The 144,179-nt window shown below is 42.5% G+C and overlaps 2 protein-coding genes across 5 annotated transcripts; one reads left to right on the top strand and one right to left on the bottom strand.

Annotated features, from left to right (window-relative positions):
- The first annotated feature begins 44,144 nt into the window (after positions 1-44,144).
- On the top strand, positions 44,145-119,252 carry LOC147885435 (protein REVEILLE 6-like). Of its 3 annotated transcripts, none has more exons than XM_087396747.1 (7): positions 44,145-44,434; positions 56,828-56,952; positions 79,649-79,792; positions 80,051-80,137; positions 98,994-99,103; positions 118,591-118,650; positions 118,765-119,252. In XM_087396747.1, exons 1-7 carry the CDS (start codon positions 44,262-44,264, stop codon positions 118,828-118,830), a joined length of 765 nt encoding a protein of 254 aa, XP_087252873.1. In that variant the 5' UTR covers positions 44,145-44,261; the 3' UTR covers positions 118,831-119,252. The 3 variants fall into 3 exon arrangements, with proteins under 3 accessions (XP_087252873.1, XP_087252870.1, XP_087252872.1); XM_087396744.1 differs by having other exon boundaries at positions 44,148-44,434; positions 79,961-80,137; XM_087396746.1 differs by having other exon boundaries at positions 44,149-44,434; positions 56,828-56,885; positions 79,669-79,792; positions 79,961-80,137.
- A 17,786-nt stretch (positions 119,253-137,038) lies between these two features.
- Positions 137,039-139,769, bottom strand: LOC147885434 (glucan endo-1,3-beta-glucosidase 2-like). 2 transcript variants are annotated; one of them, XM_087396464.1, is made up of 5 exons: positions 139,594-139,769; positions 139,352-139,470; positions 137,754-139,010; positions 137,572-137,599; positions 137,039-137,491 (listed from the first exon to the last, which is right to left on the bottom strand). In XM_087396464.1, the coding sequence occupies exons 2-5, from the start codon at positions 139,422-139,424 to the stop codon at positions 137,314-137,316; spliced, it is 1,536 nt and encodes a 511-aa protein (XP_087252590.1). In that variant the 5' UTR covers positions 139,425-139,470; positions 139,594-139,769; the 3' UTR covers positions 137,039-137,313. The 2 variants fall into 2 exon arrangements, with proteins under 2 accessions (XP_087252590.1, XP_087252589.1); XM_087396463.1 differs by having other exon boundaries at positions 139,352-139,769.
- Positions 139,770-144,179: the final 4,410 nt, after the last annotated feature.

Genomic DNA, 144,179 nt, shown 5'->3' with positions numbered 1-144,179 from the left:
TCATTGCGAGCTTTGAGGGAACCAATGCAGCCATGGATGATTAGTGTGGCATAATCCAAGATTCCATTTAGCTTGACTTTTGGCACTTCTTTGTGTATGTTTTGGATGTCAAGTGGTTTAAGGACATGGTGGAAAGAGTCCCTAATGCAACAATCAAACACCATGCAGGTGGCTTTGTAACTATTGAGTCCACAAAGTTTTGGCAAAGCAAGGACACACTAGTACTACTACAACAATGTGAACAGGTACTGTACACATATATAAAAATACTCACTTTTTAATATTTGATACCTTTGACTCAAGGAAAATAACATGTTTGTATTTTTTTTTGAATAGGTTGTCTATCAACCAATGGTGGATAATAATAGGTGGTGGCACGTCATACCTATTACACCACATTCCAAAGTGATGTATAGTACATTTACAAATATGGAGCGTATGGAAGATGATCATGGCCATGGAGGTGATGATGATTGTGATACGAGAGAGAGAATAGTATGATCATGAGATAGGAGATACAAATATTCAAGCCATTACCTATGAGGACGACCCTACCATTGGTGATGCTGATTTCGATGAGCACAGTAGCACAAGTAGTAGTGGGTTGAATGTATTTGTAGATCTCCACATTTGTTTGGATATTGAAGTAGAGAGTTTGGCACGGGTTGATCTCATTAAGGATGAGATCAAACCGTAGCCCATCATTGTCTCATCCAAATTTCTTACATATTGGCAAAATTAATTTATATATTGACTCATTCTCCTCACCTCACTTAATTTTTGTATATGTGTGTTTGGAAAAATGCATATTATCGTGTGTGACACATGCATAGCAATGATATTTTTTTTTAATTAAGTGCTTTGGTAATCATGGGCAATGTTTGGAAAGCAGTGATGCACATTTATCAGCCTGCAGCACAATTTCAAACTCTACTGCTCGTTAATAAAAGCGTCTAAATGCGCGTCTACTATACAATGTAAATGCGCTATTAAACGCATGTATAACCACACCAATAGATGCACTCATTTTTTTGTTAATTTTATCTACACCTATAAACGCGCCCGTTATTTTAAGCATCTATCTAACGCGTCTATAGTTTCTTTGTGTTGTTGTGGTAAAGAGACTCTAATATGATATGTCGACCATAACCCTCATCTACAATTGTATATATATCTCTTACCTTCATTAAATTCGTAAGATAGTATTAAAACATTATATATATAGCATAATGTAAGGGATACAACAACTTTGAGTTTAATAATTAAACCTCTTGTGTGACCCTCCATGTAGTGGACATCACTCTCATTTAATCGTAAAACTTAATTGTTTCATAGTCTAAGGTTATACATACTATGTGGACATAGAAGCCTATGTGAGGTTCATGTCAACCCAAGATTAGTACGAAAACATTTGCATATTGACCTAGCTACCAAAAAATGAGAGTACTTGTTAACTTAGTTTGAATGACAAAGTGGGCTTGAGGTTCTTCAAATATTTCTTCCACATTAAAGACTAAGGAAAGTAGATGTTGTCAAGACAAATAAACAAATGTGAGCAATCATATGGCAAGTCTATGATCTATGGATTTGATTAAACCTATTTTAAAATTATAAACATCTTAGCTAGTTACCATTTTCAAAAGAAGTAACAAAAGTTTTGTATGGATACTCGAGATGAGGTACAAGCATTGCAAGGCTTAAGCATCTCAATTGCCATTAGTGACTCATTCCACATTAAAAAATGTTGATAATGTGTCACTTTTTAAGAATAGATAATCATTCTTAGATTTCTACCATCACAAAAGAAGTTGTGAGCTATGTGGCAATTGTAAAGGATTTGACTTCACTAAGGATGGCTAGTTGCATCAATTCCGAACTTCCATTTTGATCAATGGAGAGGAAACAAGTAATAATTTTCCTTTGAGCTCATATATCTAGAAAGGAAAAAGCACACCATATTAGCAATATGAAAACCTTGCATGGAGCATTGATACGCTTCACATTTTGTATCCTGTAAAGTACCTCACAAGCTTGCCTATCTTGTAAATACAATCCTTCACGTCCTTCGATGCACTACGAGAAATGCTAGTAGGTAGTATGAATTGAACACACGAGGAATGATTGACTAGTTTCTTCTAATTCACTCACAAATTTGGAAGGAAAAAGATATTATGCACATCAGATACTTACTTGGAGCATCTTGTGCCAATCATGAGATTTCAAGCCATACAATTGCTCTACACCTCTTTTCTTGCTCTTTGTGAAGGCCCCCTTCAAACACCTCATGCATCCAGTGGGAGTACAAATTGTAGTGATAGCTCGCTTCACTGCCACCAACTCTAGCTTTGATAACTTCCACGGTGCACAAGGTAAAAAGACACGCCCATTTGGCCTCTCTTGTGCCCAAGCTTCACACATCCTCCCTGTGGTGTGTAGATCCTCCCTTATGCCTACGAAATCTCGTGTCCCATTCAAATGTTCCCAAATGGTAGACGCCACATTCTTGAAGATATGCATGGGATCCAGCAGGTGATTGATCTTGACATGGGACCAATATGGTAGTCGATAAGAGCCCTAGGACTAATCAGGAGGAAGAAGATGAGGAAGAAGGGAGCGAGGACACAGAGAGCTTAGATTAGTCATAGAAGTAGTGCTACCTACTTTTTTTTATATTTGAAGCCATTAGCTTGGCTTCGTGCCTCTCTTGTATATACACTTCTCTTATTTTTGGTACTTGAAGCCACTGGCTTGGCTTCGTGCTATATGTACATACAAGCACTTTTTGGGCTATGAATTAATATACACTCCTTTTATTTTTTTGGCTTTTAATTTCCTTGTGCAACGTTCTACCAATGAATGCCTTGCGAACTAAACGTTTTGGAGTTGTAATGTTTTATTCGGAATTGTAATTGTCGGTTATACACGTGCTTGGAATCATGCTAATTAAAATGCAGTTGGCTGTAAGAATTGAATTGCACAATGTGAAAATGAGATTCTTGTAACCACATAGCATACACAGCATTCTATTCAACCACACAATATTCTGCTTTCATTTATTTTTTTTAAGATTTTACAGAGCATTTATAAGCATGTCTATAGATGCGTCTGTCAGTGATATAGATGCAGCCATAAACGTGCAAATAGACACATCCATAGACGCGCATGTAAGTTTTTTTTTAGTTAAAGAAATGCATTTGTGTGCGCGTCTATGGGTGCTTTGTGTTGTGTATAATAGTAAGGTGGAAAAATACTTTCATATGAAGATGCACCTATGAAAGCAAGCCATCAAAGAGTATAGGGGAAGAAGACAATACTATATCCAACAAGGGATTGAGAGGAGGATATGGGAGTAAAAACTTGAAACTAAGATGAGCAAGAGCACAGCTACAATGTCAACCTCGCATAGATTGACTCGATAGAAATCGTGAAACAAGGCCCTTGTTTCGATGAGCAAGATTTGAACCTAGCATTTTCCAACTATAAAAACCAATCACTAAAAAGTATTATGGCGAAAAATATGAGGAATAAGAAAGACCTCTCCTAGTCGATTGAGATTAACTAGGCACATCACTACTTTAAAACCATGGACCAAATCATGTCACTCAAAAAGGAAACACCCATGTTCGAAGCACAATCCTTAAGCATGCACACCCACAAACATGTGTACACACACATATGTGTGTGTATGTGTCTGCACATGCGTGTGTGTGAGTGCATGTGTGAGTGAGAGGAAGAGAGAGGAATGAAGGTGCCTTAGCAATCCCAAAAGCCCCCAACCCCAAATGTACATATATATTTGATCCAACTTCTATGGATGCTTTTTCTCTCTGCAAAACATATTATCAATTTATCAAAGAAAATTGAAGATTTAGATTTTCACATGCCATTAACAATTTTGTGAACTAAGAGAGAGAGAGAGAGAGAGAGAGAGAGAGAGAGGTCAAAACATGAGTGTGTTGGCACTTAAGAGTTAGTGCACACGAACAAAGAATACGCAGTTACGGCATTCCCTTGGTTCTGTTCATGCAGTTTGATTGGAGAGCTGGTTTCAAGCATTTAAGAGAGTCTAACTACTTACTGGAGGCGTATGAGAATGAAGACTCAAGAGGAAGCTCCGAGTCAATTTCATGTGAAAGATTAATTGGCTCATCCATCAAAGTTTGTACCAATGTAGAAGCACTGAATGCAATTCAAGGCAATGCCAAATCCAGATGGAGCATTTTTATTGGATGGAGAATTCAAAACCTCCAAAATGGTAGTGCCAATTTGCACTCGAGAGTCGAAAACGCCTCCAACTAGGCACATCAAACTTGTCGAAAACGCCACCAAGTGTGCACTTTATGGAGCGTGTGCACTAGCCTTAATACTTATCCTAGAAACTCTAGGATAAAGACAACAACAACAAATTAAAAGGACTTCCGAGATATCCGCTGATCATGACGCGCTTGGGAAGTTACGGCTAAATTCCGCTCAAATGAAGAATTTGCTGACCCGTATTAATTATAGAAGATTCTAATCACGTCACCTGCGCATGCCACGTGAAAGTGCGCATGCCACGTAATTGCGACGGAGAACCTTGGTTGCTGACCTCCTTTCCTCCTGGATTGCGACTAGCAGTACCATAGAAGCAATCTCGTTCAAAACAGCTACAACAAAAGGTCATCCGAGAAGAGCAGAGCTCCATGGAAAACCAGAACACTGATGGTTTCCATGGAATAAGGATTGAAGCCATTCGTCGGAGTGATTGTGTATGCAACGAAAGAAAAGAATACTTGCGATTATGTTTTAAAATCTCCAACATAAAATCCCAACCATGACGAGGTAAGAATTACACCTGTTCCAAAATCCACTGGTCGATTCGCTTGACGAAAGACCTTCGTTGGAATGCTACAAGAAAAACCTATTAGACGACCACGTTAGATGCCAAAAAAACTGAGCAAGCCGATACAGAAAAACGGTCGAGGACCAAGTCTTCTCCTGGGAAGCGGGAGCTCTCTTCTTTCCAAGACAGGAAAGCAGGACGATAGCTACAGCGCCCGCGTCATGCAAGCAACTAACTAGCCACCACACTGTTTTAAGGGGACTAGGTAGATGAATCCATGAGACGGCCGCTGGTTCTATCATCCGCCGGCATGGCATTGGAAAGAAGAAAGCTCCAGCTATCGACAGGAGGCTTTCACCTGAACATACAAACTTGTGTAACGACGCCGGGCAACTCTCTGGTGAAGCAATAGAAAGTTCAGGTTCCCGATGCAAAACTAGATGAACAAAGCAGCAGTGCCAATATGTGTAGCGGGGGGAGAGCGAGAGACAGAGAGAGGACTGGTCGATGAGGCAAGCTGAGGATGGCGAACTAGCTCAAGTCGACGAACTGAACGAAGCCCTAACTGGATGGCAACGAATGTGTACAAGCAGTTAAATACGTGAGTGAAGACCGAACAGCCTGTCTTGGATGTAAATTCTACATGATCTATCTCTCCCGCTCTCTCTCTATCTCTTTCTCTTTCTCTGTGCGTCCTTGTAGACTGTTGTAGTGCGCTGTTCAGGCTGTAGGCTGTTCTTGGTTGCGAGGACTGTGGTACCTCTACTTTTTCAGGGCCCTGTCGCTGATGCCCGTAACTCAAAGTTCGACTGTCGCCTGTGTCTCTTCTTAGGACCCTGCCACTCCTCTTTAGTTTCCTCCCTAAAAGACGCAATAGTAAGAGAGCAAACGGTTCGATTAGTAACCAAGTATCCCGGAACGCGCCAACTCTATTGAGCATGGAAGCTCTTTTCCCACATTTGATTTCTTAGCACAAAGTATCATGCAAAGCAACAAGGGACATAAATTGAAGAGAACGCATCAACAACTCTTGGATATTTGCCTTTCCTGACCTCTCCAACTCTCTTGATGCTTCTTGGTTCTCCTCTTAGACCGTATTGATAATGCAAAGTCTACGATTTTATGCTTAATCAAGGAAGCTTAGGAAAAACGGTAAGAGTACATAGCAATGCGATACCACACATTGTAGCATGCCATGAATGCACTACGAAGAGGGATTTAATGTAAAGTTTGCCCCCTTGAGGTCCATGTTGTGCCATGTGTTAGCTTTTAGGGCTGCAACATTGTCCATTTTAGCAACACAATAGCTACTGCTATTGGTGCACGTATGAGGGATTTAATGTAAAGTTTGCCCCCTTGAGGTCCATGTTGTGCCATGTGTTAGCTTTTAGGGCTGCAACATTGTCCATTTTAGCAACACAATAGCTACTGCTATTGGTGCACGTATGAGGGAAGTGACTTCAAAGCTGCATGATGTGCATTGTTGGCAATGACTTGGAATTCCATGATGCATTCATGTGTCGTTAACACTTGTGACTTCAAAGGCCATTGATGTGTTGTCAATGCCTAAATGTTTGGAGAATTCTTGACGTCCGTTATTCAGTTCTGCACACTTCTTCATGGGAATGATTGTGAAGGTCCATATATTTACGACAACGTAATTAGATCAACAGTTTCCTTCTTTTCACTGCCTTTGTAATATCTGGTTTACAATGCCCCATTATGTTACTAATTATGCATAGTATCTGTTAAAACACTTAACTCCATTAAAATCGTTCACTTGTGTTGCGTGCTTGTCGAAAATCGACAATATTAGTAGAAATTGATGTAAGACGTGTTAGATGAGCAAGTATGTCCCAAAATGTGAATATTCCATTAATAAATATGAGGGTGGAGAGAAAAGGGCTGAAAAGAGAGCAAATTTAACTACTTCTATATGGCCCTACTTCTTTCTACATTGCGACGCTACCTTTTTTCCTTTTTTGGCAGTTGCCCCCATTGATCTCTTTCTCTCTCCCTCAATGCAGTACCTCCCGTAACTTTCTCTCTTCCTCCCTACTTTCTTTGTCTCACAGGTGCTCTACCTCCCTTATCACATTATGCATACTTTCCTCCCTCACTTCTCCCTCCTCATTTTTGTTGCTTCTCCATATTCTCTGAGCTCCCTACTCTGTTATTCACTCCCTCTCTTGTCTGTACTATTTCCCTCTACCATACTCTCTAGCCTTTAGATCTTCCCTTCACCCTCTGAACTTTCAACTCTCTTCTTTCATCTTGTACTGTGGAGCACGTGCAAGAGAGAGAGAGAGAAAGAGAGAGAAGGGGGGGGGGGGAATCAATGTGTATGTGCTAGGATGAGGGTGGGTTTCATTTGTGTCCTAAATATTGGTGTTTCTTGTACATGGTCAGAGTACTTGTTTACATTAGCCTTTAGTTATGTTCCAAAGTCTAATGCGTTTTATAAGATATATTTTTAGAATATTTTCACAATTCGTCCAAATTAATTCAATTGTTTGGATGCAAGTTTGGATTGTTTTAATATAATTAATATCAACTAGACGGTTAAAGTTGTGTACATGAAATTTCAAGAACATTGAGGAAGGAACAAGACTAGCAAAGAAACAGGCAAAGTAAACATAATGGATGCATTCCATTTCAAATCCTTCATTTCAATCCAAAATGAAAAGAATCATACCAAGATAAGGATCGCTTAGATATGCTACATAAAAGGGGACTCTCTACTTGGACTGAAAAATGAGAAAAAGTAGCTGATGACCCAAGAACAAAGGTAGGAAAGTTGGGATGACACCAAGTCAACAAAGCCCGCTGAGTAACAAGGTAATAATTGCATTGTCCATCTAGGATGCAGTTAAAGTGACTTCAAAAGAAGAAGTCCTTGCCCACCACCACACAACTTTTGGTGCTTTTTCTCATGTATCCATGATTTCTTTGGTTCGATTTTATCATCTAGTGGTCTCATAGCAACAAGTTTTATTGAAAGTATTACCTTTCAGGTACTTGTCTAGGTAGCTTTAGGCAAGCGTGTGTTTTCTCTTTTCCCAAGAAATATATGGCATGCTTTTCACCACTTTTGGAGATTCCAACTTCAAATGTACTAAAGTACAAATGCCCTAATTTTTGTTATTTGTAAATCAGATGGTTCACACACTGCATATACACAACACTGCGCAAATACACACACGCGTGCGCCCACGCATGTGTGTTCCTTATGAGTTACTTTTGTTATCACAGTATCACAGTGATAAGGATGCAACAAAAATGTTGAGCTCGAGAAATCCCATCATTGATTTGTCTCAAAAAGGGTTGGAATACTAGAATAAACGTACCCTTTTGATTACCAAAACTGTGATTTCAAAAGGTAGGAATCTTCAATTATGCATGCTCTCATTGAGAAATGACTTTCGCAGATGTCCAAAAGAGGAAAATAATGAGGATGTTGCATATTATTAATAACATCAAGTTGAAATTCATCTACAATCTCATCACAAGTCACACACAAATCTTAGCAATGAAAATCCAAAAACATGCAAGATCATCTGAAGTTGTATCAAAAGACTAATTTCCCTTGTTGGGGTTCACCTATGTATAAAAAGGTGCTAGTAGATCAACTTAAAGATAAGGCTAGAAATATAATCATGTCAAGTCATGGTAGCATGTCCACCTTCATTGATGCAAGTTATTGTGAAAATAATAGCATGGAAGAAGCACTAGAAAATTTCCATGCTTGATGTCTTTTCCAATGTTGCTGACTTAAAAAAAACTAGAGCCGATTGGGACCATTCCCCAACCTATCATATTCTTCCTACAAATATCTTCCATCCTCTAGAACCAATAGTGATCTCCCACAACTAGTCATTGAAATAAAACATTCTTCTTTCTTTGTTTCTAATCCTCCAGTAAATCGAGTGGAAGGAGCATTGAAAATGATTTCTTGCATTTCATCTCTTAACACATTCAACATTTCATCCCTAGCATCTACAGCATCAAATATATGTCTATTTCAAGGCATAGTTTCAACCATATGCCACCACCCGTCACCCAATTGAATAGGTTGAAAATCAACCACTCAAGTATATGCAATCATTAAATATTATTTACATGCTACAATGGAAAGAATAACATAATTAACGATTCAAAATTTTTGGACTTGTCAGCCATTGCATGATTGGGTCATTTTTTGTGAAGTTCAGGGAATATATTGCATATGGGTAACTTTTTTGACCCATAAGTTATGCATTGCCCAACGAAATTTGAAAAACTTGGTAACCAATCACTAGTACACATTCCAAACTGAATTTGAAAAACTTGGTTATAACAAAGCAATAGTACACATTCCACACTGACCAAAAAAATATGGAATTGACATTTTGAATGAGACTGATAAATCATTTAGTGCTATTTTGATTGTGAAGCATGCATGCATCCTAAACAATATAGGATACAACAATGAATTCAAAAAAATTGAAATTTTGTTCAACACACACATGCAAGGTCATGTAATCATTCAAAAGTGCACTACTTGATCTTTCCTCAACCAAAGGATAGACCTAATTGAGAACATTTGGCATGGTTTAAGGGACACGCTCCATAACGTTTTCTTGATTGGTTGAAAACTATGAAGGATTGAAGAAATGGAATACAAACTTATGAAGGATTGAAGAAATGGAATACAAACTTATGGGAATAGTGCATGGTTGTCTTAAAACATTCAACTTTTTACATATTAGTGTCTTTATGTACCCTAGAATGGACGAATTAGAAAATATTCAATTCAAGCATGTGCGAGATTTTTGAATAAATCCAACACTATTTATCATTTTTTAGTGCTTTTTCCATGCAATTCCTTGCTATAAGGACCATAAGCATGTCAAAGGTCATTGCAGTTCATAATCTACACCACCAAACACACCTTTGGCCTATTTGTCTTTTTTTTTTTGAAAGGCCACATTGCACTTGCTTTAGGGGAAACTTGTGTATCGAATTTGCTAACATGTATCGCCAAAGGGAGGAAACACGGGGGTGAAATTTTGCATCTCCCTGCATCATGCTACATTGCAGTGTACCTCCTTCCAACTTACATTATTGTTTGGTATTATCTTCCTTATGTATTTAGGTAAGTTGGACTCATTGTCTTCATTTTTTTTCTTACTTCACAAGATCCTTGGTCTATGTTCTATTGGTTCCCTGATTATTCATCTTGTCATGGCTTACAAGAGAACCAGACAAAGCTTGTAAGATAGGACAACTAAAAATCTTGGTCAATGCACATGGAGCAGATTGAGGGGTGATGAAAGGAATAGCACAGTATCAAAACGGAAACAAAATGCATGTTTGCAACATTTTCTAAGGGAGAAATAATGTGAATCAAAAAGGCTCCTTGTAGAGTAGCAACAATAGTGATGGCAGATGCACACATTCAAAAATTGCCATCCTCAAGCAAAGAACATGAGTTGTGGTCTCACAACCGGCGGGAGCATTTGGGGGAGCAACGTCAGGCCATTGTGACCTCTCAACATGTCATGGGGACTTTAAGGTGTCACTGAAGAAGAGCTTACCTCCTTCTAACCTTCGTTTGAGAGCTTACACTTCTCAATGCCATCCACAGATGTCACCTTCGTGGCTCTTGAATTGCATCTCAAGAGTTGCTTCACAAGAAAAGAACATGAGAAAGAGAGATAGAAGAGGGGAGAGCATGAGTGTGGTGAATGGGGAAGGGAACCTAGGTATCGAAAAGGGAACATTAAAAAGTATAATTTTAAGCCTACCATTGCATAGATCATTAAATTTTGAACATTTTTCCTTTTTACAGCTCCTCAATCTAAGCTAAGCAGCAAAAGTTATGACCCCTTCTGCGTAGGCTCTCCAAGGGTATTTCGCCGGCGGAATAGGGTTGGGGCAAGCTCTTCAAACCATATTCCTCTGGCAAAATACACTTAGAGGGTCTATTAGAAAGGTACTATTTATTTTTCTTAGGTCATCCCGAGGAACTGTAAAGAGGATATTTGCTCAAAATTTCATGATCCAAGCAATGGTGAAAGGAAAACAAAGGATTTTTGAAAGTCATAAAATAAGTCACCACTTGGACATTATATATGCATATATTATATAAAGGTATATTTATATCTATATCTATTTATCAATGTTTCATATTTACTTACATATTCCTTGAAATAATTTGGAATTTTTTGCTCCCCGAAAATGACTTGAGCCTATATATTTTGACCCCTCCCACCTTTTGTCCGCTCGTTGCTCGAAGGTTTTTGCTCGGAAAATGGAAACCCCCACATTGAGGATTGTGAGCCCTTCACATCAAATATTTCATCGAGGAGCAACTTGCAGTTGTAGCACGCTCTCCACCCACAGTTGTGTGCATCATTTTGCTCTACAACCTTGCATCTTTGTAAGTCCATTACTTCTTGCAAGTCACCATCATACTTTGTGACTTGTTCGATTGCACTTATTAACCTTGATATAGACCTATCCATCATAACATACGAGGGAATGAATAAGTGCATCGCAAAAAATACATACCACAAAAGTTATAATGAATTAAGAGTACACTTACATTAACACATTGCCATGATACTTTCCATTGAATTTGCAAATTAGCATTTCTTGGCTTGTAGGTCCAAAGCCACCAAACTCCAATGTAAACTGCATGGCCAATTAAGAATCTTTATTATTTGACTAAATCTTACTTCTAACAAAAGTAAATAGGAGGTTAGGGTGTCACTTACTCCTCATAATATGGAAAAATGGTAACTCGTACTTGTCCATATTGAGAGATTGCAGCCAGGTCCAGATATCTTCTATTGACTTTTTATTATTATTGAGCCATGTAGAAAGCAGGGAATTTGTGGCATATACACACTTTCCAAAATTTGTAGGAAACCAAGATACAATTATACTGCATCAAAAAATACACAAACATTAGCTCATTAGATTTTAATCAATATAAAAATACTAAGCCAAGATAAAGTTTGTATCAAACCTAAGGGTGGCCATTATAACTTTATCATTAACCTCTTTTCCTCAATATCTTAGGATTTGAATCTCTTCTTCACAAAATGATAGATATTGAGGTTGCTATCCAATGAGAACCTGAACATCAAAGATGCTTCCCATTTCTTATGGCTTAGACAAATCTTAAGAATTCTTCAACGTCAGCCATGCCATCATCATATGCTCTGAGTTCCCATATAAGCCAAGTAGTTGACTCTCCGTGTTAGGAAGTCTTTTGGTGATCCTTTTATTGTCTAAAATATTTCACTTTCAGTTTTTCCAACCATCACCATATCGATTAAACTTGAAGGAGATATTGTGACCTTGACTTCAGATCCACGTGAAATCATTTCTTCTTCCTTCCCTCTGCCGTCTATAAAAAATACAAAAGCTTGTGAGATTGATAGGTTATAGTTAAATCTAATGCTTGTAAAAGAAAAGCAAAGGGTCATACCAAGATATAGGTCCATGATTTCTTTGGATAATCTTGTGAGCCATGAAGATCATCCATGTCATCGTCTACAATCATCTATGCATCACCTTCATCTTTATCCTAGGAGCCATCAAGATCATCGATGTCATCATCTTCAATCCTCTTAATTCCAGCTCTAGTAATGGTGGTATATAGTATTCTATCGATGAATTAGTGAATATCATTGGATGAAACCTCATCAATAAAGAATACTTGGCACCTATCCCAACTTGTTCCATCAAGTAAAAAATCCTCATTTGAAACGCCCCTGTACGCTACAACCTTTCCAGATTCTGAAGTGATGCTCACATTGAATTGAAAGCCATGGTTGACATTAGGGGAGAATTGGGGTTTTAAAAGGGCCTCATAAGGAATTGATTAAGAAATGGATTAAGTTAATTACAAGTGAACCACTATGGTAACCCATGGGCTAAGGGCCCCTTAGCATTTACTCAACTGACATGGTTTGAAATTGATCAAACTTGGCCTTTGGATGGAGATGGGTAGGATGGCTTTATTGGGCTCCAAGTGGGAAGATTTGACAAGGGGAGGGCAAGGTTTGACTTTGTGGAGGCCTCATTAACAAGGAAAAGGTGCCTTTTTATGTGCACCCTTGATCTAGATTCAAGATCAATGGCCAAGATGGAGGCACCTATTTGGAGGGCTAGGATGAAGGCGCATTTTGGATGGTGGAGATGAAGATCCAAGATCAAGGGCCCAGATTGAAGCGCCTGTTTGGATGGCCCGAATTGAAGCGCCATCTTCTCTCACCTCCTCCCTTGGATCTATGGACTAGATTGAAGTGCCTTTTGCACTCATCCCCTCCCTTGGATCCACACCTTGATCTATGGCCTAGATGGGAGCGCATTTTACTCTCATCTCCTCCCTTGGATCCACCCCTTGATCCATGGACCAAATTGAAGCACACTTTCCCCTCATCCCCTCCCTTAGATCTACCCATTGATCTAATGGCTGGGAGTGCTCTACAATAAATTTGAATGTGACCCTTGGATTGAAGATCAGATCGGCGGCTATATGCTTCACAATATTAGGGTCAACATTGCATTGACCAATAGGGATATCTTTTTCTATGAGCAAATATCTAATTGCACTATCCACTGCATCACGTTTCACATGTATGTTAATGCACTCCTCCATACAATGATCTTTGTCCTTCTTGCCAAAAAACCACTCTTTCTTGAGGAGTTTCTCTGTTGCCATTGTTACATAGCTATCTGGAAAATATTTTACGAGCCTCCACATTCTTGCTATCACCTCTTTCTGAACACACATGACATTCTCTTTCCCAAGATCTCTCTTTCTGACAATAGTACCCTGGATCTCTCTTTCCGACACTCTTTCTTGTATTTTGTAGCAATATGTAGTCCCTTTACACTTCCATTCCCCTTCTACCTCGCTCCTCTCCTCCTACCTCATTCACCAATCCCACCTCCTTCCCACTGTCTTCTCTCCCTCCTCCACCCATCGACGACATCTGCCCATCATCGAGTACTTCTGTCTGCCCACTATCGAGTACTTCCATCGTGCTTTCGTCCACCGTGCTACGCTTCCACCTTCGCCCGTCATGTCGCATGCCCGCAGTCCGCCGTAGTACATCCCCCATAGCCCGCCACTCGTCCCCCGTCACAGTCCAACTGCCTACAACCCATAGCCTGCCATAGTCTGCCTACCCGCCGGCATAGTCTGCCTGCCCTCCTGACACATTTCGTCTGCCTGCTTGTAGACGCATTCCGCCCGATGCAGCCCGCAGTTGACAGTTCATCGGACGCATTCCGCCCGCTCGCCCGATGCAATCTTCCTACCTGCCCGTCGTTAAGGGAAGGGGTAATTGCGGCTGCTAGGGAATAAGGGGAGGGGGAGGTAATTCCAATTCCCTCTCCCCTTCCCCCTTCCATCGTACATCTCCCCCTTCCCCCTCCCATCGCCCTCTCCCCTTTCCCCTTCCGTCGTCCTTCTCCCCTTCATTGGCCTCTCCCCTTCCCCCTTCCTCTTCTCTTCCTTGCCCTCCTCTCTTCCATCGCCTCTTTTCTCCTTTCCTCCCATCCCTGCTTCTCCCGTTGGCCATGGCCTCCCTCTCCTTCCCAAAAAGTTTCTTTTCCCCTCTCTCTTCTCTCTCAATTTCTCTTTCTTAAATATTTAAGAAAGGAAACATGAATATAAATTCTTCATACTTGGCTAAGCTGGCTGAAGTTTTTGTAGATAGGATATAGAATCTCCTTAATTCTTCCTCTTGCTCCTTGCCTTTTGCTCCAATTGATTGACATAAGAATTAGTGAAGGGAAGAAGACATTTTTATACTTTTGTAGGGCAAATTAAGATTTTCCTTTTGTACCCTTCTTTTTCCTTTTTCTTTTCTTTCTTTTCATTAGTCTTTGTCCTTTTCCTTTCCTTCACCCTTCTCTTTCTTTTTGATAAATAAATATCCTACTAAGCGCAATTGTTTTCATAATAATTATACTCAATTGTTTCATAATAAACATGGTTTTTTTGAAACCAGTAACCTCCCAAATAGTTTTCTAATGTCACCCTTCTCTTTCTTTTGATTGATAAATATCCAACTAAGTGCAATTGTTTTCATAATAATTATACTCAATTGTTTTCATAATAAACACACGTTTTTTGAAACTACTAACCTCACAAATAATTTTATAATGTCAATTGCTACTCAAAATCGGCTATCCATTAAATCACGTCTTTTTTTAAACTACTAACTTCACAAACTCCTAGGTGTGTTATCCGAACAAGTACTTATCGGATGGCGGCACCACTTTGCATCATGCAAGTCGATACCACCTAGGTTGAGCCTACAAAGTATTGTGCCCATCGTATATGCTTTGCATGGTCTATTACGCATTATACATCGTTTTTGCCTCAGTGTGATGCACATCCATCAAAAACATGCTCCTAGGTGTGTTATGTGAACAAGTACTTATCGGATTAGCGTGCAAGATTGCATGCAAATCAATACCAACTAGTTGATCTATGTGCAAACTATTGTGCCCATCGAATAGGCTTTTCATTGTCGATCAAGCATTAAACACCGTTTTTGCCTCAGTGTGATGCACATCCATCAAAAAACACGCTCCTAGGTGTGTTATCTGAACAAGTACTTATCATGGATGGGCTCGCCACATTGCATGAAACTCAATACCACCTACGTTGAGGTGCATGCAAATCATTTTTCCCATCAGATATGCTTTGTATGGTTGATCAAGCTTTAAACACCGTTTTTACCTTAGTGTCATGCACAACCATCAAAAAACATGGTCCTAGGTATGTTATTCAAACAAGTACTTATCGAATGGGGGCACCACTTTGCACACAAGTCAAAACCACCTAGTTTGAGGTGCATGCAAAGTATTGTGCCCATCGTATATGATTTGAATGGTTGATCATGCATTATACACTATCTTCCCCTAATGTTATGCACCACCATCAAAAAACGCACTCCCAGGTGTGTTATCCAAAGAAGTACTTATGGGATGGGTGCACCAATTTGCACACAAGTGAATACCACCTAGGCTGAGTCATGTGCAAATTATTATGCCCATCAGATATCCTTTTCATTGTCAATCAAGCATTAAATACCATTTTTGTTTCAGTGTGATGCACATCCATCAAAAAACACGCTCCTAGGTGTGTTATCCAAACAAGTACTTATCGGGTGGGTGTGCCACATTGCATGCAAATCAATACCACCTAGGTTGAGGTGCATGCAAATTATTGTGACCATCGAAAATGCTTTGTATGGTAAATCAAGAATTAAATACCATTTTTACCTTAGCGTCATGCACAACCATCAAAAAACACGGTCCTAGGTGTGTTATTCAAACAAATACTTATGGATGGGGGCACGAGTTTGCACACAATTTAATACCACCTAGATTGATGCATGTCAAATTATTGTGCCCATCGGATATGATATGCATGGTCGATCATGCATTATACATCATTTTTCCCCTAGTAATATGCACCACCATCAAAAAACGTGATGCTAGGTGTGTTATGCGAAGGAAGTACTAATGGTACGGACATGCCACTCTGTATGTAGGTCAATACCACTTGGGTTGAGGCCCATGCAAAGTATTATGCCCATCGTATATGATTTTCATTGTCGACCAAGCATTAAATACCATTTTTGCCTTAGTGTCATGCACATTAAGAATAAAAAAACACAGTCCTAGGTGTGTTATTCGAACAAGTACTTATCAGATTGGCATTCCACATTGCATGCAACTTAATACCACATAGGTTGAGGTGCATGCAAATTATTTTGCCTATTTAATATGCCTTGCATGGTCAATCATGCATTATACACCGTCTTTCCCCTAGTGTTATGCACAACAATTAAAAAACATGCTCCCAGGTGTGTTATCCAAACAAGTACTTATGGGATGGGTGTGCCACTTTGCATGCAAGTAAATACCACCTATTTTGATGTGAGTGCAAAGTATTGTGCCCATCTAATAGGCTTTGCATTGTCGATCAAGCATTAAACACCGTTTTTGCCTCAGTATGATGCACATCCGTCAAAAAACACACTTTTAGGTGTGTTATCCGAACAAGTATTTATCAGATGGGCCTGCCACATTGCATGCAACTCAATACCATCTAGTTTAAGGTGTGTGAAAATTATTGTGTCCATCGTATATGCTTTGTATGGTCGATCAAGAATTAAATACCATTTTTGCCCTAGTGTCATGCATCACCATCAAAAAACACGGTCCTAGGTGTGTTATTCAAACAAGTACTTATCATTGGGGGCACCACTTTGTACATAAGTCAATACCACCTATTTTTAGGTTCTTGCAAAGTATTGTTTCCATTGGATATGATTTTCATGGTCGATCATTCATTATACACCATTTTCCCCCTAGTGTTATGCACCACCATCAAAAAACGCGCTACCAGGTGTGTTATCCGAACAAGTACTTATGAGATGGGCGCACCACTTTGCATGAAGGTTAATACAACTTGGTTTGAGTCCTATGTAAAGTATTGTGCCCATCGGATATGCTTTGCATTGTCGTCAAAGCATTAAACACCGTTTTTGCCTTAGTGTCATGCACAAGCATCAAAAAACACCATCCTAGGTGTGTTATTCGAGCAAGTACTTATCGATTGGTGCACCACATTGCATGCAACTCAATAACACCTAGGTTGAGATGTGTTCAAGCTATTTATCCCATCGGATATGCTTTGCATTATTGATCACACATTATACACCATTTTCCCCCTAGTGTTATGCACAACCATCAAAAAACGCGCTTCCAGGTGTGTTATCTGAACAAGTACTTATGGGACGGATGCGCCACTTTGCATGCAACTCAATACCACCTAGGTTGAGATGCATGCAAAGTATTACGCCCATTAGATAGGCTTTGCATTGCTAATCAAGCATTAAACATCGCTTTTTCCTTAGTGTGTTGCACGTGATGCCCTGATTGGTCATAGTGCTCCACACTACTTTCACTTTTTCTTAAAGCATGAAAAACCAGTGATGTAGTGGCAACACTATTCTCATGATATAACATGGGAACCTGAAGAACCTTACTGTCTCTTAACTTCAATTCCAAGCAAAGAAATGCATCTAGTTGAGAGTGCTCTCAACGGAAGCAAGAACAGAAGAAGGAGAGAGAGAGACAGAGAGCCCCACAAGTTTTGGTGGGTGCAGAACCACCCTAATCTTCTTTTTTATTCATTTATATATGTGTTTGAGTATTGTACATAACCGGGGTAAAGGCACAGTGAACCTTAACCCCCACAACCTCCCACTTAAAGGACAATGTGCCTTTAAGGGAGAACAACCAGTGAGCATACTATCCAATGCCCATCAATACATGACAATACTCAAACCACTGACTAGGTAGACTCTTCGTCAGCATATCTGCAAGGTTATCATCTGTATGAACCTTAACAAGCTCTATGCGCTTGTCCTCAAGTACCTCCCTGATGAAATGGTACGTGACCTCAATGTGTTTGGTCTTTGCATGAAAGTCCTGATTCCGTGCTAGCTGAATAGCACTCATGGAATCACTATGCAATGTCGGTACACCTGTATGAATCCCCAAATCTCCCACTAGCCGATCAAGCCATATAGCCTCCTTACAACCCTCTGTGGCTGCAACATACTCAGCCTTTGTGGTAGACAAAGCAACGCACTTCTGTGCACGAGACATCCACGACACTGCACCACCTGCAAAGGTGAACACATAACCAGAAGTGGATCTCCTACTATCCACATGCCCTGCATAGTCTGAATCTGTGTACCCAAGTACACGCATGTCTCCTTTACCAAAGCAATTGTACATCTCCTTGGTACCCTTCATGTACCTCATGATGCACTTAACTGCCTCCCAATGCCTCTTTCCTAGATTAGCCATATACCGGCTAACAACTCCCACTGCAAATGCAATGTCTGGTCTAGTAGCTATCATAGCATACATAAGACTCCCAACTGCTGATGCATAAGGAACCTTGGCCATCATGGCCCTCTCCTCATCTGATTTGGGACTATCTGTATGACTCAGTTTCACATATTGAGGCAATGGAGTACTCACTGCCTTCCCCCCCTCCATATTGAAACGTTGCAATACTTTTGTAACATACTCTTTTTGTGAAAGCCAAAGGAGTTTCCTACTCTGATCACGCATGATGCGCATACCAAGAATATGCCCTGCAAGTCCCAAATCCTTCATATCAAAGGCCTCATGCAACTTGGCCTTTAATGCATCTAGCTCATAAGTATTCTTGCTAGCCAAGAGCATATCATCCACATATAGTGCCAAGATTATCAGGCTATTATCCTTAGCCCTTTTAGTGTAGAGGCAGTGATCAATTTCACTCCTTCTAAAACCATGGGACTGAATTAAAGCATCAAACTTCTGATACCATTCTCTAGGTGCTTGCTTAAGACCATAGAGACTCTTTTTCAGCTTGCAAACTAAATGCTCTTTGCCCTTTTCTTCAAAGCCTTCCGACTGCACCATGTAGATTTCCTCATGCAAATCCCCATGCAAGAAAGCTGTCTTGACATCCATTTGCATAAGCTCCATATCCTCTACTGCCACTAGTCCAAGCATGCATCTAAGTGTGGTCATCTTCACAACCGGAGAGAATATCTCATCAAAGTCCACACCCTTCTCTTGCTTGAACCCTTTAGCAACCAAACGGGCCTTGTACCTAGGCACATCATCACCTGTGACCTTCATTTTGTAGACCCATTTACATGGCAATGCTTTCTTTCCATGTGGCAAAGAAACCAAGTCCCAAGTCTTATTCTTCATAAGTGAACTCATCTCTAATTGCATAGCATACTCCCACTTGCGTTTATCCTCATGCATCATAGCCTCTCTGTAGCAAGAAGGCTCCCCGCAATCAGTAAGCATCACATAGTCTACCCCTGGAACAAACCTATCAGGCGGCCTAGACACTCTAGATGATCTTCTCAAGGGCATTTCAGCTTGCTGTCCCACTTGCATATCAGCCACATTTGGCTCATCATTTCCACCAATAGATGATCCATCATCTACCCTTGATTGTATACCTGTGGGAGTACTTGGTGGTACCATTTCTTGCACATTTGGTGCATGGAAAGCTTGCTGTCTATCAACATATGCAGGTGGATTCACATCCTGGAAAGTGATTCTCCTCATTTCCACATCCCTCATGGGTGCCTTATGCATCTTCTTCTCATTGAGGACCACATCATGGCTGCATATGATCTTCTTTGCTTCTGGATCCCAGAGACGATAGCCCATCTCTCCACTTTCACCATAACCCAGAAAGATGCATTTCCTAGACTTAGGATCTAGCTTCTTTCGAAGCTCTTTTGGCACATGTGCATATGCCTCACACCCAAATATACGCAAGTGAGAGTAAGAGGGCTTCTTGCCACTCCATGCCTCTTCAGGAGTACCACCATCCAAACTCTTACTAGGTGATCTATTGATCACATGCACTGCAGTCTTCATTGCCTCAGCCCAAAAACCACCAGAAAGACTTGCATTGGAAAGCATGCATTGTAACCTTTCTTGAATGGTACGGTTCATCTTTTCTGCAACTGGATTTTGCTCTAGAGTACGAGGGGATGTGAGCTCCCTCTTAATCCCACGTGTATCATAGAAATGCTGAAAGTCATGAGAGAGATACTCTCCACCATTGTCAGTCCGTAGGCATTTAAGTGTTCTACCTAACTGATTCTCAACCAAGGCCAGCCATTTCTGAAATACCTCGAACACATCACTCTTTCGAGCTATAGCATAAGCCCACACTTTCCTAGTTGCATCATCAATGAATGTCACATAGTATTCAGCCCCGCCTAATGACCGTGTAGGCATGGGACCACATACATCTGAATGCACCAAATCAAGCTTTTCAAACTCTTTCTTTCCCCTTCTTTTATGGGCTAATTTAGTCTGCTTCCCATAGAGACAATGCTCACAAAATTCAAAATCAGAGAAACTCAAATGCGGTACATAACCCAAATGGCATAAGAGTTTCATTCCATTCTGGCTCATGTGCCCCAACCTGCAATGCCACAAAGAAGTGCTTGGCTGCTCGGTTATTGCAACAACATGATCAAATACCCCTGATACATGTAAGGGATACAAAGTCCCACACTTGGCACCCCTGGCCAAAAGCATAGAGCCCTTCTGAATTTTCCAACTCTGAAAGCCAAAAGTGGTGTGAAAACCAGCATCATCTAGCTGACCCACTGAAATAAGACTCTTGGTCAGCTTAGGCACATGTCTCACATGTTTCAAAACAAATGCAGACCCATTTGCAAAAGAAAACTTTATGTCACCTGCTCCCACTATGTCACATGCATAGTCATTTCCAAGATGCACACAACCTGTCTTTCCACTATCATAAGTGGAGAACCATTCCCTATGGGGAGTAACATGGAATGAAGCACCAGAATCCAAAATCCAATTCTGGGAATATGCATCATCGGAAGTGGTAAGCAACTCTGCAGATAAACTAGACATGAAGACAACATCATTGTCACTATCATGTGTGACTGCATTGATCTCCTCGATCTTCACTTTTCCTTTGTCCTCCCTTGGACTCTCTTCCTTTTGATTTGCACCCCAATTTGCATTCTTTTTCTTATCCTTTTGCTCTCTTTTCAGCTTGTAGCAATCCTTTTTCATATGGCCCTTCTTGCCACAGTGGTAACACTCAATGTTCCGTGCCCTGGATTTGCTACGAGACTTCCCTCTTTCTTGGGACTTCCCCCTGAATTGTGATCTGCCCCTTTGCACATTTAAGGTTGCATGCTGCTTTTTGCCATCCATAGACTTCCGTCTAATCTCCTCGGCCAACAAGCTACCCACAACATCATCAAATTTCAGTACTCCACCAGGTGCAGAGTTACTGACAATTGTACGGAAGGTATCCCATGAGGATGGCAATGAACATAAGAGAAATATTGCCTTAGTCTCCGCATCAAAATTCATTTCCTGAGCCTGAAGCTGGCTGAAAATAATATTGAATTCATTCAAGTGAGAAGCAATGGAGACCCCTTCCTTCATTTGCAGCTCAAACAACCTCTTCATGAGGTAAACTTTATTAGAGGCAGTTTCCTTCTCATAAGTGGCACACAGTTTCTTCCACAAATCTTCCGTAGTCTACTCATTTACTACTGTGAAATAAACTGACTCTGCAAGATGAAGTCTAATAGTAAACTTTGCTAATGCATCCAACTCATTCCAATCATCCTCAAACATATCCACAGGCTTAGCTTCAATCCCTGCCAAGGGTTTAATCTGCTTCTTTTGAATAAGCACATCCCTTATTTGTTCTTTCCACAAAGAAAAGTTTGTCCCATCAAACTTTTTAATGTTGAAAAACTCCTTTTCAGACATGGAAGAGGATGCCATGATGCAAATAAAGCAAAATCCCAAATGCTAGTGCCTCAAGAGAGAATCACACCAAATACCAGGTGCACCCAAATATGTATGCCACAATAGAGTGAAATATCACCAAAATTCAAAGCTCAAAGCATCAAAAGATGCATCTGACTCATGTGCATATACTATGCATCCATATGAGCAAATCTGGCCCAAAAGAAAAATGCCAATAAGTGCCAAATAACTCAAGCATAAACACCATCCACTGGCATATGCATCAATAATATCTCATCCAAGAGAGCATAGCACTATCAGTGCATCACCAGCAATGTGTCAAAGCTGTCCCTCAGCATAAAATAGCATCCCACAAGGCAATTTGGGCCTATCAGCGCATCCAATAAGGACCGCAATGCATCCAAATGGCCTATAAATCATCCACTACAACCCAATGCACACCACAAATGAGCGCACACTGCTCAAACTGCAACCAGAGTGATCTGCATAAGGTATGCTCAAGAAATCATAGTCCCACGTTAATGAGCGCTACTGAAAATAGAACCTGAGATTCCTCAAAACATGGGCGCCATCGCATAATTGGATTCGGCAAGAAAATCTGCAAATATCTCTCTTCTGCCAGAACTCCAAAATCCCAACCGATGAGTGAGAAATGGGAGTCAATACTTATCCACTGCCATGTGGCATAAATCTAAGGTTTCAAAACCTTAGATTGAAAAATGCATAACAGAGAGACGAAATCGAATACACAGAGATCTATAACTCTGAAAATCCTCCACCGAATCGTGCAAGAACTGACAGGTAGGGGTTTTTAGGCGTCCGGAATGCAATGGGACAGACAGTTTTGGAAACCGTGGTCTCAATCACTGGGTCCAACACACGGACTGAAAAACGTTTTTGGAAACAGAGCTATTTGTAAACTCAACCGGAGTGCGAATGATGAGCAACATAGAAGTTTTAGGACCTCTTGAATCCACCGGAACTGACAGATCTGCAAATGGTTGCTCCAAACTTGAGTTCCAACACCCGGGCAAAAAACGCAGGAACTGACACAGTGAGTCAGAAATCCAATGAAATGATCCCAGATTCAAGAATGAAGGTGTTTCCAAGCTCCTGAAGTAATGTGGACACCAAAAGCAAGCAATAGTTGCCTCTACAAGTCAATATGGAGTCTCTGTCATCGAACGGAACGGGGAAAAGCTCAAAAAACGACTTTTTCTTTGAAAGCTCTTAACAGGCTCTCAAAACCACTTCGCAAAGCTAAAGTGACTTTCTCAGATGCAAGTAAAGTCACCCACAAAGCTTCTCCTTCCTCCCACAGAGCTACTGAGCTTCAAGCATTCACGCACGCTTAGCTAGATCCTCGCTAGATCACCCGGGCTCTGATACCAGTTGAGAGTGCTCTCAACGGAAGCAAGAACAGAAGAAGGAGAGAGAGAGACAGAGAGCCACACAAGTTTTGGTGGGTGCAGAACCACCCTAATCTTCTTTTTCATTCATTTATATATGTGTTTGAGTATTGTACATAACCGGGGTAAAGGCACAGTGACCTTTAACCCCCACACCAGTATGGGCTCCTATAAAAGAAGAAGGATGAGAAACTGAGAGAACCAACCTCTAAGACAAGGTACATGCATTAGGGACTAAACTCTCTCTCTCTCTCTCTCTCTCTCTCTCTCTCTCTCTCTGGTATCCATAACACTTACAAAGCCTAGAAATTTTTTGACCATATGGCCAAATCTTTATAATGACTAGAAGGTGTTAATATAATCATAAAGCATAGAGAAGTTTTGACCATGTGGCCAAATCTTTATGAAAGAATAATGGTGTCCAAAACACACTTTGATAGAACAAGGGGAATTTTCAATCTTGTGGCTAAATTTATACAAGGGCATAATGGTGTCCAAACAAAGCCTCAAGGGGGGACTCAGCACAAGTAGGCAGCCTGGAAAAGATCTAACCTTTTGGTCAAATCTATATGAATGCAAGGCAGTATCCACGCAAACACGAAACCCAAAGAATTTTTTGCCATGTGGCCAAATCAAGAGGGTGTACAAACAAAACATTGAGGAGATTTTCTACACCTGTAGGTAGCCTAGGTAAGTTTTAAACATGTGGAGTAATCATTTTCCTAGGAAGGATTTGACCATATGGCAAAATCATTGCATGTGTGCACACATTCACAAAGCCTCAATAAGTTTTGACCTTCATGAAGACAAGAGCCTGTCCACACAATCAAAAAGCATATAGAATGTCTACATATCTATTTATATGTGTGTGTGAGTGTGTGGAAAATTTTTGACCTTATGGCCAAATCTTTATGTAGAAGATTTGATAGTCTATCAAAATTGTCCTCGATAGGTGATCTTATGAACAAGATGAGGAAAATCTCTGATCTTGTGGCAAAATCTTCATGAGTAAAAAGTTTTGCTTGTGAGCTAATCTTCATAAGTTTTTTCCCCTTGAAAGTTTTGGCTAGAAGGCCTAAACTTGTACACATCTTATTCATGAGTTCATCCCCCAAGGATGGTTTGGAAACCTTCACAAAGTCTTGTCCTTGTGGCCAAATCTTTATGAGTTGTCCAAACCTATTCTTGAGTGGTATACTCAACAAGATTTGGAAATGTTTTGACTTTGTGGCCAAATCTCTATGGAGAATGAGGAAAACTTTTAAGTGCTACCTCATAAACAAGGGATGGAAAATTTTGACCTTGTGGCCAAAATATTTTGAGCTAGGTCATGTGTGTGTGTGTGTGTGTGTGTGTGTGTGTGTGTGTGTGTGTGTGTGTGTGTGTGTGTGTGTGTGTGTGTGTGTGTGTGTGTGTGTGTGTGTGTGTGTGTGTGTAGAGACTCGACAAAACCCCATTTCATAGTGAAATGAAAACAATTTTGGTAAGAGAAACAAAAGAGAAAACTGCTATGAGACATTGAGAGGAGCGCACTTTGCAAAAGACTTATACAATGCATGATTTTACAGACAAGTTTTGCTTTGATAAGTCATCACAAGCATCACTTTTATTGAAGAGGGGAGTTTAGATACCTGCTACCATTCAACAAGAAAAATGATAAGAACCATAGTTTGACTTAGTTGGGAAAACAGGTGTCATAAACACCCATCCCTTATTATCGGGATCACAATAAAAATAGTTGCTCATGCTATAGACTTATAAGGCTAATTTTTTATGTTATGCTTTAAGTGTAAAAATAATTAAGGTGAGTTTAAGTAAAAGTAAATAAATGGTTATGTAAGGCAAAAAAACTTAGTGTATTTAGGTGTGTGAACATAAAGGAGGAGGAGGGGAGAAATTAAGGATTAGAGCAATAGATATAATTTTAAGATTTAGAGCATAAGGGAAGGAGAATTTATAAGAAATAGGAGCTTAAAGGAATTTCAAAAGTATTTAAAAAAGAAGAAAATTTAAGAAATAATTTTAAAGATAGAATTTTAAAGAAGGAATTTCAAAGAAGGGAAATTTTAAAAAATTGGAAAGAATTAGGGAAACTAGAAAGGATTTGAAGGAGTTAGGAAAAATACGAAGCAATATGGAGAAATTAGAGAAAATTAGGAAGAAATAAGGAGAAAAAGGGAATAATTATGGAAAAATAGGAAATTAAGATAAAATAAAAGAAATTAGGAAAAAAAGGGTCAAAAAGAGGAAAAGCAAAACTTAGGAAAAATAGGAGTTTGAGAGAGTTGAACTTAGGGAATTGAGGAAAAAGAGAGAGCAGTGATTAGTGAGAGGAGAAAATTGGAAAATTAGAAGAGCTAAGGGGAAGTTTAGAGAGTGAGAGAGAGAGAGAGAGAGAGAGAGAGAGAGAGGGTAAACATAGAGAAATATTTAAAAAAAGAAAATTAGATAAAATACGGAGAAAAAATAATAGGAAAAAAATTTTAATGAAAATTTTGGGATGATTTTAGAAAAAATTAGAAAAATAGGAAAATATTAGGAGAAAAAATCTGTTTATTTAAAAACCAGTTTTGGATTAGTAGAAAAAAGGGTGGGGGGAAGTTGAGAAAGGGTGTGAGGGAAATTAAAAGAAAGAGAGGGGAAGGGCAGAGAGTGCTAAGAGGAAGTTTTATTTAAAGAGAGAGAGAGAGAAGGCAGAGGTAGTTTAAAAAGTTTTATCAAAGGGGTAACAAGTGAAAGAATGTAAGTTGCATGGAAAAAATGAAGAAAAGGATTTTGTGTGTGTGTGTGCATGTGTGTGTGTGTGTGTGTGTGTGTGTGTGTGTGTGTGTGTGTGTGTGTGTGTGTGTGTGTGTGTGTGTGTGTGTGTGTGTGTGTGTGTGTGTGTGTGTGTGTGTGTGTGTGTGTGTTAAGATTAGATTAGAACCCCTCAAGAAGGTCCAAGAATATATGAACAACACTTTAACATCAAATGATATACAAGAAAAAGTATTTATATAGACAAGATGTGGCTGAAAAGGAAACAAAAAAGGATTGAAAAAGAATTTTTCCATGGAAGAAGCTTTTGCACCACACTTCAACGCCCAATGCTGATACCTGTCACCATCCAACAAGCTTAAGTTAGGATAGCTTAAACCACAAGGCAAGAGAGGTGTCATAGCATTACAAGACTTGTTATCAATGTCAAAACTAAAGTACAAGATTAATCCACACAAAAAACATGGATTGGAAAATCCCTTAATCCTTGCACACATAAAATATCCCCACACATGCATAAAAATTTAATTATCCGTGTATAAAGGATAATAGCTTTCTAAAGATACTATGTGTGTGCAGTCAATGTTGTGACCAAAAGGCCACATAGTTCTCTTTTTCCACCTCGATACTTAATGCCTTGAATACTTCAAGGCTATAGGCTCCACAAGACTTGCTTCCCTGTTCCCACCTTAATTTCATGCTATTAGAAAATCTTGATCAATTTGCCACCCTTTGTGGTTGAGTGAATTTTTGATAAATGTATATAGGTCATGCACTATTCGACTCATTGCAAAAGAATCTTCTTGACATGAGTTTATTGCAGTTAATTTAATGCTCTTGCCCCTTTTTTTTAGTTTACAATATAGGCCATGACTCTTTTGACTCATTAAATGCCATGCAAAAAATCATTTTATTGGAACTGGCTATAAAGTATATCCTTCTTGACCATAATTATCATGAAGGTGGGTGTGAGCAAATTGAGTTACCACAATCAAAGAACAATTGAACAAAGGTCATGGGAAAGTGGGACCAGATCTTACCCCTTGTCGACATTGCGTACCACATGTCAAGCACTTGTAGATGACACTACATGACAAGGTGAGGCAATTCTATATGCAGTGAAGGACCAAGGTTGTCAAAACCAATTGAGCCTAATTTGGTAGAACAGAGTGGCATATTTTTCAAGGTAGTTCTTTGGTGCATCATTATCCTTGGCAATACTTCTCATTGGTCCATAGATACATCTCCATTTGCAAGGCGAAATTGCAAAAGTAGAGGGCTTCTGAAGAGAGAGAGAGATTTTGTAGTTGCATGGGAGCACTAAGGCTCTCATGAAGGTAAACTCAAAAGTCTGTGGTCAAGTACATCATGTCAATCAATGGGCAATCATTGGATTCTCCCTCGAGTTATCCTGCTCTCTAAATACTTCTCCAACATAGATCTCAAAAGATCTTAGATAAGCAACTCTTTTGTGGACCACATTTTTATTAAGCCCTTTTTGTGGACCACAATGAGTAGAAAAGTTCAATGAGCGGTAAGGCTTTTGTCCAAAGTACTCCAAGCTTCCCACTTAGGGCTATCTCTAGCATCTCTCTTAAATTCAAAAACATAAATGCTCTATCTGTCCAAGCACTTAGGCATCACGCATTTCACTTATATATTCACTAAATGACAGTAAACAATCCCACCATTTTACTCCATTGTTATCATGGATTTCTTCTTGGATTGTTCCTAGCCTCTTTTCCATTATAATGCCCAAGTACAATACTTCCTTCTATATTGTTTCAGTAGAACAAGCGCTTGATCCTTAAGTATAGGATTCCCTCCAAAAAATTATGTCTCTTCATGATTTAAAGTGAGGGAAACTATACACACACACACACACACACACACACACACACACACACACACATATATATTCTTTTCTTAAAGGTATAATAAATCTATAGGGTCTAAACATATATCATTTACATCCAACCCTTTTTGGTTTCGAGGCAAAATCCCTCTCCATCAATGCATAACTCATGGGCTCCCAATCAATAGTAATTTCGAGGAAGCTCAAGTCCTATATAACACATAAATAATCATGGTCATGCCATAAAGTTATAGATTTCAATCAAGTCTGTGAAAGTACTGCAAGGTGCAATATAGTAGTGAAAAAACATTGCCACATTCTCTCCCCTAGCTTTCAAAGTAACCATGAGGAAAAGGTCCACGATGTTCTTATGGACAATCAAAGTGCTGAAAACCCCAAGGAATGCAAGTATACCCAAGGGCATGTGTGTGTGTGTGTGTGTGCATGTGCATGTGTGTGTGTGCGTGGGTGTGTGTGTGTACGCATGCGTGGGTGTGTGTGTGTAGAAACAACTTTCACTATATAAAAAAGTGTGTAGAAACAAATTTAGTTAAATATAAAATATATGTATGTATATTCTTTTATTTATATATTTAAATGTATAAGCAAAAATAATATATAAACATAGATATTTGGTTATTTAGATATAAAATGGAAGACATATCAAATATATATAAAGTATTTATTTTTTATCTTAATATACAGATTCTATTGTGTGTGTGTGTATATATATATATGTGTATATTAAGACAAAAAATAAATACTTATAATTACATACACACGCATGCGCACATGCACACGCACATGCACACACACACATACATACATGCATACATCTATGCATACATACATCTATACATACATACATACATACATATATAAACACACCCACCCACTAACTCAGCCAATTTGAGGTTTTGATAAGTAAATATAAGTCAATCTATAGTTATATTTACTTCTAATTATATATATATATATATGTATATGTATATATATGCATACACACACACACACATACATATATATACATACATATATATTTATATATGTATATATATAACTATTCTTTAAGGAGACTAATCCTAGGGATTTGGAGGTTTGGCGAAGCATTCTAGAGGTTCGGGCGAGGAGGAGGGAGGTTCAAGGAGAGAGAGAGAGAGGATGAGGAGAATGTTGGAGCACCAGGTGATGCCACGAGGGTACTACGAGAGAGCTCAAGGGAAAAAAGCATAGGGTTCTGATCCAACATGTGGTAGTCATGGTTTTGTCACTTTGGGGGTCCATAGGGAGAGGGAAGAGTGCAGAGCGCAGAGGCCAGCAAAAAGCAGGTAGAGGGCACAGCATAGAATGGTAGAGTGAATCTTGACATCTGGCATGGAATGGCACATGCGTGGAATAGCATAGGCCAGATAGACACACAACGTGGGAGGGGAGAGAGCTGTGGACAGAGAGACATGTGGTGTCATGATGAGACATCATAAGGCAACGACAGAGAGCAAAGGATAGAGGGCAACACACACACACACACACATAGAGAGAGAGAGAGAGAGAGAGAGAGAGAGGGAGGGAGGGAGGGAGGGAGGGGGGGAGAGAGAGAGAGAGAGAGAGAGAGAGAGAGAGAGAGAGAGAGAGAGAGAGAGAGAGAGACCATGGATAGGTAAGACCATGGAGTTAGGCACGTTTTCTTATCTGCATGGACCTACATGGAGCACAATGATATGTGAGATTTATTGCTATGATTTCACAGGTTTGGTGGCTTCTTTTTCTCTTGATCAGGAGCTGTGTGATCGATGGATGTTGGTGCTCAGTTGTGCTTCTTCTTGTAAGCCTAAGGTGTGGAATCTTGGCAAGATGTAGCCTCTTTTTTGATTAGCTATGAACATTTTGAGCAAGATGTCTTTGATAGTTCTACTTTGTTTGTGGAAGCGTTTGGTATCCTCTCGGTTCAATTCTGCATTGACTTTGGAAGAAGGTACTTCACTTCGATCAGCCCCGCCGAGGTCTCCTCTAGAAGGGGGTCCGTATTCCAGAGGACCTCTTGCAGGACGAGGAGATTCAGCAGGTTATGGCAGAGATCTGGGAGCACTCAGAGATGGCATTGAGTGAGGGTTGGGCTGCATGGGTGGCCAATGTGATTCAGAGGAGCAGTATGGAGTTGCAAGCTCATGCCCTTAGGCAGAGGAGGACACTTTAGGAGTGAGAGCAGGCTTTGAGGAGAGACCTCACCTCCATCGAGAGGCTCAGGGAGCAAGACCCAGTTTCTCAGTGGCTTAGTGATAGATTGGAGAGTGCTCGTCTTGAGCTTTAGGACATAGAGCTGCGGTAGGCTTTCTCCTACCATTCCTCCCAGGCCCGATGGGTACAGCAGGGGGACAGGATGACGAAGCAGTTCTTTCATATCACTGGGCCCCATCGACCGGCACACAACTATAGTGTCTTCGAGACTCAAGGGCATCATGCACACTGACTCGTAGGAGATTCTTGATATGACCACCAAATTTTATAGCTAGCTCTTTCAGACAGAGAGGGTGACCCCAGTTGGTCTTGTGGCCCAAGAACTAGTTTGGGATCATGTTTCGACAATAGTCTCATGGGACTTATAAAGAAGATTTGAGGAGCCTTTCATAGATGAGGAGCTCTGGGAAGCCCTCAAGGCTCTCCCGACCTAGAAGTGCCTGAGGGAGGATGGCTTGACTCTGGCCTTCTTCCAAGATTTCTGGGAGGTTATCTCTACCCCTTTCTGTTTAGCTTGCCAGGAGATTTTCGACACAGGCCTTCTCCCTCAGTCCTTGTGTAGGGGGTGGATCTGTTTGATCCCGAAAGGGGAAGATAGGTTAGATATTCAATAGTGGAGGCTGATCACTCTGCTTGATACTGCATACAAGATCCTTGCCAAGGTCTTGAGTTTGCAGTTACGGCCTCATCTTACCGACATCATCCATGACACACAGACTGGGTTTGTCTAGTAGTGTAGCATCCTGGACAACATCTTCACATTCTAGGAGGCAATGGATTGGTCCAAGGAGGAGTCACAGCCACTAGCCATCCTTCTCTTGGATTTTGAGAAGGCCTACGATAGGGTGGAGTGGTCTTTCCTAGAGGGCACTATGAGGAGATTGGGTTTCTCAGATAGATGGGTCAAAGGAGTTTCAGTGCTATACGTAGGGAGCTCTAGTCAAATGATTATCGAAGGACACACAGGCAAGGCATTTCCTCTCATTCACCAGGGCTGCCCACTAACTCCCTTCCTCTTCCTATTTGTAGCGGAGGATTTGGGCTACTATTTGAGATCACAAGTGGCGGGTCTCACAAGGTTGAGGCTCCCAATCAGGCAAGAAGCTCCTTGACTCAAAGTTTGCAGATGGCATGGCCTTGTATGTTGAGGGCACCACAGCAAATCTAGAGAGAGTCAGAGGCACCTTGGCTATCTATTGTGAGACCTCGAGGGCACAAATCAACTGGACGAAATCCATAGGCTTCTTCACGAGCTTTGAGGAGTCACAGGAGATCCGTGAGTGGTGGAGTGACCTTGGTTTCAAATGGATACCGCGGGGCCAAACAGTGAGATACCTCGGATGCCAAGTGGTAATTGACATTACATCAGAGCAACGAATTGCCCTAGTCCTTGAGAGTGTTCGATGCAAGCTTCTCTATTGGAGCTCGGCCAAACTCTCCCTTGTAGGTCACGCCTTAGTGGCAAACTAGGGTTTTCATTCCAGTGCCTGGTATATTGCCTCTTGTTGGTGCTTTCACAGAGGATGCATTGGGCAGCTCCGACGGTCAGTACAGAACTTCCTCTGGGCAGGTTCAGATGGCATGAGGAACACTAGGGCCCGAGTAGCTTGGCAGATGGTGATCATGCCGCAGGCACTGGGAGGCTTGGGTATCATTGATCCGGAGATGCAAAGCAGGGCTCTTCTAGGCAAGCTGGTGGTTTGCGGCCTCACCCCAGGTGCCGAGCCTTGGAAACTCCTCTTACAAAGAGGGCTTCTGAGGAACACCCCATGCACTGGGGGATAATGCCAGCCTTCACATAGATGGATCTTCTCAGAGGCCCCCCTTATGGGGAAGGGCTCCCCCCTGATGAGTCATCTTCACAAGGTTTGGTAGAGACTAGCAGGGGGTCTCATCCATGCTCCACCCAAATGCAGAGAGGAGTTTGAGCATCAGCACCTTATGTGGCACCCAAAGGTCAGAGATCAGGAGGGACATATGCTTGGGCAGTGGACTCGCATTGGTTGGGCACAGGGGGACAGTGGTCTAGTAGGGTCTTTTGGTTGTTGGAGCAAACTACCTATGGAGACAGAGGCGAGGCTTGATGCCCTAGCACATCTGAGAGGGGCAAGGTAGCGAATGGGCGAAATCGACTTAGCCATTCCTGAGTCCTAGTGGGAAGGACCACATTTGGAGAGACAGCAGATGGTTGGGTCAGTTTTCCCATACTGGTGTTCCCTTGAGGATTTTGATGTAGCACGGTAGCATGCACCCCGGCTTCTTTCATGTAGGATCTGGAGGCCTACTGCAACCCCTCACTAGGAGTGATTCTGAGATGGATGGGAGTCTTGATGGGATACACTGGCAGATGATTAGAGTGGTAGGATGCTTGGGGAAGGAGTGGCACATCGATCCTCCCAATATCTCAGAGTAGGACGCCTCTAGATGGTGCCTCTAGCTATGGGAGGGTACACCGCTGTGGGAGGTTCAGTGGGACCTAGGGGAGTGGTTCTAGCCCTCCAAGGGTGGCCTAGCTAAGATGATAGATGAGGTGCCTTTCTTTTCCTACACCACACGTATTGGCAGGAGACTTCAGATCGACTCATTGAGATGGACTCCCTCAAGGGAGAGACACTGGGAGACCCAGAGAGTGCCCCGAGATGTTCGCTCCAAGTTTTGGATGCCATTGTGGTCCAACTTGCGGTCAAGGAAGATTTCTTACTGCTTTTGGCTGGTAGCCCATGGAAGCTTGCCCATCAACCCATGGTTGGAGCTGATGCGAGTGGAGGGCCAGTGCCATTGCTACTCAGATGGTGTCCTGGAGACTATCCCACACTGCCTATGGAGCTGTCGTAGTGCAGCGAGGATCTGGATGAGAGCCCTCAGGATCATGACATGCATGCAGAGTCTTCATAGAGACTATACCTGGGGGATGGTGGCTTGATTGACAGAGGGAGGACACGCGTTCCAGATTGATGAGATCTCCCCAACCTACCGGATACAGGGTTAGAGCATTTAGAGGATTGCACTCCACGAGGCAGCCCCCCCTGACACCCTAGCTCCTCCTTCCCCTAGGGAAGACAGTGTTTGGGAGGTGGTAGCCAGCATCACGGCTTGGAACATTTGGGTGGCTCACTGCACTCTCGTGATGGGAGAGCACCCAATTCACCCTCAACTACCTTGGTTGCCATCTGGTAGGATATCATTTACACTCTATGGTCCACCTAGGAGCATGGGACTCCAAGCTCCAAGGCAACTATTGAGAGGCATGCTCGTTTCTGCAAGGCGTGGCCTACAGGTGTTTCGAACATCTTCACTCTGTGAGGGATTCACTGGCTGTATAGTCCCCCTACTTGGCTGTTAGCCCCAGTTCTCGAGATCCCCTAGGCAATGAGCTGGGCTTCTCTGGAACAGGCCGATTTTTCTTTCAACCTTTTTTGGATTTTTCATACTTAGCACCTTCGGGGCTGTTGTCTTGTATAAAATCTTTCAAGCATTAATAGAAGGTTCCTTTCTCTAGAAAAATCTAGGGTACTTTAAAAGCTTGAAAAACTTAGTTAATAATTTTGCAAAAAGAGTTATGATTAGAGAGAAATTAGGGCTTACTTTTTTTAAACAAATAAAATAATAATAAAGAAAATAACGACTTAAGTGAGTGTGTGTTACAAATAATTCTTGTGCAAAAATAAATGAAAAAAAGACTTGGACAGAAGTAAATATGAAAGGGCCATTAAAGAAATTAAAGAGAAAATAATTAAAGAAGTTTAACATAGAGGAAAAAATAAGGGAAAGGAAAAACATATATATATATATAAGAGGAAATGCAAAACATTAAAAAAAAAGTGCCCTACCAAGAATATATATAAGATACATATCATTATGTATAAAATATAAATAAGCATGTAAGGGCAACCAACAAAAAATAGATAAATGTAAGTAAAGAAGGACCGATTGCAAAATTGCATTAAAAGTGAGCAACAAAAGTATACATGAGATGAGAAATAGAATCGTACAAGCAATACTACTTTATATACAAATATATACAATTAAATACCACTATATATATATATATATATATATACATATATATATATATATATATATATATATATATACATATATATATATATATATATATACATATATATACATATATATGTATATATTGGAACCAGAAGTCCAAGAAAGAAAGGTGTCTTTAAGATCATCCACCAGCAAGAAGAAAAACAAGTAATATCATATTAAGCACTTGTAGCAATGAAGAAAATAAATGCAATAAAGAGTGGAAGGTCTCTACAATGCCAAGCTCCTGTCATTGACCACGAGCGACCACCATGCGAAGAATGAAATCAAAACTAAAGTGTATTAAGCGAGCTAGCCACAACCAATCAGGATGGAAAGAGAGTATAAGGCGAGCAAAACTAAGAAGAGCTACATAAGGGAGTCTGAGCAAGAAGGCATGGCCATGAGGAGTTGGCCATGAATGATCAAGGAAGAGAATCAGCATGATAAGAAGAGTGGCCAAACATGGTGTTGTAAGACCAAATGAGAAGCGAGTAAGTTGATGCTTTCACATAAGCTCAGAGGATGAAGGATCCAAAGTGAAAGAGTCATGACACCCATGAGTACCTGAGCTTGTTGAGAGGTCGTGAGGGAAGCTAGCGAGTGGATGGTTCACAGAGTAGAGGGGAGTTGCAAGGTAAAGTCACAAAATGCCACCAGGTCATGAAAAGTCTTAGAGATACATACAAAGCACCTGAGTATGAACAACGGAGTTGAAGGTAGATTCAAGAGGAGCTACAAATTGACCCAAGTTGGAGATGTTGAATATCAACTACGCGAAACAAAATTAGAAGTGCTACAGAAGGCCGTTTTTGTAGGGTGCAAGCAACAAAAAGTGAGGGAGAAAATGACTTAAGAGGTTGCAAGGTTGTCAACAACAGCCAGGTTAAGGGAACGAAAGACGGAAGGAGACAGTATAGGAGCACTAACACACTTATATTGTGGAGGGGTAAAGCACTTAACAAGAAGCCATCATATAATGGCAATCAAGAAGAGCAGTGCTAAATTGTCGAGGGGCGGCTATGCATGGGAGGGAAGAATGATAACCAACGGTGTTGGGTGGCCTAGCAAGGGGATGGAAGGGTAGTTAGGGCTAGGTGGTAAGGTGAGGGTTAGGTTAGGTGAGTGGGTAGCATAAGTTAGGGGTAGCTTCTTTTAAAGGGGTTTATTATTATTCACATTAAGAGGGATTATTCAAGGGGCTTTTTGTTAATTTAAAAATGAAAAATTTTAATGGGGTTTAAAAGGAAAGATTTACACAATAAAATATTAAGGGGAAAAAAAGAAAATCAAAGGGGGTTAAAGGGGGAAACTAAGATAAAAGAGGAGAGGGGGCGGTGGGGGGGAAATATGATGAGGGAATGGTTAGGGGGTAAAGTAAAGGGAGGAAAAAAGGCGAGGGTTTACGGGCTTACTGGGGGCAAGGACTAACCAAAAAATGAAAGGGGTCAACTAAGGGGGCGAAAACAAAATTCGATTATGCTAAAGTGGGAGTTAAGGCAAGGGAATAACTTTTGGCAGGAGGGTGACTATAAAAGAGCTAAAAGAAAGTTGTAATATAGAAGAGAGAAAGGAATAAATAATAGGGGTTAAGTAAAAAAAGGGAGTTAAGTTTAATTTTTTATTCAATAAATCAAGGATAATAAATAGAGGGGGGGTTTAAAGTGAGAGAGAGCAAAAGGGAGGGAGAAGGTAAACGGTAGATAAGATGATTAAATAACTACTAATAACAATAAAATTTAAAGGTTCCATAAATAAAGGGAAAAAAGGAGGAAAAGTAATAAAATTAGAAACTTTTGTTTAAAAATGCTAAAAGATAAGAGTGTGTGTGTGTGTGTGTGGTGGGTGGGGGGAAGAAAAACAAGGATTTGTGTAGACATCACGACAGCATGCATGTATGAGACATGGGAAGTGTGTGTGTGTGTGTGTAAGATCTGACAACACCCTTGGCATAGTGAAAAGACAAAAGAGCAAAGCTAGATAATGGAATAGGACTAATTGCATTAACGGAAAAGTTTGTGCAAGTCAGTGAAACCCTGTTTATAAAGGAAACCAGTAGTGGGCCATTTTGTAGAAATGACTTTGTGGAAACTGTATAGAAGTTGAGCTTGGATAAGCCTTGGCAAGCATCCCTTTTATTGAAGAGGGGAGTCTGCCTACCTGCCACCATCCAACAAGAAAACATGGTAAGAACCAGCTTAACTTTGTTTGGGAAGACAGGTGTCATAAACACCCCTCCCTTGTTATTGATGTCACAATAAAATAGAAGCTTAACCAAAAGCTTAAACAGCTCGATGTAACATTATAACTGCAAGAAGATGGGTTTATAAATTGTGGAGTGGAGTGAACCAATTTGAGTTTCACATGGAGGGGAAGGGGAGGTGTAAAAAAATTAACCTAATTAGAAAGACCATGGAGGGTGGGAAAATAAATCTTAATTTTAATTAGGAGAGAAAGAATTATTATTAGGATAACTGGGGTGGGGGGAAGTTAAGATTAATGAGAAAGAAGAATAAACGAAAAAATGAGAAGGCTTAGAGTTAAATCAAAAAGTGAAAAGGAAAGATAGAATATCAAGGCAAGGTAGGGGCAAGGTAAGGGAAAGTGAATATAGTGAGGTGGAACACAAAGGGAATAATTTTTTGGGAAAATGATAAGGGGATGTTGTAAAGGGAGAGTATGAAAACAAGAAGAGAAAATAAAAGGGGAAAAAATTGGGTGAATTTTAGAGATAAAGAGGGGAGGGAAAAAGACGATGGGGGGAATGCTAAGAAAGAACTAAAAAGGTCAAGAAATTAAAAAATTGTTAATAACTAGGTTTACATTAATAAATGTAAGGTTTTAGAGAGGTAAAACAAAACTAAGAGGTTTAAGGGAAGGGAGGGGGGAGAACTAGTAGTAGAAGGTAGAGGCTGAGTACGGGGTACGGGCCAGAGAGTACAAAGCACGGAGAGAGCGTAGGCAGAGGTCAGTGAGTAGTGAAGACTGTCGGCGTAGAGGGGATTTTATCTGCGATCATAGAGGGGATTTCGTCTATGTAGCAACAGTTAGTGCGCAAAGGTTGAAACAGCAGCGTGAAGGACCAGGAGGAGAGGCTATACAGATTACGGAGGGACAAAGTAGAAGGGGCCAAGGGCAATGCACCAAAGAGATGTCATACAAGGTGCAACGACTGCAAGGAGTTTAGAGCGACGTGCAGGCGAGGGGGTAGTGATCAGTATGGGGGTGGGAGGGACATGAGCAGTAGAGTAGATGGGTGAGTGCGGAGGCTTGTAAGGTGGTTTAAATAGGGTATCTAGTCGAGGGAGTTGGGAGAGAGAACGTCACAGGAGCAGAGAGTTTGGAGATAGTAGAAGTCAGAGGGGTTTTGAGGGGGGGGGGTTAAGGTTAGGTGGGTTTAGGATAGAGATAATTGTGAATAAATTAAGCAAACTAAAATAAACTAAAAATTAGAGGGGAAAATAGTAGAAATAGGAAAATAAAGAGAATTAGGAAAATAAGGAGAGTTAGGAGAAAGGTTACAAAAAAAATAGGAGAATTTTTAGGAAATATTATTTAAGGACAAATAGGCAAAAAATAGGGAGAAATAATTATGAAAAAATTAGAGGGAGTATAGTAAGGTAGGGAGTGAAAAGGAAAAAATTGGAGTATGAAAACTTAAGAGAAAATTAAGAAACAATTAAGGAGAATATACAGAGCTAGAGTAGGAAAAGAGGGGAAATAAATTGGGAGAGGGAGACGTTTTAAGGAGAAATTAGGTAAAAGAGGAGGAAGAAGGGTAGAGAGAGAGTGTGAGGGGAAATTTGAGAGAGGGAGAGGGGAAAGGTAGTTTAAAAAGGGTTATCAAAGGATTTTTTAAGGGGAAAATACTCTACAAGGTCGAAGAAAAAAGGGGGAAAGGGAAAACGAGGGAAAATACAGAGAAAGATTAGAGATAAATTAAGGGGAAAATAAGGAAATTTTGAGAGGGGGAAAATTAAGGGGAAAATATAGAATAAGATTAGGGAAAAATTAAGGGAAGATAAGGTGAGTTCAAGAAAAATAAGATGAAATTTTAGGGAAGTTAAGATAAAATACAGTAAAAGAGGAAGAAATAAAGGGAAGTTAAGAAGAAAAATAAGAAATGTGAGGAAAAAATGAAAATTTTAAGAAATTAAGTGGATGCAAGAGAAAAAGGGAATAGTAAGTGTGTGTGTGTATGTGTGTGTGTGTGTGTTAGTTCATACAAAAGCTACACCTTACTACCCCAAATTAGAGAAAATGATAAATAATTTGTTGTCCAATACTATCCTAAACATGTGTCTCAATTGGAGGGAAAGTATCATTGATTTTGACATCCTACTTCTTGGGGCATTGATCTCATATTAGAAAAACTATAAGCAAAGTAGTGGTTACAACACCATAAAATTAGTGTATGGGATAGAAGGAGTCCTACTATGCTAGCATGTTCAACACCATTAAATTGGTGTATGGGATGGAAGGAGTCGTACTATGCTAGGTTGATCAATATATTTTCTTTCTTGGGAGCTAACTATGATGTCAATGCCACTAAAATTCTTTGTCAAGTTGAAGAACTATAAGAGCATTGAAAAGAGGCTATTTTGTGCAACAATATAGGCTAAATGTAAGAATTTCCCCCCTTTTCAAGTGTATATGGGTGATTTCGTAATGTATTGTAATCTATCCATGATTGAAAATTGGCATGTATACATCGCCTTCTGTATCCCCTAGACCAAGAGTAGCAGAGAAGTTACCAGACAAGGTAGGCACATAATCCTATAAGAAACAACCAAAGCCATGTAGGCTGGGGGAGCTAGGAGGTGTGCCATGTGGCACTCAAAGGGTAGTGCCACATGGCACCCTCTTTGCTCTCTTTGACTAGCCACCCTTCCCCCACCATCAATCTGCTAGTGAGCCAATAAGCTAACTCACATCCATGAATCTACCATGGCTACCCACTCCCCCTTCATCAATTTGCACTCACCACCTCACTTTCCCTCCACAAAAATCATGCACCACCTTGCTTTCCCTCCTTGCTCTTATGGAATAACATGCCTTTGCCTTCCATGGCAATATTGAGCTCTAACCCTTGCTCTACATTCCATCTCTTTCAATCGTTGTTCCCCCATGCATCCATTCATCTCCCCCCCCCCATTTAACCCATAGAATCCTTTCGATGGCTTTTGTTCGGAATGTCTAGCCCCATCATGGATTGTGATCCCAATCTAAAGGCTAGTAGATCCAAATTGTTTGAAATTAGTGATTATCCTATAAGAAACAACCAAAGCCATGTAGGCTGGGGGAGCTAGGAGGTGTGCCATGTGGCACTCAAAGGGTAGTGCCACATGGCACCCTCTTTGCTCTCTTTGACTAGCCACCCTTCCCCCACCATCAATCTGCTAGTGAGCCAATAAGCTAACTCACATCCATGAATCTACCATGGCTACCCGCTCCCCCTTCATCAATTTGCACTCACCACCTCACTTTCCCTCCACAAAAATCATGCACCACCTTGCTTTCCCTCCTTGCTCTTATGGAATAACATGCCTTTGCCTTCCATGGCAATATTGAGCTCTAACCCTTGCTCTACATTCCATCTCTTTCAATCGTTGTTCCCCCATGCATCCATTCATCTCCCCCCCCCCATTTAACCCATAGAATCCTTTCGATGGCTTTTGTTCGGAATGTCTAGCCCCATCATGGATTGTGATCCCAATCTAAAGGCTAGTAGATCCAAATTGTTTGAAATTAGTGATTATCTTGTTTAATACAGTTGGAATGGTAGTCTAAAAGATCCAGATCTTGGAAGGCCTAAGATGCAGTAAGGAAATGCACCTTGCAGAGAATGTGAGGGGTCCAAAAAGTTAGAGGATGGCAGTTTTTAAATAATCCTTTTTTTGATACTTTGTATCTAATTTTGATTTTTTTTGGGGAGGCCATAGAGAGAGAGAGAGAGAGAGAGAGAGAGAGAGAGAGAGAGAGAGAGAGAGAGAGAGAGAGAGAAGAGAGAGAGAGAGAGAGAGAGAGAGAGAGAGAGAGAGAGATTTATATTATATATAAGATGTGTGCACATGTGTGTGCATGTGCGTGCATCCATGCATGGATGTGTGTGTGTATGTGCATGCGTGCGTGCGTGCGTGCAAAGATTGTCAAGGAGTAGACATTATCTAATTGCTTGAGTCAATACTTGCCCTAGGTGTGTTTGTTTTTTGCTCAAAGTGATTACAACAAAGCAACCACAATACCACTGGAGGATATATGTATTTGAGCTCAAAATTGAACTTCCCAAGGAGTAACCCGACATTGATAAGCTAGGCTAAATCAAGCATGGTAAGGGAGTTAAAACACAAGGTCCATAGTAAAATTTATGGAAACACAATATGCGCTTGCAATTGGGAATTTGTTTATTAGTGTAGGAGATAAGCATACACAGAGAGAGAGAGAGAGAGAGAGAGAGAGAGAGAGAGAGAGAGAGAGAGATGAGGTGATGAGCATTGAGTAATAACATAAGAAATTGTATATTTAAGCTCCGTTGGTGTTTTACTATCAAAACATCACCACAAACTTGCCCGAATAAAGCTTTACTATTTCATTCACCATTTGTTGAAAGGCGGCCATTGCATTTGTGAAACAAAAAGTTAATACTAATAATTCATATGCCCATACCTCATTCTAAAGTTTTATAAACATCCCTTCATTAAATTGATATTTGTGATACCCCATACATAGATCAATTTTAGTAATATATTGAGCACCCACTAATTGATCTATGAGGTCATCCATTTTAGGAATATGATGTTTCTTTTTTATGGTAAACTTATTCAGTTTCTTATAATTAACAAACATATGTATCTTGCCATCCTTCTTGTCAACAAATAATACTAGTGCACCCCATAGGGATTTGCTTGGTCTAATATGCCACATCTTGAAATACTATTGAAGGTGTTCCCCTCCATGGAGATTTAATTGGTCTAATATGATGAATCTTCAAATACTCTTTAATCTGTGTCTCTATCTTGTCTTCTTCCTTCTAACTCAACCAATAAGTATTCATGAAAAAATTTGAGTGATCATTAGTTATTATTTTGAGTATTAATAGTTCCTCAAAAGAATATGGCATTATTTTTCTATGAGATACAATAGAAAAATAATGCATACTCTTTTGAGGAACTATTAATACTCCAAAGAAAAAGGAATGACTATACATTAAAGATCCATCATGTGACACATTAAATATTTTTGAAACACAAAATTACATTTGTGATCAAACTCATTGCCTTCTTAAACTCTTTACAAAAGACTTCATGAAATTCATCCCATGTGATGGGTGCTGTTTCAACTCTTTCCACCATGTAATTGCTTTGCCTTTCATATGCCCCTTGATGGTAGTTAATCTCCTCTTGTCATTAAATTTATAAAATTCAAAAGTAAATTGTCCATCGATTCAAGCATGACTCTACTTGATCCATGTGCTTCTCCTTTCCCTCCTCACCAAACATGCTAAGGACAAAAGAGGTATTCCCAAGCACATCTTGTAGTTGATGATTTGTGTTTAGAAGGGTAATCATTTCTCTCAATTGTTGAACTTTTTCTTTGAGCTCCACAATTGTTTTATCTTCTTCTTCTCCTCACCAAATCATCTTGGGGACTCAACAGGCTTAATTGTTTGACATTTCATTGTAGAAAAACATAGAACCTATAATTCTTCTTCATGTCGATGCATATTGATTATATTAAATTATCACATACAAAACTTTTCTATTTTTTCCATAAGGAAGAAGCTGAGTGAGAGAGAGAGAGAGAGAGAGAGAGGGGGGGAGCAAAATTAAATAGATCTTACATAGAAGTTTTTGAAATCAAATATAAGAAACTATACTTACCTCTTTACTTTAATTTCAAACATCCACATTGAAAACAATAGGGATCTACACATTTTGCACTATCACGAATTGTTCAAGGCCCTCAAATTCTACAATCTCAAGCCCCATGAGGCTCTCAAAGCCTTCATTAGACTACAAGTAAATCTATTAGTATGGTTTGGATTTTTTAAAGACCACTAACACAATGCACATGTGGACCTACAAATACTACTAGAAAGGCAACCAACAAAAGATCCAATAGAGGGTCCAACAGCGGGTTCAACATAGCATCCAAGGGTCCAGCAAAGAGTCCAATAGAAGATCTAGCCTTGGGTCCAATAGAGGGTCTAATATAGCACCCACTAGATGGTCCAAAAGAGGGTCCAATAGAATGTCTAACAACAATAAGTCCAATGGAGGGTCCAAAAAACATCCAATAGATGGTCCAGCATAACATCCAGTAGGGGATCCAACAGATGGTCCTGAATCCACTCACTCGGGTCTAGCGTGACCCATAGGTGAGTCTAACGGGGGTTAGCTAGGTATGTAACGTGCACTATTGTTTGAACTTTTAAAGAGTTTCATCGTGGTTTTTGAACTTGTTTGAACCAATGAGCCTTAGCCTATGAGATCATCATAGATTTTGTGTTTCTTTCTTAGATTTGTTATGCTACATTATTTTCTTATTACTTTTGTGCTTAGTTGTAAATTATAAATCATTATGCAAATCAAACCCTTCCCAAACATCAGACGCACGCCAACCATCACTCTAGCTCCCACGGTTGCAAGGTCTAGGCAAAGGTTATTATGAGACTCCATCCCCTTTGGACCACTAATAGTTGATGATTGGAACTAAAAAAAGCACAAGGTTGTTCCCAATATGTATAAACTATAGAGAGGGGAGAGCACCACCTCTCTTTCCACAACCTTTGAGGTTATACTATGTGCACATAAGAAGTGTGTCTCGAGTTTCCCCCTTTGTCTTGATAGCCATATAGTAGAATATCATGCCTCAAGCTCTACGCAACCGAGGTAATAGATAGTGCGATCTTGCGAATACCTTTCCCCCTGGATCTCCTCGTTTGGTCAACTGTTTTATTCCCCTCAGTCTCCTCCAAGACCTGTCTTAACCTTCGAACTCTGTTGAAACGTTTAACAAGCTACTGGCCAAGACGTAGCAGGGCAAAGCTCGATCGCAAGTATACCTTTCCCCCTAGATCTCCTCGTTTCGTCGACTGTTTTATTCCCCTAAGTCTCCTCCAAGACCCTTCTTAACCTTCAAATGTGGTTTCTTTGCTGAAACATTTAACGAGCTACTGGCCAAGACGTAGCAGTGCAAGCTCAGCCGGAAGTATACATGGAGTGTTGCTCTAGAAGATCCTCTAGTGGTGCTTCCCTACCGGGCCTAAGATTTGAGTGGCACGTGTTGACGAACAAAATCCCAAAAAAGAATTGGACTTTTGACATAAATGATTTTTAAAAATCTAACGTTTTTTTGAATTGGGAAACTTACAAATTATCTAATTGGAGGAGCAAAATTTTTATTATGGTGGAGCCTTTTCCCTACCCCTAATGGAGAGCGTGCAACCCATTAAAAAAACACTTACTCCTTGATTTTTAAGGTTAAAACAGAGAACAAAAACGCACGTGAGCCATGTGCCACGTGGCCAGATCAGGCGCAGAAAGTGGTCCACGTGGCAGGCAAGCAAACGCCTGTGCGGCCAGCTGGCCATGAGCAAATCTAAAATAAGGATTTTAGAAGCCCGGAAAATCCACAGGGTGACACGTCATCGTCCCTGTCCACAGCACAGAACTTTACTCATTTCTTGTTGGGATTGCTATCGCTCGTTTTGATCACTGCAACCTTCCGATCTGCGAAGTTACCCGTCCTTCCTTTCATGAATCCCCTCGTTCTCGGAATGACGCTGCCTGCCTTCCCGGATCCCGGTATCAGCGCTGCTAATGCTTCTGAGGACGGCTTCAGGAAGATCCGGAAGCCCTACACCATCACCAAGTCTCGGGAAAGCTGGACCGAACAGGAACACGACAGGTTCCTAGAAGCTCTTCAACTGTAAGTGGAGATCTTCCACTAGTGTTCTGCTCTCCTTGGGAACGCGGTGGCGTCCGAGGGGTACCAGTGAGGTGAGGAGATGGGACTGCACGACATTTTTCGTAAAACAGGCGACACACGGATTTATACTTATCATTGCGAATGCACTGTATCTCTTGACTGTAGATTTTCCCTTTGAAACCGGAGAAGGGGTTTATAGATGGATTTTAATGTTCCATAACTTGTCACCGACTAACTAATGTCTGCCGTCTGTCTTCAAAAAACATCGTTGAAGCGACAAACGATCTCTTATTTTGTCGTGGATTTCTAGACCTTGCGATCTTTATAGAGTGGAAAACTATGGTTGGTTGGGAGAGAAGCGCTTAGCTTCGGAAGCTGTGTTACGAGTGTGAGTCCTCCTCCACAGCTTTGGCATCAGGAGATACCCTTGGAATAAATGTTGGAGGGTGTTTGTCTGTATTATCCTATATTCCTATCCTATATTCCTATATGGACATGAACTTTACACTTTGTCTATCATACCTAAATGCCTTTCTGTTAGAAATTGACCCAACAGAGGGTACACACAGCGGAAGACTGATAGTAATGCCTAGGAGCTCACACAGTGTGCTTGTGGGGTGTGGAATCACAAACTTCTTATGTGCATAGATGTGAAAGCCACTAAATAGACAATGCTCAGAAACAAATATAGAAGCAACTCTTTATATTTCCGTCCGTCCACAAAGTAGGACAGGATACAATACCAAAAGGTTCTCCCACTAAATGTGAAGCACTTCTAGATCTCTGAGCCCGTGTGCTCCACCTCGAGCAAGTGTAGACTCTCTGTCTAGATCCCTTCCACCTTGCTGTCCGGAAGCCAGCCTAGGTGGGCAGCACCTTGAGCTCAGTCTGCAGCCCTATATCAGCCTCCTCCTCTTGTGTGTAGGTCCAAGGGTGGGCTTGCTGCTGCTGCTGTCTGCTCCCCAATTGCTGCTCCAAGTGATATGTTATGAGGCCAAATGCCTCTCCTTTTATAGGTCCCAAGGGGGCTGGCAAAAACCTACCAGCCTGCACCAGACTGGCCGACCAGACTGGCTGACCAGTCTGGCTGGTCCAGCCCTATTAGGGCTTACAAACTGGGGCCTTTTGGGCCCACTCTTCTAGGCCTTTGGCCTTCCAATCAAGGCAAGGGCCCAGCCTATATAAAGGCAGGTCCCTGCCTCATGGCAGCCTCCTTTGCTGCTCCAACAGGCCTCATCCAGCCCCGTACCCTGCTCCAACAGGCCTCATCCAGCCCCGTACAGCCTCGTACCCTGCTCCGTACAGTTGCGCCACCTGTCCCGGGTCTGCACACCCTTGCTGGTATCAGCACCACCTGTCCGCCTCTATTCAGGGCCTGTTCCAGCCCATACAGACAGCCCTTAAAGCGCCTGTTACAGGCTGCTGTGTTGCCCATATGACAGCTCATGTGCTGCCCATGTGGCAGCCCCTTATGGCTGTCCTTTTCCTGCGAGGTGCTGCCCATGTGGCAGCCCCCTCCCTTATCTTTTCTGCCTAGTCCCCCCCCCCCCCTCTGCTCTTCTCATATGGGGGCTTACACATTGGGAGGTGACCATTCCAACACTTTGTCCACAAGGTTGACTCTCATATTGAGTCCAACGCGTGACTATCACACTCTTCCACCTTTGTGAAGGGTCAATCTTTTGATGTTTCATTGTTGTATAATCATATAGAACATCACATGGGATGCTTTATTTACAAGGGAGTACTAATGTCTCATGACTGATCGTCCTCTTAAGAAAAATCACAATATGAGATAATAAACAATTCGCTTATAATATTCTTTTTTCTGAAGAAAAGGACCTTCTATTAATGCTTGAAACAAAGCCAACCATACAAATCAGCCATCCCTATGGCGCAGATTGTGGAAGAAAGTAAAAAAAGTGCAGGTTGTTGTCCAGACGGCTTCTAGAGTACCGAGCTCACTGGCTAGGGAATCTCAGAAACAAGGGCCAACAAGTAGGGTGGGAGACTATAAAACCAACGGATGCCTCTATCCGTAAAGTGTAAAATACACCTGCAGGCCAAGCCTGGCAAAAAACCTCATGCCTTGGTGGACATCCAAGAACCCATCACCCCTCACTCCCATGTGGCTTGCAAGGAGACATCCTATACAGAAATGCTGTTTCTGTCTGGAAATGTTTCTGAACAGTGTTTCAGGGAAAAAAGGGCAGGGGTTTCAATGTAACTATGGTAGAGGGCCAGGTGGCCCATTTCATGGGTTACCTCTATATAAAGGACCCCATGTAGGGGGCCAAAGTCATTCAAGGACTACACTCTTTAGGCTCCATTCCAGGGCAGCAAAGAGGTCAGGATGGAGCAAACACAGAGCAGATTCAGAGTGGACCTTGGTACAAACCTACATCCAGTAGGAGAGCATAAGGATCTGCAGAGGAAGCATCCATCAACAAAGAGCAATGGAGCAGAACTTTTGCAAGAGTGCTCAGCCTTGAGGAGCTACTGTAGCTTACGACAGAGGCTCATGGCAGAGCGGAATAGTTTCCTACAGAGGGGGCAGCAAAACACAACTGATTTTGGTACCTTACCTCAGGGGTTGTTTCCAGAGGTGTTGGTTCATATGTGAACAAGTCTTTGTACTCATGAATAATCTATATATCTTTCTGTTTTTGGCTATACATCTGATCTGGATTTTTGGCTATGGCAATCACTGGAAGCTTAGAAATGAGTGGGAGAAAGCCAAAAACGAGCTGCTGTATTGAAAATGCTGCTACAATGAATGGAGGCTCAAGAGGGAGCCAATATGACAAAACCCTAAGGCTAAATGCCCTAATTGGACTAAGTGTCCTAACTGACATAGGTGGTACATGTACTAACTGTACCAATAGTCCTAACTGACTATAACTAGGCCTACAAGGCACATACAAAGGATGGATAGCCCATAGAATGGCCTACAAACTCCCCTCCATGGTATGGGCTGAAGTACCCTGGACATGGCTCAAGATACCTGTATCTAATGTCATGGTTGCACAGTTCATCTTGTAGGGATATAGCAACCTATGACTGTATAGAGTACAACAGATCAAGTCACAAAAGGAACTAAGTGTAAAGCTTGCCGAAAGGCCTCAAACTTAGGTCGAGGTAGAGCCTTCGTAAAAAGATCTGCCAAGTTGTCTTCAGTGGGAACATAAGACAACTGAATATCTCCTGCTGATAATCTCTCTCTGACATAGTGATAGTGAACCTCAATATGCTTTGTGCGAGCATGGAAAACAAGATTCCATGCAACAGCCAAAGCACTCTGACTATCAATGAAGATGACGGTAGGAGCAGTCTGACATGCATAGAGATCTGCAAGTAACTTCTAAAGCCAAACACACTCCATTGTAGCTGTAAAAGCTGCTCTGTACTCAGCTTCACAGCTAGAAGTAGCAACTGTACTCTGCTTCTTGCTAAACCAAGAAATGCATGAAGTACCAAGCATGAAACAGCTGCCACTATGTGACACATGAGTGTGCGAACAACCAGCCCAATCACTATCAGTGAATCCATGCATGACAAGAAGCATCAACCCCATAAAAGAAGGCCTAAATGCTGAGTGCCTTTGAGATATCTGAAGACACGCTTCACGGCATGCCAATGGTGTGTAGAGGGGTTGTGCATATATTTGCTCAACTGTGAGACATCATACTGTAGATCAGGTCTCGTATGGCATAAGTAAATAAAAAAACCAACTGCTTGCTGATAGAGAGTGACATCACATGCACTGCTGCCATCCTCAGAAGAGAAATGAAAACCAGGCTCTAATGGTGTGGATACTGGCTTGCAATCCTCAAACTGAAAACGCTGCAAAAGATGTCCAATATACTTGGATTGTGACATCAAAATGCTCCCCTCACTGCTAGCAAATTGGATGCCCAGATAGTAGTGTAAAAGACCAAGATCAGACATAGCAAATGTCTTCTGCAAATCAAGCATGTCATCCACATAAAGGACTAAAATTAGCAAATCTGTCCCACTCGTGCGCATATAAAGAGTAGCCTTTGTGGGGCTGTTCAGAAAGCCAAGTATGAGCAAATGAGCATGTATCCGAGAATACCAAGCCTGAGGTGCTTGCTTCAATCTATAGAGGGCTTTCTTTAAGTGGCATACCTTGCTTGTAGAACCTTCAACCTCAAAGCTAGGAGGTTGGGAAACATAGACCTCTTCCTGCAAATGCCCATGAGAGAAAGCTGTCTTGATATCAAGCTGGTGTACCTCCCAATGAAAGTGGGCAGCAAAGGCAATAACAATGCGAATAGTTGTGATCCTAGAAGTGGGAGCAAAAGTCTCCTCAAAGTCAATGCCTTGCTGCTGAGCACAGTCCTTAGCAACAAGACGGGCTTTGTAACAGTCCATTGAACCATCAGCTTTCCGTTTAATTTTATAAACCCACTTAGTGTATGGGTTGGTAGAGAACCATGCATCATGGACATCTGAAACTGCCATGCAGGCATCATGAACATCAGGATTATACTGACATGTAACCAAGAAAGCCCAATGCTGGGCTTGTGCAAAATTAGTTGACTCATGTCGATCTTCTGCACTTGGAGAACCAAATACTGCAAGACCAGACTCCTTTTCAGATGCAATCCGCTTCTTGCATTCAAAAATATCATGCCCAAGTTTCCTGCAATAGTTACATCTCTTCTTTTTTTGGTTATCTACCGAAGAAGAGGCACCTGAGAATGATCAGCATGTGAATGAGGGGGTTTACTAGCTGAAACCTTGCCTTTGCCTTTGTTTTTATGTTGGGCAGCGAAGGCTTGATCACTGGCCATAGAAGCATTGCGATTTGCACGACTTTGCTCCTCTTGAAGGAGAAGAGCAACCAGCTGGTCAAAAGAATAATGGTTGGCATTGCCACCTGCAACCAACCTCAATGTAGTAGCAAAGTCCTGATAAGAATTAGGCAACCCATCAAGGGTATTAGAAACAAGCTGAGAATTAGGCATAATGACATCAATATTGGCCAATCGCTCTTTCAAATCCTTCACATTAGTAAGATAGGCATTCATGTTACCACCCTCTTCAAGCTTCAAGTCCTTCAACTGCTTGCGGGGATAGGCAACCCTTGCCTCATTCCGCACCTGATATAAGGATGCAAGTTGATCCCATGCTTGCTTAGCTGTCTTGCAAGACCGGATATGAGGGATAATAACCCTTTTGACTGAAAGAGCAATCAAGGCATGTGCTTTGGCATCATGACCATCCCGCTGAATCTGCTCTTGTGTAGGAGGCAAAGTACATGTAGTAATAGATGCAGCTGCTTTAGAAGAAGCATTAGAACCATCACCTGAAGTAGTACGAGAGGTAGAAGGTGGAGCACTAGCAGCTACATTACATGTAGGTCTAGCCTCAAAACCTGAAACAATGTGCCATAGATTCTTGGCAACCAAAACATGCCCCATCATGTATGACCACATGGGGTAATTGGTGCTATCAAGCTTGTCATCAGCCCCAAGCATCCCTAAAAGATAATCTTTGCTGCTAGCCATAGTGCCAAAATGCAAGGCAAAGGCATCAATTTGGCAAAGCAAATGAGAGAAGGGCCAAATTTATGCACAAGCTTCAAAGCTTTTCATTGCAAATGTGTGGCTGTCACAAGGGGTACCTGCAAATGATGTAGACCCAAAAATGCAGCAAAGAAAGAGCTCCAAATGCGAGCACAAATGATCAACCTTGTAGGAGAAGTGAAAGGGACAGCAAATGGCAAATGAGAGGGCTGTGAGAAGCTGAAATATGATGTTTCAGCAAGAATAAATGCTCCCACAAGTGAGAAAACACCTCAAATTGATTGCAACAGCTGCGATGTGTAAGAAACTTGTAGCCCGAGGTGTTAGAACAGAAAATGAGGGTAAGAGAGCTTCAAAAAAGGCCTCCAAACAGCAACAACGAGCTCCAAACTCCAAAATCAGTGGCTAAAAGTGTTCAGAACAGCAGCAGCAGTGCCCTAATGTCAAAGTCGACTGGTGTAGGTGCTCCAAACTGCAGCAGCAGGACCGAAATCACAAAGGCGGCTCCTTCAGGTGCTTCAAAAGCTGATGCAGTTCACATGTGTGAAAAGGTGCTGATTTGGGGCTGCTGTAGGCCTTGAAACAGCTTGGGGGTAGCAGGAGCAGCTCCAAAATGCTGGAACATGGCCGAAAACAACAAGAGATGTAGAGAAGAGCAGTCGCCTATGCTGGAGGAGCTCTGGAGAAGATTTTCCGGCGATGGAAGGGCTGGAATCTGCCTCGGATAGCTGCAGCAGGCACCAATGCCTTGGGAAATGTGCCGACCAGCAAGGAAATGAGCCAAAATGAGGCTGGAACAGGTCACCAACCGCTTGGGCAATCTGGAAATGGTTGTGGTGTGGATCCTTGACCTGCTCTAATACCACTGTTGGCTATGGCAATCAATGGAAAGCTAAAAAATGAGTGGGAGAGAGCCAAAAACGAGCTGCTGTATTGAAAATGCTGCTACATTGAATGGAGGCTCAAGAGGGAGCCAATATGACCAAACCTATAACTAGGCCTACAAGGCACATGCCAAGGAATAGGTAGCATCTATGGATAGCCCATAGAATGGCCTACATGGATTGCCCTCTTACATTTAAGTAAAGCACATACATGCCTTAATCTCAACTTGCATCTTCCGCTGTGGAGTAGTATTGGCCATAAGCAAGCAACCTACCTCTACATTTTCTAACGTATTTGCCAAACTTATTGATTGTCATGGGCATACCTTTGTTTATTGTTTCATGTAGGCAGGTGGATTGGTGAAAAAAAGTCAAGTCTATATCCAAGTTGTCAAAAAGTTCTCTCTAAAACTTACTTTTAAGTCCACTTTCATTTCTCTTAATTCACTTTAGAATTCCTGTGATGTAAGTGTACATACTTTAAAAACAATGTTTTCCTACAAGCAATATAGCAAGCCTGCTTATTGGATCAATCATACATATATTTACAAAGAAAAGACTCCTATTAAGTATGAAAGAAATTCCGAGAGCAAAGCTCAAGGGAAAAGTATACTATGCGAGGCATACTCTAATAGGGCAGAATTAAACTCCTATAAGAGAGCTAGAAAAAATGCAAGGTTGAGGCTGAAAGTGTCACTTAAACTCTGTGGTAGACTGTGAGAAAAAGAACGGGCAGCTGCTCCACTCCTTGAAGAAAACAGGCCTCCTAGTAGAGGTTGCCCGTGAAGACCCCTGCATGTACGGAGGGTTCCCAGGTTCACCCTTCCCAGTCTATGGCTAGTATATGGACTGATACTATACACACACTGATGGCTATCTAGGCGACCATGCAGGGATCCTCCAGAGCAGCTACAGCCAGGAGAGATGCTTTTTCCAGAGTTTGGAGAGAATCTCCTTTCTTCTCCGAGCCTCCATAAGGTTGAGGTGGCATTTTCATCCTCCACCTTGGATTTTTGTTAGCTCTTTTTAAGCTGGTTTTTTTCCCCCTCATGCATGGCAGGATGTACTCCCGCATTAGAGTTTGCTCTTGCAGTTGTCATTCATACTTAATGTAGTAATCTTTTTGGAAAAATAAATAAATCCCGAGAATGAGACTTGTCACCCAAAAGAACCCAATCTAAAGGTATGGCTACATTAATCTGTGGGATTCTCCCTTCTCTTCCTTTGAGGTGCCTTACTAACTAGAGTCAGTGATCATTTGGAAGGCTTTTGAAGGCCTTCCAAGAACCCACAAAGGAGTAGGACCTCTCTTCCCAACTAGATCACTGCATATATTGAGAATTGCTGAGTGATCTGCCATAATCATAAGTATACTGCCATTCCATATGATAGGCTACCTATCTATCTCTTCCTGAGATGAAGGGGAAACTCTTTGAAGAGTACTCTTGAAGCTGGCCCAAGCTTTCAAGATAGCAGCCATAATATGGGAGGAAGGAGCCTTGAGATGGACTCAGGTAAATATCCACTTGGTACTATTCATCCAATCTCCACCGATAGAAGAGCAAGACTATATGCATCTAATGAAGAAGTTCTTCCAAGTCGTGGCAAGCGTCCTCTGACCACAATCTTGCATAGTAAAGCTTCTGCTCTACAGTCTGGATCTATATATTGAGACCTCCTTCACACGTGGGTAGGATCAAGGTCTCTCAAGCCACCTTGGCTCTGGTGTCTGTTGAACCATCTTGACCACTTCAAAGAAAATTCCTTATAGGCCTTTTGAGCTAAGTGATGCAATATCTATAATGACACGAGCAAGGCCAAACAAACCATGCCGTGGCCAGTGGCACTTGGTTGACCACCACCACCCTAGAAGCCAGGTCAAGTTTGGCTAAGATCCCAAAAAGGAGTTTCCTTGTGATACTCTCCAACACTGGGGCAAATTGCTGGGAAGGAGAGATGCCCATACTATCTAGCAGCCCAAATATCTGACATAAACACCCCTTTGAATGCAAGTAAAATCGAATCATCCCCTAACTTGGAGTGTCTTGGTCATTAATCCAAAAGCCATTGGACTCATTCCCATTAATATGTGAACCTGTTGCCAAACAAAATAAATCGGAGCTTACCTTGAAAGAAGTGAGGTTCTGTGGAGTGGCATTTTAAAAAACAGTAGTATCATCAGCCAACTCACTATCTAAGAGCTCCTCATCCTGTCTCAGGCGAAGTCTCAGTCCAATAACATCCTCCTGAGATATCCAAAACATGCTCATTGATTCAGCCACAACTAAGTATAGGAAAGGGGCAAGAGGCCATCCTGGGAAAACTGATCTGGAAATCTGAAATCTCTCTCCCCTCCCATCTCCAATAAGTGCATGGCTGTGGGCTGATCTGTACAAGGAGGAAACCCCTCTTATCCAAGCATCTAAAATTCCAAAGCAGTGAAGAGGCCCCTCCAGAAAACCTTAATCTACTATATCGTAAGCTTTTTCAAAATCCAAGAGTAGAATGGCAGCCTTTGGCCACTTTGCATAGCCCAATGTGAAGCCTCCTGAAATGAAATATATTATCAAAGATGCTAAAAGGTGCCCAAGAGAGTAATTAGCTTCCATTGAGAAATTAAATTCCTGCAAACCCCTTTTCAAGATAAGATGAATTAGACTCTCTATAGATGAATCAGGTATAATACTGGAGCTGTGTAGGGCTGAGGTAACTTGGTCCCCAATTATATCCTAGAAAGCAATAAAAAATGTGGGTGTCAACCCATTAGAGCCCGGGCACTTGCCCTTGGAAAAGAAAAGTAGTGCAGTCCTAAATTCTAGATTGGTGAAAGGTGCATCAAGTGAAGCTCTCATATCTAGTTTTACCAAAGCGGGAATATCCTGCCATAGTCTACATGTCGTATCATCTTTGGCAGGCATGCTACGATTTGCTGAAAGGAGGGATGCATAAAAATCTGTAGCAATGTGTAAGATGGGATCAAGATCTAACTAAAGGAGCCCGTTTGAGTCGATAAGCTGAGCAACACTTTCGGGAGGGAGTGGAAGTAGTTGAAGGAGGGAGGGGAAGGTATTAGAGAATGTCCCTCATGGGGAGGACTTGAATCTCCCAATGTTTATTGGATGGTGATAAAGCTCTGTGGTGGATAACTCAACACGATTGGCCCATGCAAGTATTCGTGGGTGATCGGTCCTTTGGTGTGATAGCTGTGTGCACGAGATCCATATGTGGTGGTGTATAATGTGGCAATGAAGTCTCTCAGTGGCTAGCTCCTACATAATTGCATGGAAGGCCGTTAAAACTCCCTCTTTTTGTCTCAAGCTTGTACATATGTGCTTGCTTCTTCTACATGCATGAGAGTCGCCAAGCGATCCTATTGAGAAGTCACCAGGCTTGGAAAGTTGGCTAGAGTCTTGGTATAGTCCTGGTATAGGCTTTACAGTCCCTTAGCTGAGTCGGATTTTAGGGTCCTTAGTATACGAACCTTGTGAGGCCAACAAACTTGAAGGGGTGAGGCTCCGTCTACTGTCGGTTTTTCTTAATATATAAAACATTTTGTTCAATTGTTCATGTGGGATGTACGCGCAGAAGTTGTACTGCAGTTTCACTATTTCATGTGAGATCCTTGGAGTTTGAGTGCGTAAGGTGTGTGGGAGATATACTCTATTGCCAATAGAAGTTAGTAGGAGGGTCAAGCTACGAGGTTCATGGAGGTGAAGAAGGTGGAGGTAGAGGCAAAGGAGAGATGGAAGGAGGGAGGGATCTCTGGTAAGAAATTTGAGCCTTGGAACTTGACCTATGTCCTGTGTTACCATCTTTGGTGGAAGACCAAAGAACTCCCCCCTCTATAAGGAAGTTGAACCCTCTGGTTGTTGTAGTTCCAATTGTACTCCCTGTGGAGAGGCCCTCTAGCTAAGGTCCCATCCCCAACTGCTACCTCCAATGGGCCTGTCTTCTGGCTGTTGGCTTGCTCTATCTCCACTCTAGTTCCAATCCCCTTTGATGGGGCGAACCAAGGGGTTTGCAACTTGGGAGGCTGTGTCACCCAAATGGGAACTTGCGCTAAAGGTTTTTTAGGCACCAGAGGGCGAGAGGGAGGGTGGTTCGTGAAATGTGGGCAAGCCCTGGCCAAGTAGCCCATAAATAAATAAATAAATAAATATATATATATAAAGGCACCTTTGGTTCATTTGAAAGTATCGAAGTTGTTGTCGTCAAGGTCTCGAGGATAGTGCCGAAACAACCCATGACAGAGGACGAAGTAAAGCTCTATTCCTTTGGGAGGCTTGGGAAGTGGAGTGTAATGGGATACCACTATGTGTGTTGTATCATTTCCATCTCATCCATCATGAAATCATTGTACAAAGGGATGAAGAAAACCATATGGATTCCAAGACAAACTGGGGCTCTGTTCCCCTAGTTCTCGAGTGGAGTCTAGGGAGCTAAGCTGGAGTAAGAAAGACCCCCCTCCCATACATAGTGATGTCCTAGATGTAAGCTTGCTTTGACCCAATTTTGAACCTGTCGTCATGTGGAGGTAAGGCGAATAGTGTGCCCTGCCACTACTTGACGAAGAAGAGAAACTATAGCTTTTTGCCCTTGTTGTTTGTCCTATATGACTGAGTATGTCTAGGGCGCTGCTATGTGTATTTCTCTATCTAGAACAAGTGGTCACCTCTTGGAAATAAGACCCTTAGCAAATAAAGACCTTCAGTTGCTTGCTTGAAGAGAAGAGGAGGGCAAAAGAAACGGACACACTGGGGGACACAGAAAAGGGGGGAAAAGGAAGGGATGGAAAGAGGAAAGGCACGGAGGGGGTCTATGGGCAGCTCTAAAGGAACTTCCTTGGCTGTCGAGGCAGCCTACGGGGGTTCAATGAAATGGAAAGGCGGCCGCAAGGCCTCGGCTGTTTCGTAGGTCACTTGGGAGGAGGGATGGCTGGGAAGGGGTGAACTGCTGGTTTTCCAAAGTATCCTGCTTACAATGTTCATTACTTAAAGTGCAACTATTCTCTTTCCCTTGTGAAGATGTGCAATACTTTCAGAGTGGGGGCAGTTTGCAGGCTGGCTGGTTGATGGATGGGTATCTACCACAATTATGGAATGCATACGCCAGCGGGAAAGACCCGGTTGCATGCATAGACCCCCAGCAGTAAATTTGAATCAGCTCAGAAAGTGTAGTGCTGCCTGAATTCGTAGGACCGGCTCTGCCAGCCCAGTCGCAAAGGCTGCCACTAGGTGGTGCCATTGGTCTCAGATGGAGAAGCTTTGCCAAGGTTAGTATTTTGGGTGGTAGTGGGCTGATCAAGTGGCTCAAGTTTGAATTGTCCAAGGCCTACCAAGGTTGGTAGTGCTGCCTGAATTCGTAGGACTGGCTCTGCCAGCCCAGTCGCAAAGGCTGCCACTAGGTGGTGCCATTGGTCTCAGATGGACAAGCTTTGCCAAGGTTAGTATTTTGGGTGGTAGTGGGCTGATCAAGTTTGGCTCAAGTTTGAATTGTCCAAGGCCTACCAAGGTTGGCCATGGCCGGCAATCAGCCATGCAAATGTTATTGGGGCTGGTCCAGGTTGGTCAAGGTTGACCATGCAAGTGTCACAACCCTATACATGTATACATCTCAAGTTTGCAAACGATATGTGATTTAATTTTGTGGTTATCAGGCACTGCATAACATTTATGGACCCAATGATTTAGAGATGGTTTCTTCTTTTATTTTGAGATATAGGTATGTGGTTGTACAAATGAAAAGAAAGACTACAAAAGTACTTGTGTGCCTCAGATAGAGCTTCTCCACATAACATTGATGGATCCAATGATTTAGAGATGGTTTCTTCTTTTATTTTGAGATATAGAAATGTGGCTATACAAATTAAAAGAAAGACTACAAAAGTACTTGTGTGCCTAAGGTTGAGTTACACCTCACTAGATTTTTTTCTTGATTCTGCCTTTGAAATTGTGTAGGTTTGATCGAGATTGGAAAAAGATTGAAGCATTTATTGGAACCAAGAGTGTCATACAGGTGGGTTTGGTGTCTCAAGCATGTCCTTTGAAGGCATTATATATCCAGAACCAAGCTTATTATATAGGTGGGTTTAGTTTCTCAACATGTCTTGAAGGCAATATAATTATAACTTTATTCAAATTAACATATAGAATGAATCTTATCATATAGATGATGATTATGTCTTGAAACCAGTACGATTATAGCTTAATGAAATTTACTTATGTAAAACTTACACTATTTATTCTGATTCTAAGCTAGAAAAGAATACTACTTAGGAAGCAAATCTATGTTTATTTTCTCGTGACTATCCAAGCATATGTAGCCATTTGGGGTTAGTAGGATTTCAATGTCTTTTGGGTGGTGGAGAAGAAGAAAAGGAAATTGTGCATACGCGCATGTGCACGCGCATGTGTGTGTGTGTGAATATTCATGTGCACATTCTGGCTCATAAAGGGAAAATGATGCTACAGTTCCTACATGGTGATCACCCTTGGGCTTCTATGATGCGTTTCTGGCTTCTTCACATTACTACTCTTGCTTTTGGCTATTGGCAACCTACTCAATGGGATTTTTCTGTTGGGCAGTATTGAAGGCAAGGTCAAAGGTTGCCCTCTAGTTTCTCAAATGTTTTTGGATTGGAAACATATTCTCTCGTATTTGGCTTGGCATGGTCGTGACTCTTTGCAATGTAACTCTGAGAGCTGAGAGCATCCATTGGTCACGGGTTTTTTCTCCACTGTTGGCTTTACAGGAGCCTAGACGCTCATATTTTCTTAATTCAAAAGGGATCTTCTCTATGGCAAATGCCATTTATGATGATGGCACTCTTGTATCCTTTCCTTTGGCTGCTGGAAAATATGGTTTAGGGATGCATTATTGTCATTTATGGCAGGCAATTACTCGAATGCTTCAGCCTTTTCAGCCAATACTGCCTTTAGAACTTCAAGACATGCTTTAGGATTGGACTCTTCTTCCAGCACGCTCATCCATTTGTCCTTTGAAGCTCTCTCATATTACAGTGTCATCTTTGTACAAAGTTTTGCTGTCTCCACCATGGGCGCCAGATAGGGCTAATCAGATTTGGTGTTTGCATTGTCCAATCAAATGGTGGAGGAAAAGATTGAAGCAGATTTGGCACTCCAAGGTCCCTCTTCCCCAACATGTCTTTTTATGGCATGTTTTGTCGGGGGTTTTCCCATCTAGATAGCTTTTATTATGTAGACGTATTGCTCCGGCTATTTGTCGTAGGTGTTGGGCCCCAAGGGAGTCAGTGTCTCATATTTTTTGGCATTGCCCCGAGACACGGGACTTCTTGGGGATCCTTCGGCAGAGATTGAGAATGAGATTTCCTCAAGCTTCTTTTAGAAAGCTTTTCTGGCTTCTTGGAACATATCCTCGATGGCCGGATTTTGGGTTGTTCTTTACTTGGGTTCGCTACTGGGCAGTTTGGACTCTCTAGAAAGATAGAAACCACATAGTCTTTGGTGATCGTATTTTCTCTACTTTTGTTTTCTTTTGTCGTTCTTTGCAGCAATCGCTCTTTGATTGTCTGCAAACTCACTACATAGACTATGATGTATATTTTTCCTACACGGAGATTTTCTCTTTGATGTGCTTTTTCAGCTTCCCAGTTTTTGGGATAGTTACCTTGTAATATAAAGCATACAAAGTTTTCACAAAAAAAAATAAAATTATGTGTGTGTGTGTGTGTGAGAGAGAGAGAGAGAGAGAGAGAGAGAGAGAGAGAGAGAGATGTATTAACGTCTTCGGGAGACCTCACAAACCTACGAGACAAGGTACAACTAGAAAAGGTAACTCATATAAGCCACTATGGGCTCAGGAAAAGGGCTTGCTAGAGCCCTTGCTGAGTGCTATACTAAGAAACTCAAAAAAACACAAATGTAGTACTCAAAACACAAAAACTTAGAAATCTTTGAGATGACGAGATGTAGTCGAGTGTTGTCTATGATCCTGTTGCCCTGGCTCTGTGGTGGGATGTGAAGATATCATGTATCTCCTCTGTCGGGTCGTGTCTCGCTGTGGTTGGGGGCATGGTCTCCATGATCTCTATATCCGATGAGCCATATCGAGAATGGCACCTCGACTCTTACAGTCCCCTTTGAGTAGAGTTGGGATGATTTTGTTAGAAATGGACCAACAGAGGTTATGCACAGCGGAAGACTGATAGAATAGCCCAAGAGCTCACACAGTGTGTGTGGGGAGTGGAATCACAATCTTCTTTACTTAATGTGCATCATATAGATGTGCAGACTCATCAATAAACAATAATCCAGCCAAATATAGAAGCTACCAAAACAATACATTTCCGTCCAAAACTATGGACACAACAAAAGAGAGATAGATCCAAAGTCCACCAGAGCGTGGTACTTTGATCTTACCACTACTATCTTCCGGATATCTCTAGACTCGAGCCTGTGTGCTCCACCTCGAGCGTATGTAGACTCTCCGTCCTTTGACCTCAGCTCCTTGCTGCCCTAGGAGACAGCCAAGGTACCAGCCCTCTTGAGCTCTGTCTGCAGCAACTCTTTGCCCTTGCTTTGCCTCCTAAATGTAGGCCCAAAGGTGGGGCTTGTGCTGCTCCTTGTCTCCTGGATTTGATGAGTTCTGGATGATTTATGCCCCTCCAAAGGGCTCTTTATATAGGCCTCTAGGGCCCTCATAAATACCGACTGGCCTGCCTCCTTATGGCCGACTCAGTCTGGCTCATAGCCGACTGGGGCAGGCCCTTAAACTGCCTATAAATGGGGGCCCAGCCCCCCTTTTGATGTGTGCAAGCCGACTGGCTGGCCCCCTCCACGCCCCCCTATTTTGGGGCTTTGTGCTGGGCCTTATGGCTGACCAGGCTGGCCGACCAGCAAGCTCCTTGGCCTTATAAAGGGCTCTGCAGCCCCTCCCTTTCCTTGCCATCTGCTGTGCTGTCGCCGGCACCTGCCCACGGACACCCTCCTTATAGGCGCCTTCACTTCTTGTATCACTCGCCATGTCTGCTGCTCCCTGGCCAAATCCAGGCTGAATAACCATAGCCAACTTTCTGTCCATGAGCTCCATTTGTTGCAGCCACCATGAGCCCATGTGGCAGCCCCCTCTCTCTCTCTTCTTAGGTCTCCCTCCCCCATGCTCTCCTCATATGGGGGCTTACAGATGGGGAGGTGACCTTTCCAACACCCCCTCTCACCGACACATCTCGGCCCAATGCCAACACATCGATGAGGATGCTCCAGTAACTCCCTGGTTGTAGTCCTTTGGAACATTTCGATGTCGAAATGTTTTCTTAGATTTTCATCCAGGGGCTCTTGCTCCACCAGGTCCGGTTCTGTTTCCGCACACCATCATGGTACATAGGTCCATCTCTGGTAGCACCTCCTAGCACCACCACCTTCAGTCACTTTCCCGCTTGCGAACTCGAGCAACCCAGATGCCACGATCTTCTAGTTGTCTCCCTCATAATGGAGTCTTCCAGGCACGTCCTTGGCAAGGTCCGCAACAAAAGAACCATCTCAAGAAATGAAATCCCAAGAATATCTCTAGATAACGTGGACCACGAGCTCTCACCGAGCTCTCAACCAAGTGCTCTTCTGGCTTCAATACTCCTTGTCCATCACCTTCCAACAATCTGTGTCCAAGATTTGAAGAAGCACCCACACCCTCACTTCCCCTTCTGCCTTCGAAGAAGGCCCATTCCTTCCAATCTCGCATTACCTGAGACATATGAAGAGCAGATTCTCTCCACAGCATCCTATAAAGGCTCAAATTAAGAATAGATCGTGTGTGCTTGCTCTGAAAGCAAATCATGCACCTCATCGAGGCACATACCAATAGCCTGTGCAATCCTGTATTGTCCCCTTCTGAATTACAGCATCCATCTGAACATGAAGCCCTAGGGCACTCCATGGAATCCACCCTCGTGTCAGTATCAATAGCCACGCACCTGGAAGATTTCAAGCACTCCATGCTATCCTTCACCTTCACAAAGGTCTCCGACTCCCCGTCGACCCACATCTCAATGTCAGACACCATCACTGTGGTCTAGGTCGGCATATCTGACCTTAGTAACACATGGAGATGTCACCAAGAACTGTTCTTCGATTACCACATTAGCTTTGGATTTTTTGTTACCCTCTAAATCTGAGTGTCTTGGTTTTCTGATCCGCCTTCTTCTTTCTACAGTCTTAGCAAAATAGCATGGCAAGCACTTCTTCTTATGCTTCCTCTTCTGGGAAGTGTCCTCGTCATCAGAGTCATCCTTCTTGAACTTGCTACCATTAGGCTTGTCCTTCCCTTTGCCAGTAATCCTTTGCCAGCAATGCCTTGTCATCTTTGTCGTTGTTGTAGAGCTTCTCCCTAGCTTCTTCCTTGAGCAGTAATGGATCCAACTCCTCAAAAGTCAAAGGTTTGGTCCTCTGTTCTGCTGTCATAGTCGTAACGAAGCTTTTGAAACTCTGAGGTAGCCTCCTCAGTACCATCCAGGCTAACTGGCATGAGTTCACCTTCTGACCAACCGATGCTAGATCCCTCACTACCTTGACCTTTGTCAAGTGTTCATGTACCGAATCTCCCTCATCCATATCCAAGTTGTAGAGTTGATGTTGAAGAAGCAAGATCTGGGATGTATTATCTATCTCGTACAGATCCTTCAGAATGGCCCACTCCTCTACTGACATGTCGGCCATCTGGATGTGAGGAAGCACAAAGTCTGCCTTAGTCTCTATGATCAATGCCAGGGCGTGGGCATCTCTATCTTTCCAATCTTCGAGCTCCTCTCCATCTATTGGTATGAGTATCTCCCCGTTGTTGTCCACCATATCCTTCGGCTTCGTCTTCACTCTCGTTGTTAGTTTCCACAGCCTCTGAGCCACTACATGACTCCGGATCTTCACCTTCCAGATAGGGTAATTTGTCTTATCGAGTGGGATTGTGAAAGAAAGAAATCTGGGGGAGGAGGAAGGGAGAGAAGGGGCCGAAGAGGCTTCCAAGATCGACATCTTTGCTGCCATAGTTGCATCCGTACGCGTACGGATGGTTTTTACCTACGCCATCCGTAGGTATGACCTTCCGTACGGCCATCCGAACGTGATTTTTTAGGGAGGGAATCGGGATCCGTACCTTATAAATGTGATTTGACGTGCTATTTTCTATTCCGTATGCCGTTTGTGAAGGCTCCCGACAATGGTCGTACACCTGACTCTCCCATTCCTTCTCTTCTTGCCGACCTTGCTGTCTCAAGAGCCTATATAGGCAGCCCTTCACCCTATTCTTCAGCAAGCAATCCCCTCAGCACTTCACTTTTCATATCCAGCCCATTCAAGTCATTGTGCAGACTTTACCTGCTTTGGAGGTCAGTGGTCACCGTATAGTTGCAACGTGCAGCCTCCCTCTACGCTCTACCTGCTCCAAACGTCAAGGTAATGGATATGGCTGCTCTCTTTTCCCGTTTTGCAGCAAGTGCTCTCTCTTTAGTTGATGCCAGATAACAGGGCAGGGAAGCCCTCTTTTGGAAATTGTGCCTTTGCCTTATTTGCTAGAATTTCAACTCTAAGAAGCCACTCTTGACATTTGATCATGTGTCCAGCATGGGCTCTGGCATCTATAATAAAGTCTATCTTGTTTGATCAATGCTTGGGCACATCTTGAAATTACGACTATAGAAGCCACAAAATTTGCTCGGGAGTTCTTTTGTATGGCCAATGAAAAAACAGGTGCAGTAAGTCCCAAACAAAAAATGGTATTTCAAAGAATAGCTCAACCAGCACTATCTTGGCTCTAAATGAAGGCAGCCTGACGCAAAACTCCTCAAAGGGTGAGGCAACTCCTTCAAGACACAAACTTAGAGCTGAAACTGATTGAAACAGGCCAAAGCTGAAACTGATTGAAACAGGCCAAATTACCAGCGATTTTCTCTGTTTAAAGGGTGGCCAGTAGTACAACAGCTCCAGGAGTTGCTCCACACCAAAACTGAGCTCAAATCCACAAAAAACAGGGGAGCTGATCAAACATGGCTACAGCAGCACTTCTTCGTGACGAAATTCAAGTTTTTCGCGACAAAAATTCTCCCAAGTGCTGGAGGTGCCTGAGAGCAAGGGGTGACCTGCTTTGATACCAAGTGTGAAGTTTGGAGATGGAGAAAGCTCAAAACAGGTCACAACAGCAGCGATTTTCTCTATTTTAGGGATGGCCAGTAGTACAACAGCTCCATGAGCTCAAATCCACCAAAAAACAGGCAGCTGATCAAATCAGGCTAAAGCAACAAATTTTCCATGACGAAATTCAAGTTTTTCACAACAACAATTATCCCAAGAATGCACGAGGTACGTGAGAGCACCTTGGCCATTGCCTTAAATATTACAATATTTCCAATAGTGTCAACTTCTTAGTGCCACATTTAGTCTAGATACATCACCTTCCAAGCTGTGTAGTGGCTAAACTTCCTTTGCTACATCACCCACTGAGCTACATAGCGGCTCATTTACTCACAATTGGCAACACACTCCTTACTGTTAATGACTCGTATTAGTGATGAATTGTGGTCTCTTCAAGGAGTTAATAGTCATGGCTATCGCCTTTCGCTTTTGTTTATAAATCATATGATTTCCCTCTGTTGTTCTTGTAGCTTGTCATGTTGGCTTCATCTACAAAAAAGGTCGTTCTTAATCCTGTATGATTTTTCCCATTTAAGCAAGATTGTTGTTTTTCATTGAAATTTGTGTAATTTGTATACATATGTATATTTGTGGCTAATTTGTCTCAGATTGATCTTCTTGCTTTAGAAATAATAACCTCTTGTTATGTTGATGGTGGTACTGCATCTCTAAAAGTGATGAATTTCTTTCTGGCAGAATCATTTACCTTCTAGGCTTGGCTTTGTTCATACTAATCAGCAAAATACATTTCCTTGAATTCATATCTAGCTTCTATGATCAGCACTATGTGTGCAAATTTTCTAAGATTCCCAATGTTTGGTTTGTATCCTATGATAGCTTCATATGATGTTATGCCTTGTACAAGCTTTGTTGGCAATCTAGATAGCTGAAACGTTCCTGGATTTTGCCCAATATTAAGGTTGTAAATGCTTCTCATTTAGCATTGGTCTAGCACACTCTGCTAGTGTTCTATTCTGCCTACAAATTAGGTGGCACCTTGTGTGTATCTTGTGGCACACAAGGAGCCTTCATTTGTAAGGCTGATCCTCCACCTTCTTCTCCTTCACACGTTGAGGACTCTTCCACGTTCACTTCTCTTGCTAGATTGGTTCACCTTCAAGAGCTCTTCTCCCTCTTTCTTTGCTCACTGTCCTTCCACTTCAGTTGCTATCCTACATCCTGCAAATTTGTTGTCTTTCATCCGCCATTTTCACCAAAAGCCTATCGCCAACGCTTAGAATGCTACCTTGCATTTAGCCAAAGCTATTATTTATTTGTTCCTTGCAAGGCTGTCTCTAGTTCAAAGCTATTAAGTAAAGCATCAACCTACCAGCAACAAAATGATTAGCAGCCAGCAAGTGGCAGCCAATTAGGAGCATCCAGTAGTATTCGTGGTCAACAAGCAGCTACAAGCCAGCGACGTTCGTCTGAAGGAGTCTTTCTCAATGATTGCCTGAAGGTCTCTTTGGCTACAGGTTTTGCTAATAAGATTCTATATATGTTGTCAGTTGCCGTTTTATCTTAGGAGGCCATACTGCAGCTCTTCGTCTTACTTCAACAAGTGTCTTTAATATGTGCTGAAGCGGTTTCAAAGCCCACCGGTTGCCAAGTTTATCTACAACTGTTTCGTCATTTTTTCATCTCGCAAGCACTCAGTTAGATGCTGCTGTCAATGCGGTTCTCAGACGAATAGCAAGGAGTTTTTTATATTAGTATACTTCTGCGTATTTTTTCTGTGCTGAGATTTAGGCACCCACATCAAGCGATGGATTCGTGCAGGCTGTTTTTTGTGGATCAGCCGCAATTGATGCATTCTTCGCCTATAGATACTTCCAATCTCGGTTCTCTAAGTTTTGTGACATGTGGAACTGTTTTTTTTTTTCCTTGTCTTCGTAAAGTTCCTAAATCTGGTAATTGTATGGTTGACTAGTTGATTTTAGTCATTTAAATGTTAGCATTTTTAAGGGAGCTAAGCATGGCAAGTATTTTTTCAAAATCTGTTGATGATCAAGAGTTTATTTTCATGTGTTTATGGGAGAACATCCGATCCGGAGAGTGACACTCATGTCTTGCTTCATCTAGATGACAGACTTGTCCATCCTTTTGGTGAGGTCTCCATGGAAAAACAGTAATTGGATTATTTAAAGGGGTCGCTATTATAGTGCCGTACTTATGTTTTATGGCCACTTTGATGCGACATGCCTACGTGTCTTTTCTCTGCATTTTGTAAAGGAGTAGAAACTGCCCTTTGAGCTTCATGTAACGCAAGTGTTAAGACCCTCCTTCCTTCTTATACATCTACCATCATTTAGAGGAATGCCTTCATTGCCACTCAGAGGAGGTGCTGCTATCCTCATGAGTTGGTGGAGGTATGATATGCTTAGAAGACCCAAGAACATTCGTGCAAGCTAGATCATATCCATGTGCACATCACTTCAGCAAGGGTGACCTCCTTGAGTTGTTCATTGTATGAGAATGACCGCGGTGCAATGCGCAAGGATCAAGAGGTCAAGCAATTTCACAGAGTCATCTAGTATAATCAATACAATACTCTCCTTATATAGTGTGTTTCAATTAACACCATGTCACCCATTAAATCCAAAACCTTGTCATAAGCCTATTGATAAAGCCTTCTCCTCTCGTTGTATAACGTGATGATAGTGCAATACTCCTCTCGTTTCATATTGAGTGACAGTGCGGAGATTTGAACATCAGGATGATTGGAGAATGTGGATCTTGGATAGGATTTGGATTGGGTGATGGAGACTTGGTAGACTATAAATTAGATGGTACCTTGTATGTATCTTATGGAACACAAGGAGCCTTCATTTTAAAGGATGATAGCCAATATATCTTATCTGTTTGCCTCTTATCCTTGTCTTCTCCCTCTTTCTCTCCTTCCCACGGACACTCTCCAATATTGTGCACTTCTCTTTCTAGATTAACATGAAAGGCATGACATAAGCCACAAGTCACAAGTCACAAGAGGTGGCCATAGCTGCCAAAGTACACAGTTCTATCCCCATAGTGAACACAAAGCTACAACTCGCGAGCTCGTAACGCGAGCCTCTCCAAACTTATGCCCCCGATTTACAGGTTCTGCCCCCGAGATCAGTTCAATCTTATGCTGAACATTCTGCTCTGGAGGTAACCCATAAGGCAGCTCATCCCTAAAACAGTCAGAGAACTCCTCCGCTATCTGATCAGCCAACTTGGCCATCTTCCCATCGTAGGTAAAACTAGTGCTAGCCGATGGATCATCAATCGGCTCTACTCATGCTGTACAAAGAAGCAAAAACTCTTCTTGGGTTCTTTCTAACTTCCATTACGGAAACCAACGGTCCCTGAGTTATCATTTTCACCTCGTAAGACATACTGCACATCATTCATCTTCAACTGATAAATGTGATTTTTTCAATCTATGGCTGGATTCTTCCTAGAATGCCATGTAGAATCCCGTAGGATAGAATAGATGCATCTTGCAAGAGGTGTGAGAGCACAATGAAATCTCTATTATGATTGTGAGAGAGAAGACTCTCTCTTATAGAAAAGGGGGAGAAGGTAATACCTTTCCTACATAGTGGCAATCAGTCCCTACATCAGTGGGAATCAATCCCTACATCAGTGGGATTCCCTTTCTCTTACATCATCACTTAGGTCACACACTAGACACATCATAGCACTTGATGTGCCTTTACAACACACACAAACACACATGTGACTCCCCTAGATGCACATATGCACCATAGAGCAAGCCCTTGATCATACTTACCCCAACAAACCCCCCTCAAGGGATTGCCTCTTGCAGTGTCAAGGATTCATCTAGTCTCAAAGTTTCTCATGCCATCTCATGGTGGTCAAGGATTAATCTATGGCTAGGATCTCATGCTAGCAAGGGTTCCCAAGGGTGTGAGGTTCACAGAAATGGGATAGTCAAAACACATATCACATGGCCTACATCATATGGTGACCAGAGGTGATTTACATATTCTTTTTGGAGTACTACTCCAGGCAGAGAACCTTAAAATTTGACCAAGTGATGATAAAGAAAGAAGACAAAGTGCCTAAAAAGCATAGTCTTCATCGTATGGAGACTCATCAAATGAAAGTAGATTGACAGTTTCTGACTTTGTAGCTTCTTCCTATTTGGCTCTACAATACTTTTCAGGGTGATTGTTTTTGCCACAATGTTTACATGGATTGATCTTGAAGCAATCTTTTGAGAGGTGATTAGTCTTCCGACAATGTTTGCAAGGTGAAAACTTGCCCTTTTGAATTTTTTATGGCATAGGCTGTGTCATTGCCTCTCTGGTATGCTGTGTCATTGCCTCTCCGGAGTTCCATGTGCCTTTCTTCTTCTTGAAGAGCAGAAATAAGACCTTCAAGATTAGGATTAGGAAGATTTTTCAAAGTGGTAACAACATGATCATAATTTTGAGGCATACTTTTGAGCAACACTGCCATTGCATCATAAGTGATTGGAGAGTTGATAGAAGCAAGTTGAGTCATGAGACTCCGCATATGATTGACATGAGCAGCCAAAGGAGTGCCACTAACCATCTTCAATTCAAAGAAAGCAATCTTAAGTGACAATTTTGAGATGTGAGAGCTAGCACCAAAAATAATGTCAAGCTTCTGCCAAGCTTCTGAAGGAGACTCTAAGTCAGAGATGTGATGAATATAGTCATCTCCTAAGGCAAGAGCAATGATGCCATAGGCTTTCTCCTCTCTAGCAGGATCTCTTGCCGGGGGCGTGTCGGAGCTGAGGATTCTCCAGCATTAGAGGCTGTTGAAGAAGAAGTTGAAGCCGGTTTGACAAGCCCCCAGAGGTTTTCCCTCATCAATGCAAACTTAACCTTCATCTGCCATGTGTGAAAGCCTTTACCATTGAACTTATCCATATTCAAGATGGTAGCCATGAGAGGGTCTAACCCAGAATGGGCAGTGTCTACTCTCTTACAAGGCTAGAAAAAAATTGAAGAGCTTCAAAATACAAGCATTTAGAGTAGCAAAGGCTTGCAACCAAATTCCATACTACAAAACATAATGGAAATGATGTTTTCACTTTCATGCTTCATAGAGGTGGCTAAATGAAAGCATTCCAAGCAAATCCAGGTGTAGCAACTTAAAGCAAAGCTGTAGCCATAGTTGTACTGAAGCTATTCAACACTTTAAAACATCAGAAATGCTAAAGTAGCATCTAATCTAGCATCAAACTCACAACATTGTCAAAACTGTCCAAAACAGAGACCTGAACTTGGAGGGTGCAATTCTCACAGCTCATAGCTCTTTTCAAGGGGATTTTCATGCAGGAAGAAGGGCCTTATACCAGAGAAGGGCTACCAGCAAGAAGAGGCGCAATGTTGCGTCAGGTCGCCATAGCCAAGCTTGAGAAGACCGACTGGTTTTTCATCATTTTCTCCTCCATCTGTTGTCCAAATGAGCTCAGATTTCAGTAGCAGCTTGCCCTCAGTGTCGTCCAGCACGGGCTCAGAGGAATTTGCAGATAGGTAGGTACAAAGGCGGAATTGCGCGAATGTTCGTCGAGGAGTGTGACTGTTGGCATTGCGCATACAGACGAAATTTCACCAAATGCTTGCAGCTGGAATTTCGCCCATACGTGAGGAGTTTGCAGCCCAAAGGGTTTGGGCAATGGCCGTTTGTAGGCAGAGAACAGAGCTCTCAAAGATTTTGGGAAGGAGGAGGAAAATGGAGAAGATGAAGAAACTTGTAGTTTATGCTTGAGATAGCATCTAATGCTAGGCTAGGCTAGATCTAGAACCTAAAGCTCTAATACCATTTGTAGAATCCCGTAGGATAGAATAGATGCATCTTGCAAGAGGTGTGAGAGCACAATGAAATCTCTATTATGATTGTGAGAGAGAAGACTCTCTCTTATAGAAAAGGGAGAGAAGGTAATACCTTCCCTACATAGTGGCAATCAGTCCCTACATCAATGGGAATCAATCCCTACATCAGTGGGATTCCCTTTGTCTTACATCATCACTTAGGTCACACACTAGATACATCATAGCACTTGATGTGCCTTTACAACACACACAAACACACATGTGACTCCCCTAGATGCACATATGCACCATAGAGCAAGCCTTTGATCATACTTACCCCAACATGCCAAGCCTTACCCAGGGATATATCTGCGTGAGCAAGCTTTGTCATTTCGAAATCAAGCTTCTGCACATAGTCCTGAATTTGAAGTTCCAACTAGGTAACCCTTTGGTCCCATACTTCAGTTGAACTTCCGTCTGCCATCCTGACTATATATGCATAGTCAGATGGGCTACAGGAGATCATTTGGGCTGTCATGGCACTTTAAGAGAGAGTTTCTGGCAGAGTTCGGGCAGGATCCGGGTGGACAGATGAGATCATGAGTACCATCGGGATCAAACAAGGGTGTCCTTTGTCGCCTACCTTGTTTGGCCTCTACATTGACGAGCTTGAGACAGTGATGCAGACACAGGGGGGTGTAGGTTGCTCTCTTGCGGGCACGCTGATCCAGATTTTGCTCTATGGAGATGACGTGGCTCTCTTGTCTTCCTCAGCAGAGGGGCTTCAGAGACACCTAGACGCACTACAGTCCTTTTGTGAGTCTCATGATTTGAAGGTCAACCTGGGTAAAACCAAGGTCATGATCTTCAATCCATCATGCGTTAGGAGCAATTCACATTTGCGGGGTCATCTGTTGAGATAGTTTCATCATACACTTATCTTGGGGTTATCTTCTCCGGACCGAGCTTCACTATGAGACCCGCGATGCAGGCACGCTTGAGTAGAGGGTATGCCTCATTGGCCAGGCTAGAGAGGCAGTGCTTCCACTCACACTTTCAGGATCCACGCACCAAAGGGTTGCATTTTGACTCCTTGGCTCGCCCAGCGGGGATGTACGGCAGCCCTTGTTGGGGGCCAGACTTGTCGGATACAGAGTGGGCCCGTGTGGAGCAGCTATAGGTTCTCATGCTATCACGGATGATTCGTGGTAAGTCATCCGTTCCTCACCAGATCATTCAGACTGAGTTTGGGTCACCCCCTTTACAGCTAGATGTTGCATTTCAGGTCATCACATATCTGTACCGAGTTAGGGAATATGGGGATTATACCTCGGGGCGTAGCAAGCTACCATGGATAGCTCTATCCTCTTCTATGGCACTTGCAACACGAGGAGATCAGAGGTGCTGGTATGCACGTACAGAGAGATGGTTTGAGCGACTGGGGCTCCACATGGATAGACTACCTCCCTTCCAGTATAGCATGGATGCTCTGTTCTCTCCCCTCTTATCACATGAGGTCAACCAGGTTATCCGTGAGGATCTACTACAGCTACACACTTTTCGGACCTGGTTGGAACCGAGTGAACTCCCAATGAAGCTTAGCTTCTACAGAGATCACTTCTTACATATCATAGCGGAGGGTTTCATTGACCCACCAAGATACACACACATTCACCTACCCCACTCGATGAGGATCTCTCTTGGGTAGTTCCGCGTCTCTTCACATAGACTTAGCATCAAGAGCAGTAGAGCAGAGCGACTACCCAGGGAGCGGCGCATATGCACACTATGTGACATACAGGAGGTTAAGACAGAGGAGCATTTCATCTTCAGGTGTCCTGTGTACTATGAGATTCGAGGACGTTTCCACTGTCTCTTCAGAGATAGTTATGGGATTTTAGCCCATTTCCTCTCCTACCCAAGAGGATACTCCGAGCACGGAGACAGGAGCAGACTTCTTCCTCGGTTGATCCCTCTCAGAGCTCTATCACGGAGTTCTTTCAGCTAGATCACATGGACCCCAACGAGACGAGGCCTCGACATGACCGTGATCCGGAGCTCGTGACCCGAGAGCTCAGACAGAGGGTCGACACACAGATCACACTTGGAGACATCCCCTCCTTGTTTAGAGTCGGAGCCTGACCGACGGGGGTCACAATAGCCGTGGTTAGACGCAGAGCTACGACCAGGAGACGTGCCAGGACCGCACCTTTGAGTGGCCGACAACACTCTATTGCCGACTTCATGCCTCCACTGCCTCATCCATCCTGATATCTTGCTGTTGTTGGGGATGATGATGATATTGATGATGATGCTGAGATTGAAATATAGTCGACCATCGACATGACTATGTTGTACTTAGGACTTAGTACTGCCATTCTGCATTTTTGCATTTTGCATTTTGCATTGGTATGGACGCTCGTTTAGTAGCTCCACTACCACAGCTCATTGTATCAGGATTTTCACATTCTCATAGACCCATCGGTCTTCCGAAGACTTTAATAAATTCTTTCTTTCTTTCTAAACTTAGCAGCGTATTCAGTCACTGATAATTTCTCTGACGAAGGTTTCTATACTGATCCCAAGCTCGGGATGCTTCGTCAGGAGGCAAGAAGTGTTTTCTAAATTCTGGCTTGAACCCCTCCCAAGTAGTGAATGCCACTCCATCCTTCTGTTGTTTTATCCACCATCTATCTGCGGCCTCATCAAACATGTGGATGGCCTCGCAAATTTTCTTCATATCATTCCTGATTTCACAAATGGCAAAAGCCTCATTCCATTTGTGTAACCAGGTCTATATGATATCGGAACTACGGGCAAACATCTGACCAGAATACTTTTTTAGTCTATAATTGGCAATATTAGGCACCTTAGCCCTCCTAGGCTCGATGGTATGAACAGTGGTTTCAAGATCCATCGGAGCTTTACCTTTCTCCTCATGAGACGGTCTAGTAGACATATTATGAACCATTTTCCTAAGCTCAGATTGCCCTACATTTGCTTGCAGTTGTAGAGCTAGAATCTGTTGCTAGGCATCCTCCAATATTGCAATTCTACCAGACAGTGTCTGGGCCACTGGGCGTGACACTTACGGGGTTGGCTAGACTCCCGATTCTACGAGATCCACCCTAGAAGCTTCTTCTTCAACTTCCATTTAGGTCAATTGGGTTTTTTTTTTTCAACACTTACACTAATCAGACTGAAATCTTCAAGCAAATACCACAATCCCAAAACATCCCACTATACAGGCATATGTCAAATAACAAACTGTAATCTGTCAACTCTTTTTTCCTATACTTGGGAAAAACCTGCAATCTCAAATAATTGAAAAAACTACTGCAGTAATTAAAAAAACCTCTATAATTTTATAACACGGGCAGATTGAGATTTAAATAAAAAAAGAAAGTTCCTTGCTCAATTCCTTGCTTCTCCACCATCTGCGTTGAACGTCCTTCTACTATGAAGTATGTCGTCAAGCAAAGTCGTAGGGAGTGGTGGAGAGCATGGAGTTGAGTGCAGGGTGAATGTCTTTTGTGATGAAGAAGTGTCCTGGGGCGGAGTAGAAGTGTGTAAACAAATACCTAGCCAAGACAGCTTCTCTGCTACTTCCCTCAATGACTTTTTTGCACTCATGTCCTCCTCGATGCGGTTTAGATTGCGAAAGAAAGGACATGAATACCTGAGACTCTGTGGGAGGTGACAGAGTCTCAGGTAGAGTTGGAAGGAGGAGATAGGTGGACACCAAATTGGGAGTAAACATATGCCTGGAACCCAAAAAGACAAAGGTGCCCATTGTTAGACAAGAGAGTGTGAGAGCAAGAGAGCTGAATGTAGTGCTTGCAATAGAAGAAGTGACTAATACAAGAAGTGACTAATACAAGAAGTGGAATGGGTTTTGTCTAAGTGACAAAACCTTATCCTTCACTAACCGTAGTTAGTGAACTAACTGTGGTTAGGGGGGAAAATCTCTAAAAGAGGGAAAAGTGCCCCTAACCTACTTATTACATTACATTGGTCACTGCTAAATTATAATAATAATTCTAACACCCCCCTGCAGTGCCAATGTCATGTACAAGGAAATGATCAATCACCAAAAGAAGATAAGTTCAGGGCACTGCGAAATACCTCAAACTTTTCACGTGGAAGTGCTTTGGTGAAGATGTCTGCAACATTGTCATGTGTTGACACATAGATCATACTGATCTCTCCTGCATGCAACTTCTCTCTGACATAGTGATAGTGAACCTCAATGTGCTTCGTGCGAGCATGAAACACACGATTCTTTGCCACTGCTATAGCACTCTGACTATCAATGAGAATCGGAGGACGACCCTCCAATGAAAGATGAAGATCAACAAACAAACGACGCAGCCAAACACATTCAACTATCGCTGTGAAAGCTGCCCTGTACTCAGCTTCACATGAGGAGGTAGCCACTGTAGATTGTTTCTTGCTCAACCAAGAAATGCAAGCATGTCCTAGAAAGAAACAATTCCCACTGATGGACTGCCTAGTATCATAGTCTCCAGCCCAACCTGAGTCACTGTAAGCATGCATCTGCAAACCCAGAGACTAGCGTTTGGCCGGGCTTCAAAGCCTGCCCGGGAACAAGCAAATCGGTGGGATAATGAACCTCTTGACAGAAAGAGAAATTACTGAAAGAGCTTGTGCATCTCTAAGAGTCCCATCTTTTATGCTCTGCTGTGGGAGCTCCTGGAGCGGCTGCTCCAATCACCTGTGCTGTATTTGTACCTCTACCCCTGCCTCCAGCTGTAGGAGTGACAGGTATAGGCGTGAACTAACTGTGATTAGGGGGAAAAACCTCTAAAAGAGGAAAAAGTGCCCCTAACCTACTTATTACATTACATTGGTCACTGCTAAATTATAATAATAATTCTAACACCCATGGCAAAGTCCTATGAGCGAATGAAAGCAGTACACAACTGGATGTCCACAGGGGGAAGTGCCACCATATCAAATTCAGTCAATGAAACTCGTCCAATCTCATTTGTAGTTAATATTGTAGAGAGTTTGAGCGTAGGATCCAAAAAGAGTTTAAAGACAACCTTAAGCGCCGAGGAGGATGAAGTAGGATCTGGAAGATCACTAGCTGCACTTTGTTTGGGAAGATCACCACCACCTGCACTGTGCCCACTAGAATCTTGGGATGTGGCCTTTTGAGTTCCCCTGGGAGGCATATAATTTGAGTCCCCGTGATCCGTGGGAGATCACCACCACCTGCACTGTGCCCACTAGAATCTTGGGATGTGGCCTTTTGAGTTCCCTTGGGAGGCATATAATCGGAGTCCCCGTGATCCGAAGAATTTGATGAACTAGAGAGATGTGATAGACCCTCATTCGAGCTGATAGTGATATCTTTGGAGGATGGAAAATCTTTATCTGCTTTAGGTCATTTGGAATTTGCCTGCGGTGTTGACCTAGCACTCTGGTCCACTGTCATTCGTTTCCCCGGTGACCGCATGGTTGGTCTGCCTTGAGGAGCCCTTGCCGAGTGAAATGCAGCAAAGAGGGTATCTTTAGGTAATCGAGGCTTGTACTTTTGACGAGCTTCGGGCATGAAAGAAGCAGTATGGGAGGCAGGCTCCCAATATATCGACTTATGGTGCGACGGACAGATTTACCCAAAATGTCCATTGAGAAATTCGAGCCCTCCATTTTCTAATCCGACAATGCTATTGAGGTTTGTCGGTGACGGGAACAATGGAATGTATGGATACATTTCAACTCAACATTCAACTGCGAAAATGTACAAGACATTGTATGTTCGAGAAAGAATGGAGAGGGACCAAGAAATGTCGATACATTCAGACTTGAAAGAGCAATTGCAAAGGGAAATCGAAGAGCATTCAAAGACAAAGAATGAGCTAAGGAGAGCAAGAATGAAGAGAACCGTTCTTGGAGAGAGACAACGAAGCAAGAGGATTTGAAACATTAAGGAGTTGAAAGCTGGCACTGGAGGATGTAAGCGCAGAGTACAGAAAGCAAGGTAAGAGTACTTCTTGTTTAGCCATTGTATTTGTATATGTGTGTCTGTCTTGCAGGAAAATCTATAATATTGCAAAGTTTACTTGTTGCAGGGAAATTTTAGGACCTAAGAAAGAAAACATTGATCCTAATTTAATTCCCATCAAAAAAATAAAGGGTTTAGTCTCCACTGTTGTTGCAAAGAACATGATGAAGGAAAAGAATTTTAAGAAGGTAAAACGTGAAGTGCTGGAGCAAGGAGGGGGTCCTGATGCTAGCTCTTCTCGCCCATCTTGGTCACCACCAATGGGCCAATCCCCAAAAGCCCAACGTTCCTCTTCCACTCCTGCTTGTTCTTCAAAGTCCTCTTCTCCCAGTTCTATTGGGAGGTGTTGTGCCTTTCCTGTGACCATATCTATTTCTAGACATATGGATCCCAACGGCAACCGAACTTCATCAGTTGACCAATCTTGAATGGCCTTTGCTGACCGCAACCATGGTCTACCAAGAAGTAGAGGATACATTTGTTCATTTTCGGTCATATCGAGCAACAAAATTTAACAGGAAAGTTACTCCACCAATCTTCATGTGAACACCTTTTGACTGCTCCCATTGGCTTCACTTTGCACTAATTTGCCATGCGCACTTGAAAATAAACGTCACTTGTCAACTTCAAACCGAGTTGTTTCAATGAACCTTTCAGCATGATGTTCATGGCTGCCCCACCATCCAGAAAGATGTCCCTCAGCTCCACCCAATTAATATCCACCGTGAGCTTGGGACTTTGTTCACACGTGAGGACGGAGTAGGCAAAGCAGTGATCTTGTGTCAGCCCATGCTGAACCAGTATTGTCTCTGGTGTGGGCTCACCCTGAATGGATCCCTTATGTGGACCCCCTGGCATGCAATTGATAAATACAATGGTCCGACCCTTAATCTGGGGAGACAAGAAACAAAGTTGTCATAGGGTGATGGGGGGCTTGAAATCCATAAGATCTTCAAACAAGGAGTAGGGCTGGACACTAGTAGCCACCTTTTGTGACCTCATCCTCCGAGCTTTGGGCCGAGCGTTGAAGCTCACGTGAGGATGTGCCTCTGAATTTTGAGTCATTTTCTCCTGTGGGGTCTCTTCCATCACCCGCTTCCACTTTCCTTGGGCACCACTAGGTCTTACCCATATCCCCTTCTTGTTGTTGAGTGTGCTGCTTGGGGGAAAAGTGGATGGACTAGCTTGTGCCTCATCTCTCTGTGCTGTCTTAGGGTTCACTTCCATTGCAAACCTCACTGTTCTGGACTTGGTGAAGGAAACTGAGGTGTGCTATCTTCATCCTCAAAACTAAATTGAAGATCTCTGATGACACTCTTAACCACCTCGTGGAACCTTAAAGGCATAGAGGGATCACCGTAAGATGAGACACTTCTAGAGCTAGTGGCAGTTTGTGGCTGTGTGTCCTTTGGAATTGATTCTGATCCACTATCAGGAGAAAGCAAGGCTGGTCTATTCCTCAGCATACTATGTACCTTGGAGGGAGGGGATGACTTTGGTGGGGATACACTTGTGGTACTAGTTGGTGATGAGGCCTCCGGTGCAGACTCTAAATCGTCCTTACATTTGTCACCTTTTGTTTGTTACCTTGTCACCACTCTTGTCACCGCTCCCAATACTGTGCCGATCAAATGGAGGTTGTTGCCCTCCCCCGCCACTACTACCTTAACCATATTGACTTGAGATGCTGGTTCCACTCTTCCATTGGAACAGTCTCTGGTGTAGTGGTCGTTTGTGTGGCACTGTGTACAAGAGGGTACGATTCGAATCAAAGATTCGAAGAGAACTCTTACCACAATCAATGCAAAAGAATTGCTGAGCAATCGAATAAAGGACATGGTCAAACTATGTACTAAATCGAATAAAGGACATGGTCAAGCTATGTACTACTCAGATCAAAGATTCCAAGAGAATTTACACCTCAAGTTGTGTAAAACCATCTTGGTAGTGGCCGTACTCTCCACATCTATAACACATGATGGGTTTTCAAAAGTTGGCACCTCTGCTTGCAGCTCCACGTCCACCTCGAAGACCACTCCGACCACGTTGACAAGGGGGTCCATATCCACCTCCTAACATAGGTGGTTGGTATGGTGCATAGTAAGGCTGAGCATAGAAATATGGGGCCCCAACCACATTGGGTGCGGGAGCTTGGAGCAAAGGGGGATTAGGAAGTAATGGAGGCAAAATGATAAGAGAAGAAGGCAGCTCAGATGTTTTTCCAAGAGGAGCAGGAGGTTACGAGTGCCGAGCTAGAAGTTATCGGTGCCCCTCTGTTGATTGCAGCAATTAGAGGTTCTCCCGAAGAATACTATGGAAGAAGCTTCCTTAACCCTTTGAGGTACCTACACTCAGAGGCATCATGTCCATGGATCTCACAAAATGTACAAAATGAGGTAGAAGTAGGTACCTTACAATTAGAGGGACACTCCCAGTGACCATGGCTAGAACCCTTGTATTCTAGGCACCAAAGACCACTTCTAATCTGGGCCTTAAAATACGACTGACCATCCACCTTTATCCTATCCTTCAGACCTTCTTTGATTTCTTCTAACTCCTTGAGTTGCTGCCATGCACATGAGCCCTCCTCTCTGGGCAGCTGGGTGGTTGAAGTCGATGATGAGGCAAAACTTAACTACAACCGTTCCATCTTGACTGCTTCCTTCAGGAAGTCTTGTAGTGAGGCATGTTCAGGGAGTTTGTCAACCAGCCTTATAGCAATAGTAGGGGGTAATGCTTTCAAAAACCACCCCTTCATGACAACATCATTAGGTGGCACAAACATCCTAGCCGCCAAGACCCTCATCCTTGCGTACATCTCAGAGATGATTTCCCAAGGCTTCATGGTGTCAGTGGACAACTCCTGGACAGTCATACGTTCAAACTTCTTGAATTTGAAAGTCCGTAAGAATTCCTCCCTTAGGTCTGCCCAGGTTTGACAATGGTCAAGGGAAATTGACTATACCATTCATCAGCTGCATCCTCCAATGACGACGGAAAGATGTATAGGAAGGCATGCTCATTCCCCACACCTTTGGCTTTTCATGCCGTGAGAAATTTCCTCATATGAGCTTCTGCATCCTCATGAAGGTGACCTTTGAACTTCTGCGTCTTCACATGGCCCCAAAGGCTGAAGCAGGTGCCAGAGCTAAAGGGCATCCCGATGGAGTAGTACTAAATGTGGGTACCACGGAGACATACAATGGAGAGGCTAATGAGGCAACACCCCGTGCAGAGGGCCACTGGTGAAGTTACTACTGATGTAGCCATAAGAGGAAATAGATGGTACTGCATATGCTGCACGCACTACAGTTGCGAAAGTAGATGGTGAGGACATAGGAAATGTGGGGGTCAATAAGGATCCAAGGGTAGTTGGAAAAGAGAAGGAAGGGGTCGAAGCCATGTATGATGGAGAAGTAGTAGTAGGAAAGGACAGAGATAATGGAAATGGCAGCATAGAGGGTAGGGATATGACTGGAGAAAAATGAGAACCCACGGGTGTCATGGATGTAGAAACTAGACTCGAAGGACCAAAGTTATGCATAACAGAGAAAATAGTAGCTTAACCACTGGATATCAAGTCCGGTCCTGAAGTAGGCACAACTCCCGTTGAAGTGGTCAAAGTGGATGATGCTGATGAAGACATCGTTCCAAGACGAGAAGAGGGGCTGTCTTGACCTTGATGAGCTTCTGAGGAGCCCTCGTCTTGCGTACTTTCCTCCTTCACCCGTTCTTTGCTTTGTTTTTCTTTTCCAGTGTCCGGATGTGACCACCACGGATCTTGTTGGTCCTGATCAATGAGAGTTTTGATGAAGTTACTCGCTCTGGCTATTGCTCCAATAGGTTCACTTTGTGCTCACCCTGAGGACTTCGCAAACTTCCGTCTCGTGTAATGCTTTTTGTATCGAGTTTGGTCAGCCGGAAGTCCTCTCTCCACTCTCCTTAAGTACCTCCTAGTTCTCTCACTAGCTCCTTCAAGGGTATTAGAACTACTCGGCATATGAACTCTCTCCTCTACATACTGCTTCATTAGTTAGCTCTCTTGTGCACAAAACATTGTAGGATGGAGGCTTGAAGGTAGGCCCAACTTGGCCAATGGCACGAACCATCTCCAAAAAATAAGGACTCCTCACCTTCCATTGTCCAATGAGGAATATCCTCTGCAAAGAAAAAACGACGGAGAGCAATGTATTCATCCTTCCATGCCTGCAACTCCCATGCCTTGGCCAAGGCTCCCTTTGACATCTTCTGTTTCTTTTGCTTTGGCTCATATGCATTGGCAGATGCATTTCCACTTGCAGTACCACTCACTGAGGCATCCCCCAAATCAGCCACATCTTCATCAAGCTGTTTTGTAGTCGTTTTCAGAGCGGCCATTGCATGCGCTCTTCGACAAGTATCTTTCACTTTTTAGAGGAGTGGTACACTTCTCAACCCCCAAGCCCCCAAGCCCAAGAAAATGTGCCCTTATACGGGTCGGTCCTTCATCCCACGAATGAGGGCAATATTTACATTTACAAGTGTATTGGCACTTCCCCAAAGGCATTAAGGCCTCTACAAATTCCCATTCTAGTCCCTTTTTTCTTCCCATTTGCAGATCTGCAAGCTGCAAAACAAACTTATACAACCTTTTTGTGTTTATGTTCTGTGCTTTGTTTGGATGCAACTGCAAATATTGGTTTTTGAATGTGGAGACTGGCTTATTGTTTCATAATGTTGATGAACCGTGTGATTCTTATATTTTTTGTGATTCTGGGGGTTCAGTTCACTTGAGCTTATTATAGATTATAATTTCAAAAGGACTTTTGATCAGCATACAGATACGAAGCCATGCACAGAAATATTTTTTGAAGGTCCAGAAAAATGGCACTGGGGAACATTTGCCACCTCCTCGGCCGAAGAAAAAGTCTTCCCAGGCCTATCCACAGAAAGCTTTGAAAAGTGGTACTTCTGACTCTCAAACCATAAAAGTCGGTGAAATTGTATCACAGTCTTTGGCTAAATGTGATTGTGTCAGAACTTCTCAAGGAGAGTACGCAAACATGTCTGTCTCTGTATGTTATTTTGTGATTTGACTGCCATTAATAGCTACTGGTGGTGTGCTTTTTGCAGCTCCTGTGCAATCTTCTTTCCCTACTGTGCTTACCACCTCAACGTTCCAATCTGTTTCTGGTTACTCTTCAATAACTAATTGTTCTGCAGTTTTTGCACATCCTAGTACGGTGACACCAACATCGTCATCCTGGGTACATCATGTGGCAACTGCCAGTAAGGAAGCTGGCGGAAATGGTAAGGTGCCTTTGTTCTTTGAATGTTTTTTTTCTTTTGTCTTCTTCCTTGGGATGTTGTTATCAATAGGGATGCTCGGGGCATAGGAGATACAGCCTTTTTTAAGGCATGATAGACTACAGTCTTCAGACAGTTACGTCAGTTGAAGCCTGACTTTATTTTTTAGTGTCTTTCCTTTGTCATTCAATAGATTTGTAGAAGTATTTCAAGGATGTTCTAGGAGGTAGCTCTTTGTCAGCCCTCTTCTTCAACACCTGCACTTGTAGGGAATGTTTTCAGCTTTGAATCAACGTTTGAAATGATAACTTATTGGAATCCTCTGTTTTCAGTTTTCTGCCATGAAGGTGGAGCCTCTGATAGGGAAGGGAAGGGCTTATTTTGAAAGTGCAGCTCTTATTGATGTTTGTAGTTGGAGGGTGTGGGGGATGATTTTCTTGAGGCTCCATGCAAGGTGGCTCCATGGTATCTTGTTTTGATTTACTGGAGGAGTAGGTGTGGGTTTACAGCATCACCTTTGCTTTGTCTATAAATCTTTTGTTGGAATTCGAGTGCATCAGTCACCTTCCATTTTTGCAAAGGAAAGAGTTTCTTGCAACATGTTAGGGATCCCCAATTCCGGTCATGAGAGGGTCAGGTCTGTTGGCTCCAAAGTTGTGCGCCTTTAGCTGTGGTGTCGATGATCGATGGTTTTGCTACTCCAATGCCATCATTGAACATTGTTATACCCACACTGTGATCGCGTGGAGGTGCTTTGTTTTATCCATACATGCTGTGCCTTCACATTTTCTCTAGGTGTGCGGGGTAGATAGCCATTTTCGGATACCCAGTTGATGGTGCACTTTGCAATGAACGAGTGCTAGTCACATGCAGCATGGAACAAAATGTTGGGGCAAGGGGGCGCTTTACTTAGAAAATGGAAAGCAAGGAAAGATATTATGCGCAACGAACTGGAAAGAAAGTAGTCTTTCATTACTTAGCATCTATGGGCTAACGGTGAAATATAGAAACATCTCTTCGCTTGGATCTTTCTCTTTTGAAAAGTGTTGTCTGTCGAGTACTGGGGTGATTTTCGGCACTCACAAAGAAGCTCATTTATCAAGGCTGCTTCCAGTTTGGAGATATGGTGCATCTTATAATACTGGTCCTTTTCCATCTTGAGGAGAAAATGACTTCATACTGGCTATGAGGATTTGGTACATGTTCAATTGTGTCTAGTAGAGACGTCCTGTGATTTGTCACTACCTCCTACATCTTCTACGCACCTGCGGGTTTGACCCTTTTGGCCCTTTGCCACCCTTCCCAATGTTCAAAGGAATCACTAGGGGATTGGTGAGACCAACCCCTTCTTTGCACGTGGCACTGGCCCGACTAGTGAGCGACAAGCAAGGTCTGTCGTCTGGTCCTTGGTAGGATGGGCAGCGGTAGGGGCTCGAACTCTAATGGCTGTTCCTTTTTGAGGAGACTCAGCTCCACTCCTCCCGAAGCTGCTTGATTCATTGCTGCTCTATTAACAACTCTTCTTCGGTCATCAGTCTACTTCTGTTGTTGCCCTCCACCCTGGCTTGTGGCCTTCGATGTTGCTAGGGTCATTGTTGTAGATGCCCCACCTGATGCTCTTACTCCTTTCTCTCCTTTGGGGATTCGGTTTATTTGGCTCTTTTAGTCTCATCAACAATTGCAATAGCTCCTCAATCTCTGCCTGAAATTCGCGTCGTTATTTTGCAATCTAGAGGGATGGAATTCTCCTTGATGTGGTAAAGAATATTGAGGTCGTGCTAGTTGACTTGGGCATATTCGTAGCCGTATCATTGGACTTCCTTGTTGGTTGAGGTTGCTATGTTGATTCGAGGCAAGGCAGGCATTGTTGCTTCATAGGGCCTCCACTTGTTGATTACAAAGTAGATCTGACACAAACTACAATTAAAAATGCTACCTGTATGCAAGATGCACATTTTGCACTGCAATGTAAGAGAAAATATAATACGCACATTGCAAAATTAATGTACTTACTAGTTTCATCTTGAATGATGCCAATGGGATTGAACTCAAAAAATCTAATGGCTAAATATAGGATATTTTAGTGGTAAGGTTCTAAACGTACTTTAAAATGGAAAGAATACCTAGAAAAAAACACAATAGAGTGTTCCTTGCATGCAAAAATGCACATTATGCACTACAATGTGGTGAGGAGAAAATATTTGCATTGTGAAATGAAATTTTGGGAGGAATAAGGGATACCTTGGCTGGAACCTAGATTAGTCTCATGAAAGACTCAGAGTATAAAGTTGGCAAGGAGGCAATTGATGAAAAAATAATGAATAAAAAGCCACATAAGTTGTTTCGACGGTTGAACTTTTGGAGTCGAATCCGAATGAGTGACTTCCATATAAGAGTGCAATGCAGCATCTACAAATATATCAAGCTAAGACATTTCCATGAATGAGAAATAAAGGTCAGTTTGTATTTCTTATGCAATCCTAAGAAGTCTATGTAACACATGCAGCTATGCAAGATGATTGGCAAGAGGCTTCCGTACCAAAGTACATTATTAGCAACCAAGATTTTGTTGCCAAGGAGAAATTGGTACAAATCCTAGAGAAGCTTCGAATAGATAGTCTTTATGAGACTTCGCATTGGCTTTCTTGCTTGTCTATGGCTTCTTCTCATTCTATTAGTTAGCTCTTTGGAGAGCTTGGTTGTTAAAGGGTGTGCCTCCCCTTTTTTCAACTACCTAAAATCCTCCTCCTTGCTCTCCTTGGTTTTCTTGGTTGTATGTGGCTTCTTCTCATTCTATTAGTTGGTATCCAGGAAGGAGTTTACACAGCATCATAGCTCGGCTCAGAGTTGAGGTTTATGGTTCCTATTTCAGTAGTTCTTTTTACAGTTTCTTTAATAGTTTTCTCAGCTCACTCACGGCTCTTATCACTCAGCTCTCAGTTCACATCTCAGTTCTCTTTTAGCTTCCATTACTCTCAAATTTCCGTCTTCCCTTCATCTCTCACACTCACGCACCTCTGTTGCATGCCAGGGACAGCACAAGCTTCTTCAATAGCCTTGAACAGTGGTCCACATCTCCTGTGTGGGCAGCGTGGTCTTGGTCGAGATTTGGGTTGTTTCTCAAGCATTTGTGGGTCAGCTCTTCGTATCGAAGGGTCATCCTCAGGGTTGTCTCTCGAGATCTCTGAAGGAGTGTTAGTTGTATTCTTTTGTGGTTCTCCAAGATATAAAGCAAATTCCTCCCCAGTTAGGGAGGGGGGCCCTCAGTGGGTACAAGGACTCAATCTTGTGTCATCTATATTCTCTCTCCAACACTACTCTCTCTCTATCTCTTATGGTGCATACGCATACGCCTCGCACAAAGGTTTAAAGAAGGTCTTGCTGTGCATTACACGATGATTCACCATTGCATGTTACATTGGTATCAGAGCTTCGGTCTGTAATCCAGCTTGACTACCGTGCATGGTCTTGTTGAGATTCGGAAAGGACACACAGGTCAACATCATGGAGCAACAGAGAGATGAAGAGTAGAGCTTCAACTACCAGGAAGATAAAGAAAGTACACTTCCACCAAGCACTCAAGCAATGTTAGAGAAGCCCATGGAACATAACCAACTCCTCTTGGCCCAGCTTGAAGAAACTTCATGGCAGTTGGACGAAGAGACAAGCAGCTGGAGCAAACGCATAAACAGCTCGAAGGGAAAAAAACTACAGAGGAGGACAAACGTGAAGAAGGCAAGGGACTTTAGAATTCAAAAAACTGCTCTTGATGATGCACGAGGAGTGCAAACAAGAGACGGCACTTCGGTGTGACGAGATGGCCCCAGCCAAGAAGCAGCACCGACTCGACCAGGAAGCTATGTTGCTCCAACACAAACAAGATGTTGGCTACTATGTAGGTTAGCATGAGCATTGCCTCCTTCTCGAGTTCGATTGCACCCCAAAGGTTACTCTACTCACCCGGCCCACTCCGAATTTCACGTAAGTACGACGATAAGTGTGACCATTCAGCCATTTTGCAGTTTGTTCATCAAGGCAAAAGCCCTAGCGGTCAATTCTTTTTTACAAGAGCTACAAAGGGTCTTGGTAGGCATCTAGTGGGACATTATGGTGCTATAGGAGCACATGTTTGTAACTACTGACATTTGTAGGACCGTAGATCTCCTCTTGAGGCACAGCCTCAAGATTGGTCTGTAGCAATGGACAGAGACGATGGAGTATCCATATCAATTAGACACAAACCTCAAAGATTAAAGGTTAGGGAGAGCTCATTGGAGGACAAGCATTTGAGTTGGGGTCCTCAATATTTGCATCATTGACTATGTATGCTCTAGCTTGCAAAAGGTAAAGGTGGCCCTTCAGACACAGCTCATGAGTTACGTCACCATAATAGACGCTTGGTTTGAAGGAGGCGACTTCAATACCTAGAGTTTGTGAAGGGAAAGTAGGGAGGCTCATCCATCTATCGAGAGCGAGAGAGAGAGAGGGCCCAAGGTAGCACTCCATAAGAGTTAGATTCTTGGTGTGAGCCAGAGTTCTCGTATATATAGGGAATCCTCCATTATTCCTTAGTTATGCACAAATGCATTGGCCTTCTCAGGAGATCGGATTGGTATTATATAGCAGGGCAGTTCCACTAGGATTAGTATTATGTAGCAGGGTAGTTCCACTAGGATTCTAATAGGGACCACAATGTTAGTTTATTTCCTCATTTGTTCTTGGTTCGGAGCAGCCTCTATTGTAGCTAGAGGTCGTGCTTCAGAGTACCTCTTTTAGGAGAGGAGCTTGGGGAGACGACACTCAGATCTAGATCTTAGTGAGCTCTCCCAAAGGCAGCTAGGCATAGGGGATAACCATGGCTATTTAGAAGAAAAATGCGGTCTTCCATTAGCAGGCACGTAGTCATTGCAGACCCTTCAGGAGGAGTGAGCACTCTTGCGAAGGCTCACCTTTAACGAGAGACTTAAAGATCAGTACTTAGCGCGCTCCTACTTGGTAGGCTACTATGAGCAAGCTAGAGCATTTTTGCATGCTTCCGATCTCAATATACAAGTTCTCCTTCCACTCTTCTTGTGTGCAGTTGATTTGGCAAGGAGATAGGATGATGTGATTGTTTTTTCAGAATGCAGCTGCTATATCAGCAAGTCTTTAGCTTTAGATGTTCGGAGATGAGATGGGATAGGTACACATAGATTTGTAGGAGATCTTGGAGTTGACTACTTCCTTCTAGAACCAAGCAAATCTGCAGTCCCCCAAGATAAAGGCCTCTGAAAGGAGGTTTGAGTCTAGGTTATTGCGGTCACTATAGAGATGATGGGACAAATGGAGTCTCGTTTCATGGACATGGAGATCTTGGAGGCCAAAGTGAATTTAGGGAACTCCTTGCTCTACCTCGCTATTCAAGATAATTTTGACTTGGGCATGATGCCCCCCTCCTTGACAGAGGGCTGGATATGCCTCATCCTCAAAGGGAGAGAAAGGAAGCATTCGTGAATGGCAACTGATAACCCTTTGAGACACGGCCTGTAAGATCTTGGCTGAGGTCCTAGACTGTGTTTGCAGCATCTTCTCTTGGACCTCATCCATGACATATAGATAGGCTTTGTCTAGGAATGTGGGAGTTTGGACATATTCATATTCAATGAGATCTTGATTAGGTCACATCCTCTTCTACTTCTCAATTTTCATGAAAACCTATGACAAGCTGGACTTGACCTTTTTAGAGGGTAACATGGAGCGCTTAGGATTTGCTGCACGTTGGATCAGAGTAGGCTTAGCTCACCATGTAGACAGCTCTAGTTAGTTTCTTATTGTAAGCCATAAAGGGGAGGACTTCTTGGTTTTCGATCCGGCAAATGTGCCCTCTCTTTTCCTTTTTGATGTGGGGCCCTTGGCTATTTAAGAGGTTACTCAAAAACCGGACCAAAAACCCTAAAACGAATCTGTATTTGGCTTTGAAACCCTAAAAACGAATCACTGCTCGTAGAAACGCAGCCTGGATCTTCGATTCGCAGCAGATAATCACCAAGATAGATTTCGAATTTCATAGATAATTGGGGAAAACAGCATCCAATAGCTTCATCTGACGAGGAGCAGCAGCAGATGTCTTCTGGGTATCAAAACGAACTGAGGGAGGGAAAGGAAGAACAGAGATTGCTACTTCCACGCAATATTTTTGCAATATTTCACAAGAACTTCGCGATGGCAACTAAAGAACACAAACTGAAATCTGAAAATCAGAATCGCAGCACTTATCTCAAATATTCTTCGCGATAGAACTGAGGCAGAGAAGAAGGAGACGCAGCACGCACAACACTAGGGCCCATAAATAAGGGCTGGACTCCTCCGAAGGTCTTTATTGCAATAGAAAATACTTTGTACAACTGGCTCTGAAAAGAGCATGAAACTGAGTACAACTCTTGAATGAATCTGGGAGGCCTGGGGCCTTTCTTTTATAGACTAGGCCTAGCAAAAAGCTAGGGCCTTCTTTCTAAAAGCTACTTTTACAAAAAAACCAAGATTTTTAGGTTTTCTCTTTAAATTTGGTGCTTTTAGTGCCTTTTTTATCTCGTGGGTCCTCGTTTTAAAGAGGCGCCTCCTTGTCCATGCTTTTAGGCCTCGCGGGATGAGGGGTCAAGTCTTGTTGGATGCACCTCTTGATCTGACGATGTGAGTATAGAGTGAGTGAGAGAGAGCAAGAGAGAGTGTGAGAGCTGGAAGCTTGGAAGCTGAAAGCTTAGTTGCAAATAGAAGAGAGTGAGAGTACAACACACTGAAGGAAAAGATAAGGTTTTGTCCTAGTGACAAAACCTTAGTAGTCACTAACCATAGTTAGTGAACTAACTGCGGTTAGGGGGAAAAACCTCTTAAAGAGGGAAAAGTGCCCCTAACTAGCTTATTATATTACATTGGTCACTGCTGAATTATATCTATAATTCTAACACCCCCCTGCAGTGCCAATGTCATGTACAAGGCTGATCAATCACCAAACGGATATAAGTTTAGGGCACTGCGAAATGCCTCAAACTTTTCACGCGGTAGTGCTTTGGTGAAAATATCTGCAACGTTGTCATGTGTGGACACAAAGATCATACTGATCTCTCCAGCATGCAACTTCTCTCTGACGTAGTGATAGTGAACCTCGATGTGTTTCGTGCGAGCATGAAACACTGGATTCTTTGCCACTGCAATGGCACTCTGACTATCAGTGAGAATTGGAGAGGGACCCTCCAAAGACAGATGAAGATCAGCAAATAGACGTCGCAGCCAGACACATTCAACTGTTGCTGTGAAAGCTGCCCTGTACTCAGCTTCACATGATGAGGTAGCCACTGTAGATTGTTTCTTGCTCAGCCATGAAATGCAAGATTTACCCAAAAAGAAACAATTGCCACTAGTGGACTGCCTAGTGTCATAATCACCAGCCCAATCTGAATCATTGTAGGCATGCATCTGCAAGTCACCCCTGCTGGGAAATAGTAAGCCAAAAGACTTTGTGCCTTGCAAATAACGGAAGATGCGCTTAACTGCCTGCCAATGCATAGTTTTTGGGCTGTGCATGTACCTGCTCACCGAGATACTGCAAACTGAATATCAGGTCTAGTGTTGCAGAGATATATGAGGCATCCAACAGCCTGACTGTAAAGTGTGGCATCAACTGATTCTCCTGCATCATGCATTGTGAGTTTCAGCCCCGGTTCCATAGGAGTGGATATGGGCTTACACTCTTGCATGTTAAATCTGTCCAAGAGTTTCTGAACATACTTGGACTGAGACATAATAGTGCCACGTCTCTCATGAGAGAACTGGATCCCCAAATAAAAGTGAAGCAGCCCCAAATCTGACATGTCAAAGTTGGTCTGCAAATCAGCTTTGAAATCTGCAATTTTTCCTTCATTGGACCCTGTGAGCAGTAAGTCATCGACATAAAGAAGGATGACTAAGATTTCCCCCCCATCCATCTTGATGTAGAGGGTGCTCTCAGTAGGACTATTGTGCAGCCCCTTGCTGGTCAAAAAGGCATGTATCTTGGCATACCATGCACGAGGGGCCTATTTCAGCCCATATAAAGCTTTATTGAGCTTGCATACTTGAAGTGCATTTGCTGTAATTTCAAAGCCCGGAGGTGGTTTGACATACACCTCTTCCAGCAAGTCCCCATTTAAGAAGGCTGTTTTTATGTCCAACTGATGAACATTCCACTCAAAATGTGCAGCCATTGCAATTACTGATCGGATGGTGGTCATCCGGGATGTAGGAGCGAATGTCTCCTCATAATCTATGCCCTTTTTCTGAGCATAGCCCTTAGCAACCAGCCTGGCCTTATATCTGTCAATGGAGCCATCTGGCTTCCGTTTGACTTTAAATACCCATCGTGTGCCAATGGCATGTTTACCCTGTGGCAAGTCCACAACATCCCAAGTCTGATTTTTTGCAATGGACTGCAACTCATCATGCATGGCATTCATCCAATGCACATTATCCTTTGCCTCTTCAAATGTGGCAGGCTCCTCCTCATCAAGGAGAGTACCTGCATATGCTGATTCCACTGAATTAGCACCTTCCATGTGCCTTGCTGCACTGCGAGTTCTGCCAGGTAACGGAGCATCAAGTTTACTCTCCCTGAGAGTCTGTAACAGCCAGTTTGGGACTGTTTTTGCTGCATGTATGTCTGCAATTTCTTGCTGCACCACCTGTTCCACTGCCTGTGGAGGGGGCAAGACATCCTGTGGCGGAACTGGCATCAGGAGGTTGCTGTAAATTCTGATTTGGATCAGAAAAATCAGCAGGGGAACCCAAAGCAATGGGTAGCAACCCCTCAAAGACATCCTCTAAAGACGAAGGCATTTGAAATTCAGCTTGAGTGTGAGCTGAATTTTCAGAAAATATCACATCTCTACTTACTATGATTTTGCGTGTAGCAGGATTGTAGAGACGATACCCCTTGCTTTCTGCACTGTATCCAACAAATATGCATTTGATGGCTTTATCTGACAATTTGTGCCTAAATTCAACTGGCACATGTGCATAGCCAAGGCATCCAAAGACTCGGAAGTGATCCACTGAAGGCTTCCTGTCATTCCAGACCTCAAAAGGAGTTTTTGTTTTTAAAGCCTTAGTGGGAGCCCTGTTCAAAATGTAATTGGCACACATCAAACCCTCTAGCCAGAAATTATGAGGCATGTGTTTGCTTTTCAGCATACATCTGTCCATCTCCATGAGGGTTCTATTTTTCCTCTCAGCTTTGCCATTTTGCTAAGGGGTCAGCCTGACTGTGAGCTGATGCACAATACCCTTGCCCTTGAGAAAAGCATCAAATTCTGCAGATAGGTATTCTCCACCTCCATCCGTGCGTAATGTCTGTATCCTGAGTCCGATTTCATTTTCAACCATGGCTGAAAAGTGTTTAAACACCGTGAACACTTCAGATTTCTTTTTCAGCCCATAAACCCAAGTAAAATTGGAGTAGTCATCAATGAATGTAACAAAGTAGAGATGACCACCCAAAGACGGAGTCCTCATGGGACCACAGACATCACTGTGTATAAGCTGCAATTTGCGAACAGCTTTAACTGAACCATCCTTCTTGAAGGGGAATCTATGCATCTTACCTAAAATGCACCCTTCACAGGCATGTGGAGGAGGTATCTCAAGAGATGGCAATGCATCAACCATTGAAAATTTCTGAAGTGTTATCAAGCTGTTGTAATGCATGTGGCCATATCTAGCATGCCATAATACGTACTGAATATGAGGAGTTGTTGGCACAAGTGACTTTCTTACCAACAGGAGGTGGATGCAAGGAAGTAAAAAGACACTTCCTAGAAGTGATGTGCTTGGATGCACCGCTGTCAAAATACCATGTGTTCAGTGTTTCCTTAACACTGAAAGCAGATGCATCTGTAAAAGAGTCAAAGCTGCAAGTCAAAAATTGCATATGTATCATCACTGCAAGAGGCTGTACTATCCCGAGCATCTGGAACAGCCAATCTAGAATCTGAAATGCAAGATAAAAAGGCATAATCTTGACCAACAAAGTTGGCTGCAGCATCCCCACTGTCAGATGCATGAGGGGCTGAATCTGAAACAGCCATACCTGAGCTGTTTTTCTTTTCTTTTGCAAGCCTTTTCCTGCATTCTGCTATGTGATGACCTGGCTTTTTGCAGTAGTGACAAAAACCCTTCTTTTTGGGCTTACTTGCATCATTTTTAGCCTTTTGTGAAGGCTGTCCTGACCCACTGGAAGGCTGATTTGCTGATGTCTTTGCGTGTCCCTTTGTTTTTTATTTAAATTTTGAGAGCATGGCTTGTTCACCTGCACGTGAAGCCAAATTTTTCCTGGTCTGCTCTTCCTGAAGCAGAAGTCCTATCAACTCATGAAAAGTGAGGGGATTGGCACCCCCCCTCAATGATAAGTTCAGCGAAGTGTGAAAGCTGAGATAAGACTCGGGAAGAGAATTCAGAGTGGTTGTAATCATCTCTGAATCAGGAATAATTTCATCTATGTTTAACAATTGCTCTTTGAGATCTTGTAGCTTTGTGAGGTGGACTGACATGGAGTCACCCTCCTCCATATGTGTATTGCTCAACTCTCTTTTTAAGAAAGATACCCTAGCATCATTCCGTCCTGCATACATGCTTTCCAAGATATCCCACGCTGCCCTGGAGGTCTTACACGACCGGATATGCGGAATGATAGATCTTTTTAGTGAAAGAGAGATGCATGACAAAGCTAAGGCATCGCGTGAATCCCATCTCTTCTGCTCTGGAGTATTGACTGTAGCTGCACCAACAACTTGTCCTGCAGCTGCACCCTGTGCACGACCTCTTCCACCTCCTTGCTGAGGAGGGGTAGCAGGTGTAATATCTGCTGGTCGGATCTCATCCCCATTGACATAATCCCATAGATTTCGAGAAATCAGAATATTACGTACCATGAAACTCCAGAGGGAGTAGTTGGTACCATCCAACTTGTCTTCTTGTGAAAGACCACCAAACGGAAACTCATTCTGATTTTGATGGGCCATTTTTGAGAAAAAGATTGAAGCAGATACAAAGCTGAATTCCCTTACTGGGAATGGAATGCACAACTCCAAAAAAAAAAACACAGCCAAGCACGGGCTGTGAATGCAACTTAGATTTCTGTACTTGCACTGTCAGAAATCTCTCCAAGCATCAAAAACTCTCCAAAATCTGCCAAAAGTGCTTCAAACACTCCAAGAAAGGCAGTATGTACTGAATACTCCAAAAAATGCTCTCCCAACACAAAAACCCCAATTTGTGGCTTGAAATTGCAACCAGAAAGGGGCAAAATTACTAAAAGCCCCAAATCTGCAATTTTTGAACAAAAGTCCCAAATTTCAGACTAGATCTGCAGATCTGTTTGTAAAAGCCCCAAATTTTAAACAAAATCTGCAATTTTGCTCCAGATGTAGCTCCAAAACTGCACAATGATTGCAATGTCTGCAATATACAAAATGCCCCAAATGTACTCCCAAACAACTGAACCAAACTATGGTTTTCTGCAAGATGTGCCTACCAAAGAACACCTGTGGCTGAAGGCAACCTGTGTAAATCTGCAAATACAGATCTGAAAGTACAAAAATGCACGCAAATCTAGGAAGGGTACAGATGGTACGGTACAGTACGGCAAGTACGGAACTGTCAGCGTAGGTACGGAATCCAATTGTACTGCCAATTTGTACGGATGTTGCAGCGAAGGTACGGCGACCTGTACGGCGCTGTATGGTTGCTGTATGACAGTTGTACGGCGAGATTGTACGGAGAGGAGCGATACATGTACGGCAGTCTGTACGGTGATGTACGGAGACTGTACGTACTTTGTACGGTGGTGCACGAAATATGTACGGACGATGTACGGCGCTGCAACGGACCTGTACGGAAGTCTTTACGGGAGCTATACGGAGGCAGTACGGACAATGTACGGAAGCAGTACGTCGAATTCCGTATAGTCGTACGGACTATACGGACGAGTTGGAGCAGGCTGAAACGTGAAGCAAGGGGGTGGTGCTTGAAGGGAGCAGGGAGCCCGAAGCTCTTGAACCCGCTCTGATACCAAATGTGAGTATAGAGTGAGTGAGAGAGAGCAAGAGAGAGTGTGAGAGCTGGAAGCTTAGTTGCAAATAGAAGAGAGTGAGAGTACAATACACTGAAGGAAAAGATAAGGTTTTGTCCTAGTGACAAAACCTTAGTAGTCACTAACCATAGTTAGTGAACTAACTGCGGTTAGGGGGAAAAACCTCTTAAAGAGGGAAAAGTGCCCCTAACTAGCTTATTATATTACATTGGTCACTGCTGAATTATATCTACAATTCTAACAGACGAGAGGAGCTATTGGACTTTAAGTCTACAGAGTACATTTGTTGGAGGGGTCAGCTAATAGTCTCGAGAGGATTAGACACCTTGACTATTATTATGTGGCCTCTAGCATGATATCAATTGGTATAAGTTAGTTGACTTTTCATGAAGTTTCAGAGCTTTCTCACTTGAGGAGAGACCTTGATTTCATATGGATTTCTAGAGATTAAACAACATAGTACATGGGTGCCTAGTGGGGAGTGATATTTTAGCTGAGGAGCAGATAACCCTAGCACTAGAGTATGTGCCGCAATCTTTTCCATTGAATACAAACAAGAGAGATCTTTGGTGGTGAATCTGGCCTTGCCTGTGTTTCCACGAGGGTTGCATGGGACAGCCTCAGCGGGGCTGGTTGAGAACTTTCTTGGGATGGATTTGATGACACATGAGATACTAGAGATGGAGTGGCTTGATAGACGATCATCCTTCCTCATATTTAGATGAGGACCAATCATCATTGACCAAGAAATGCAAAGAAGAGTCCTCCAAGGCAAGCATATTGTGAGTTTCCTTACTAGAGGTTACGAGCCCTACCCTTTTGCAAAATGACTTACTTAGGATTTGCGGGTCCAAGAGGATTTTAACGAAATCCCCCAGAGTTCATCTAGCACTGTGATACCTAGGGATGGGACAGTGCTAGATAAGCCTCACATCATGGATGGGGAGAGGATGGGCATCGTGATGAGAGCTCTCCCTAATCTTTTAAGTACAAGATCTAGTGATGTCATCTAGCTACAGGCCCATGCTACTCTCAGGATCCCTTCGGATGATCACCCGCTTGATTCAGAACAATGATAGAGGATTAGAGTTGTGGAAAGGTTGTGCAAGCATTGGGCCATAGTATCTTGGTCAGCGAGAGAGTAGTGTGCACGACGAGTGGCAGTTGTGGGCGTGAGAGGGATTCTCCCTCTAAAGAGGTGCAATGGATATAGAGAAGTGCAATGGAAATAGAGAAGGGATATGCCCTTGTCCTTGTACACTGCCCTATTGACAAACAACTACAGCTAGCGACTCCCCTCGAACCCCATCACATGAGGTATTGACGCGCGTAGCAAGTGCCGCATGAGGTTCTCACTAGTGTTTTGGTTGCAACTCTGGACTGGCCACTTACTTGAAAGATCTGAAACATCTACCCTCCATTTGCTGTGGTTGAAGCACGTGAGGAGAATGGCTTTTGGTATTGTTGCATCGCAAGAGTTCAGGAGACGGTCTCCCTGTTGGAGTGTCACTGACCCACCTTTGGGCCCCCAAATGAGGAGGACAAGGGGTCAGGGAACTATAAGTAGGGAGCATACCTGGACAGATAGATTGTGCATGGTCTGCAGCAAGTTTGGAGGACTGATAGTACCTGGACAGGATCTGGAACAGCCACGATGACATGTGGACTGTCTGGATGGCTGTCTGCAGGAAATACAGCAGGTATGGTGCACTGCCATGGCCTATCTACAATCCGGGCAGTAGGCGCCTGCAACAGAAAGAAAATCCAGCAACATAGGTAGGATTTACAGCAGACAAAGTCGGGTGAGATCTACAGACGTGGTCGGTTATTCAGACTTAACCAGTTGGCTATTTTTGGCTGACTCCAGGCTCCCACATATCCTATAAATAGGTGTCCATTTTGGTTCACCTCTATTGAGCAACTGAAGCCTCTGAAGGCCCCATGGATTGTGTAGAGTGTGACAGATTCTTTCTTCTGTAGATCTCAGTAGAAGCAGCCATCCTTGACTGCGATTGTACTGAGCACTTTTGGCTGGATGTTCTGGGCTCTTTTCTGAGCAGTTTTTCCCATGTTTTGTAATATACTGAGTACTATTCCTTCTCTACATGCTATAATGTTTGTGTGAGGTCAGTGACTGTTTGCTGCTGTGTCTTAGGGATAACAGTGAGGGTTTAGAGTTTATTCCAGTGTGCTAGGTTGCTGTCCAAACAGTCCCTAATTCTAACAGTCTCACTACTAGTGGAGCGTCCCTTGGGCTCAAGGGATGTGGGAGAGTTCACTCAGGTACATCCGATGGATGAATGTTCACTCAGAGAATGGTAGTGTGGATTTCGGAGAGAAAGTCTGCTTTCCCTATAGAGATGGTTTCCCTGAGTCCCTGGCGTACTGGTTGAGGAAGGAGTCATGTGTACATGATGATACCCTTGATTCCACTCTTCCGTACCTACATTTCTAAAAAATAGGTAGTGAGTTGGGATGTAGAGACAAAGTAGAGTTAGTGATGTATTTTTGTATTTTTGAGAACCTTGAAGGTTCTTTGAGATCCCAGGAATGGTTTCCAAACATATAGTGCTTCTCTTGAGGTGACATTAAACAAAATATACAATTTCCTGTCACTTGTGTTTCGTGAATACGTATCATTGTCCATTTACTCACCAGTACACGGATATGGCTAGAAATACGCCGTGCATGTGGTCATCCACTCCGATCCAGACCCATGAGGCCTGCTACAAAACATGGATCCATGCAGTAGGAGATCAAAGGCTTCTTTTCACAGGCCCCACAAGGATTGGGGGACAACCTTGAGTCCACGCTCTACCTTTGCCAGGGCCATGAGCTCTCACCCCATCCAGAGCACATCACAACTGCATCACAGCGTAAGGTGGCCTCACATCGCCTTACAAGTACACCTTTCAACAATGGGTAGGGAACACTGGCACTGAATTTTATATATGTCTGAGAGATATATATGTCTAAGAGATACCGTAACTCCTAGTGTGACCTCATGTCAGGCCCATGTGGAGCTCAAACTACTCATGGCTAACATGCAACATAGTAGGAATAACTCTTGATACATGGAGTTCAAGGAGCTCACTTGTGACATGAACATGGTACCTCACATAGCCTAAGGCAGCAGCCTACTAGTTTAGGCTACTCACCCACACTAGGTCACTGCAACATGGGGGAATTCAAACCCTAGCTTCTTGGTGAAACCTCATTTTGAATAATCCTGCAGCTCCTTAGATTAGGGTTCAATGCATTATGAATATTGTGTCGGCAGCTTATGAACCTCTCATCTTCCTTGAGAGAATTGTAGCTGGTGTTATGTGGAAAAATCAGTGAATGGCTTTGAGATGTTTAGTGTTTTAATGGCACTAGTGCAGAGGTCATACTGGGATTTTTTGTAAGCCCACGTCTGCTATGCAATGCAGTCTAGAGGCAGGCAGGGAGTCTTGCAAGCCTCCGAATGTGACCCATTCCATGTTGATTGGGTTACCAGAGCTCGATTTATGTATTAAACACTGAAGGTGTGATTGTGTTTCCATGGTAGGGTAAGTAGATTACTATAGGCCTAAGTGTGGAGTAGAGAGGATCTAGTGGATAAGGTTGCGGAGAGAGAGACAGAGAGAGAGTCGTAAGGAAAGAGGTGGTGGATATGGAAGGGGAGTTTCTGGGAGCCTGTTTCTATAGTTAATTGGGGGAAAATAGAGCTCAGTTTCAGGGGCTCTTTTTAAAAATTCCCTGCGATGTCAACGTGTTGACCACCTGTTCATTTTTAGGGGAAGCTATGTCCTGCTTTGGGGTGGAGTCTTGCTGTACTGATGGAGGAACAATGACTCTTTTATGGATGTGGATTTGAGGATGTTCATTCATTTGTTCCCATGCTAGGAGGACATGCAGACATGCAGGGAGGATCATAGATGATGTGGATAAAGGAGACTTCCTTGCACAAGAACTCCACAATTTTTGCAGCTCTTTGGTTCCGCACTTTGCCGGATGATGTTGCAGGTTGTTGTCTAGAGCCTTGATTCGAAGGTTTTCCATGGATGAAAGGAGAGAGGAAGCTTTGGAAAAGCTTATGGATGTCAGCCAATGAGATAGGAAGTCAATAGCTGACTTTTTGCTGAGATATGAAGATTCTTGGTTTGACTATATTAACTCATTTGAGTGTGGATATTGTGCATAATTGTTTTTAGTACAAATGCTATATGGATGCTTTGTTGTTGAAGTGGCCAAAAAGGACATGTGCAAAGATTGTGCGCTATGTACTCTGATGAGAATCTAGTTCTAAATGGAGGAAGAAGCAGTATGAGGAAATGCCACATGTGGTGTTTGGCCGTAGAGAAGGTTGGGTGGAACAGGTGAATTCACTCAAGGATGCTAGGGAGAAGGTAGAAGAGATCATAGTCATTGAGGAGGATAGCACAGAATCCTCCAATTCACAGTACCCGTGGATACTCAAGATATAGAGGAAATTTTCAGGAGCAATTATTCGGATGTATGCTTTGAGCTTGTCGATGTCTTTGATGGTGTAAACAGCTTGTTGGATGAAAAGGATGGTGGCAGCATTGGTGAGTCCTAAGGTCAGTGATCCACTGCAGAAGAGTTGCCAAGAGGGCCTAATTCCTCCATGGTTACAAGTCATGGGGACAAGTGATCAATGCTGATCTTGAAGCCCTTTTCAATGATGCTTTAGAGGAAATGCTTTGGGTCCTTGTAGTGAACATGTTATACAGCATTCTTGCTCAAGCAAGGCAAGTATTTGTGTGAAAAAATACTTGGATGACCAGCTGAATTGCACTCTTGATGATGCATTGGATGATATATTGGCATTTGTTTGCTCAAAGAAGAATGCAAACACTTGCATGCAGGTTTTGTAGGATGGTAGCAAAAGTATGGTTGATGCCAAGGTAGATGCTATACTCCATGATGCAGGGATGGACTTTGCATGTGTGGTTGGTGATGCCAAGAACATATGTGTTTTCCATGAATGTCAAGAAGGTGGTCTCGATCTCATGTGTAGTGCATTCAACCTAGATGCAAGTGTAGATGAAAACAATGCAGGTGTGTGAGCAGAGTGATGAACATGTAAATGTGAATGAGATGCATCAGAAGCTGACAATAGTTAATGCACGGGTCAGATTATTCTTTGCAAGTTGATATTACTATGAGGACTACATAGCCTACATGAGGAGGTGGCACAGCATACAAGCTTCTACGTCGATCCAGGGGGGGGGGGGGGGGGGGGAGAAAGATGAATTGTAGCTTTTTCAGTTCGTACTGCTGCTGAGTATGTGTTGCATACTCGACAGCTCGGGGGGGATATGTTATGGGGAAAAATTAGTTAATCGGGTGTTTAGTGAGTTTTAGTGGCACTTGTGTGGGGGCTGGATTGGAGTTTTTTGTAAACCCACCTCTGCTATGGAGTCCAAAGGGGGTAGGGAGCCTTGTGGGCTTCCGGATTTGACCTGTTTCACGTTGGTCAGGTTGTGGGAGCCCGAGTTATGTATTAAACACTGAGGATATGATTGTTAATGGGGGGCTAAGGCGGTTAGATTAATGTAGGGCTAAGGTGTGGAGTAAAGAGGAAGAAAAGGATCTAGTGGATAAGGTGGTGGGGAGAGTAACACTAGTGGTTGGCAGTTCTATTTTGTTAGTACATTAAAGTTGACTATTTAAAGCTTTTTCAGAGTTGTATTCTTGATGTAAATGCCCTTCTTGTCAATTTGAAAAGTTAATCAGCTTCAGTATATGTGTGAATTTAAAAAATGTGGACTTTCTTTTGCTTACAAGCCCTTTTTTACTTTTTCAAAAGAGGATTTGCCAAGCCAGGCCTTTCTTTTTGCCTCACATACCCAAGAACACGTAAATGTATTATGATACTATCTTCTTCCATTTTCTATAAACTTATACGAATGGTATCAATTTAACAGCTGTTAACTAATTCTTCTCTTTTCTTATGTTCAACATGCTTGATTTGTGAAGCTACAAACTTTCAATCTTCAAGATGTTGTCTTTATTCCAGCTGTGTACTAGATTGACTCCTGTTAAAGTGATTTCATAGTAGCATTCTTCCATCCAATCTTTGCATGTTCTCTTCTTTATTTGGATGAGTTCCATGATCAATCCTTATACTAGCATGTAACCAAGACAAGGATGTATGTAAACGTTACAGAGATTGGCATAGATATTCATGGATTCAGCTCAGAATAGTAAATGAGATGAAAGTATAGTGAAATTGGCTTGCAGCATTTGCTGACTCTCTGGTGGTTCCAGGGAAGATCTCGTGTGTGTTACATAATGTTAGACCTTGCTTATAGAGTCTTATAATAGAAATGCATTAGCAGGTTAGCAGGGATAATATCTCTCATAAGTGAGCGATTGCTCAAAATCTTCGTGGTTGATGTGAATGTTATAACAAGCTACTGGCTAAAAAGGTGCATGGATGTGAGAAGGTTGCTTTTTTCGAACACTACATTTTGCACGCTAAAGATTATTAGTACTGCCTTCCAGACAGCACTTGCCTTTCATTTTTGTGAGAAAAGTGTACCGCTCATTCTACTAATTCAAGCTGCCCAGCCCCTTCTTTCCCCTGTGGTTATTCATGTTCCATACTATCTAAGGCAGTGCTCATGAGTAGCTGTACTCCCTTGTTCTTTAAACATTCTTTCTGGGTATTATCTATATTATTTTCTTTTCAAGTAAAAATGTGCTAACAATGACATCTCTCTTTATCTTCCTGCTGTTGATCAATTTGCACAGCTACTCTGGACTTTGCTGAAATCTATAGGTTTCTGGGTGATATCTTTGATCCTGGCATGGCAAACCATCTTAACAAGCTGAAAGAGATGGCCCCTATCAATCAGGAAACGGTATGTCTGAAGTGGGAATTCTAAACATTCTCACCGTCTCTTTGTTTGCAGTACATGAAATAGCATTTTAGGTTCATCTTACGATGACTGTGATCTTGGAAAGTTCTAAATGCACATATTGCTTGGCCTCCTTACTTTGGTTCCACCTGCATCAGGGCAGAGGTTTGAATAGTTCATTTTTCGAGTTTGTGATATAATGGGTGTTCTGATTAATATACTCTTCATCCACTTGTTTTTCTGCTACTACTACTAGTTCATGCAAACGGGACTTTGATTCTTCCTTCACATTGTCCTACTGTATTTCTATCTACGCAGGGATGATATTTTATTGGAAACATGCATCCAGGTGGTTTTTGGATGCTAAATCTACAAAGGAATTGGGAGATGGGATATTGACCTGCATCGGGACAGAGTTTTGAATTATTCTTTTTTCGAATATGTGAGATAATGGGTGTTCGCATTTATGTACCCTTCACCCACTTATTTTTCTGCTACTACGACTTGATGCAAATGGGAACTTTGATTCTTCCTTCACATCCTCCAATGATACTGTTGTCTGTGCAGGGATAATGTTTGGTTATGCATCCAGGTGGTTTTGGGTGCTAAGTGTACAAAGGAATTGGAAGATAGGATATTGAAAGCATCAATGAACTTATTTTGAACATACACTAGCCTATGTCGCCCACCTCTCACATAGGCTTGAGGACCTTGACAATATCCCACTTCTAGAGGACAGAGCCGCACTTATCACACATTCCCTACATGATGCCACCATCCAGCCTTTCCTCATCCCTTTAGATCCACCCGTCCACCACCCATTGGATTAGTCCCATGCAACACGATGATGATGACTGTGGGGCCTTGCATTGTCATCCAGATTTGAGAGGGAGCATTTACTTCCGCATGAGACAGAGACTACATGAGAATATCGAAGCCCGGTCCATCGGAAGAAGAGACACTTTATCTATCAGAATGAGGAAGAGAAGAAATACTGAACATTCTGTTTGGTAACAATTCCAAGGATATTTTGCGGACTTTCTCAAGTGGAGTTCCACATCTCCTCTCAGTGATCCGATCATCTGGCACACCTACGCACACACTCTCTATGACATTCCTCATCAGTGTGAGTGTGAGTGGAGAGAGAGCAAGAGAGTGAGCTGAGAGCTTGAAAGCTTGAAAGCTTAGTTGCAATAGAAGAGTGTAAGAGATACAACTGAAGGAGTGAGATAAGGTTTTGTCCTAGTGACAAAACCTTAGTAGTCACTAACCATAGTTAGTGGACTAACTGCGGTTAGGGGAAAAACCCTCTTAAAGAGGGAAAGGTGCCCCTAACTAGCTTATTAAATTACATTGGTCACTGCTGAATTATATCTATAATTCTAACACCCCCCTGCAGTACCAATGTCATGTACAAGGATGATTAATCACCAAACGGATATAAGTTCAGGGCACTGCGAAATGCCTCAAACTTTTCATGTGGAAGTGCTTTGGTGAAAATATTTGCAACATTGTCATGTGTGGACATAAAGATCATACTGATCTCTCCTGCATGCAACTTCTCTCTGACATAGTGATAGTGAACCTCAATGTGTTTCGTGCGAGCATGAAACACTGGATTCTTTGCCATTGCAATGGCACTCTGACTATCAGTGAGAATTGGAGAAGGACCCTCCAATGACACATGAAGATCAACAAATAGACGAAGCAGCCAGACACATTCAACTGTTGCTGTGAAAGCTGCCCTGTACTCAGCTTCACATGATGAGGTAGCCACTAACAATCTTGCTCAGCCAGGAAATGCAAGCTTTACCCAAAAAGAAACAATTGCCACTAGTGGACTGCCTAGTGTCATAATCACCAGCCCAATCTGAATCATTGTAGGCATGCATCTGCAAGTCACCCCCCCTGGGAAATAACAAGCCAAAAGACTTCGTGCCCTGCAAATTACGGAAGATGCGCTTAACTGCTTGCCAATGCATAGTTTTTGGGCTGTGCATATACCTGCTCACCTGAGATACTGCAAACTGAATATCAGGTCTAGTATTGCAGAGATAAATGAGGCATCCAACAGCCTGACTATAAAATGTGGCATCAACTAATTCTCCTGCATCATGCATTGTGAGTTTCAGCCCCGGCTCCATGGGAGTGGCTATGGGCTTACAATCATGCATGTTAAATCTGTCCAAGAGTTTCTGCACATACTTGGACTGAGACATAACAGTGCCATGTCTCTCTTGAGAGAATTGGATCCCCAAATAAAAGTGAAGCAGCCCCAAATCTGACGTGTCAAAGTTGGTATGCAAATCAGCTTTGAAATCTGCAATATTATCTTCATTGGACCCTGTGAGCAGTAAGTCATTGACATAAAGAATGATGACTAAAATTTCCCCGCCATCCTTCTTGATGTAGAGGGTGCTCTCAGTAGGACTATTGTGCAGCCCCTTGCTGGTCAAAAAGGCATGAATCTTGGCATACCATGCACGAGGGGCCTGTTTCAGCCCATACAAAGCTTTATTTAGCTTGCATACCTGAAATGCATTTTCTGAAATTTCAAAGCCTGGAGGTTGTTTGACATAAACCTCTTCCAACAAGTCTCCATTTAGGAAGGCTGTTTTAATGTCCAACTGATGAACGTTCCACTAAAAATGTGCAGCCATTGCAATAACAGATCGGATGGTGGTCATCCGGGATGTAGGAGCAAAAGTCCCCTCATAATCTATGCCCTTTTTCTGAGCATAGCCTTTGGCAACCAGCCTTGCCTTGTTTCTATCAATGGAGCCATCTGGCTTCCGTTTCACCTTGAAAACCCATCGTGTACCAATGGCATGTTTACCTGGTGGCAAGTCTACGACATCCCAAGTCTGATTTTTCTGAATGGACTGCAATTCATCGTGCATGGCATTCATCCAATGCACATTGTCCTTTGCTTCTTCGAATGTTGCAAGCTCCTCCTCATCGAGAAGAGTACCTGCATATGCTGATTCCACTGAATTAGCACCTTCCATGTGCCTTACTGCACTGCGAGTCCTTTCAGGTAATGGAGCATCAATCTTACTCTCCCTGAGAGTCTGTAACAGCCAATTTGGGACTGTTTTTGCTCCATGTATGTCTGCAATTTCTTGCTGAACCACCTGTTCCACTGCTTGTGGAGGTGGCAAGTCATCTGTGGCTGAACTGGAGCATTGGGAGGTGGCTGTAAATTCTGATTTGCATCAGAAATATCAGCAGGGGAACCCAAGGCAATGGGTAGTAACCCCTCAAAAACATCCTCTGAAGAAGAAGGCATATGAAATTCAGCCTGAGTATGAGCTGAATTTTTTGCAAATATCACATCTCTACTGACAATGATCTTGCATGTAGCAAGATTGTAGAGACGGTACCCCTTGCTTTTTGCACTGTATCCAACAAATAATTGCCTTATCTGACAACTTATGCCGAAATTCAACTGGCACATGAGCATATGCAAGGCATCCAAAGACACGGAAATGATCCACTGAAGGCTTTCTCCCATTCCAGACTTCATAGGGAGTTTTTGTTTTCAAAGCCTTAGTGGGAGACCGATTTAAGATGTAGTTGGCATACATTAGACCTTCAAGCCAGAATTTGTGAGGCATGTGTTTGCTTTTCAGCATACATCTATCCATCTCCATAATAGTTATATTTTTCCTCTCAGCTTTGCCATTTTGCTAAGGGGTCAGCCTCATTGTGAGCTGATGCACAATACCCTTGCCTTTCAAAATCTGCAGACAAGTATTCCCCACCTCTATCTGTGCGCAATGTCTGTATCTTGAGTCCAGTTTCATTTTCAACCATGGCTGAAAAGTGTTTAAACACCATGAACACTTTTGATTTGGGCTTCAGCCCAAAGACCCAAGTGAAATTGGAGTAATCATCAATAAAAGTAACAAAGTAGAGATGACCACCCAATGATGCAGTCCTCATGGGACCACAGACATCACCGTGTATAAGCTGTAATTTTCGGACAGCTTTAACTGAACCATCCTTTTTGAAGGGGAATCTGTGCATCTTGCCTAAAATGCACCCTTCACAGGCATGTGGAGGAGGTATCTCAAGAGGTGGCAATGCAGCAACCATAGAGTGCTTCTGAAATGTCATCAAGCTGTTGTAATGCATGTGGCCATATCTGGCATGCCATAACTCTGCATTCTGCATGGCAGCAGTAGGAGTAGAAACTGCAAGAGCATGGGCTGCTCTAAAAGATCAAGCTGAAAAAGCCCACGCAGCAGAGTACAAGATAATCTCAAGGCATAATCATTTTCCCTGTCTCGGACAGCACATTTGTCATCCTCAAAGATGACCTGAAATCCAGTCCTGTTAAGAGTGGACACTGAAAGGAGATTCTTGGTGATACCAGGCACATACAAGACATCTGAAAGTCTGAAAACTGAGCCATCAATGGTGGTAAGCTCAACTTCTCCTGTACCACGAACTGAATATGACGAGTTGTTTGCACAAGTGACTTTCTTACCAATGGGAGGTGGATGCAAGGAAGTGAAGAGACACTTCCTAGAGGTGATATGCTTGGAGGCACCGCTGTCAAAATACCAAGTATTCAGTGTTTCATTGACATTGAAAGCTGATGCATCCGTGGAAGGATCATAACTGCAAGTCAAAAAGGCATATGTATCATCATTACAAGTGGCTGTACTATCCCAAGCATCTGGAGCAGCCAGCCTAGCATTTGAAATGCAAGATAAAAAGGCATAATCCTGTCCAACAAAGTTGGCTGCAGCATCCCCACTGTCAGATGCATGAGGAGCCGAATTTGAAACAGCCATACCGGAGCTGTTTTTCTTCTCTTTTGCAAGCCTTTTCCTGCATTCTGCAATGTGATGACCTGGCTTTTTGCAGTAATGACAAAAACCCTTCTTCTTGGGCTTACTTGCATCATTCTTAGCCTTTTGTGAAGGCTGTCCTGACCCACTGGAAGGCTGATTTACTGATGTCTTTTCCTGTCCCTTTGTTTTTGACTTGAACTTTGAGAGCATAGCTTGTTCACCTGGACGTGAAGCCAAGTTTTTCCTGGTATGCTCTTCTTGAAGCAGAAGTCCTATCAACTCATGTAAAGTGAGAGGATTTGCACCCCCCCTCAATGATAAGTTCAGCGAGGTATGAAAGCTGAGCCAAGTCTCAGGAAGAGAATTCAGAGTGGTGGTAATCATCTCTGAATCAGGAACAATCTCATCAATGTTCAATAATTGCTCTCTGAGATCCTGTAGCTTTGTGAGGTGGACTGACATGGAGTCACCCTCTTCCATATGTGTATTACTTAACTCTCTTTTCAAGAAAGATACCCTTGCATCATTCCGGGCTGCATACATGCTTTCTAAGATATCCCACGCTGCCTTCGAGGTCTTACACGACCGGATATGCGGAATGATAAATCTTTTCACTGAAAGAGATATGCATGACAAAGCTAAGGCATTCCGTGAATCCATCTCTTCTGCTTTGGAGTAGTGACTATAGCTGCACCAACAAATTGTCCTGCAACTGCACCCTGTGCAGGACCTCTTCCACCTCCTTGCTGGGGAGGGGTATTAGGTGCCATACCTGCTGGTCGGATCTCACCCCCATTCACATAACCCCATAAATTGCGAGAAATCAGAATATTGCGTATTATAAAACTCTAGAGGGAGTAGTTGGTACCATCCAACTTGTCTTCCTGTGAAAGACCACCGAACTGGAAATCATTTAGATTTTGCTGGGCCATATCTGAGAAAGAGATTTTAGCATATACAAAACTGAATTCCCTTACTGGGAATGAATTGCACGACTCCCAAAAAACATAGCCAAGCACTGGCTGTAAATGCAACTCAGATTTTTGCACTTGCACTGTCAGAAATCTGTCCAAGCATCAAAAACTCTCCAGAATCTGCCAAAAGTGCCGCAAAACACTTCAAGAAAAGCAGTATGAACTGAAATCTCCAAAATTGCTCTCCCAACACAAAAGCCCCAAAATAGGACTGAAATTGCAACCAGAAAGGGGCAAATTGATCAAAAGCCCCAAATGTTACAAAAATTGCACTCTGTCTGCAAAAGCCCCAAATTTCACTGAAATCTCCAAAATTGCTCTCCCAACACAAAAGCCCCAAAATAGGCCTGAAATTGGAACCAGAAAGAGGCAAATTGATCAAAAGCCTCAAATGTTGCAAAAATTGCGCTCTGTCTGCAAAAGCCCCAAATTTCACTGCGAAATTGCAGTGTAATCACAAAATCCCCAAATTTCTGCAAGAAATTGTACTACAAAACTGAAAGCCCCAAATTTCGAGCTTGAAATTGCAACCAGAAAGGGGCAAAAGCATAGAAAGTCCCAAATTTTTGGGCTAAACCTGTGAATCTGCCTGCAATGTCTGCTTCACAAGCAACTATGAACCCGAAAATACCCAAATGACTACAAAAGACTGCAAATGTCTGCACAAACACCACTAGATCTGTTGGTACGGTGACTGTACGACTGAGTACGGATGACTGTACTGTACGGTTGATGTAGGTTGGTGCCACACGTGCGGACGAGCAGGTACGGATGTATGGACGAGCAGATCTGCGGAGCAGTTAGTACGGCGCAGGTACGTACGGGGCCGAAGGCTGTACGGCGATGAACTATAGAGCCGTACGGTCGCGCGTACGGTCGTGCAGTACGAAAGCAGCAGGTACGAGCAGGTACGGCAGATCTGCAGTTGACGAAGGTACAAGTAGGTATGGCATGTACGGACGACGAGACTGCAGGTACGGCAAGTATGGAAGCAGTAGGTACGGGCAGGTACGGACGATCAGCGCAGGTGTAGTACGTGCTGGAGTAGCAGGGCCGTATGGACCTGTATGGAATGTACGGCACTGTACGGGATGACGAGATTGCAGCAGACAGAAGGTACGGCCAGCAAAGGGAGCTCGCGGGAGCTAGAGTCTGGGAACAGGGAGCAGGTCCAAGAGCACGATCTGCTCTAATACCAAATGTGAGTGTGAGTGGAGAGAGAGCAAGAGAGTGAGCTGAGAGCTTGAAAGCTTGAAAGCTTAGTTGCAATAGAAGAGTGTAAGAGATACAACTGAAGGAGTGAGATAAGGGTTTGTCCTAGTGACAAAACCTTAGTAGTCACTAACCATAGTTAGTGGACTAACTGCGGTTAGGGGGAAAAAACTCTTAAAGAGGGAAAAGTGCCCCTAACTAGCTTATTAAATTACATTGGTCACTGCTGAATTATATCTATAATTCTAACAATCAGTCCTCACTAGACCTCTTGCATCTACCATGCCTTACTCACAAGACACTCCTCACTACCGGTGATATCAAACATGCTACCGTCAAGCTACTTAATGGCTGAGCCAATGTCATGTGCACGGATTAGTATCTGACGTGTACTAGGTACACAAGACTAGCTCAGGTAGCCTGGGGTGGCTTAGAGTTAGGCAGGCTTGATTCTCGGGTTGAGTGGCAAGGGTACGAACCAGTTAGAGGTCTTCGCTATTTTTGGCGCTTGGGGCCCGAGTCTATATAAGGGGCCTAGGGGTTCAGTTCTCAGGGAGCCGATGGGAGCAAGTTTCGTTCCCAGGTGCTAGGTCTGATCCTGGATTGAGTCGCAGACGCGCGCTTGCATCTTCACGTAGCCCAGTTGTAGATCCCAGGCTTCACAGCGCTACCTGGTGGTATGGGACACCAGGCTGGTTTGGATCTGGTTGGGAGTTCGTGCCAGTAGCTCAGCTCGTGGCTTGGAGGGGACATCTCCTGATTCAGGATCACATCCCGTAGATGTCATGGTTGGGTGGTGAGCAGCCTGCTCAATTTCTCATGTTGTGTGTGTGTTCTTGTGTTTGCTTGCAGATCAGAGGTTTCAGGAGTGCTGGGACGTGTCAGTTGGTATCAGAGCCAACTTCTGATGCAAAAAATTGGGACGATTTCTTCCTCCAGGTATGCCCTAATTTCGAAATTTATTGCTGCAAGATCTTGTTGGTTCATGGGTTATGGGAAGTGGTCAGGATGAAGGGAAAAGGTAGGAAGAAGGAGAGTCATGATTTCGAAATTACTGAAGGGAAAAGTGAGAGAGGGTTGAGGTGTAGCTAGGTGAGAGTGGAGATGAATGGAGGAGAGGCGTGAGAAGAGCTGATTGGTAGTCAAGGGGATTCCGTGTGCTGGTCAGGGCTGCGCAGAGGTAGGTGACGCAGGTAGGAGAGGTTGAGTGGTGCGCCATAGGCTGGAGAGGAATTCGGCCAGGCAGGGAGGTGCGCCATAAGCTGGAGCAGGGTGCGGCTAGATTGTGGGAGGAGCTGCTATTTCGAAAAAAGCACCACCCTCCAAGTTGGGAGGGTGGGGCGAGAAAAAGCAGCAACCCTCCAAAGTTAGGAGGGGTTTGATGCTAAAAAAAACATCAACTCTCCAAGATTGGGAGGGTGAGCTTTTCTAGAAAGCATAGCTTCCTAGATTAGCTGCACCATCTCCTTTATAGCCTGGCAGGATCCCAAGCTCAGCCACAGCCTAAGCTAGAGTGCACAAGAAGACCTCCTTACACTTCTACCAGATTTTGCCATCTAGGAACGGCCACAGCCTGCGTCAGATTTCCGTACAGCCTGCGGCAGATTTCCGTACAGTACGGCCTGCAGCAGACTTCTGTACACTGCAGCCTGCAGCGGAACCAGCAAAGGGAGACCCCGGGATCACCTACGCAAGCTGATCGTCAGCTTCCAGCATCTTCTTTTCGGCCAGCTCCTCTTCTTTCGTCACCTCCTCTTGGGACGGTTTTTTCTCTGCTCCACTCTCCTTCCAGCTTCGATTCCCCCAGTTATTTCTCTCAGTTCGCTACTCTTTTCAGATCAGATTTCAGACATGGCTGATTCTGTAAATCCTGAGTTTGCCATGGGAGATCAGGATTTGGACTACCCTGCTGAGGAAGACCAGGGTCTTTACGACGATCTGATTACGAAGAAAGCCTTCAGTGAATTCACCAATGCTCTAGATGGAAAATTTGAGCAGGTAATGCGAATCAAACGGGGTTGACACAGCAACTCCAAGGGATTCAGACCACTCTCACACTTCTGACTAGCACTGTGCAGGCACTCACGCATGTGGATGCCATGGCTTCAGTGTTAGGTCCGAACATAACTCCAGACCCTTTTTCCGGAGACCAGAAGTCTCGAACCAAGGAGGTTGTTGACACTTGGTTGCACAAGTGGCAAGTATACTTCCAGTTCCACCTGTACCCAGATGACAAGAAAATACAGCTTGCAGCCGGCTTCATGTCAGGAAAGGCTTTGTTATGGTGAAAGGAACTCCAACCTAAGCCGGTAACATGGATAGATTTCGAAGGGGTCTTCAGGAAGGAGTTCCTGAAGAAGGAGGACGACTATGATATCGTAGGCAAGCTTAAAGCCCTCGATATGTCTAAGCTGAACTTGACGTTTGAAGTTTATCTTCAAAGGTTTCGAGATCTGTAGACCAGGGCCACAAAGATGGATCCAGTGACCTTGTTAGGTTTCTTTGTGGATGGTTTGCCAGATTCGTACAAGTTGCAAATCAAGAACAACAAATGTACCACGTTGCAAGAGGCCATGAATTACGCGCGTATTTATGATGATACCATGGCCAGTGCAAAGGCAACTACAGTTTCCGACACGAGTGGGAAGAACAAACGGAAGTTCTTCCAGTCTACCACTGGTAGCGGGGAGACGAAGTCTATAGACAACGCCTCCAAGAAACACTTGACTCAGGCGAAGAATGGTCGAGCCCATTTCCTTCGTACCTTGAAGCTTAAGAAGGAAGGACGTTGCTTCTACTGCGAGGAGCGGGGCCACACCAAGAATGAGTGTCCAAAGCGCAAGAATCAAAAGCAAGCGCTAGGACCGAAGCTCCAGGCGGGTCCAGGTACCAAAGCCAAGGGAGCGAACCAAGTTTCGATGATAGGTATTTCTGTAAATGTCATTACCTGCCCACTTTCTTGTAATTGCACTTTTAATACTTCGTTATTTGGTTCCCATGATCTTTTCCGAGTTTATGGAGAAGTTAGGGACCAAAGAGTTCACATTCTCTTTGACCCGGGCAGCTCTCACAACTTTGTTAATTACAAATTTGTGCAGAAGATGGGGCTGTCCACGATACCTAGCGGTCACACCTATGAGGTGCAGCTTCCAGCTGGGAAGTAGTTTTGGGATCGCAAGATTGAAGCGCTTCCTATTCGGATTCAAGCATACACAAGGGCTCTTACGTGCTATGTTATGCACTTGGAGCATGTGGACTTGTTAATCAGAATAGAGTGGTTTAAAACCCACAATATTCGGATTGGATGGACGGAGCATACTCTTTCTTTTGTGGATAAGGACACCCAATTTTGTATTCAGTTCCCTCTTCTCAGGGACCTATTGTAACTGCGATGCAGCTTCGGAATATATTAAACACTTCTCATTACGATGTCTATCAGTGTGTTTTGATTCCGCTTTCTTCATTTGTTGTCTCTGTAAATAACAAGAATGATTTAAGTGTGTTTGAACACCGTGAATTGAGAATGTTGTTAGATGGTTTCAAGGATGTATTCCCTGCTCAACTGCCGGAAGGTTTACCTCCAGAACGGGCAGTAGATCATCGCATAGACTTAGTACCAGGGGCTCAACCTATTAGTGTACCACCTTATAGGATGAGCCAGCTTGAGGAGGATGAGCTAGCTACACAGCTACATGATTACCTGAATATGGGCTATATTCGCCCAAGTAAATCACCTTGGGGTGCACCTGTCCTCTTAAGGAAGAAGAAAGATTCTACATGGAGAATGTGTATAGATTATAAACGATTGAATAAAGTGACAATTAAGAATCGATACCCTCTACCTCGTTCCGATGATCTGATAGACCGTTTGGCCAGAGCGAAGTATTTCACTAAGATTGATTTGCGTACGGGTTATCACCAAATCCGTATCTATGCTAAACACATAGATAGAACCGCATTCCGAACTAGGTATGGTCACTACGAGTTTCTTGTATTACCTTTTGGTTTGACCAATGCTCTTACTACCTTCCAGCAAATGATGAACGATTTGTTCCGAGATTTTTTGGGCAAATTTGTTGTAGTGTTCTTAGATGACATCTTGGTATATAGCCGAACGCTTGAGGATCACATAGGACACCTCCAGATTGTCTTAGTTATTCTAAGACAGCATAAGGTCTATGCCAAGATGAGTAAATGTGACTTCTTTATGAAGGAGATCATTTACTTAGGACACAAGATTTCTTCTGAAGGTATTAGCATTGATCTGGATCGTATCCAGAAGGTTTTAGAATGGCCTATTCCTCAGACTGTGAAACAACTTCGTTCTTTCCTAGGATTTACGGTATTTCTACGGAAATCTGTGCGTGATTATTCACATATCACGGCACCCTTGACAAACATATTGAAAGGTCGTGGACGCAGGTCTACCCAGCCGATCTCTTGGAATGATGCATTGAACAAGGCTTTTGAAACCTTGAAGTTTTCTATCAAGGAAGCACCCATTCTTGCATTACTCGATCCTACCTGGCCTTATGTTTTAGAGGCCGATGCGAGTGATTTTGCGATTGGGGCAGCTCTATTCCAAGAGGGCAGACCTGTAGCTTTCGAGAGTAAAAAGCTAGACGACACCCAATATCGTTGGCCCACACTAGAAAAGGAACTTTATGCTGTAGTGTATGCCCTTAAGGTTTAGAGACACTACTTGTATGGTTCGAAGTTTCTTGTATTGACTGATCATCAGCATTAAGTATGTGTGTGATGGGTCTGAATTGAGGGGACGGAAAGCTAGATGGGTAGAATTAATGCAAGATTTTGATTTTGAAATACGTTATCGAAAGGGTTCGTTGAATAGTGTGGCGGATGCCTTAAGTCGAGTCAAGTTTGTAAATGCTATGTCATTTACGGAAATATCCTCAGACCTATTTCAATCCTTGAGAGGGCTTTATGCAACTGATAGTCATTTCAGTTCTTATTGGCAGAGTCCAGGATGGGAGCTCCATGGTTGACCAGGACTCAGAGATTGTGCCACCTATGGTACAGGCGGCAGGAGGTCAATGGATGATTAGGAACGGCTTGCTGTTCTGAAATGGAAAGATTTGTGTACCAGATGTTCTGGAACTTAGATCCAAGATTCTCTGGGAGTGTCATGATGCTCCTAGTGCTGGACATCCGGGTATACATCGGACTCTGTCTCTTGTGAAGCATACCTTTTATTGGCCTAAGATGCGTGCATTTATTGAGAACTATGTAGTAGGTTGCCGGGTTTGTCAGGTTACTAAGGCAGAACGCCTTAGAAGCGCGGGTTTATTACAGCCATTACAGATTTCAGGTAATAAATGGGAAAGTATTTCCATGGATTTTATTACTGGTTTGCCTTGAACACGCAAGGGTCATGACTCCATTTGGGTCATAGTTGACCGTCTGACAAAAATGGCTAGATTCTTACCTACTAGAACAACTATTTCAGCTGTTCAGCTGGCTCACGAGTTTGTGGACCACTTGTTTAAGCTGTATGGTTTGCCCTCTGACATAGTCAGTGATAGGGACTCAAAGTTTACAAGTAACTTTTGGACACTTGTTTTTGAGAAGTTAGAAACTATGAGTATGAGTTCCTCAGATCATGCACAATCCAATGGCAGTACAGAGAAGGTTAACCAATTGGTTGAAGACATGCTTCGGGCATATATATCTAAGAGATAGTCTTCATGGGAAGATTATCTACCTATGATAGAATTTGCTTATAACAGTGCAAAGCATTCGAGTATTGGTTACAGTCCTTTTATGCTTATGTACGGGTTTCAACCTAAGTCACCAGTTATGGTTGGGTTAAAAGGGATTCAAAATGATGCTGCAAAGAACTTCTTGCAAGACATGCAGGAAATGTTGCAGTTTGCCAAGGAGTCTATTAAAAGTGCCCAAGATCGGGACAGATTTTATGCTAATAGACATCGTTCACCTAGAGAGTTCTATGAAGGAACGATGGTATATTTGCGAATTCCTAAGGAATCCAAGAGCCTAAGTACTGGTTTGGTTCCAAAATTATCCCCCAGATACTGTGGTCCGTTCAAGGTCATTAAAAGAATTGGACCAGTTGCATATCGACTAGAATTGCCTCCTGATGTTAAAGTACATCCAGTCTTTCATGTCAGTAGACTGAAAGAAGTCTTGGGTACGGATGATCAACTTGTTTCTCCTCACGAGATAATAGAAGTTATAGATTTGACTTTTATTCCACACGAACCTGAGTGTATTCTTGAATTTCGTGACAGACAGATTCGTAATCGATCTATCACGGAATACAGAATCAAGTGGAAGGATCGTGTTGAGGAGGATGCAACATGGGAGACATTACAAAACCTCCAAAGAACATTTCCGGGTTTCTTAGCGAACTCAGGAGTGAGTTCTTAGAGGAGGGGAAGTATGTCATGTGCACGGATTAGTATCTGACGTGTACTAGGTACACAAGACTAGCTCAGGTAGCCTGGGGAGGCTTAGAGTTAGGTAGGCTTGATTCTCGGGTTGAGTGGCAAGGGTACGAACCAGTTAGAGGTCTTCGCTATTTCTGGCGCTTGGGACCCAAGTCTATATAAGGGGCCTAGGGGTTCAGTTCTCAGGGAGCCGATGGGAGCAAGTTTCGTTCCCAGGTGCTAGGTTTGATCCTGGATTGAGTCGTGGACGCGCGCGTGCATCTTCACGTAGCCCAAGGCCCAGTTGCAGATCCCAAGCTTCACAGCGCTACCTGGTGGTATGGGACACCAGGCTGGTTTGGATCTGGTTGGGAGTTCGTGCCAGTAGCTCAGCTCGTGGCTCGGAGGGGACATCTCCTGATTCGGGATCACATCCCATAGATGTCATGGTTTGGTGGTGAGCAGCCTGCTCAGTTTCTCACGTTGTGTGTGTGTTCTTGTGTTTGCTTGCAGATCAGAGGTTTCAGGAGTGCTGGGACGTGTCAGCCAAGGACCATGAGGGGCTTTGTACGGAGTACATTGCATATGGTATTAGTACACAAGTCCGGATCTTGGCAAAGCTATTCAATGAAGCAGTTTGCATCGTGTTTTCCCCACACTCAGACCCTTAACACCATTATTCCAATTCACAAGGCAGGGGATCCCATGAGTCCGGAAAACTATAGGAACATCATGATGGGACATCTTATATCCAAGATCTATGCAGCAGCACTTGACACTCATGTCACCCGAGAGGTAGGGTGTGTAGGACACAGAGCGATCGGATAGGCGGGCCTTTGAGCAAATCATGCTACACTGGATTACATCTTTACATTGTTGAGGAGACTTGAGCAGGGAAGCAAAGGCTTTATTGCTGCTTTATGGATTTCCACAAAGTCTATGACACTGTAGCACAAGCCTAACTTTTCAAACGCCTACTTGATCTAGGGTATAGTGAGGACATTATCTGGGTATTTGGAGCACTGTATGAGCGGGTATCAGGTAGAGTCAGGACTTCAACAATTGGAGTCAAACAAGGTTGTCCATTATCATTAACCTTGTCTGGCTTGTACATCAACGAGCTCGAGTGCTTCATCACAACTTTGGGAGGTGCAGGTTCTCCGCCGTTAGCTAGCTCCTTGATTCTAATTTTACTATAATGACCTGGTCCTACTCTCCTCCTTAGGTGAGGGTCTCCAGCGGTATTTGGATGCACTCTAGTGTATTTGTGACACATGATTTTTTCCCCCCCAAAGAAAATACTTCTATTGAGATGAAAGAAGCTCCAAGAGCAAGGCTCATGGGATAAGTACATCATGCAAGGCATGAGACAAAACACGCCATAAGAGAAAAACCAAGCTCATGCAAGAGAGCTAGAGAAATCCCAAGGTTAAGGCTGAAAGTTCCACCTCAACCTTGTGGAGGAATTTGAGAAAAATGGGGAGCCACTCCACTGGCTACGGAAAACAATCCTCCTAGATGCTGCCTGGAAGATCCTTGCTCATATGGCCATCAAGGTGTGTATAGTATCTGTCCAAATACTAGCCAGTGTGTGTGTAGAATGAACCTAGGAACCATCCAAGGTCTTTATACATATGGATCTCCAAATATGCCATACTGATATGCTAGCCAGAATCTCCCAGTAAGTATTCACAAAGGCATGTGTAAGTCTGTATGAGAATCGGAAACATCATCGAGAGAGCATGACTCAACCAAATGTTGTCAAACTGAGAGGGATCAAGAAGGGTCATGTCTCATAAAAAACCTAAGGCCCCAAGAGAGAGCCAAGCCACTGAACCCCTAGTCCTAAAGAAGAGAGAACGAATAAAGGTCCTCAATAAACTAGCAATTTCCTTCTAGATTGATTCTGGCCTGTATGCAGTCCCATAGGCAGTGTTGGATAGACTCTTTAGTAGAAAGGCAACAAACACAAGTAGAATCTGCCCCAAACATAGACTCCATTGGTTCACTGCAATTCTCCATGAATGGAAAGCCAAAAGAAAAGAGTAAATTCTCTATTCTTGATTTATAGATTCTCTTCCAAAAGGATTTCTGCAAATCAACAGAAATCCGAAGATTCTCCCAATGAGGAGCTCTGATGGGCTTCTAGCCCCTAAAGTTGAGCTGAAACTTCTTGGCATTACTGACCCTGTAATGAAAGAAGGTGAGGCTCTTCTCTCGGTGCTCTGCGTCAATCCACTCCCACTGCCCGAGATCCCACTATAAATATTTTTATGGGGACACCTTCATAAATCCAAATCCTCTATGCATCCAAGGGAATGTGATTCAGGTTAGGCTCTAGAAACCATCCTGAAGCAAAAAAACTCCTCCACATGACCTACAACCGTGACAAGCTGAAATGCAACATCCATAAGGATATCATTTGTAGACCTAGACAACTTGTCTCCAAAAAGAAAGTGATACAGATGAGATGAAGGTGACTTGGGTAAAACCAAGGTTATGATCTTTAAAACATCTCGAGCGGTCGCAAATAGAGAGCAATTTACCTTGACGGGGCTCTGCTAGAGATTGTTGCATCCTACACATACCAGGGTGTCCTCTTTTCAAGTTTGATAGATCACTATGATTTTAGATGCTCTATATACTATGAGATCCGTGGATGGCACCACTGTCTTCTCAGTATCAGTTTTGCCCCACTCAAAGAGTTTCAAAAACATCCAGATCAGCGGCGTGTGTCTATTTTACTTCTTGAGGCAAAGAGACACACAAAATCTCATACGAGCATAGAGGAGAGCACATGAAGAACCGGTTGAGCCCAGTCAGATGGAGTTTTTCTCCGTTGACCCTAGCATGGGACAATAAGGGATCAGTCATAGGAGAGACCCAAAGGACATCACTCGACACACCCAACCCCAGGTGGACACGCACATGAGGACCGTAGACATATCCTCTCGTTTTTAAGTGGACAGACAAACCATTGGAGTGACTATAGTAGCACTTGTCAAATAGCGGGCCACATCAGGGAGACTACAAAGGAAGAGGGATGGACCCAGACAACAGACCGAGCGACAGCAACATTCTATCACTGACTTTCTCCCTCGATGCCAGCCCTCACCGGACCTTAAGCCATTGTCACACAAGCTTCTGTTGTCTCTCCTCGGTCGCCTAGTGGTGTTAATCCCACGGACAACGGTCTAGCCACTCACGGACAATTGATAGGTGGCTTGGGGATTCTCCTTGGTGTTTGTCCCCTTTTTGTGGGTTTCTCTTGCAATGATGGCACAATATATTACTTTTTCTTGTCGCAGGCATCGACCTTGGGTAGGGATGTCCGTTTCTAGTGGGCCCACCCTTAGGTTTCATCGTATTTGGTTTTTTAAGTTTGATAGACCCTTTGGTCTTTTGTAGACGTAAATAAAAACTCTCTCTCTCTCTCTCTCTCTCTCTCTCTTAGACTGATCTGCACTTTGTATGATATGCAAGAGATTGAGACTGAGGATCACTATGCTTTCAGATGCCTGGTATACTATGAGATCCGTGGACAGCACCACTATCTTTTCAGGACCAGTTTTGGCCCACTCAGAGAGTTCCTTGCACATCTAGATCAGCGGCAGGTGGCTATTTTCTTTGAGGCAGAGATCAGCTCACATGAGCACATAGGATTGCACATGAGGAGAAGTCAAAGCACGATCATGGATTTTTTTTTCGATGACCCTATCTATGGACAGCAGGGGATTAGACACAGCAGAGCGCCAGAGGACACTACTTGCCAGATCCGACCTCAAGTAGACACTCACATGAGGGCCGCAAACATATCCTCTTGCTTCGACATGGGGAGATAGACTAGTGGAGCGATGATAGCACTTGTCAGACAGCGGACCACATCACGGAGGTCACAAAGGAGGAATCAACGTTTGTCGCTGATTTTCTCTCCCTCGCCTGACCCGGAGTCATTGTTAGACAAGCTCCTCTCGTCTCTCCTCAGTAGTCCAGTCTTGTTGGTCCCATAAAAAGAATACATAGGTCCAGCCACTAAGGATGGCTAACCAATTGATAGACAACCAGGGGATTCTTCTTGGTGTCTGCTCCCCATTTGTAGGTTTCCCTCACCAGCGATAGTGCAATGTACTACTTTTATCTGGTTTCTTTTCAGTCTCATTGACCCTTTGGTAAACGTTAATAAACCTTCTTTCTTTCTTTCTTATTTATTGTAATTCTTGTTTCATAAGGCTAGCAAACTTCTTTTTTGGGGTACAATCTTTGCCATGTTGGCCTCACATCCTCCTTCATGATATGGTGCATGATACCATTTCAGGTGGCATCCTTTCGTGTCTTTGTAAAACCAAGCAAAGCACTCCCAATATTCTATTTGGAGCTCTTTTACGAGTGTGAGCTTGCCCTCAGTCTGCCCTCAGTCTGTCCTCTCTTATATAGATTTGCTTAGTCGATTCACCTTATAGGGCAAGATTTATCATCTTGTTTTTGTTGGGCCATCATATGCTCCTTGCTCACCTTCCTCTAGTCTCCTCTGAACTTGTGGTAGTGCTATGGTGACATCCCCAAGTGTGTACTTAGCGAAGTACTCAAGTGTATCATGGATAGGAAGATCATCTACTTTATTCTCCATATTTCCCAGGGGTTTGTTTTGAGCTTCTACTTTTCGTGTCTTAAATTTCTTTCCTGGGTGTAGGAATTTCGAGAGGGCTTTGGGGGCTAGGATAATCTTTTTCAAGCGTGCCATGTGAAAATGATCATGTCTTGCACCAAGTTTCTTAACACCATTGAAGCTCGTCATCTTGGAGAACTTCCATGTAGAATTGGGTGTCAATGTCATCATCCAAGCTAATAATAGATATTTTTTATCCATCTAGTTGAGACATCGTAGTAGTTGGTTCTTTGTGCCTTAAAGATGTTTGTGAGAGTTGGTGGTTCTTCCATTTTAGTTCTGAAGGAAGGGTTTGGGTGAGGAGATGGCTTGCTTGCTTAAAGCTCCACAGGCTGAAAGCTTCTTTGTCCAGCAAGAGGATGGGATTAAGCTCCACCCACCCTCCGCTTGAGTCCATCAGAAGCCACCATGATATGTTTGGAATTGGGACTTTTTCATTCAAGCTCCTTGGAGGTAACCAGGAAGTCCCTGTAGCCCCCGTGGAGTACACCTTTTTGTTGAATGGTCCCTTCTCCTTGGTATCAGGAAGGTCCAATCTCCCATCCAAGCCTAATCTTGGATCTCAGATCTGAAGATTTAAGATCCCCTGCTCCCAGACCTTGAGATTTAAGATTCCCTTCTCCTGGGCAGGATGGTAACAATAGCAAGCCCTCAACCATGCAGTCCAGGGTTGCTAAATTGCTGGTTTCTTGTGGTCCCCGCTTTATATGCTTGTTGAGAGCCCAAAGCAACGTGGAGGGTGAACATCTCCTCTTCTCGCATTATCTTCCAAAAGTAGTGGATCACTCCTCCACACTCTTGATAATTGGTTGAGCAACTGATCTTTCCCTTGGTGTCAGTTATACCATGTCAGCATAAGGATTAATTTCCTCCAACTGATCTCGTTCTTTTATTGGGCACGCAGTCATGGTAGCCATTACATGCATCCAATTCTTGATTTGATCATCATTGCGGATTATTGTTCCCACGGCATTTCTGCTAGCTATTGTCTGAAGTTCTGATGGTAGTATCTGATGCATTCTTCGTCCCAATTCCTTGCTCCAACTGGCTTATCTAGATCCAGCTTGATAGTTTACTCTCTGTTAGAGATTGACTACATTATTGGTCACCCAATTATGAATTATGTGGACTGTCCTCATCCATGGCCTTCCCAAGATACCATTAAATGCACCATGAGTATTAAGGGCGCACATCACCACGAAAGTAAGAGTGAATTGGAGTCTACAGAGCAATGACCAGCTCCTCTATAGAGCACCGTACCCACTGGTTTTAGGAATTTAGAGCCCCCTGGCAAGTTTTAAGATTTTGGCAATAACAACTGTGTGAGTCATCTTAAGGTATGCATTATCATCCAGGTTTCTATGCTTTGACAATGGATACCTTATGATTAAACTTTGCAATATCTCACTATATTTGAAATATTTTGTAGATCTTGCTACTTATGAGGAATCTTTCCATCAACTTGTCAAGAACTGAGTTTGAAGGGCATGTACGTATTACTTGAAAGTTGTCTCCCATCCACTTCTATTCGTAGCCTCTTCGCATTCGAAATCCTTGAGTTGCCTTACTTGAATAAATGGTTTATTATCTCTGTTTCTTGCAGAAAACCTATTTTCCTACTTATGACAGGAGTATGATGCAGCTGACTCCAGTGACAGGTCATGCTTGAGACATCTTAATGGGAGGGGATGCCTTGGTTGTGATGGGCGGTATGCCAAAATAGGCAGTACCACGTTAGTTGCTTATGGCACTGCTCCATGGTTTATTCAGTGCTTTTTTTTATGAATCCAAATCTGTATGAACACAAATTCAGGCTGGAGCTTCCCTGCGTCAGCAGCTAGTTTCAAGAGAGTGACTTGGTTGCTCTAGGTGATGTTCTGTTTGCTGTAGTATGTTTTTCCTTGGAGCATGTAGAATGGCAGAACAGATAGCTCATAGACCCCTGTTGGAGTAATGCAGTACTGTGCAAATAATGGAAGATATCTATTAGTGTAAAAGTTTGGCACCTGCTTTTGTACATGAACATATACATGAAGCTTCTTGTTCCCTCTTATGATGCAAGAATAAAATTTAAGGACATGATTCCTTGCACCATAGAAGTTATATTTATAAGACCGTATTGATTTTCTTTATTCATTTTAACAAACTTGGACTCTGTGAAAGTATTTCTTGTTTTGGTTGGACTGGATGGAGAACCTCTTGTTTTAAATGTGGTGTGAAGAAATGGAAAGAACCTATCGGTTTGAATCTAGGTCTGTGAGCTTACATTAATATTCGTACAATAATGGAAAGAACCTATCTGTTTGAATCTAGCTCTGTGAGCTAAGCATGATAGGTGTTAAAGTTTTCACTTTAGAAATCTTGATGTAATCAATTCAAAGCATTTTTGTTAGATTTTTTATTCAAAAAATTATTTATCCGAAAAGCTTGGAAATATCAAACAATAATGTGAGCTAAGCACGCTAGGTGTTAAAGTTTTCACTTTGGAAATCTTGATGTAATCAATACAAAGCCATTTTGTTAGATTTTTTAATTCAAAAAATTATTTTTCCAAAAAGCTTTATAATATTGATATTTCCCAAGTTTTAGAAGTGTGAATGAATTATTGCAAAGAGAAACATATCCAAACCAGGATTACTAGCAATATTATCTCACATTGTGTGGATAATACTATATGAACCACCTTCTCCTCGTAGCATCAATTCATCTAAATGTTTATACGAGATATGCACTAAGATATTGGCAATATTAATTGAAATATGTGTGGATAGTATGATATGAACCACCTTTTCCTCATCTTAAGGAAGACATTTGTCTATAGAAGTTTCAACGTCTTGTTATTTAAAATTAATAAAATAAAATAAAAAATCACAAGAGACTCTCCCTCACTAAGCTAGGATAAATTCCTCCTACATTGAAATTAAGGAAGGATTTGTAGAGAATGTGAGGATAGCTTGTGCAAGCAATCTTCCAATCTCCCCTATGAGTTAGGGAAGAGACAAAATACTTTTATGAAGGAGTTTGAAGGCTACTACTTGGGCATTAGGTTTGATAATGCATGCCTTAAGAAAGCTTGTCTTTGGAACTCTTGACTCTAAATTATTTGATCCATGCTTGGGGTATGAAGGATCAGCATACCCTAGAAGAGATTCTTCATGGAGTTACTACATATCAACACGCATAGATGGTTCAAGGCCAGTGTTGCACATACCAAAACGAGTTTGATGTTCTCCAAATATATGTCATAGTATTGATACACTTCAAAATCTACCCAAGCTGTGTTGGTTTCTACTATCTCTCACAACACCTCAATTTTCCTCTTTCCCACGAGACCTCAATCTCTTATGTGATCTCACAACTTACATTGTTCTTTTGGGCATTCTCTTATAGATCGACAATCCTCTAGCACACCTTTCTTTGACGTATAAAACTTAGGCAAGTCACTTGGTGACCAAAGACATGTAATGGAATACAAAATTCTAAATATTAAAAAGTGTGAGTTCTCGGAGTATAAACGTCATGAATATCTCTTGCTCAAGAATAGCTTCTACGAGCAGCCACATTGACCTCTCTTGCTTTTGTAAAGCTCAACTCCCTTGTCAAAATCCTCACTCCCATTTTACATCTTTGGCGCTTCTTTCTCTTCCTACCTCCCCAAACAAACAATAAGAAGGGTGCCAAGCTCACCTTCATCCCAATTTCTCCTCTCCTTAGGTTGTTATACTACTAGAGTAGCAAGCACATGCAAAAGATTGGAAGATGAAGCTATTAGATCAACCATTATGCATGGGTAAGCTAGTAGGTGAACCTGATTTTTGCTGTGGAAGATGAAGGTGTTAGATCAACCACTATGCATGGGTAAGCTAGTAGGTGAACTTGGATTTTGCTCTATTTTTTGTTACTTTTTTTCTTTCATTTCTAATATTTGCACGTAATTTCGATGGTCTATTCATTTACACGTTGTCTACTTGAATATCCACTTCACTTTTGGTAGTACATTTGCTCACCAATCGGCAACGACGTAGCAGTAGTCAATATTAAGTTCACCATAGTTAGTGACTCACCTGGCATTGTTGTTTTTGCATCTCGCATGCTATCATCATAAACTATTTGTTGGTTACTTTTGGGCGTAGTACTTTGCACGTCACATGCTATCCTTGCAAAGCCTCTTTGGCTATTTTCGACATGTTTTTGCCATTATCTTATTTGATCTTCTATATTAGATTGTTCCATCATGGTAAAGTCACATATGACCATCTTCTTGGATCAAAATAGCAAATTAGATGACAATAGTTATGCGAATTGGAAGTTCAATCTTGTGAATATTTTCCAATTGAAGAAATTGTGGAATGTTAACATCAAGTTGGAGAAAAGACTTGAACCTCCTACATGAGGGGGGGGTCAATCTTCAAACCGCATACAGGACGTGCAGCAAGCATGTATTAAAAATACCCATGTTCTTGCATTTTTACATTTTCTCATGTAGTTAATTAGTGGCCTCTTTCATGTATACATTTTTCAGTCTTTAAATTTAGACCCCCCCCCATGGATCTACATATAAATTATTTCAAGCTGCTCTTTTATTTAACCCCCTCGTATGTAAATGGAATGCAAGTCCCCCTATTCAAAATATACCCCTCCATGGACTAATGTGATTTGTCCTTTTGATCCCTTACAACGATCTCTACAACACCCTTAATAGTTAATGAGGCCAATCAACTTACTGATCTGCAAGCATATTGGGATAAGCAAGCTCAATGAGCACTGAACCTCATTAATTCTAATGTTGAGGATACCATGATTCCAATCATTAGAGGACAAGCATCTGTTATGAATGCATGGAAGGCATTGGAAGACAGATTCGATGCAAAGATGTTTTCCAAAACAATCATGCGTAAAATCAACTTGTTATTGCAAAAAAAAACTCACAGATAAGACAGACTACTTGGTTTGACTTAAAGAACTTGTAGATCAATCAGTGTCCATTAAATAGGAAACTAAGAATGAAAAACTTGCTCAAATTGCAGTGAATGGTCTAGGCTAGGACTGTGAGTAGTTTGTGATCACAATAGTCACAAGAGATCCTTTGTTGACTTTTAAAGTCATGTTTCCAACATTCTTATGCAAGAATAGATGTGAAGACTTTTCCATTCCACATTTAAAAGTCATGAGTAGGCATTCTCAGCTAGAGACAATAGTTCTCAACGTGGCTAAGGTAGAAATTACTTTCATTGTGGTAGGAAAAATCATCAGTACAAAGTCACTATCCACATAGTCCTGGCAAACATTCTCAGAATTATCAAGCAACTTCATCTTCTAGTCTAGCGTGCTCCTTCCAATCAAAGGGGCACATGGAATTCATAGAAATACAAGTAATGGATTATCAATCTAATACTCTAAACCAAGTCATTAGGACCTTGGCTGCATAAAAAGGCCAAAGAGACATTACAAGTGACAAGTCAAGAAAAGTACAAATTGTGCCCAAAAATAGAGTTAAACATCAAGTGCTTATTTCTCACCAGTTATGGGTGAAAATGCCTCGTATAGGATAGTAGGAATTGGCAGCATTCCTCTACATGGTTATAAAGGCCATACATAAAGCATTTGAGATGCTTTTATGTTTCGACTATGACACAAAACCTCTTATCCAATTGGTATGATGTCTAAAAAAGACCTGGAGTCAGCCTTCAACAAGTTTAATAATGCAGTCCAATAGATGCACAATCCAAACAAAGTCATAAAAGGTGCCAAGATTGAAAGAATATTTAATCTTTTTCATCATTGCCTATTGAGAGAGACTTGACAGCTTCTCACAAGTCTGCAAATGCTTATGAGCACATTATGACACGAGCTTTGCACATATCAACTCCAAAAGCTTGGTTTCACTCAAGCAAACAAGCGTAGAGGGCTTCTCCAAGTCTACATTTAGAAAGACATTTGTGAATGATTCCATATGGAAAAGCAACATCAATAGCTGTTTCCAAGTTCATTGTCTAGAAGCACTGACATACTGCATATCATACATTTAGACTTAGTTTTCTCATTGAACAAAGCCTTCTATTCCATCACCTTTATTAATGATTCCTTTAGAAAGACTTGGATCTATTTTCTTAGGTAAAAGTTTGATGCTATTAATGCATTTAAACTATTTAAGGCTTTAGTAGAAAAGCAAGTTGGCAAGTACATAACGACCCTTTGATGTGACAATGGAAGAGAATATAATCATATGATTTCAACCAATTTGTAGACAACATGGCATAAAGAGCACTTCACATGTAGGGATTCTCCTCAACGGTATGTAGTCTTACTCAACATAATGGCGTTAGAAAAATTAGCCAAATTTAATGCTAAATTAGAAGAATGTTTCCCATACTTATTGGGTCGATGCATGTGAAACTATAATGTGTTTATTGGGTTAATGCATGCATAGTGTGAAACTATAATGTGTTCATTGGGTCGATGCATCATTGTGAAACTATAATGTGAATGTTCACCATACTTATTTGTTTGATGCATGTGAAACTATAATGTATCTTATGAACAGAAGTACAATATCATCTTGTAGAATCTAACTCCAAAAATAACTTTCATAGTTATAAGGCCCTCTATTAATCATTTGAGAGCTTTTGGATCTCTTCGCATATGCTCGCGTCCTATATAAACTCCAATATCCATCTTGTAGAAACTTACTCCAAATAAAGCTTTCACAGTTATACAGCCTTCTATTAATCATTTGAGAGTTTTTGGCTCTCTTGCATACGCATGCATTCAGGACAATGCTAGATATGAAATGCATCAAGTGTGTCTTCACTGGCTATAGCAAAGAATTAAAGGCACACCCCCTCATTGATGCAATTAAAAGAAACTTATCATTTCTAGAGATGTTGTTGATAAGATAATATCATACTTTAATCAGCGTATAATAGCTTTCGAAGCATCATGATCTATGAATCTAAATATTTGGATAGTTGTCCTAAGTAAATTTCTAGCTCATTTAAAAAGTGTTTAGTCCATTGTGATGACATAAAGTCAAATAAAATGTCTTGATTTGATATAGTAACTACACTAGTCATCACTAAGATAATAAAGAGTTCTACTACCAATGTTACAATGGGAATTGCTCGCGGAACCTGCAAATCATTGAAAACACAGTGAAAACTATACACACACAAATATGCATGATCTTTCAAAACTCACAAGTGGAAAAGATAACAAGCAATAACTGATACAAGCTCATGTACATCTCCTCCATGCACGAATTGGAGATAAGCCACACACACACTTTCCAACATAGCTTGTCTTTTCTAGAAATAGTTTGCTTTTCCCACTTTAGTTAATATGCTTAGGCTAAGCCTCTAATGTTCCAAAAATTAAAATATGTACATGAGCATTTGTAATTTCAATAACTAGGCTTTTTGAAGCAAGCCTTGTTTATTCCCCGCATCACTGGTTGCACCTTACGTGCACAAAAATATGACGAATCATGCTCGCTATCAATAGCCATCGCCCGATTAGTTACTCTTCCCTTGAATTGTCAAATAACTAAATGTAGTCTAAGACTAACCTTGAATAATCTCAAATACACTATATTCAAATCCTGGAAGAAATCTTTCACACAAGCCATATTTTAGATAGTTAAATGTAGTCTAGAGTTAATCCAAGCACTAACCCATGCATTTTATACTACATTTTTGTATTATTTTCACTAAAGTTTATTTTGCAAATGGGTCCTCTTTTGTTTTGAAAAATGTGAGACATGTTCCTAAGTTGACCAAGAGACTCATTTCAGCGGGTCAGCTAGATTATGCCGGTTTTCAGACCATCTTTGGTTTTGGGAGTTGGAAAATTTAGAAGGGCTCTACGCTTTTAACCAGGGGTGCCAAGTGTGGGACTCTATATCCCTTACATGTATCAGGGTTGTTTGATCATGTTGTTGCAATAACCAAGCAGCCAAGTACTTCTTTGTTGCATTGCCGGTTGGGTCATATGAGCCAAAATGGAATGAAACTCTTATGCCGTTTGGGTTATGTACTGCATTTGAGTTTTTTTATTTTAAATTTTGTGAGCATTGTCTCTATGGGAGGGAAACTAAATCATCCCATAAAAGAAGGTGAAAGAAAGAGCTTGAAAAGCTTGATTTGGTGCATTCAGATGTATGTGGTCCCATGCCTACACAGTCATTAGGCAGGGCTGAATACTATGTGACATTCATTGATGATGCAACTAGGAAAGGGTGGGCTTCTTCTATGGCTCGAAGATGTGTTCCAGGTTTTTCAAAAATGGTGGCTGGATTTGGTTGAAAATCAGTTAGGTAGAATGCTTAAATGCCTACGGATTGGAAATGGTGGAGAGTATCTCTCTCATGACTTTCGGCATTTCTATGATACACGTGGCTCACATCCCCTCATACTCCAGAGCAAAATCCAATTGTAGAAAAGATGAAATGCACCATTCATGAAAGGTTACAATGTATGCTTTCCAATGCAAGTCTTTCTGGTGGTTTTTAGGGTGAGACAATGAAGACTGCAATGCATGTGATCAATAGATCACCTAGTAAGAGTGTGGATGGTGGTATTCTTGAAGAGGCATGGAGTGGCAAGAAGCCCTATTACTCTCATTTGCATATATTTGGGTGTGAGGCATATGCACATGTGCCAAAAGAGCTTCAGGAAAAGCTAGATCCTAAGTCTAGGGAATGCATCTTTCTGGGTTATGGTGAAAGTGGACAGATGGGCTATCATCTCTGGGATCTAGAAGCAAAGAAGATCATACGAAGAAATAATGTGGTCTTCAATGAGAAGAAGATGCATAAGACACCCATCAGGGATGTGGAAATGAGGAGAATCACTTTCTAGGATGTGAATACACCCACATATATTGATAGACAACAAGCTGTCCATGCACCAAATGTGCAAGAAATGGTGCCACCAAGTACTCCCACAAGTAATAATCAAGGTTAGATGATGGATTATTTATTGGTGGAAATGATGAGCCAAACGTGGATGATATACAATTGGGACAGCAAGCTGAAATGGCTAGAGTGTCTAGACCGCCTGATAGGTTTGTTACAGGGGCAGATTATGTGATGCTTTTACTGATTGCAGGGAGCCTTCTTGCTATAGAGAGGCTATGATGTGTGAGGATTAGAGAAAGTGGGAGTATGATATGCAATTAGAGATGAGTTCAATCATGAAGAATAGGACTTGGGACTTGGTTTCATTGCCACATGGAAAGATATGCCCTCATCCACAACTAATAAAATAAATTAGCCCTGGCTTAATGTTCATTACTTTATGTCCTTTCGCAACTTGACTACAATAGTGTGAGAGTCTTCTAGATAGCTAAGTGCATGCAATTCAGTTTCAATTGCCAATTTGACTATAATAGTGTGAGTTTTTTCCAGACAGCTAAGTGCATGCAACTCGATCTCCATATTCAGTTGAGTATGAGCTTCATTGAACAACTCAATTGCCTTGTGGAGACTGTTTTGTTCATATCCTAGCATGCATCAAATAAGATGTCAACAAACAAAATAGTGTTATTCAACTGAAAGGTGTTTAAGGCAATTTGATAAACCAAACAGCATGTGCTCTAGTTGGGTGTCGCATATTTTTTTGTACCTTGGTTTCCTCCCCTAAAAGCATAGCCTTCTAGCTCAAGGGTTCACTCGTAAGAAGGGGGACTAGTTTCCAAAATTTTTGAGCATGAGGACAAACCACAAAAGGGTAGAATATGTCTTCCCTCACTCCTGGGCATCTTTTGTTGCATAGGCCGTCCCCTTTCCCAATTCTTAGGCTCTTGGCATTTGTCCACACTGCCATGTGACACATCATCCATAAAAGATTAGAATTGTTTTTTGAAATGCTCTTAGTCGGAATGCTCTCAAATATCTCTTCCAAGTTACTACACTATCTCCAAGCTTCCAGCGTCTGTTGAGTTCTTTGTAAACCTCATCTATGGTGGAAGTTGGTGTAGGGATGGGAAAAATAAAGAGCTAACTAGCTAAATTCTTTCATGTAAACCAACTAATACCCCCCCTTCCATTGAGTTTCCCCTTGCCAAAGTGCAAGTCTATTCATAACAAGACCATGGTGGTTATTGGCAAGACGATTCCCTTTTGCTTTCAGGCTTCGAATCGCCTTTGTCCCAAAGTTGACCCAAACATTGCATACCATTTTTGAAAAGGAGACTGGCTCTAATGAGGTCTTCATCATTCAAAGCTTTATCTTTAAAAACAACCAAGATCTAAATGGAATCAAGGGCTATAAAAGCACCCTTTTCAAAAAAGACTATAAAGCCTTTAATTTGTTCAAAAGAAGAGCAAAGAGAAGTCCATAATGGACTCCCTTTAGTGTTAAATGTTCGGGGGAATAAAGGATAGAAAGAAGAGGATTCATTTTCCATTTAGGTGCCTTGATAAGATGGATATGGACTGCATTTTTGAATAAAACTTGAGCTCAATCTTCAAAGGAATAAAGAGTAACCTTGACAATCTAGGAGGCCAAGAGCTTCTAAGCAGCTTGTTCAATATCCACTATACCCAAGGCTCCCTCCCCTTTGGGTTTGGAGTAGAAAAACCACCTTATTTTGATACTCTAGATGGTCCTTGCCATAGGAAGGACCTACATAACTTGATAAAGCTTTCTAGCCCAGCTCTTGAAGGTGGTCAATAGGAGAGCTAAAAGATTGCCACCAGGTAAAGGCAATGATTAAGAACTAGCTTCCTCCCAGCTAAGTTGGCTTGATACCCTCTCCAATTTTCTTGAATTTGCAGAGAAACCATCCCATCTTTGCTTTATTGAAATTTGGAATCCCATTGGAATTCCTAGAAGGTGAAAACCGAGCCATGCGGTATTATTAAACATCCAAGGTCTCTCAAGTCTTCCTATCCCTACCACTTAGAGTTGCATACTCTGTTTTTGAGTGATTGATGAGGAATCCTGAGGCTTCAAAGAAAACATCAAGGCATTTAAGAACTTTTTGAATATCCTGTCATTTGTTCTTTGGCGTGAAATTGGTGCCATCAGCAAACTACTCATAGATAAGCTGCTTGCCTAAGGGGAGCTCTATACCTTTAAGTGTACCAACTTTGCCTCATTTTGAATAAGCCAACCTAGAGAATCAACAGCAATCGCAAAGAGGAGAGGAGAAATAGGGCAGCCTGCTTGATAGACCTTTTGAGGGGAAAGGGATGACTCATCTCCCCATTGACACAAACTTTGGCTGAAGCATTTGAAAGGAGTAGCCTCACAAAAGAAACAAAAGTCATGGGAACACCCATGCCTTGAAGGGCCTGGATAATGAAATCCTAGTCCAAGTAATTGTAGGCTTTGTCACAGTCAACTTTAGGAGAGAAAATGTCGTGCTTGGAGTAATTTGCAAATTCACAACCTTCCCAAATATTAATAATTGTCTCAAGAAGGTGTCTACTTTAATAAACCCTTTCTATTCTTTAAGAATCCAAGAGTCCATTCTATCTTGGATTTTGAGGGGAAGGGCCTTTGCAAAAATCTTGTAGCTACAATTAGGCATTGTGAGAGGCCTCCAATATTTTGAGGGGCCATCCTTTGGAATAACTTGATGACACCCCCATTTATGTGGGTAGGAAGGGAGGAGGAGATAAGGCTTTCATTCGAAACTTGCAACAACAGATAAGGACCTACAGTTTCCCAAAAGAACTTGTAGAATTATATAGGAAAGCAATCTTCACCTAGTGTTTTACCATCAGCCATATCATCCATTGGAGCTCTTTAAGAGTGAGGGGTTTTTCAAGGTACACATTCTCAAAATAGTCCACTTCTTGGCCTCCTTGCATAGTAGCCTATCTTGAATGATTAACTCCTTAGGAGGAATAGAGTATGAGAGCATCTTTTGGAAGTGCATATGGATCAATTGAATGTTCTTTGCTATATCAGTTGTCTAAAGAATTGTCACTTTTTTTTAAAAGAGGGGTGTGTAAAGAATTGCCACTTTTTTTTAGAAGAGGGTTTTCTTCTTGCAACCTCTTTCTTTTGATAAATTTAAAAGTTTCATGGGTTGGCCTAAAAATTTTACATGCCTGCCATTCCCTAAAATAGGATTTAGACTCATTGATCTTTAGTTGCTCTTGCATTCTTAGGTCTCACACTTGTAATAGCTCTTCTTGAGATGTGATGTCCCCTAGCCTGGCTGACCTCTCCAAAGAGTTAATATCTCTGATTTTTTCCATTATTTGTGCTCTGATCTTGGCTCTTTGGGGGCATGAGCATTAGCCACTTTGGGAGCTGAGAGACACACATCAACACTTTCTTGAGCTGCACAGCAAGGTCACTTCTCGTATCATCAAGGTCATCCTTCTCTAGGGATCTTTGTGTCCCCCATTTCTTAGCTAATCTAGACAGCTCATTGCTAACTTTGGGACTGAATGCATAGAGCTGGGGGATAGTTATTTGCAGCCATGCATTGGTAAGTGAGGCTTCCACCTACACTCACCACATCTTGTTGAGCTTGCCTTCTTCTTTCTGCAACTCTTCTTTGAGCATTGAGTTCCGCACACCCCAAGGTGGGTTGGGGAGGGACTACACTTGTGGGTGGAATAGCTCATGGAAAGGGGACCTCACTTGGATGGGGAGAATCATATCGAGTTTGGTTCCCTTGATGGTTCCTTGCCAAAGCCCTCAAAATTGGGGCCACCATGTGGGGGGTGACATGTGGAAGGGAGGATGAAAGATTTGGAAGAGAAGAAACTTCCCCAAACTCTAGGCATCCCAACTCTCTAACTCCTTATAGAAAAGTGCACTCCACCACTGGCTGCCGGAGGGTTGAGGATGTAGGAGATGAAGGGCTAGATTCTTGATCCACTCTAGCTTGGCTCCTAGTGACTACTACCACTAAAGTGGGTTCTGAGACACCTTCCATCACTCCTATAAAATTGGAAGAGGGGTTGGATGTTCATGGATTGCCAAGGAGGGACTAAGTGGTTGATTGGTTTCATAGTTTTGGGCAATCTTTTGTTTAGTGATCCTTTGAGTTGGGGCAATTTTGCATGGTGGAGATCCTTTAAGAATTGGGCATCTACTTTGGAAGTGTCCATACTCACCGCATCGAAAACACATAATAGGTCTATTGTTAAAAGGCTTACAAGGAGGGATAGAAGTTATAGCAGCAAACACTTGGGGGGTAAGAGTGGGGACATAATTATGAGGTGGAACACATGCAAGAGGGACACAAGGTGGTTAGGGGGAAGTATATAGCGATGGTGGTGCTTGTCTAGGGGCATAGATTGGTGGCATATTTTGTTGACTATAGGGGAATGCATTATGCAGGTATGTCAATGTAGCAAGGACCGAATTTGAAGTGTAGAGAGGGGTAGATGATGGAAGAAATGAAGAAGAGGTAGGAGAATGTGATGCATTTACCATGTAGTCCTCCACAAAGGGTGCACTCCCATTTGCTAGCCCCCTCTACATCTTTTGCATTCCCTTGAGGTAGAAACAATCACTGGTATCATGTCCAGGGCATTCACAAAAAGAGTAGTACTTCTTGTTGGGGCACTTGGATGCCGAATGACCTAATGAGGTGCAAGATGAGCAACCAACATTCTTGGCCTCCTTGAGATCTTCTAGGTCTCTCTCAAGCTGTGCTACTTTGTCACCTTTGGACCTTTAGCAGAGTTCTTCCATTTCTTTCTTGAGTTGAGCCACTTCTTCACCTTTCGCTCTCTATTGGCAAAGCTCTTCCATTTCTTTCTTGAGTTGGAGTGAGCTCATCCCTAGAAATGCTTGTGATAGCCCTCCATGACAATGACTCTTGTTCAGACACAAGACATGCATTCTCAACTTGGGTGGCCATTTCTTAGACTTGCTCAAGGGTGGCCATCTGGAAAAGTATCTCTTGGATCTTTCTTTGGGTCGTAGGGGGTAATGCCTTCATAACCCACCCTTTGATGAGTACTACACTTGGATCAGTGGGTAGCCGAGCCACCAAAACTTTGACTCTAGTGACCAACTCAGCTACTATTTCTGTTTGGCCCATGTTGAGTGAATCCAACTCTTGAACAATGAGATCATAAAAATTTCCAATCCGAAATGTCCTCAAGAAGGCTTCCTTGAGGTCATTCCAATCGGCAAAATACCCAGCCACAAACTGGCTATACCATTTGTCGGCACCTTCTTCCAAAGTGGATGGGAAGAGAACAAGATATGCGTCTCTCATTTCCACTCCTTTGGACTTACATGCATACAAGAACCTTCGAATGTGGTCATCAACATCCTTTGTCAAGGCCCCTTTGAATTTGGGAGCTTTGACCATGACCTTTGCAAGAAGTTGTGGTAGTGGTTCCATTGGTGGCAGAGGGACAAACACTCGATGTGGTGCAAGGGGGGTATCCTCATGTGGCCTACAAGATTGTGACCGATGATGGGAAGAATGTGTGGAAGGAGGAGTGGAACTAGATGGGGAAGCTGCCAAGGGGGATAGCACCTTCCTTGGTCTTCCTCTAGGACTTTGTCTAGAGGAGAGAGGTACACTTGAAGACCTTCTCCTCGAGGACTCAGATGTGGATAGGTGAGGAAGGTGCACTCCTTCTCGACTTGACCTACCACTCATGAGTAGTGCTCGCTCAATCTTGAGACTCCCACCATGATTGACAAAAATTGATGGAACTATAGTCCACTTTGTTAGTCCCTTTGTAGTGACTAGTGTCAGAAGGCACAAAGGGGAGAGAGAGTCCTCTCGGTGACAGTATCTCAAGAGCGAACAGACAATCAATGGGAAATGAACACACAACCAATGTCATCCGATGGAACACACATCAATGAACAACATCAACACACACAAGAATGATATCAATGTAACACCACACAACATACACAAGAATGATATCAATGTAACACCACACAACATACACGGGAACACCCCAACACTATGTGAGACAAGGAGAAAATTCCAACAAGAAAAGAGTCAAGATCTGTGGTTGCCAATAAGAATACACCAAGCTCTGAGACACTCAGACTTGTTGGATGCATAGAGGAGTCAAAGCACATAGCTACACTCCCTCACTGTCACCAACCAAGATCCTTAAGTCCTCAAGTCTCTTGAATCTCTATCACAACTCTAGACTTGAGCTCCCAAAATAAGGCTTCTCCTGCTTGCTCTCACACTTCACATACTCCCAATGGAACCCTCCACCCCCGATGAAGGTTGCTCCCCCCCACTCTTCTTAACCGTTGTAATCTTGGTCGTCCACTCAGGGAGTGGATGGGGCACCTGAACAACCCCGGACGTGGGCACAGGGCCTCAACCAAGACATACGCATTTGGGCATCAACCATTTCCTCAACCATGTATAAGATGAAATCAACTAAAGATAATGTCTCTAAACCCATGTACAGATAGTTTCTTAGCTCATCATCCTATTGTTATGGTACCAATTGGAGGTAATTTAAAATAATTGATAGAATAAGAACAAGTTGAGAAACATCTCAACACATGGATATATTTCATAATAGATAGAGATTGTAAAGGACAGTGAAAGTCCATCACTATCCACAGACATAGAGCATAAGATCAGTAAATAAATATAGAGATTTGGTCACCACCATGAGCTCAAGTCGATTGCTACCAAATAAGAACTGCCGAATGAGATGGTGCCTTGGTCTTCAAACATTGACAAACAAGATGCTGGACAAGAATAGCATGTAATCACCTCCAATAATCATGCATGTTAGCAAACCTCTTATCCACCATGTTTTCATTGCCACTCACATGACCTAATCTAGAACTTGACCATTAAGGTTTGCCATCTGGCAATGAAGTCATAGGAAAATGATGTGACACCAACAACAAAGAATGGAAGACCAAATATACCAAACGTTATGGAGATGATATATGCATAGATAAAGAAGAATTCCATGGAGAGAACCATGAAGGATATAGTAGGTAATGTACTAAAGGAAATGTCTCATGTTGTGTTTTTAATGTCAATTTGGTTCATAACTTGTTTATTAACAATAAAGGCCTAATTAGATCATTGCATATACTTGATAATTCATATATCTTGAGTTTGTTTGTTAAGAATAAAGACCAAATTTAGTAATTGGATATACTTAATGATTGATATGTGTTGTAACTTAAGTGCAAATAGCTTTAGCATTTTGATTATTATCAATATTTTAAACAATTTATCTCCAGATACATAGGACATTCTATATGCATTATATATTGTGGATTTAGCTATAAAGTTGTGGGATGTTGTAATTTCAAGAAATTTTTATCAATGATATTTCAACATTTATGAAAAAAACTACCTTTATGTAAAACATGTATATAAAAAAGAAAAACCATACATATATGAAACATGTGTATGAAGCAAGACTATGAGACAAAAAGTTTGCAAATCTAGGCAAAGTCATGGTTTGAAAAAACATGCGTCATTTTGGCATACATGAAACAAAAACTACTGAAGTATGAAACATGTATACAAACATCAATATGAGATGGAGAATCTAATCTACAGTTTCCATTTGATGAATTTGAAGAAAGATTTTGAATTTACTCATATATTTGTAGCATTATATTTGTGTATTGAACATAGTTTTTATCTTTAAAAAGTCTACATGAACAATAATATGACAAAAATTTTGTGGTTCAGATTATTGGTACTCATGACAATGATATGTTCCGCTATAAGATTAATTCTACAATGGTTAGAAATTCTAACTGTATGGTTTTTTTATGGTGTTTGAAATTTTTACTGATCATGTTGCTATCAAAGGTAAACGACAAACATGTGAAATTTCTTAAATGAAAATTTATGTGCTATAAAACTTGCATTTCAATTTGAATTGATAGAAAATATCATTGAAGATAACAATATTTTAATGTGTGTATTGCTTCAACTATCGACAATTTATGATGCATTGCTTCAACTATCAATAGTTTATAATATGGAACATTTTTTAAACTACTTTATTTATAAACATGAAAATCTAAAGTGTTCCATTTTTTATTTAAATGATTCATTAATAATGAATGACTATTTTCATTTTAAGAGCCTAAAATATGTTATTGCTTCCTTTTTGTTTCTCCTAGACTCATTATGATCCCCTTCTTAATGGTAATCACCTTATGCAACAAGCCATATGTTTTAGTTAGATTTATGATCTTTGTATATGCCATTTGTGGGGCTTCTTAGCAACCACAAATGAAGTGTCATTTCATTTGGGGTTGGGGTCAGTGGATTGGTTAGAACCCTCATTCATGACATAAAATTATACACCATCTCTCTTGATTTTTGCTGGCTTTATTTGGTCTTCATCATCACATCTTATTTACTAAACCCTTGTCAAAACCTTATTAGAGAGGCTCCTCTCAACTCATTCCATGTGTTAAAATGATGGTTGAAATATTCCAAGCCATTAGGACACGCCATTGGCCAACAATTTGGCGTGATGTCAAACTCATTATATGAAGAGAAGGGGTTTCAACAAAGGCCTTAAAAGAAAAAATGAAGGACAAATAGCAAGTGGTGCCAACAACAAGGAGTAGAACGTAAGACTATGTCAAGTTAATTAGAAAGAAAAGCAAGAGAATATCGCTTTATATTTGTCAACAAGGTCTTCATTAACTCGAACCCAAGCCACAACATGCCAAGTCAAGCCAACGAGGGTTTCCGATCTTGGAGTTCACCTCACCATGTAAATGTTAATATCATGAAATTACATGAGGTCATGCATTGGTAGATGTTTAAGTAGCTATCAAGTAAACGTGAATATCTAAACATGAATGCCAAGTATACGCGAATATCTAAACATTTAGCAATAAGGATATCACTTTCAATAGGAGACTTCATATTCTTAAGCACAATCATCTTCAGGTGGATTAACCACAATGGGACCATAGATGGGATGCGATTCCAATGAGAAGTATTCCAACACTAGGGAAACAAGGGGTTAGGATTACATAAACTTAGAGTAATGGTAGATTCTTGGATATCTAAGGATTCCTATGAGAAGTATTCCAACACTAGGGGAACAAGGGGTTAGGATTACATTACCTTAAGAGTAATGGTAGATTCTTGGATATCTAAGTTTCTAGTCCTGGTAGATTCCTAGATAGCTAAGTTTCCATCAATGTTTATTTGCAATGGGCAAAATTACATGTGCATTTGTTTGAAATACTTGAGGAGAGGTAAAAGTAAATAATGGCTATATTTGGATGTTATTAGTAAAAAAGGTGTCAAATACCTAGAAGACTACCATTGGATTATTGCTATGGAATGGGAAAGAAGGATTATGGAGAGAAGACTCCTTAGGAAAAACCATCAATTAAGGCTATGCAATCAAGGAGGAAGGGTATCCTTGCTCCATTGCTCTTTTTCTTTAAGGCAAGTAGACTAGGCAGCTTAAAGCTATATAGGTGACAAGGTTATTACGATAACATATGACTAGAAGCCATGGGAAGACATTAAAGAAAATACATGCATCTAGAACTCTAGACAGAAAGTGATTATCCAAGCGACTAATGTAGGTTGAAATGGGTAGCAAATTAACACATTCAAGAATTAGATGCCCCTTCAAAGGATGGCTACTTAGCACAATGGTAGGTGTTTAATGTTTTAATGTCTCAACTCGAACAACAATCTCCATAAGTAACTCTTTTCTTGGTGGAGCTAATGAACCAATTATTGGCATTGAGAGAGAGATTGTCTCCTTTAAGGTTGGATTCTTTTGGCCAAGTCAAGTGAAAACTTGCACCATTTGTTTTCGAGTTATCTACTGGTTCAACAAGTTTGGGGTTATATGTTCAGCTAGGTAAAGTGAGTAGGATTTTGACAAATGTTGGTGTCAAATGATATTAATGTACTAGTAGCTTATTGAAAATCACCAAAGTCTTTACATATATATATGTATATATATAATGCTTTTACAATACCTTTAAAACATTGACATGTATAGTGGATTCTCTTATAGTAATCCAATAGAGAATCAAGCAACAACAAAAGATCCAACTATCTCACATGCATCCATCCTCCATAAGAGGCACATGTACTAGCTACATCCCACATGCATCCATCCTCCATAAGAGGGGCATGTACTAGCTGAAGGTGGATTTTCGTAGCTTAAGGGGTGGATTCATGATAACTCAACCACCATGCAAAGGACATATAACTCACATGCATCCACGCTTCATAAGGAGCATGTATACTAGCTAACGAGGTGGATTTATGTAGTAGCTCAAGGAGTTCATGATAGCTCAAGGACTAGATTCATGATGCAAAATGTAACCATCATTTAACTCATGGCAAATGGACAATCTCATTAGTTCCACTTGTGTGGCACATTGGATTCAACATCCATCAAAATCTATATACCTTAAAGCCAATAGCAAGAGGTGTTTTGCTAAGTGTTCCAAGACACTCTTAGAAAACTCGAGTTCGTAAGGTAGACATTGGATAAACTGGAATGTTACAAAAGGACGTGCAATTTGTCGAAATCTTCATTTGCTTCGAATCTACGGTATTCTGCGCCACAGCCATGCATGATGCACGAGAGGAGAAAAAGTCAATCATGGTTGCAAATTTACTGGTTCCCGCTATGCTTGCATCAGAACTTATTGAACTAAGCGCGTGTGGAATATGGTAGTTCACAATCATCGAGAGCTTCCTCCCCATTCACCGCACAATCTCAGACTGGTACACGGAAAAACACATTTTTAAGCACCCCAGTTTTCTATGCATACAGTACCGGCAAACAAAATATTGACTCGCACTCGTACTTTGCCTCACGAGACCCATTACCTTCAACACACAACATTCTTGGGAGTCCAGTTGTATATTTACCGCGCATTCAATTTATAGGAACAAGGACAAAACTTGTTTATATAAAGAAAACACAAGATAACACGCTCCTTCTGCTCCACTCGCTCATTATGCACAACCCTGGCCTCGCAGTTTTGCTTCATGCCATCAGCAACGGCTTCTGGCTTGGTTGCAGAGATAATTTTATGCAACAAAAGCTGCTGCTGCTGAGAAATAAGGCGATCAAAAATTCATTGGGAAGAGAAGGATAGCCCACCGCCCCCAATGTTCCAAATAATAAATCGGGCAAGCACTGTTCAACCATGACAGAACGTGCGGTATCGATATTCGATCATTACACGTTTACGGTTCCGAGTCACAGCCAAGAGCTTCCGGCCAGCACGAGCAATAGGGCTGCAAGAGTCCAAAACATATGATCGTAGGACAATCTTGTTCTAGCAGTTGAAGATGTTGTCGCGTTGGAATTGGATGTTACATTGATCGACGTGCTATTGGAAGGTGTGGGAACGGTCGTGTTACTGGGGTTGGAGACGCTGTCAATACCAAAATAGGAGATGTCAGACGCTTATTCTAAACCGATAGTTCCGACAATGGAACATTGGATGAGGCATACCTTCCTGGAAATGTGCATGCTCCATAGCCTGCATTTTGAAGAAAAAACACTAGGTATGAGTATTGCAACAGGGAACACGGATCTAACACTACGAAATCTTCGATGCATACACAAGTCAATTCAAAACGTTAATCTAACGAAGTGAGTGGGAGAGCCCCGTCCATCCGAAAGGAAGAACATACTGGGGTTTGTGGTGGTTACGATTGCAGCTCCGCCGAAATTGCAGCTGTCATCTGATCTTCCGTTCGCCTGGTAGTAATAATCGAAGGCAAAAGAAGCATGGTTTTCAATCGTGTCTGGCTCGTAACACAACATACCAGGCTGAATGGCAGAGCAGTTCGCTTGCCCTATACCACAAGCCCAATCTAGCGCAATCTGGAGGGAATCAGTGTCAATCCCCGGTTTAGCCACACAGTATAACTGCGTAGTGGTGTCATTGGACAGAAGCTGTCCCGACCCAGCCAAGCGCAATAGGTAGATCGGAAACATATTCGACGAATTGAACAGACCATAGTGTTTGACGGTGGCAGGGCCTGCTTTTAAATCTTCGTCGAAAAGCTCAAGGATGAAAGTGTTGATTGTAGCGCCAGGGTGTTTCGGAGTTCCTGTATTGTTCACAATGTGCCTGATGAGATTACTGTTGTACGTGGACGCATTATCGGTGGTGGCATCTGCATCAGAGGAATCTCCTTGGTAAGGCCAGCCCGTTTCTGCCACAACGATCGGGATGTTGGAGAAGTTCAGCTGGGCCATGGCGAAGAAGGCAGAGTCAAGCACGGCATCGAAGAGATTAGTATACTGCAGAAGTGTATTTGAATCCACCACCTCGGTTCCTGCAGCCAAGGGATTCAGTAAAGCGTAATCTAATGAAAGAACTCCAGTGCTAGCCTTGAATATATCGTAGCTGTAGATGTTGAGCATGAGGTAAGACCCCGTCTGAGAGAGAAAGCTCAGCATGGGTTGCAGAATGCTGTTCCAGGTCTTATTGAAGAAGGCCTGAGATGGAGGAAACGAGTCCAGAATGAGGGAAGTAGACAGGGGAGTAGATATCTTGATCTGCTTGTCGAGCTTTGCTACCGCCAGAGCAGCATATAGATTCTTCATGGCCGGAACCAAAACCAGGGCAGCATTTGGAATGGTTGTAAACACCTCATTCCCAACAACGATTCCCGTGATATTTGTGTTGGGAAAAAACGTGACAACATTGTTCTTCACCCAATTCGCTGCTGTTGCATTAGACTCGCCAATGCTCAGGAGCTCAGTATTTGGGATGGTCAGCGTCACCTGTATTCCTGTTCCTGCTAGTGCCTGAAGTAAGGTGGAATTCACATCATAGAGGCGAATGCTTGTTATGTGCTGCAGCCTAAGAAGATTGACGAGCTGCAACACTGAAGGCAGCACAGAGAGCTGAGAGCCATAGTTAAAACCTACCACAGCTCCTGCATCAAGCCCGAAGATGAGAGACATTAAGTTGCATGCTTCTGAGATGAGCTAAGCGAGAGAACAAGGCTTCCAACACGGAGTAGCGATGACCAAGCCGTGTTCTTCTACTACTGAGATTAATCGAGTACGGGGAATGGGAAGAGCGAGAGGAGGTAGGAACGGTTTTGACCGACCACTTTTAGAACCTCAACCATATTCCTTCCCTGAAGTTGTTCTACCCACGAAATGCGGCCACTTCACTGTTCAGCTCCCAAAATGGCACCAGTGGAAAGATACGTTTCCAAGCCCACCATTAGCACGTAACGTTATTCAAACCCAAACGAAAGAAGCGACTAACCTGCAGCGCTTTCGAAGCCAGAAAGATTGCATATGGCGAGCAACCAGAGGAGAGTATTCAACAGCTTGGTCATCGTTAACAGCAACTCTTTTCGTGAGAAAGCGATCGGAAAGGCAGGCCTGCACAGAAGATTGGAGATTGGCTGAATGGGATAAAGGTGGAGCAAAACTCTATATGTAAAGCAAACGCTGTGGAGGAGGCAGGAAAGAGGGACTTAGGATGGAGGGTTGGTTGTGACGGACTTTGGATGCCAACGTCAGGACTCAGGAGTATGTATGGAAAAGGCAGTAGCAACAGAGGGAGGCAGGTGGAGGCAGGGAGAAAAGGACAGCTAAGGAGGAGGGAGGAATAAATGCAGAGTTGGGTTTAAGGGAGATTTTGATGTGTGCAATGAGAAGGAAGAAGTGTAGGAGATCCAGTGCAGAATGTCCAAATGGAACGAACCAGGCAAAGGAAAACAAAGAGTCGTCAAAAGTGAACGAGGAGAAGGGAGTTGGGCAAAATGCATGATCGGTCCGTTGGAGGTCACATGGGTTGTCCTCGACTCCGAGTTGGTCCCGAGGCTCCTCTTCCGAGTCTCGAAACTGTGAGGAGTGGCTGTGGAGGACAAAACACACAGCAGCTACAGGACACTGAGGACTCTACTATGACTTGATTTTTGGCTTGGCAGGAGGAGCACGCATTTTGAGAAGATTGAATATATATAGTACATACATCTACTGATGAAGAATCAGAGCGGTAAGGTAAGACCTGGGTATTTGTGAGGCGGAGTTGTAACTGGCCAGGTTGACAACTTGACATGTGGGCGAATTGGGGTTTTTCCATGCACCCAGTTTGGTTGCATGCCCAACTCACCACCACCATCTGGTCTCACATTGTCTTCCTTGTCACCCAATCCAAACCGTTAGGTTACTTGGCCTATTCCCACTACTAGTTAAATTCAATTAATTAGTGTGAATCACCCTATTTTAGGTTACTTGGCCTATTCCCACTACGAGTTAAATTCAATTAATTAGTTTGCACCACCCTATTCACTCTCCCTATTACTTTATCAAATTGCTCCTATTCCTAATCTCTCCTTTGAAGAAACTCTATTAATTAATTACTATGCATCGTTACGATAGGGCAATGGGCAAGCGCAGGTTAGGGCTCGTTGACATGGGTTAGGATTGGAGCTCTCTAAGCTATGTCGTTTCTCCTCGAGATGTCCGCAGACAAGGACCACCAGGGGGAAGTGAGTCTGCTCACAGTCGTCGATAGATATCTTGGTGTGAAAAGTGCAAAGAACTAATGAGGACAACGAGCAACTGACAGAGAACCTAGCGTCATTCGTCGCAGATGTGCTAAAGACAGGACCTGATGGCATGCAAGCAGTGGAGCTTGCATGCCTTGAACATGACCTCCAAAGGATTAACATCAGGAAGAAGGAGCAGTTCTAGGGCAACGAAGGGTCTGACCGAAAGGTCCTCCGTCTCCAGGTTGATATCCAACCGGAAAGCCTCTGCAGAGAATACAGTTACCTCCTCGATTATGGGATCTTTATGCTCTTTTTAGGAAGAGTCCCAACAGAAGACGAATTCCCAAAATGTTTCAAAAGCTTATCAGGGCAAAGCCACCCTTGTCGATTTTTCGTTTTGTGGGGAGAGGTTTCTTTCAAGCCACTATGCTCAATGCAAGCGAGAGAGTAGCTGGTTGTTGGCTATAGAGGCAATCTCATCTCCGCAGCACCTTGGAGTGCATCTTTCACCCGGAGGAGGTTCTGCTTCATGGATGCCCTATTTAGACCCACCTTCCCTAGACTCAATGAGATACTGCTACCTGAACTCAACTCTATTGCTTCAGTTTTCGGCAAAGTGGTATACCTACCCCCTATCCAACTGAAGCGAGCCTCTCTAAAGGTATGTATCCTTTTGGATAGATGGAAAGATACTCCAGAAGCTTTGAACCTGGTGCTTCCGAACGAGTGGACGCTCTTTGTAGAAGTACGCTTTCGGGTCTTCCCCGATGTATGCTATTTCTGCAAGCATAGAGGACACTTTGCAAGAGAATTCCCGGATAGGAATGGTGGTGAAAAGGAAAGACCAGGGAGCATGGCATCTCTGAAAGGTGAGGTTGAAGGCACTCCTAGATGCCAAACCACCATGCATGAAGCCGAGAGGACACCAAGGAAGTTATTCTCCCCCTCCCATGGTGAGACACTTCTCAGCCAGTTGAAGAGTCAGCTCCTCTTGCAGGACACTCCGATGCCGTCAAAGATAAGGCTTAAAAAATGCTTTCATTTGTTAACGTGTATGCGCGTTTTGTGGACGACATGGAACAGGACTTAGATAATGAAAGCATATGAGAAAGGAGGTCAAAGGCCCTCGCTCACCTTCATGTCCTGGACCGTAAGAGGTTGTGTGCCCAGTGGAAGCAAGTATCTACTGTTAGGAAGCTCTTGGAAGCTCACAAGCTAGCAGTGTTTGCGCTGCAAGAGCTCAAAATGAGAGCACGCAGCATTGAAGCTCTCCAACTCAACGGCTACTCTTTTTTCAGCAATTGTCCTACAAATGGCAAAGGGGGAATAGCCGTCCTAATGAGTGATCTTCTGTCACTTCTAAGCATAGAGCATGACCTAGTAGAAGAGTTCATTCTTGCAGATCTTTCCTATCAAGGTATTACGTTCTCTATCACATATCTGTGACCTGAACGTCTCCATGCAAAGAGTGGATCTTTGGGAAAGACTAATACAATCCATTGAGGACAAGAACATAGCGTTGACAAGGGGAATGGAACAATGTTTGTACTATGTAGGATAGATCCCGTGAGGGAGCTGATATGCCTTACTAGGAGAGGGTTTCTTGGGGACACCTTGAACTAAGTTGTGAGCTTATAGACTGGGCTAGCTTTGACAGTTTGCAAGACTTGAACTGTTTCACATGGCACAATAAACATGCAGACACTTTGTGGAGGGCAGCTCGCTTAGAAAGGATATATTTCAGAAAATGTGGCTATTGGGTCAGGCCGAATGTGCAAAGGAAAGTCTTGAGAGAGTCTCTCAACTCGAATCACCTTCCATTGACTCTTTTCGATTGCAAGGGGGTTGAGAGAGCCAACAGGGGCCCAATGTTGTCATAACAGGTAGAAACATCAAAGATGCAGTATTACAATGCCTTGATGGCTATAGACTATGCCATGGTGCAGAAGGAGAACTATGTGATGTTGAATATGGACCTTGGAAAAGTGTCCGATAGGGTTAGGTGGGACTTTATTCTATTCACAGCAGAGGCATTGGGCTTTGGCGCCTGCTTCTGTAGACTGATTGAAATGTTGTTCATGAATGCCAGGGCTGTTATCTCTGTTAATGGTTATCACTATTAGAGCTTTGCTCTCCAAGGGTCAGTGAGGCAGGGATGCCCACTAGCCCCATGCCTCTTTGCGGTAGTGATGGAGCCACTCTTATGCCAAATCGATTGTCAGATAAATAGAGGTTCAATAACAAGATTGAAAATGCCAGACAAATCAGCTTTCTACACACAATTCTTTGCCGATGACAATACTAGCATCCTAGAAGGCACATAGGAGAACATCTATAAGTTTATGGAGATTTTTAATGAATTTGCTGCACTATTAGACTCAAAAGTAAACAGTTGCAAGATTGAGGCTTTATGTTAAGCGTGGGATTAGAAGCTAGAGTGGGCAGTGGCCATGCTTCCAAATTGGATACCTATTGGTCGGTTAATTCGATATGTTGGCTGCCCTGTGTGGGTAGCAGCATCACTCAAAAGTAAATTCAATTGGGCATTTCATAGGATCAGCACGAAGATGGATAAATGGCGTGGGAAACCAATATCCCTTATAGGGGAGGGTAACTATAGCAAAGCATGTTTTTGAATCAGTATTGGTGTATGTCCTATCTATTCGTCCCTTTGCCAATGCTTGCCTTAAGCAGGTAGACAGGAATATCACAGAGGTTATATGAGAGGGCAGGTGGCACTCTATCAGTTCGAATCTATTGTTCACTCCTAAGCAAGAGGGAGGGCTTGGCCTCACTTGCATGAAAACAAAGAATGAAGCACTCTGGTTCAAGAGTCTCCTCCAACTGGGCAACAGCCAGCCATGGGCTATCATTGCCCACGAATTAATTTATCTAAACGATCCAAGAGGCATCTCTAGCCCCTCACAAGATGTTCCCCTTTCGAAAAATAAGATCAAGATACCTCAGTCAGAATTCCTATCCATGCTGGTGCAGGGCTGGAAGGTTATGAGACAAAAGGTAGCAGATGGGCTTATCAAAAGTGTTCTCGATTTCCTAATTCCTGCTTCGCAAAAGTGTAAGGTAAATTTTTCCTTGTGGCCCATGTCGGCCCTTAACTAATACTCATGCCCTGAATAAAACTTATCACGGGGACTTAATCACACTAAATAAATTCAATTGATTAGTGCCAATCACCCTCTCCTCAGTGGCAATTAACGTAGGCTTTAGGCTTTGTATTAACTATTTAATCTAATTGGCCTAGGCTCCTCTTCGCCTCCCTCTGCCCTTGCCACCTCACCCTCTTCGCCTCCCTCTGCATTTGCTTCCTCACTCACTACCCTACTTTTCCCCTCTGCTTGCCAGCTCTCCCATTTGCCTCTGCCGTTCACCTCTTGTTCTTCAAGCTACCTGTCCATTGCCTCTCCCACGCTCCCCCTACTGCCTTCATTACCCCTGCCTGCCACCTTCCTTTTATCTTTTGTGGAATTGCTACCTTTGCATCTTGCTCTCTCCCTCCCCTTCCCCCTCTCACTCTACTCTCCCTCCCACTCACCCTCATCTCTCTCTCCCTCTCTTTATATATAGTTACTC

The sequence above is a fragment of the Dipteris shenzhenensis genome, chromosome 25 (assembly GCF_047967505.1).
Source record: "Dipteris shenzhenensis isolate YYH24624 ecotype China chromosome 25, Dip_SZ_1.0, whole genome shotgun sequence".
NCBI lineage: Eukaryota > Viridiplantae > Streptophyta > Polypodiopsida > Gleicheniales > Dipteridaceae > Dipteris > Dipteris shenzhenensis.
This window is presented reverse-complemented; position numbering and strand designations above follow the sequence as displayed.

Bases quoted from the DNA above. Each gene is read 5' to 3' on its own strand.
- LOC147885435 (XM_087396744.1), top strand. From the start codon at position 44,262: ATGAATCCCCTCGTTCTCGGAATGACGCTGCCTGCCTTCCCGGATCCC. The intron at 79,793-79,960 runs GTACTTCTGACT...TGCTTTTTGCAG, and splicing joins ACAGAAAGCTTTGAAAAGTG to CTCCTGTGCAATCTTCTTTC. The intron at 99,104-118,590 runs GTATGTCTGAAG...AATATTTTGTAG, and splicing joins CCCCTATCAATCAGGAAACG to ATCTTGCTACTTATGAGGAA.
- LOC147885434 (XM_087396463.1), bottom strand. From the start codon at position 139,424: ATGACCAAGCTGTTGAATACTCTCCTCTGGTTGCTCGCCATATGCAAT. The intron at 137,600-137,753 runs GTATGTTCTTCC...TTCAAAATGCAG, and splicing joins CGTAACCACCACAAACCCCA to GCTATGGAGCATGCACATTT. The intron at 137,492-137,571 runs GTATGCCTCATC...TGGTATTGACAG, and splicing joins GCATGCACATTTCCAGGAAG to CGTCTCCAACCCCAGTAACA.